The 144,179-nt window shown below is 39.8% G+C and overlaps 2 protein-coding genes across 6 annotated transcripts in view; both read right to left on the bottom strand.

Annotated features, from left to right (window-relative positions):
- The window catches only part of GRIA2 (glutamate ionotropic receptor AMPA type subunit 2), a 141,024-nt gene extending 95,240 nt beyond the window's left edge, over positions 1-45,784 (bottom strand). For 2 of the 4 annotated variants that reach the window (XR_006725076.2, XM_010955488.3), the window contains exons 1-2: positions 45,281-45,780; positions 44,606-44,746 (exon numbers count right to left, since the gene is read on the bottom strand). Coding sequence is in view for 2 of the 4 variants with exons in the window: in XM_010955488.3 (XP_010953790.1) it covers positions 44,606-44,746; positions 45,281-45,368 (229 nt within the window). In the remaining 2 variants the exon portion in view is untranslated. Of the gene's footprint in view, positions 1-44,605; positions 44,747-45,280 lie in introns of all 4 variants that reach the window. The other 2 variants (XR_006725077.2, XM_045517056.2) reach the window with 2 other exon arrangements.
- Positions 45,785-70,386: 24,602 nt separating this feature from the next.
- GLRB (glycine receptor beta) lies at positions 70,387-142,745 on the bottom strand. Of its 2 annotated transcripts, none has more exons than XM_074376599.1 (10): positions 142,621-142,745; positions 140,596-140,746; positions 111,539-111,645; positions 109,706-109,773; positions 93,034-93,263; positions 92,846-92,928; positions 91,105-91,245; positions 86,249-86,401; positions 76,626-76,918; positions 70,387-73,615 (listed from the first exon to the last, which is right to left on the bottom strand). In XM_074376599.1, exons 2-10 carry the CDS (start codon positions 140,715-140,717, stop codon positions 73,319-73,321), a joined length of 1,494 nt encoding a protein of 497 aa, XP_074232700.1. In that variant the 5' UTR covers positions 140,718-140,746; positions 142,621-142,745; the 3' UTR covers positions 70,387-73,318. The 2 variants fall into 2 exon arrangements, with proteins under 2 accessions (XP_074232700.1, XP_010953788.1); XM_010955486.3 differs by lacking the exon at positions 142,621-142,745 and adding an exon at positions 142,301-142,550.
- Positions 142,746-144,179: the final 1,434 nt, after the last annotated feature.

Raw genomic sequence — 144,179 nt, 5'->3', positions numbered from 1 at the left:
GTTTTGTGAAACCGTATGAAGTCATCTTCCAAACATTCAGCATAATCTTGAACGACCCCAAATTATGGCTCCATCTCATTCACGAATCCCTTTTAATCTGCTTGTATTTTTACATTGTCTCACCTCTTGGGTTACTGTTTCATTAATTTAAAACAATGTTAAAAATAATATTTCTTTTGATTTACCCTAAACCTCTTCCTTTGTGCTTCAAGGAGTGTCCCTGAATTATAATACATATTTTGAAATGTGGTGAGTAAGTTCATGTTTATTCTCTTCCAAGTTTTATAAACTTTGATCACCTCTCCTTTCAACACTTTGACTTTCCATACAAAGAGTTCTTTTAAATCCATTAAATAAAAAATTCAAGAGACAGTTTCAATTTCAAAGTCCTAAAGTTTCAAAGGAATCCAGAAACTTGTTAGCCAGCCATGTCAAGAAGGACTTAAAAGAAAGTGTTTCTAAAGTTAAAAAATTCTGATTTGGAGATAGTGTCTACTCTGACAAATGACGTTGCAAAAACTCTCAAGGACAATTGCATTATGTCTATTTCTTAAGCCAAACATTCTTACAAAAGAAAAGAAAAAAGAAAAAAACTGACCACTCATGTATTTTCCAAGTCAGAAGCATCCTCATATCTTAAAATTTTAGCAAATGAGATTTCAAATGTCATTAATGTTTCTTTTTAAATTAGAATTCTCTCTGGATGTATGCCCAGGAGTGGGATTGCTGGGTCATATGGTAAGTCTATTTTTAGTTTTTTGAGGAATCTCCATGCTGTTTTCCACAATGGCTGCACCAAACTGCATTTCCTCCAGCAGTGTAGGAAGAATATGAAAACGAATATATGTATGACTTGGAAATTGTGCTGTACATCAGAAATTAACACATTGTAACTGCACTTCAATTTAAAAAGTCAAAAAAAACACAGGAAAAAGTCACTAATGTTAATTAGAATGATATGAATAACAGTGGCAAATGATAGGTCTTCAACGACAAAATGCTTGTCATAACTCCTGTCAGCATGAGCAATTTTGCTTCTCCCAGACTTCCCACACTTACGATTCAAGGAAGGTTTTAAAATATTTTTCACAGAGAACTGGCAAACTCTCCCCTCCTAGATTTTCAACTTTTGTCTTGATTTCTCAATGGTTCCTTCTCTTGCTCAAGTCTCTCAACTAATTGTTGTTTTTACCCCACTAAGTTTGGGCTGGTTTGCTACACCGCAGTCAATTACAGGAACAAATGTCTATATGTCATTTTATCTGTATTCCAACCTACTTCCCCCACCGCCCCCCGCCCTGCCCCACTCCTCCTCTCTCCCCTCTTACAGCCAAATGTCTGCAAATAAGTTCAGGACCCGCATGCCATCTCCACGTGCTCACTTACCATCCATGACTGCCCGCTCCAAGGGGTCTACAAATCGACGCTACCAAACCACCTGCTGCAGTCTCCAGCGACATTCCTGTCGCCCCGTCTAACAGACCACTGTCTCTCCTCCTCCGTGACTGTCACACGGGGACCCTGTACAAACCATTCAAAATTGCTTTCCCCTGCCCTTCACAACACCGCCTTCTAAGCAAGTTCTCCGACCTCTCTAAATCCTCCTCTCGGTCACCTTTGACCTTTCTCCTCCTCTCTGATCACGACATGCTGATTGGCCTCAGAATTCTGTCCTAAGCACACTCTTCTTCTCAAACCACATCCTCACCTTAGGCACCTCCATCCACAATCACACCTTCAATCATGTCCATGCAGAAATCTGCAAAATCTCCGTCTGCAGCCCAGAGCTTGCTCCTGAATCCCGTACATCCACCTGGCTCCCAGACAGCGTCTCCAGCAGGTTCCAAGGGACGTTAAGTTCAGTGATCGTGTCTAAGGCTGAGCTTCTAATTTCCCCTTCAGCACCTTCTTTTCCTTTGCAAGCTCATCAGTGAACCGCACGCTAAGTTGCTGGAGACAGGAGCATATCCTTCCTTCCTTTTACCTCTTCCTCTACATGGAAGCACTCGCCATGTCTTGTTAATTACATCTTCAGAACATCATTCAGATGTGCCTTCCCTTCAGCTCCAAGTGCCTGGTCCAAGCCACTGTTACTGCCGTCCTGGAGTTTCCCTCCACTCTCCAGGCAGCAGCCACAGTCATCTTACCCATCACTTAATTCTGAATGATGCTTAAATCATCTCGCTTAAAACCATCCAGTCCTCCTATTGCTGTTATTTCAGTTTGAAAATCCCTGGGAAGTCCTTGCGTGATTAGCCACTGTCTCCTCTCCCAACTTGTCTCATAAAGTTCCCCGACTTGAATTCTAGGTTCTGGTCTGTTATGGACTAATCTTGACTTATTGTTTCCTTTCCCCAGAAAGGACTGAAGTACATGCATCCTCCTCTTGAGTACCACCAACATGATACAGCAGAAGTGATGCTGAGTAGGTCCTGGACCTCATCTTTAATAAGATGGCCAGCATCTGCTTTCTCCCCCTTGGACCATTCATCCCTGAGAAGCTCTCTGGAACTCAGCCATTATGCAATTAGAAGTCTAAGTTGCAGGGCAAGCTCCCAGCCAACATCCAGCAGCACCTGCCTGTCTTACCAGGGAGCCACCGTAGATTTTCCAGCTCCGTGAAGCCCCACTGAATGCACCCGGGGCAGAAGAACTGCCCAGCTGATACCAGTACACCTACAAAATTACGAGGGATAACAAAATGACTTGTTTTTACACCTCTACGTTTTGGCCTGGTTTGTTAAAATAACCGTCAATTATGGGAACAAATGTCTATATTTCATCTTATCTATAGTCCAGCTCACAGCGACGGAATCTGTGTTTTGTTTATTTACTACCATACTTCCAATGCTGACCAGAGTGCCTAGGCTGCCAGCAGGTGCCCAATTAATATGTATCGACTGCTTTAACTAAAAAATAAATTAAAAAATCAATTTTTATTTGTATCCTATTTTAATAAGGGCAATGTAGCCTAATGGTTAAAATCTGAGCTGTCAGGCCAGACTTCATGAGTTAAATCCTGCCTCTCCACTTCCTGCTGAGTGATTAAGAAAATGTTACACTGGGGAGGGGAGGGTGTAGCTCAGTGGTAGAGCACATGCTTAGCATGCATGAGGTCCTGGGTTCAATCCCCAATACCTCCATTAAAAATAAATAAACAAACCTAATTACATCCCACCCCCCACCCCCACCCCACCCAAAAAAGAAAACATTACATGAACTCTCTGTGCCTCAATTTGATTCTCTACAGAGTGGGAGTAGTGTTGTGTTGAGGATTAAATAAGACAATACACATGTCAAATGGTGAATGGCACACCAGAGGCTGCCAGGGCAAGTTATTTATCATTTGTTTCTATTTACTGAAATGATAAACTGTGAAACAGACTCCCTTTGCTAGCTGGCTGCAGAGCTGGGGTTAGCAAGCTACTTTCCATCCTCTGGTTTTTTGTTTTTTTTTTTTTCTCCCTTCACATCTTCCTGTTTCTTGTTCTTTTTTTGTCACCATCACCCCTGGTAGGCAGAAAAACAGTCTCCCAAAAATCTCCATATTCTAGATTCCCAGAATCTGAGAAGACGTTAGGCTGCATGGTAAAGGGGAATGAGGACTGGAGAAGGAATTAAGGTTGCTGATCATCTGATTTTGATGCTGGGAGATTATCCCACTATGATCACAAGAGTCTCCCTCTTTTTTTTTTTTTTTTTAAAGCAACATAGGTGGAAACAGAGACCTTCAGATCTGGGTAAAAACAGTAAGTTAAAAGCATGGCTAGAATTTCAGAAAGTCAGATACAACGCAGAAACAAGAGGGTGCCTGAGTGATACAATCTGAGAAATGTGAGGGCAACGTGAGGAAGACCTGGCATTGCTGGACTTGGGGACGGCCAGGCAGGAGCCAAGGAACACAGGGGGTGGTGGGGGGGGGCACATCCAGAAGACGCACAAGGCAAGGAAGTAGATTCTCGCCCCACCCCACCCAGGGCCTCCAAAGAGAATGGCAGCCCTGCTGACACTAGATTTGAGCTCACTGAGAGCAATTTCAGACTTCTGACCTCCAGACTGTAAGGCAATAAATTGTGTTTTTCACCACTAAGTTTGTCGTAATTTATCACAGTAGTGATAGGAAATGAATACATCACCCATCATGTGTTTTGTGTGTGAATTCACAAACTGGCACGCAATTCCAAACATTAAAGCATGCTATGTTTTCTAAATGGTCCTTGGATTTGTGATGTTTCCTTCTGATATTTCCATTTGAGGCCATTAATATTCTTCTATCTCCCTTTATTAATACATTTTATCACTGAAAGTGATGAGAATATTTTGATTTCTCAGAGCTATTAATAAAGTTCAAGAATGGATAAAGTAAAGGCACACTGAAAAAGACTTATCATATGATCCAGAAATCCCACTCCTGAGCATATATCCAGAGGAAACTCTAACTCAAAAAGATACATGCACCCCAATGTTCATTGCAGCACTATTTACAGTAGCCAAGACATGGAAAAAAACAAAATGTCCATCGACATGACTGGATAAAGAAGTTGTCTGCTGGTGGGAATGCAGTTTGGTGCAGCCATTGTGGAAAACAGTATGGAGATATCTCAAAAGACTAGGAATAGACTTACCATATGACCCAGGAATCCCGCTCCTGAGCATATATCCAGAAGGAACCCTGCTCCAAAATGACACCTGCACCCCAATGTTCATAGCAGCACTATTTACAATAGCCAAGACATGGAAACAGCCTAAATGCCCATCAACAGATGACTGGATAAAGAAGACGTGGTATATTTATACAATGGAATACTACTCAGCCATTAAAAAGAATAAAGTAATGCCATTTGCAGCAACATGGATGGACTTGGAGATCGTCATTCTAAATGAAGTAAGTCAGATAGAGGGAAAAAATACGATATGATGTCACTCATATGTGGAATCTAAAACATGACACAAATGAACTTATTTACAAAACAGAAACAGACTTACAGATATAGATAACAACTTATGGCTACCAGGGGAAAAAGGGGATGGGGGAAGGATAAATTAGGAATTTGGGATTTGCAGAAACACACTACTGTATATAAAATAAATAAACAAGGTATTACTGTACAGCACAGAGAACTATATTCAATATCTTATAATGGTCTATAATGAAAAAGAATATGGAAAAGAATATACATATGTGTAACTGAAGCATTGTGCTGTATACCAGAAACTATCACAACAATGTAAGCTGACTATATACTTCAATTACAAAAGAAAAAAAGTACAAAGACGAAAATATTAGAAAAAATTAAGTTAAAATTAGTAATTCAAGGACTTTAGAGTGGCTATCTCCACTGGAAATGTCAGCACCTCTGACCTGACCCTCCCCTGGAGAAGATAATTTCACCTCCTGATTCTCCAATGAGACAACAGAACTACTGAATTTATTGTAATTATAATAAATGCTCCTGAATCTATAATGTGCAGATTTAAAAAAAAAAAAAAAACAGCTCAACCCCTCTGCCAAGAGAGCTAACCCAATACACTGACTATTAAATTGATTCAGAGCAACAAGATGCAGAAGCTGCCACACCTGTAAATGAATCTTTAACCATATGTCGTGGTGTGTTTATATGCTAATGTCTTCAGAAATAGCACATCCTTTGATACCACCTGGTTGGCCATATTCTCTGAATTAGTGCCAATAAAATGGAATAAAATTATAACACATGAAGCCTGCATTCTTCAAACAGCAACAAGGATGCACATGGATTATTTGGTATAACAAACTCTCAAAGCACTTTTAAAATCTTGAGCCACTACAGAGAGAAAACTCTCCAAATGGGGACATCCAAAAAGGAGGAGTCATTTCATGTGCAATCGTCCAAATACTGGTAATTTCTACAGAGCAAATATGAAAGTTATCCTCCCAGTAAAATATTAGTGTCTGCTTATTGCTTTGGGTATTCACCAGGGAATGAGAGAAGCAGAAAAAAATGCCTTGGAAGAAACAAGTGTAGAATATCAAGTACTTTGAATTGAAGAGCTTAATGTGGTATATTTTCTGCTGCTCTACTCAAAGGCAATGTGTAAGATTGTGACTGGGTTTGATCGGTGATAAATCATTTTGGAAGCATCAGTGCAACTGGAAAATAGCAATGGAGAAGTATCCCTCAGGACTGTTTACAGTAGTTTCTGTGTCTTCTTCCTGCACTTTTTTTGAGGGGTTAGTGAGAGAACAATAAAGAAAAAGATTGATAAACAAGAGTATATTATGTCTGTCATAGAGATCAATACGACCAACAGGTTTGTTTAAAGGTGAGGCAAAGGTAACTAATCAAACAGTGGTCAGAATAAAACCTAGTCCTGTGAACTGGGTCAGAATTAGGAGCAAAGGTAAGAGAAAGGCTAGACTATAGCTCAGAAGCCACAGGGGGACCAAGGTTCATTCTCAGCACCCTGTAATCATCACAGATGAGCAGCAGGACAGCTTTGTTGGAAGCTCACCAGCCAGCTTAGCAGGAAATAATTTCCTTCTCCTTGACTTCCCTTTGTTGTGATGGGCACAGACAGTGGTACAGACCCGGAACTGAAGTTAGAGCCCATCCAGGAGCAAAAGTTACTGTTATTCAGTATGGAGATCCCTTACAAAACTGAAAACAGACTTACCATGTGATCCAGCAATCCCACTCCTGGGCATATATCGGGGAAAACTCTTAATTCTAAATGATACATGCACCCCATGTTCACAGCAACACTGTTTGCAATAGCCAAGACATTGGAAGCAACCTAAATGTCCATCAACAGAAGACTGGATAAAGAAATTGTGGTATATTTATACAACGGAATACTACTCTGCCATAAAAAAGAATAAAATAATGCCATTTGCAGTAGCATGGATGGACCTAGAGATTGTCATTCTGAGTGAAGTAAGTCAGGTAGAGAAAGACAAATATCATAAGACATCAGTTATATATGGAATCTAAAAAATGACACAAATGAACTTATTTACAAAACAAAAAGAGACTCACAGACGTAGAAAACAAACGTATGGTTTCCAGAGGGGCAGCTGGAGGCAGGGATACATTGGGAGTTTGAAATTAACAGATACACACTATAATATATAAAATAGATGAACAACAAGGACCCACTGTACAGCACAGGGAACTCTATTCAATACCTTGTAATGACCTATAATGAAAAATACGAAAAGGAATATATGCACATTTATAAATGGATCACTATGTTGTACACCGGAAACTAACACAACACTGTAAATCAACTATACTTCAATTTTAAAAAGTGACTGTTATTTGAGAAGGACCAAAGCTACAGAAAGAGGTCAACAGATGCTAAGTCATAGCTTTACTGCTTAAAGAGCAGAGTTGGTATTTTCTCTAAGCTTCCACATAAAGACTTAGATAATATGCCCATAAGGTCTCATAAATGAGGCCCTCCCATTGGACTCATGCACGTTCACTACTTCTCTTGGTCTCCAAGACTGGACCAAAACGCTGCCTTCTCTGCAGCTAGCGTGGCCGGGGGATGAAGCGTCACCACGTCCGGGCAATGACAAGTGAGAGGGAATGACATGTGCACATCCCAGGATGTGTTTTCAGCGCAGATGGTGCTTCTCTTCCTCTCTCCCCACCTCATGCTGCTAGAAATAAGGACCTGGTCCTGAATCTCAGCTGGTGAGGCCGAAAGAGGCAAAGGCCTTCGGCTGGGGGAGTCTGGACTCCCAGGTGACCACGGGGAGAGACCCATCACAGCAGCCGTCGACCAGCTACATCAGGGTTGTTATATTGGTTAAGTCACCTTGAGGGGGGTCTCTTCTCTGCAAAGCCAAATCTGTATTATTATTAACAGTGTGAATTCAGCACAGGGAATTATATTCAATATCTTACAGTAACTCATGATGAAAAAGAATATGAAAATGAATATATGTATATTCATGTGTGACTGAAGCATTGTGCTGTACACTAGAAATTGATACAATGTTGTCAACTGACCATACTTCAATAAATATATGTATATATATGCACACACACACACAAAAAAAAAAACAGTACGAATTAAAAAACTGGTCAGTAGTCAACAGGACTGAAGGATAGGATGTTCCTGGAATGAAGGGATAAGACCAGAAAGCGAAGCCTGGAGAAGTCAAGACTGAGAAACCTGTATTGTTTTCTCCGCAGAGGAAGCCACAGACCACTTGCTAAAGGAGCAAGACATGATGGAAGCTGTACATTCGAAAAGTACAGTGTGCAGATAGACTATAAGGAAGAAAGACGGGACACAGAAGCAATAAACGCTGTTGTCATAAAAGTGGGATGTAGGCTTATGACCACGACAGGAAAAACGGGATGGAGAGAGACCTTCCAATCTGGGGACAGAGCTGAGGAAACTGTGCAAGCATTTAAATTTAGGAAGAGAGGGATGTTTGTGAGCAAGAAGAAGACAGAAATAATAGTTGTTATCAAAGCCCATCTTAATCCAGTTAAGGCAACAGGAAAGAAAGTACCGTTTTAATGGTGTGGCCCAGCACTGGGTGAGCAGGATTTGTTTTTTCCAGTGTGTTAATTTCTAATCAAATTTAAGTGACAATTGGAGACACAAGTGTGGTGTCACTGAAGGGTGAGAGCCAGGCGTCTGTAACACAACGGCAGGGGAAGACCTGGGAGTAAACAAAATGGACAAGGAAGATCATGCAGAATGAAAATGGAACAGAAGAACAGAACCATTCCATGACCTCCTTCTTTTCAATTACTTTGCTTTGTCCCTCCCCCGGGATACAGGGTGAGCGGAAGGTAAGGTCCACATCACCGGGGACACCAAATGGCCTGAGAATAACCTGTCTCCCGAGTGATGGCGCCACTGGTCTTCTGGACCGATCCAGGTCATCAGAGGAAAGGGGTGAAGTGACAAGCCCAGTGGCGTTTCCCCAACATGGCAGAGAGCTCCCCTGTCCCAGGGTGCTGGCCCCTCCCGTGACGCCCAGTAATTTGTACATCACAGCAAAGATGGTCAAAAGGCTTTTCCCCTTCCCCTTCACTTCTTCTTCTAAAACTTCTTTCTCTTCCTTTCTGCTTCGGAACCACTGGGACCTTGATAGCTTTTCAAGATTCAGCAACACTAAGTTTCCGTCAGCAAAATGCCACAGCGACTGGCTTCCCACACCCTTTATCCAATTGCATTGGATAAAATTATCTGTAGTAGAAAATTTAGTTTGTTCCCACCATTTTTCATTTCATTTAATAAATTCTCTTCACCGTTTTTCAGATGAAAAGGACTGATGCCGAAAGAAAACCGTATTCCGGTCTCTACGGCAATGCTGAGGCACTGGGATGAACGCTCCTTTGGAAGTTCATCCTGACGATTTTCACAAATGCGTTTCCACTACACGTTGTTATTTCCTGCGTTTCAGATGGGGAAGTAATTCAAAACACCGACTGCAAATAATATTTAGGGAGAGTAGGCCAGTGCTCATTGCTCAGAAGCAGCTAGACCTACGTTTTTAAGACACATTCACTCTCTCAGGCTCCAGAGCAGTAAAAATAAAATCTTCTCTCAGTGGTGGGAAAGAGCAAAATAAATTCCATGAACCAGTAACGACCTCAGGGAGCGGTTAAACAGTGGAAGGAGAAAGCAGAGACGTCTGAGCACAGCAGGGCCCAGTAAAAATAAAAACCGCAGACTGTGAGTGGGTCAGGGATGGACCCAACCTCAGATCTTCAAGGATGCAAGACCAGGAAAGTCAACCCCTCTGTTCCTGGATCTCCTCACTCACAGAAGGAAGGTAACAACCGACACCAGGGCTTCCGTAAGGAACAAAGACAGCAGCTGATCGCAAATTTTAAATGAATGGAGTTCTGCCATGCTAGCTTTTAAAGAATAAGTGTCAATACCGTAGCAAAGATCACAAAGGAAGAGTAAAAAATGTGTGTCTTTAAATGCTAGTTCCCTGCCTGGCTGATAGTTCAGCTTTTATTCCTTCATTGATTCGTACAGCAAAATGTTTAAACATTTAGATGATGCGGGACGTTACCTTAAACCCTTTTCCCTAATTCATCAGAAATGACAGAAAAAGCTTCCTAAGTGGATGGGTGAGTTGCTGATAATTTCTCTGTGGTTTCTGGAATCTATTCCAAGCTCTCCAGGGTCTGCCTTTGAACTGAATCCCAACTATTGTCCCAGACCCACCTCAGCGTCCTCCCCTTCAGTCCATACTCCAGGTCACCCCATTTTTCCCTTCCCTGAAGCCACAGCCCCTGCTCGCTTGTAACTATTTATTAATTCACATACCATCTGAACCTATGACCCGCATTTTTCAAATTCATTATCTTATATTAACACACAAAATTTTCATATTTTACCAACATACTATTATTAAAAGAGCATTAATATGTAATACAGTGCCCGGTTCAGCTGGACAATGAACACGCCAGCTCGGCCGTGTATTTTCTTTTTTTAAGCTTTGCACTCTTCATAGAAACTACCCTGATTCCATGCAGGGAACTAAACCACAGTACAGCCTTAGTTTTGGGGTCCTGCTCTAATCACTCATCTTCCCCTGCCAGCTCCCTCTTTTGTCTCCCTCAAGTTCTTTCACAATTTTCTTCCAATAGAGTAAGACTACGTTTCAAGGTAGTATCGGAGCAAACGCTTCTTACCTGCAGCTGCTATATTTGGGGATACGATGTGTTTCACAATATAGCTGATTTCTTTCAACTTGGGTTAGTTTTTCAGGGGCTTTACTAAAACTAGAATGAGAAGTGTTTTTTATTTTTTAAAAACTCGACTACAAAGATAGTGCCTGCACAAAAATATCTCACTCACTACTCACAATGACCTGTAATTTAATTCCAGTTTGCATTAGTATAAAGTATGATGGTTAAGCATCAGAGAAATCAAGCCGCTTATAGAGCATTCAAATTTCGCTCTCTTGATGGTTGAATCATCTTCCTTTCCACACTTCCCAGAGCTCATGCTTCAGACCTTCAAGATAGCAAGCCATGAGAGAAGAAAAGTTGAAACTCACCGGAGTTTCAGTTATAAACTCACCCGTCGTCGTCTTCAGAGAGTTTGGAAGTGTCAGCTAGATTGCATTGGCCAGCTCTTCAATTACAAGAAATTAACCACTTAAAGGGAGAATGGTGCCCACAGAAAGTTAACTCCCTCAGCATCAAAGGGTCCAGTGTGGCCATAATTTAGGAGTTAATTTATATTTCAAATCAATGCTTTAAGGTGCGTCCATCTTGTGAGCTGACCATGTTGTTTTCATCTCACTAGAAATTTTAATTAATATTTAATGGGCCCACTCTAGTCAAGTCTTGTGTTTGGTAAGGATAAGCCTGAAATCTAATTACATTTGCCACTAATGCATGCTCACTGTAATCTCTTTAAAAAAAAAAAGGAAATAAAAGAAAGGATAAATCAAACAGTTAAAGAAAATGAAAATCTCTCGTAACTGCATCACTGATTCAAAGCAGCCCTCACTATACAAAGAGATACTTGGTGTAAACGTTCCAAGGACATGTTATCAATGCACATATACATGTATTTTATATTTTTATAAAAAGAATCAGTATTTTTATACTTAACGTATGACCAGACATTTCTATCTCATTGTATATAAACTACATATCTTTTCCCACCTGTACAGAAGCCTGTCAAGTTGATTGGCCATCATTTATTTAACTCATTATTGGTGACCCCTTAGTTCGTTCCCGAATTTTTCCCACTGAAAACGATGAACATCCTTTACTTATGCCTTTGAGCACGTATGTGAAGATCCCACAAATAAACTCCTGGATGTGGAACTGCCAGTGCGGAGATCACATCTGGACATTCTGAAATCCTTCCGACCGACACGAGAGCCCGTTTCTCACACCCCAAATCTGGGCAGTCCTGATCTTTATGACATTGTCAGTTCGGCAAATTACTCCTGTGTTTGCTGGGTACACGTATCTCCTCTTGTTGCATTTCCTGACCCTTAATGAAGCTTGCCTTTTCCTAGTGATCAGAGCCCTTTACAGACATGACACACTATAGATACTGATCATTTGTTAATTGCATATATTAAAAACATTTTCCCAATAAGTTTTTTTTTTTTTTGGTCATTTTTCAAAGGAGTAACACAAGTTAGAAATTTTGAGTTTTCTGTTGTCAAATCTATGAACCTTTTCCTCTGTGGCTCGTGATCTTTGGATATATGCTAGGATAGACCACTTCCACCCCTGGATGGTCAATGGACTTTTCTATATGTTCTACACATGCAGGACATACAGGAAGTGGGGAACTTATGTGATCTTCCTGAATGATTATCCAATTGTCCCCAAATCATTAATAGACTAATGAAACTTTTCCCTTCAATAACTGAGCAATGTCCTTTATCCCTAGATTATAATCACACATGTATATTTTGAGTTTCTGGACAAAAAAAATAATGCATTATTTTCTCTTATTTTTAGTCTAACCCCATGATTGCCATTGTAAAAAAAAATGTCTGCATGCACTTTTATTTTAAATTATTTCTCAAAAGACCACTCTTTGGATAAATGGATTTATTTTTGCTTGTATTTGACCAATCTTTTACAAGAATGCATAAAAAGAATTTTTATCTACTGTTTATTTTGCTTTTTTTCTGTTATCAACAGAAGAAACTTTGCTTTTTGCTAGAAGCGGGGTTGGGGGAGCAGGATCTGTACTAGAAGCAGGCGTGAAAAAGGCAGGATGATAACAGACTTTGAGCTCAACTCAGCGCTGGGTTAAAATTTTCAATGAAATTCTCTGCCTGTATCAATTTTTTGAGATCTGAAAAGGGAAGCACCACGGAGCCTCACTGAATGTTTAGATCCCTTTAAAGAAGCAATTTTCCCCCAAATACCGTCATTTCAATAAGCTTTTGTGTAAGAGATTGATCAAACAAAATGTTGACATTCCAAATTTGTACATTCTGGTTATCATGACATTTTCAATTCAGGCTTTGAAATCCCACCGGTAGAAAATCTCCAGACATAGCACTTCTCAAACATTTGGGGCTCATCATTCTTTTACACCCTTAAAAATTATCGAGGACCCCAAAGAGACTTGGTTTACGTGAGTTATACTTAGCCCTGCTTACTGTGTTTTAAATTAAAACAAATGTTTGCAGTTGTCACTTATGAATCAATTCAAGACAATAATATGTCCATCACAAACTAATATCAACAACATATGTTGTGAAACATGACGATATTGTGCAAAAAGAAGGAAAAGAATAGCATTGTTTTCCATTTTTGCAAATCTCTTTAAGGTTAACAAAAAAAGAGCTAGATTCTCATATTTGACTTTGGTGGCCATATCTTAAGAAAATCTGTCTTCACATGTATATGCAGTTTTAAAAGTGACAAGTATTTTGAGAGCCTTTTCAGCTTATTGTGGAAACTATTCTTTGAAACCACACTAGACGTTGGCAAGTGGTAGTTCCTTAAAGGTTCACTGTAATGTGGAATCTGAATCCATATAAATGAACGTTTTTAAATTCTCTTCCATTGAAAGCTACTGATGTATCTTGTGCTTTGAGTGTATCTTTTACTCATCCACAATCAGTAATAATGTGCATTGGTCATCTGGAAAACCTCACTAAGTTAAGCAAATGTTGACACAGCTAATTATACAATATCAAAATGTCGCATTCCTCAGTATGTCCTCTTATCTGAGAAGTGTTTAATTATTGAGAAGGAGACAAAGTCACAGAGGCAGATTCAAGTTTTCCAAAAATCTATTTTTAACTTAAAAGCTTAAGTATTGTAATTGGCACCGAAAATTGTCAGCTCTTTTCCTTAAAGTGACAGACTCACTCTGTCCCTCTCCCAAAAATATTGCTGAAATAATCAAATCTAAATAATTATCTAAGTAACTCTCCTTCACATAAAAGGTAGTCAATGTAGTAAGTAAACAAATAGCTAAGTGCTTCAGACATACTTTTCATTTTGTTTCACAGAATAAGGAAGATGTCGACTTAAGGATTCAGATTCAGTCCAATCCACAACGTCTAGTGCTTTGTGACAGACATTCTTGAGCAAAAATCCTTTGTGGATGATTGTGTGACAGCGATGGATACAAGGGCTTCTCCGCAGGGCTTGGGACCGCTGTCTTGGTTCCTGCTAATGGATGCTTTTCCACCATCAGCTCAAAGCCAACCAAGCCGAAGGACAGGGTCTTGATTATTATAAAAAAGAAGTTTGACTTCAAAGACTCTCTGCTACGGTCCCAAGAATCACCAGGATCCTTAGAGGACACTTTGAGACTCATTGGACTGTATATAAGGCAGCTGGCCAAATGGCACTACTGATTACATTAATCTTAAAATGAATGAGTTGAATAAATATCCATTTTCCCCTGAATTTCTGTACCCACAGTTACGTGAAGCAAAACCTAATCTTAGAAAATGCACATTTAATGGTGCCAGTGTCCGCTGCTGGCTGCATTATCGGAGGAGCACTCATCTCTGCCCCTTCTTTATTAGAAAGATAACGCATCTTCATGGCTTCCTAATCCGTTCATAAATTACGTCCACATTAATGGCGGGCATCAGAGGGCTGTCAGTGCCAAGAAAAACTAGAGGCAAAGTCAAAAAGAAAAAAAAGTAACTCAAGGAATAAAGTGACTCCTAAGAGGAAGTTTTTACCTGAACCAAGTCCAATGAAAAAGCTTCATTCTGTTAGTGAACAAAGGAGTTCAATGAATAGACTAAAAGAAATTTTTTTTTAAAGTACTAGCAGGAATTCATATCGGTTTTGTCCTGCTCCTCCCAGGATACAAGTGTGATTTTGCTTCTCTTTTAAGAATCCAACTTCTCAGGAAATATTTTTAAAGGCATCCCCATGGGGTGACCCCCTCCTTTCCACGATTCTCCATGTCCTCTGGGACAATGACACGTGTTCCACCCTCTCTCCTATCTTCTATTGCACACCTTTATTGAAAATGACCTGATTACATATAAAACTTGAAGATAGATAAGGTTTGGGGACAGGTGCCATTAAACCATCAGGTCCAGGGAACTGAGGAAATTAGACTTCTGTTCCTATTTCCAAGTTGGTTCTTTTTTTTTTTTTTCTTTGCCTGTTTTTTTTTTTTAATTGAAGCATAGTCAGTTTATAATGTTATGTCAATTTCTGGTGTACAGCATAATGTTTTAGTCATACATATACAAACGTATGTTCATTTTCATATTTTTTCACTATAGGTTACTACAAGATACTGAATATAGTTCCTTGTGCTGTACAAAAGAAACTTGTTGTTTATCGATTTTCTGTCTAGTAGTGTCTGCAAATAGTCAACTCCTAATTTATCCCTTCCCACCCCCTTCCCCCTGGAGGAAACTCTGATCCAAAAAGATACAGGCACCCCAAGGTTCACAGAAGCACAGTTTATAACAGCCAAGACCTGGAAGCAACCTGCATGTCCTCTGACAGTGAGCAGACAAAGACGACGTGGTGTGCATATGCAATGGATACTATTTCCAAGGTTTTATATCTTCACAGTCCTCACCCCCTACAAGGACGGATGCTCTGTTACTGAGAGATGGGGCAGAAGGATGGAGAAGAAGAGGAGGAAAAGCAAACACGGCAGGATGGTGGGAAGCCCTCTCTCTCTCATCACTTTCTGGTCCCTGGACTGCAGTCCTATGATGTCCCCGGGATCACGAAGTACAGGAGAGGATGTACTTTAACTTCAGGAAAAAGTTAAGGAGATGACGGTTATTGTAAAAGGGTGTGGGGAAGGCCTTTTTATTACATACCAAGGTTATCATATCCTTTTCATCATTCGCTGTATTTGTTGGGGACCAAGATGGCCTTCTTGTTTTGATGGTGAGCTTTAACTTGAGAGTGGAGGTATTCACGTGTTTTTATATTTTATCTCCTTTGCCTTCGGTATAGATCTGTATCCTGCAATCATGACAAGGGACTGGGCAGTGGAAATCTTCAAAGCTGGACCTGGTCCTACTTCAGGATGAATAAGGAGGAAAGGTCTCTAGATGTTTATTTAATGCTCACCATGTCCAGGCTGGAAAGACCCACCATTATAACTAACACTGTTTCTTCAAATATGAACATTGACCCAGCTCCAGCTGTCACCCAGGATGCAATCAGGAACCTCCCATGTCTCAGTGACAGCACAGAGCACACCTGACAGTCTCTTTCCTAAGCCCCTAGTCTCCTAAAATATAGTCATTCACTTTAAATTCAGGTGCATACCAATTCAATAAGATTCTTCAACAAGTAGAACATTAATCACATATGGTTCCATGCTTCTAATTTTGCTTTCCATGGAACAATATCTTTCTTCCAGGAATGTAGTATTGAAGTAGCTAAACTTGTGCCTGGAATGTAAAGCTTGGAGCTTTAAATATCTCAACAAAAATGGAACCATTTCCCTTGAATTTGTGGGCTGCAATAATTCCTAGCAGTCCGTTAATGCATCATCACTAATTCCAGCTTAAGGAGTGGGTGCATCATGGTAACTCTGAAAAATATCTGCAGATCCCAACAGCCAGTTTTTTGCAATATGAACGAACACTCAATAATCATTTTCACTAGAGTAATGGCCCCAGTACATGTCCACTGCTTGACGGCAGGGTTCAGGAACCATAGGTCTTCTTTACAATAAAGACACAGTGAGCACAGACCTTACACTAATGTGGTGATTGTCCTGCCAGACTTTACTTCCTCCACATGGAAGTAAAGAGAAAGAGGCTTGCCCTGACGATTAATCGGTAAATACAGGCTCACTGCCTACAGCTGCCTCAGCTCTGCCCCCGGGAGGCACACAACACAAAGGGAGAGCATCTTCTGTTCTTAAAGAAACTGCAAAGCAGTGAGGAACCAAACTGACACCTGGCGAAGAAGCATCACTCAGTGAGTGTCTTCTGTGTCCCGGGCACTTCGCCAGGCACCCGACGGACTCGAGTCAGGAGCTCTAGCAACAGATCCCGGCTCTTTGTGTAGACAGCTGTGTTACCCCTAACTAAATCACTCCCGTATCTTCTGGGGTTAATTTCTCCTTGTGTTAAAAACTGGTAAAGAAGTGATAGCAAATCTTTCGCAGCTCTGATGAGTCTGTAATTCCACACTACGATGAAAATCGTTTGGAAGTTCTAAAGGTGCTGAGGACAGTGAGGATTAGGGGTCCAAAAAGGGCTTCACAGGAGATGAGGACCTTGTTTCTGTGTTGACAGATGCATCTAAGCTCTTTCAAATATACAGAGATGTATATTCTCTTTGCTACAACGTAAATCTTTATTTATACATCTTTTCTCTTTTCTATTATATATTATTTTCGTATTATTAATATCACTATTTAAATGTATGCTTTAAATATAAATATAATTTAAATTTAAATATATTTACTATTATTATTTAAATATATAAATTTCTATTATATACATAACAGAAAAGAGAAAGCCTTTCCCTAGCTTTATTGAAGTATGATTGACAAATAAATATTTTCTACATTCAGGTTATATGAAGTTCTCAAATAGTCAGAGGATAGTCTGAAGGGACTCCACGGAGGAAATGCAGAGGGATTTTTAAAAAGGCTTTGAATGTTCATAAAGTCCCTCCCGAGATTACAGACCTCTGGAGGGCAGTTTCTTAGTTTATTATTTTTTGTCACTGTAAAATGAAATTTTATTTTTTAAATTGAAGTCTGGTCAGTTTACAATGTTGTGTCAATTTCTGGTGTACAGCATAAAAGCTTCAGTCATACATGTACATACATATATTCATTTTCATATTCTTTTTCATTATAGGTTACTATAACATATATAACATACTGTAACTGTGCTATACAGTAGGTCCTTGTTATTTTATATATAGTAGTATCTGTGGAATCTAAAAAAGGACACAAATAAACTTACTTACAAAACAGAAACAGACTCACAGACATAGAGAACAAACTTATGGTTACCAGGGGGACGTGGGGGGGAAGGGATAAATCAGGAATTCGAGATTTGCAGATACTAACTAGTTTCTTATCCTTCAGCACCATGATTGGTGCATAAGAGGTCCTGAAAATATTTTTAGAAGAAAGGAGGAAAAAGAGGATGTGGACTATAGCAGAGAATTTATTATCCAGAGGTGCTGGGGGAAGGCATTTTAAACCAGGCAAAGTTTATATTTGATAAAAGAGTAAGGAATGAGTTCCCAGTGAGAATGACAAAAGCAGAGACTGGGCATCTCTGTCTTGTACACCAGAGTCAAACCCAGCTTCCTCCAGATCCCAGCGATGCGTCCACCTGCTGTACCAACTCCATCTCCTCGCACGCCCTGCCTGGGTCCCGGTGCTGGCCTAAAACGCGAAGTTCCCTTGAGATCGGAGCTGTACTTGGTCTCCACTGCGGCTGCACAGCTTGGTCTCAGCCTTCTCGGGGCTCACAGACCTCAGGTGGCCCCCTCTCCCCGGGGCCCCCTGCAGCCAGCAGCCGGCGCCCCTGGCGGGCCCCAGTCCTGGACGGATGTGACAGTCCCGCGTGCGACTGCGTGTGCACCCGCAGTCAAATACACACGGCCGTCCCCGGACCTCTCCCCCCTCTTCCACGGACTGAGTCTACACACCTGCTGGGTCCGTTTCGGGGCACCTTGCTAATGTAAGAGTCACACGTTCCGACCCCACATCTACAGAAAACACCAGGCTATGTCCCTTGCACTTGACAGGGGTCTCCAAGTCTCCTAGATCACATGCGGCACGTGTGTAGGGACACAAGATTCCAACTCAAGTCTTCAGTGCGTCCTGTTTGTGACAGGCTGGGAGAAGATGACTCTGGGTTTGTTCCTTCAGAGAACCTGGCCCAAGGTCAGGGGAAATCCACCTGGAAAGTACCGGCTGATGCTGGGAGGCACAGGTGTTCAGACCTGTAACAGACCCCCTCTGACAAGTCCCAAGTGTTACACACTGTCACCTGCATCTGGATGAGGCAAAATCAAAGGGGTTGCCCAGAAAAGTGTTCTTATCTACTAGTGAAAGAAAATGATTTAAATCATAATTAATATAATTGCAAACTGTAACTGTCAAAAATGGTAGCTCTCAATTTTTACCGCTTGTTTTATAACAAGAATGTGGAAAACCAAAGTGAAAACAGAAAATGCAAAATTAAAATGTAAACTTAATAGTCTTTTGTACTAGGGTCTGAGGACACGTTGTCAGGAAGCAGTTTTAAGGAAATGCTGTTTCAAGGAAACAGTGAAGATTAAGAATAATAACCATTCTGTAACAACCAACAATGAAAAAGAAAAATATATATATATACGTACAACTGAATAACTATGCTGTACACCAGAAATTAACACAACATTGTAAATTAACTATACATCAGTAAAAAAATTAATTTAAAAATTAAATTCATTATTTGGGGGGAAAAAAGAGCAATAACCACTCACTCTTTCTAAGAAGAAAAATCAATCCTTAAGCCCAGGAGTGAAAATCTTTACAAAACTACAAAAAGATAGCCTACCGACTGTAGGTAATGTCATCCGAAATTCAGCAATTGATATGACCGAGGACACAGTAGGACATGCAGCTCACATCACAGTAAATTTGTAACAAGCAAACCACACTCCGTGAAGCTGGCTCCCCGTCTGTAGTTTACATGTGTGAAGAGAGTGATTTTACTCCTGAGGTAGAACACACACCATATTTCATAATGAACACCTGCGTTAATCTCATGCATTACATATGAAAACCTAAAATGGGCTCAGGAAGAAATGCTGCATCTGTTGGGCACTTCCTCTGTGCCTGGGACGTTATTTTCACAGAGATGATAATTGCACGATTCAAATTTCACAAGCAAAGTGATTAAGGCCAAGAGAGGTGAACGCTGCTGTCTGATCTCACGGAGCTGACAGATAGCAGGGTTAGATTCCTAACCAAATACAAGAATAATAAAGAAAAAAATTTAAAACAACAACAACAGAAAAATCAGGGAGCACCACACACTGCACAGGGAACGTATGTTGTCCACAGGGTGCGGTTTTTGGAGTTTTTCAAAACTCCATGGAAGACTGGAATGTATTCAATATAAAATGACACCAGTGATCTGGAATACAAGTCTCGACTAGCATCAAAATTAAATTTAAATTACTACTGTTTCACCCAGTAAGCCCCGATTCTTTTTGTTTTAGTAAAACAAAGTTGGAATGAGGTCATAGATAGTGAGAAAAATAAACCGGAGTATAAACTCGTGTGCTCTGAGGAGTCTGAGAGCTGAGTTCCTTACACAGAAAACAAATGAGTGGTTTCTGCTCTGCCTCGAGGTAGAGGGAGTCACGTCACGCTGAGGAAACAGAGACCTCTCCACCTCCTTCTCCGAGGGCTGATTAAAAGAAGGGATGTGTAAACGACAGCAGGACCAAATTCAGTTAGACCACGTCCAGCTTCTTGACAGGAAGAGTTATTTGGTGATTAAACAAGACCATCCAGAGAGGTCTTGAAATCTCCCTCCTTAGAAAGCATCCCCGAAGACGGACACACCACTGCTTTGCTATTTAGCATCACGTCCGTCCTGGTTGCTGAGGTCCTGATAGTTCACGGCTGGATTTCATTTCGCTTAGCACATTTCAAATAATGCAACAAAGCCTCCTAGTCTTTCCACTTTACAAAGTCATTCGGTTTTAACAGTTCCCCCAAGGAGAACCTACTCCTAGCCCATTCAGAAAACATGAAAATCCCAACGAGATACACAGGGTACGAGTCAGAGGCCTTGGCTTCTCAGGTTGGATGCCATTTCTCTGAATGACATGGAACTCTAGGTCTGCTATCACTCAGACAAGACAAGGGGGAAGCAGAGTGGGTTTGTTTTTATTTTTTTCACAAGGAAAGAAGAGTCGTTTCTGGGATACAGATTGCAGCTGGCAGCATGAACAAACCCTGACGAATACGATGCAGCTTTGTCTTTACCTGGAAGTAAAAGCAATAGATGAGTTCAGAGTTACAGTGAGCAGTCACAGCTTCCATAAGGGATCTGTGTGCCCCCTGCACTCCTGCCACCATTCGTGCAGTAAAAGACATCATTTTCTTTCTTTTTTTGTTAGCAAGTATAATGGCATTTTTTATTAACTAATTTCAAAATGGAAAATGGAATACCACTTTGAAACATTATTGACATATAACTTAATGAAGTATTATAGTTTTTTTTATTGGACTATAGGTGATTTACAATGTTGTGTTAATTTCTGGTGTACAGCATAGCGATTCAGTTACATATTTTTTTAAACATACATTCTTTTTCATATTCTTTTTCATTATAGGTTACTAAAAGATGTTGAATATAGTTCCCTGTGCTCTACAATAGGACCTTGCTGTTTATCTGTTTTATACATAGTAGTGTGTATCTGCTAATCCCAAACTCCTAATTTATCCCCCCACCGCTTTTCCCCTCTGGCAATCCTAAGTGTGTTTTCTATGTCTGTAAGTCTGTTTCTGTTTTGTAAATAAGTCCATTTGTGTCTTTTTTCAGATGCCATATATAAGTGATATCAAATGGTATTTTTCTTTCTCTGTCTGATTTACTTCACTTAGAATGACAATCTCCAGGTCCATCTATGTTGCTGCAAATAGCATTATTTTATTACTTTTCATGGCTGAGTAGTAATACATTGTATAAATAAACCACAACTTCTTTATTCAGTCATCTGTCGATGGACATTTAGGTTCTTTCCATATCTTGGTTATTGTTCAGCTGCTATGGACACTGGGGTGCACGTGTCTTTTTGAATCAGAGTTTCCTCCAGATATGTGCTCAGGAGTGGGATTGCTGGATCATATGGTAAGTCTATTTTCAGTTTCTTAAGGAATCTCTGTACTGTTCTCCACAGTGGTTGCACCAAACTGCATTCCCACCAGCAGAGTAGGAGGGTTCCCTTTTCTCCACACCACCTCCAGCATTTATCATTTGTGGACTTTTAATGATGGCCATTCTGACTGGTGTGAGGTGATACCTTATCAGAGAAATGCAAATCAAAATACACCATTTTCTGTGTGGATGCCTGGTTTTGTCCATTTGAGAAATAAATTGGGCATAATATAAACTTTTAGGAAACTGACCATCTTTCTGATGCCATGTGTTTTTGAGTAGCTATTTTTTCCTACCAAAGATCACATTTTGGTCAAGGCAATGAAGACAGATCAAAAATGCAGCAAATTAAATTCCACCTTTCTCTCCACGCTGGCATCCAGAGTAGAGGCAATTCACGCAGCCAGTGACCTGGCTCCAAGGGGAAACTTCATCCTTACAGCCAGCAAGGGACCCTGCCTCAACCTTGGAGCTGAAGACAGACACGGGGATACCCAGCCCAGGCCGACTGCCCCTGACCTCCTGTGTCTCACGATGGAAGCTAAAGACAGCAGGGGCAACATTCAGAAAATAGTCTGCACCGAATAAGGGACAAAGTTTGAAGGTCCTGATTTTGATTTAATGACAGCATCACTGGCCTCATTTACACAAACGAATTCACAACACAATGACCACAAGTCCCTGTCGGGGTAAGAACTGAGCCTAAGACATTTCTTGGGCCATTTCTATTCATACTGAACAGGTGACACCCCCTATCCCCGACCCCCCCCCCAAAAAAAAAAGACAGGAAGCCTTCTATGATCCCAAAACGGTTCTGCGAGTGTGGAAACAGAGCTTGCACCCTCCTAGGGAATAGCTTGTCAGACATTTGCTCTCGTGATGCTAAGAAGGTAGAGGGCTAAGATCTCCTTGCCTTGTTTTGTTTACTTCCGCTCTGAGGTACGTGTGTATCTTAAAGATGCGCAAACGAAAACGCGCTGCTGAGCAGGGCTTCCGAGGACGTGAGCTTTGCCTCCCGCAAGCCCTCATTTGCCAGCTCCCTGCTCACCTTCCAGGCTGCGTCCCGCCTTTCTGCCTGATAGTGACCACAGGTCTGTGCTCCTCAGGCTTCCCTGGGCCCCTTGAAGAAGACCCCCAAGAGGACTTGACCATCGGCTGGGCCTCCGTCCTTGGATGGTACCTTCTGCCCGGAAGCCCTTCAAGGATGCAGCCTTCAGAGAGTGATGCGGGGCTGAGGCCATCTGGACGGTACACGTGGCTGAGCCCCGCAAAGACCTCTTTTTTTCTTTGTCTTTGTTTCTATTTTCTTAGGTTTATCTTTAAGTAGCCATCCAGAAAAAAAAAAAAAATCTCTTTTCTTTGGTTTACATCTATGAGTTCTGACAACTACATAGAGTCCTGTGACCACCGCCTCCAAAGACAGAGCCCAGCCCCGCACCCCGTGGAGTCGGCGCGCGTGCCCATGCCTGCCCCTCCTCTCGCCCTAGCAACCCTACCCTCCTTATAAACTTTTCAGATTCTGCCGCTGCAGGGGCGATGAATGACTGCTTCTTTGCCACTTCAAAGGCGCTTAATGCCCTTCAGTGCTTTAGAGTTTTCTCATTTAGGGGACATTTATTAAAGAAAGAAAAATAAAAGAAGATGCTTTGTCCTTCAGCCGTGCTGCCGTGAAGTTGAATTTACAGGAATAAGCATTTTCCTTTCCTTTCAACTTCTTCAGCAGAGTAAGAGATGTCACTTTCTTACCCTTTCAACTCTAAGGCGCTTTATCAGCTTAGGTAATCAGGGACATTTCAAAGCCAGATGAAACCCTTTCGGTTCCGGCAGAGGGCGAAGGTAGAAAAAGAGCTATTGGAGTCGCCCAAAGCTGCCTCCAATCAAACAAATGCAGTCAGTTCTCAATATCCGCGAATTCTGTGTTTGCAAACTCGCCCACTCGCTGAAATGTATTTGTAAATACTAGCCGATACTCGCAGTGCCTCTGCGACGTCCACGGACGTACAGAGAGGTCGCCAATACACTTGTTACTCAAGGAGGTGACAGCGCCCGCGTGCTCTCCTACTGGAAATAAGCATCCCTTCCCCAGTGCACTTAGTGGCGAGGTGGGTTTTTGTTTGTTTGTGTTTGCATCTTTGTGCTTTCCGTTTGTGATTTTGCTGTTCCAGATGGCTCCCATGCGTGGCGCTGAAGTCTTGTGTTCCCTAGTGTGAGAGCAACACTACACGTTAAAAAGGCGTCTGAACCAAAAACACACGTCAAACAAAGTCATGGGTTGATCAGTTGAGGAAAATGGTGTGCCCGAAGGCTCATACACACCCCAGGAGCAACTGTCAGTGTCGGCTAATTCAGCGATCTCAGCGTCAACTTTAAAGAACACAACTGCGTGACTTGTGACAATCAGCCGTACTTTTGTGGAAGAAAGTAGTAAATTCTCCTGAAGCGTCATGTGAGACCAGGAATCTCACCAGTGCCGCTATCATCAGAAAGCGTTCAAATCGCTCTTCCGGAATTTCATCGGAAAAAATATTCTCTAGTGAACTGCACCTTCTCCCAGCCAGAAATGTACCCTTTCCTCGGATACCTCTTGAGCTGTCCTTTACTTTTTCTAGGCTAGTGATCTCCATTATCAACAAGGAGAGGGACGAGGAAAAGTTAACGGCAAAAAATAAAACCCCTAATCTCCAGGGCTCTCTTTCTTCTATCGAGTACTTAATATTTTTTCTGCTGGGTACCCTCTTTGATCATTTAGTGGTGTAGCTGGTAAAACACGGCTGAAGCCTTAACCTGCCTGCTTTTTAGAGTTAAGATTCTTGACATGAAGATTATCGTGATCGTTATATTCAAAATTCAAAAGCCATTATGTCTAAGATGAACCATCAAAGAGGTAGAAAAATTCCATTATGCTGCCAACAGAAGGACAGACTCTCCCAAAAGAAAGCGATGGCAAAGATGAAAGATGTGAATACAGTCGTCCCCCAGTGTCTGGGGGGAAGTGGTTCTAGGACCTCCTCGGATACCAAAATCCGAGGATGCTCAAGTCCTGTATATAAAATGGTGTAGCATTTACATAAAACCTAAGCACATCCTCCCATACACTTTAAATCATGTCTAGATTACGTATAATACTTAATGCAATGCAAATGCTATGTAAATCATTGCCCACGCAAGGCAAAGTCAGGTGTCGCTCTTTGGAACTTACTGGAATTTTTTTCCCCAAATATTTTCAACCTGTGGTTGGCTGAATCTGTGGATGTAGAACATGCAATACAAGGGTCAGTTGTGGATGGGTTTTACAGAGCTGCTGCAAAGAGGAAAGAAAAGCAACTTATGAATAAATATAAGATGAAGTAAGAACAGTAATGTGGAACACACAGACCAAATGTCTAATATTATTTATGTCATCACTCACGTTTTCCTGCTCAGCTGTTCTCCTCATTTACAAATGTGTTTCTCTTATTCCAGTGATTCTCTATGGCTTTCAAAATTCCACAAAAGCAATGTTTTCCAACAGCCACGCAATGGGTAGGAAGGGAAAGGCAGGTGTTTGGTCAAGCATTATTACTGTCCAAGACGATCTCAGAATGGGTTAGTGTTCTCTTTAGCTAAACAAGTGCTATGTAATTTACTTTAATTGCCTCAGAGTCGTAAAATGATGTTTAAAAGTACAGTTTCATGGAGAAATTTGATGAATGCCCTACTTTCACATGCTTATATTACATTAAATAAATTCTAAATAGGAGCAGGAGTGAACTAAACAGCTGTCTAGAAAGAAATAATAAAGAAAATAGAGAAGGAAAAATCCTCTAAATCATAACAGCTAAGAACCCCCCGGGTCTTAAAGGAGAGTCTGCTTTCAAATTGAATGTTGAGGATGATGGGGAAATAAAAGCCCCTTTAGGCACGTCACTGTGGAAGTTTTAGGAGATTGAAGATAAAGAAATTCCTGAAAGCTTCCAAAGAAGAAAGAATGAACCCAAAGGAACAAGAGTTAGACTTCTTAACAACACGTGGTAATAGGAGATTGGTAGAATTCCTTTGGAGCTCTGAGAAAATGTGATTTTTTTCCTAGAAATCAATACCCAGCAAGGCTTTGTAGGTCTACATGTAAGTATGTATGATCTACATGTATCTATGTATGTGTGTATATAGGTATATGTATGTATAGATAAATGTAAATATAGAGAATGAAGTTATGAAGTTTTATTATTGTAAGAAAATTGTTTTAAAATAATTTACTGTAAATGATAAAGAAAAATGGATTTAGCATATGAAGAAATAAGCTGAGAATTAGAAACGTGTATGGTGGACCACAGAAGACGGTAACATCCCAGGATGTCAGGGGCACAGAGCAGTCAGTCCAGCTTTGCAGGAGGAACACGGGAGGAAGTGTCTGGAAAACTCGAATTCATGAACCAGATTCACGAGAGTAACAGCCTGCAGATACAATAAGGCCACATCGGACAAGAAGAAATTCAGGAATCTCCAGGGAAGAAGAAAAGCCCTGAACTGAAAAACAGTCAAATGAGCTACGGATGATTATGTAAAGAATACTCATGAACATTCACCTTTTAGACTAAACTCATATGCAAAGATTACGTACATGAGACCAATTATAAGCACAGAGTAGAATGTAAATGCTCTCAATCGTGATTTGATGATATCAACCCATAAGGTAGGCACTCGGAAGAGAATATTTATAATTGTTGAAATGAGAAATATGGCTTGGAGTGTATTAATACAAACTATAATGAAAACAGAGAAATGTAAAATGAATCATATGATTACGTTACTGACATAGAGTTAACCACAAGAATGTACAGGAATGGTTAACTGTGGTCAGCTCTAGGAAGAGAGACTGGGAGTCAGTAAGGGCACTGTTTTCCATTTGTTTCTCTGTGTTATCAGAAGATTCAAACTTGTGCAGATATATCGGAGGGGAAAATGCCAAAAACAAACATCTCTGAAACAATACTTTAAAAAATAATCCTCTACAAAATTTAAAGGGACGGTAATAAACTAAGGCAAAAAAATGGGTTTTGATTGGCAAAGGGGCCTTATCTCTTGCAGACATCACTAATCTCCGACACACAGTTCTCCTCCTGTGAACACAGGGAATACTGTCTCCATCCTGGAAGCTGGACATGGCCACGTGAGCAGCACTAACCGACAGGGAACCTCGGGTGGCTGGTCATTGTCCTGGCCAGAGAAAGTAACTGCTGGATGGGCCACTCCCTGGCCCCATCTCCATCTGACACAGTGAAACTGAATAAATAACTCATGTGATTCATCAGGAAAAAAATACCAAGATGGCCATGAAAACTGGGTACAAGACTGTAATACACAATGTGTGAAAAGAGAAACATAACTGTGCAATAAACACGAAAACGGACTTTGTGTAACAAAAGGGATCCTTCAGGGGTGAAATAGACAAGGACGTTTAAAAACAGTAACAACGATGCTGAGGTCTGTGAGGTGACACGTTTCACAGATTGTTGACAGGACTGTCAATTGGTGTGGATTTCCTCAGTGTGTATCCGAAATACTTCACTGAATATCTCATGGCCTTTTATCCAATAATAACACGTCAGTCATCAGAAATAAGGGGAAATCTCTACCCAGAAGATTTTCATTTGCAGCAGTATTTTATAATGGATAAAAGGAGGTTCCAAACAAAATCTGCAAAGATAGGAGATAGTTAATTAAGCTAGGGGACAAATATTATGAAGCCATGAAAATTAAGTTTATGAGTGGCTTTACCGCCATCCAGAAATGTTTCAGTATAACATTATGTACAAAAGAACACTGATAAATCCTAACAAGGGGTTGTTTCTTGGGTAAAATTAGCAATGAACTTTATTTTCTTCTGTGTCGTTTACCTTATTAGGTTACTTTAATAATTAGGAAAATATTCCAATCAGAGCTTCAGAAAGTTTTTATATTGATTTTGGAGGAATATTTAAATAAATGTGTCCAATTGAAAACATAATAAATAAAGTGAGTGAAGGGCTGCAAATGGCAAAATATCCTTCTTTCTTATGGGTGAGCTGTATTCCATTTACACATATCTGCTGCATCTTCTTTATTCATCTCCTAATGTGCACTTAGGATGCTTCCCTATCTTGGCAATTATAAATAACGTTGCTGTTAATAGCAGGGTGTATGTATCTTTCTGAATTAATTCTTATTTTGTGGTTGGCTTTATTCCTTTGATAATTATGTAAGTTTAAAAAGCTAAAGCTCTAAACGTTCTTAGAAACAATGAAAAGTACATATATGTAAATTTAAAAATATGTGCAGTATATTGTGTATATGTATTTACAGGCAATATATTGTACATGTGCAGTCAGATTGTAACAATTCTACCTGATAAAACTGAAAACTGAAAAAAACATAATACATAAATAAACGTGTCATGTATGAGATTCACCTGAGAAACATTATGATGTACAGGTGCCTTGAAAAAACTTAGAAATAAATAAAAATGAACAGAAAAAAGAGAGAAATTCAATTAAAGACTGTTTTTGAATCTGAATTTGCCAAAGAAAATTAAAAGCAGATGGCAAACTAATTCAAACTCTGAGGTCTGAAATCAAAACAAAAAAATGATTATGACCTTTATAATTAGATAGAAGTCAAAGGATGGCAACAGGAAAACAGAAGGCATCCCTTGAGAGAGAGCAAGGTCTGTGCTCCGGGAAGACTCTCTGAAAAATCTGTGTGCGCAGAGCCCAGCCGTCCCGCTCCACCGTGAGGCCAGAGCTGCATCACGTATACCTGTTAGTGGTACCTCAGCTTCTCTGGGGCACGGGCATCAGTGGCTTTTTCTTCCTTTCCTCCGCCTTTAGGAGTGGAGTTAGAAGTGAGACTAAGCCAATATTTGCAAAATATTTAATTCGTTTAAAGTACTGGCATAAAAAATTCATCCTGCAATTCTATGGATATGGATTTTTGATTTTCACCCGGGTAAAATTTTTCTTTTCCCCAAAAGATATTAAAGTGTAAAGAGATGACCAGAGTCTTAAAGAAACTGAATGAAATCCATTTTATAAAACTGTTATCTTGCAAGTGAAAAATCTTTCCATTTTAATGATCGTGGAAAGGCCATGTGTTAGAAACTGCACTTTAAGGTCACATTAAGTTCAGGGTTTCACAAAATGTAGTTATTAAAGATTTATAAATTCCTTGATGTTGGGCCAAAAATACACAGTGCCTGTTATATACCATAAAACAAAGTGGAAGTATTTACTGATGAGAGTAACATTTTGGCATTTTATTTAGTACTCCAGTTTAAATCAGATGTATAACTTAAACAGCTTGATATTTGACTTTTTTTAAACTATTTTTTAAATTGAGGATAAAACTATACGTTAGTTAATCAAACCACAAGCATCTGAATTCTTTACCTTTGTTTAGTGCGTGTGGACTGCAGTCTCTGGCTGTAACATTCCATCTGTGAACATAGGGATTGCTACAGAGTCAAGTTCAAAGTGACGTTCGAAACCAAGTCATAATCATAACCTATGACTTAAACCTTGACATGAGTTATAAATATGTAAAACCAGCAGTCCATTTAAGTGATATGAGGCCGTGACGCAAGCCAAAAACATAACAAAATCTTCATTTATCCCTCTGGGCTCAGTGAACAGTCAGGTCTAACGTCCTCCTTTATTGATCTGAGACCACAGTGGTACAGAAGCAATTTTTTATAGCAACAGCATTTTTGGGAAACAAGTGTCTTGCAGAACTTTGCATTCCTTTGCCTGTATTGCCTGTAATAGAGTTTTAATCTTGTTTATTTCATTTTCTGTGTAAATTCCCTGTTTGTCTTGAAATCCTTAAGGAACTATTTATACAAGAAAAAGATCTTGTGCCATTTCAAATCAAGGAGGAAAAAAAATGTCCATGCTGTGAACTCAGGCTAACCTTGTGAAAGAAAAGAAGAAGAAGAAGCAGCAGCAGCTATATCCTGACTTTAGTGTTTATCCCCCCAAAATCCAGATGAATCAAAGATTCATTTTGAATCATGAAGCCAAAATAGGATGGGTATTAAACCAAAGGATGTTTTCTTTCTTTAAACAACCTGGAACAGGAAGTCTTCCTGAGCAAGGCACAAAAATCTTGAAGAAATAAAATATGCAATTTCTGAAGCTGACTAAAGAAAATTTAAGAATATATGTATTCTTAGTAAGAGAAAGACAAATACATCATGCTGTCACTTATATATGGAATCTAAACAAACAAACAAAAAATTGAACTCATTAAAAACAGACTAGAATGATGCTTGCCAGGGGCTGGAGAGTGGGGGAAATGGAAAAAGGTTCACAAAAGTGTACAAAAGCTTTCAGTTACAAGAGGAATAAGACATGAGATCTAATGTATAACATGATGAATATCGCTAATAATGCTGTATTGTAGAACTGAAATTTAAGAAAATTAATCTTTCCAAAATATATTCTCTCCCCCAAAGAAGTAAATAGGTGAGGCGATAGATGTGTTAAGTAACTCAATTGTAGAAATCCTTTCAGAATGGATACGTAATTCAAATCATTACATTGTATACTTTAAATGTATTACAGTTTTATTTGCCAATTATACCTCAATAAAGCTGGAAGAAAAGACTATATGTATTCTTAAAAAGTATGAACAGAAATCAGGAGTCTAGAAAATCACGAACAGGTTAAAAGAAAAACAAAGTCTGGGTAAAACAGCTACACCACGTGACATGTGTGTTACTTTCACACATGTTGTATCCATGTTACTTTCACGTATGTTGTATCCATGTTACTTTCATGTATGTTGTATCAGTAAGTAATAGACCCACAACCCAAGAGAAAACTGGGCAAGGCCAGGTCCGTGAGCGCGCGCACACACACACACACACACACACACAGAGAAATGCAGATAACGTGGTGAGAAACACTTGACTTCAGTCGATGCTCATCACTGTAAGTTTCAGCAGTGAAACAGCAGTAGCAAAGCCTAAAAAAGGTGAACATCACCCATCGCTAATGCGAGTACGTGAGAACAGGCACACACACACTCTGGGTAGGAATGTAAATCAATAGATCCGTTTTGAATATTTAGCAACATTTTAACTGCAAACATCTTTGACTCGGTTATTCCACTCATAGAAATCGATTCTGCAAACCCACTTGCAGACATGATTAAGACAGTCGGGGAAAGATGGAAACAGTCATCACCAAAGGGCTGAATGACAACAGAACAGCAGGCAGTAAAGACAGAAGCACGGGACACTCTCTGTGCAGATAAAAGAGGTCTCCGAGCCCCTTAAGACACAGAAAGAACACTGAGTACAGGATGCTAGCATTTCCAGGAACCACTGCTGGTGATTATCCGAGAAAAGTGGGATTGGAGGAGGAAAGACATAGATAGTATTTATTACATCCTCTTTTACAGTGTTTAAAAATCACCATATGTGTGAGTTACTTCTGTCATAATGTTTAAACTTCAAAATATAAACTTTAAGAATCTAAATTCTAATTTTTGCATGTTTTAAGTTTTAAATCACTCACAACACCCAAATGCTATTGTGAATATTTCCATTAATTTATATTTTAATATGTGTTAAAACTGAATCAATTTTTTTCAGATAATCAAGATTTTGTCACCTGAAATTTTCAAACTGTTAAAATACTCCAAGTTTAGATTATATAAAATCTGTTTTAACATTACAAGAGAATTAGCAAGGTGTGAATGTCTTCTGGATTATTCAAAATAACTACATGCATCAACATTTTTAGTATTTTATGCAACATATTATTGTAAAACCTGCAACTTGTTTCTTCAGTAACAAGATAAAATAGTATTTATAATAATTAAATTATATAGTTGCATGAAATTAATTTATAAAGACTATCCAGCAATTTCAGTAGTCTATGCTATCTCAAACTGAATTGAAGAGCCTTTGGCAGAGAAACGAAAAAAAAAAAAAGGAAAACTTGCGAAATAAAATATAAATCATCATCTCCAAATCTGATTCAAAAATTAAAATTAAAATTGTTTTTGAAAGATCTATAATTCACATCACTGTTAATATCACTAGTTCCTCATTTAGCTGTCCCATTTTTCAACAATATATTCTACATCAGTATGCAAGACAACAATTTTTCAGCTTTTATATTTTCTTCATAATTTTGGGAACCACCATGTCTGCTCTGAAGACACTTTGATTCAAATCGAGTTCCAAGATACAGGATGATATTTATAAATGCTCTAGAAACAATGACTACACTACACATTCTAAAATAATAAGAAAGCACGTCACTGACCCAGATTAACTGCTACTTTTGACCCCCTAAAAAACTTCTGCACTCATAAATAATTTCCAACACAGAAACTTCTCTTGTTCTTTGTCACCTGAGACATTACCTAAGAGACTGGCTTTAAACAGATGAATCCTAAGAGTCTGAGGAAGGAGGTGAAGAAAGAAGATCTTGTGATAGTTTTTGATGCACACAGACATCGTAGACAGAAGCATTCTGAAGACAAGCATTTGAGTTTTTCCCATGTTTTCTACTTCAGGCCCAAATCCAAAGTCACCAATATAACACTATCTTGTAAATAGATGGATTTGCTTTCAAAGAGTCATTGTGACCCAGTTCTCGCCACACTCCATTAAAGAGCAGCCATGCTGCTGTTCACTGCAATGTGAAGGAGCATAAGACGAACAAAAGTCATCACAGAATGAGGGAGTGAACTGTTCATAAACTAAGAAAAAATTGAGCTTATTCACGATACTTCCTTATTTTTTTTGTGTATATATATATATATATTTTTTTTTTTAATTGAAATATAGTCAGTTTTCAATGTTGTGTCAATCCTACTCCTGGCCATACACCCAGAGGGAACCTAAACAAAGATACATGCACCGCAATGTTCACAGCAACACTGCTTACAATACCCAAGACATGGAGCCAACCTAAATGTCCACTGACAGACGATTAGATAAAATAGATGTGGTATATTTATATAATGGAACACTACTCAGCCATAAAAAAGAATAAAATAATGCCATTTGCAGCAACATGGATGGACATGGAGATTGTCATTCTAAATGAAGTATTTTGACTCATGATCAGTGATCTCATCTCCCCAAAAAGTGTCTCTCCAGGGGGTAGGGTAGAGCTCAGTGGTAGAGCACATGCTTAGCATGCACGAGGTCCTGGGTTCAATCCCCAGTACCTTCATTAAAATAAATAAATAAACCTAATTACCTCCCCCTTAAAAAATAAAAGTGTTTCTCCAGTGTCCAAAGGAAGTAATCTCTGGACAAGTAATTATTTGAACATTTTTCAATCTTGAGACCTAACAGGCAAGGGACGGGCCAAAAGAGCCTCCCTTATTCGTGCTGAGGAAGGAACTGTCAAGGAAGATGACAGAGGGCCTAGGGACCAGCAATAAGATGCAGACAACTGGTCTACAGGGAAGAAGCTGGAGCAGTCACAAGGAACCTGTCCCATGTATAACATCACCCTCTTCACAAGAAACAGCCGCCCTCATAGATCCTGATGGTGGGAGGGGTGACCGAACAGTCCAGATGTTCACACCTCATGCTAACCAGAACCTACATTTTGTTAACTTACACGTGATTTTCAGTTCTTACTGTTTATCTGTTGAATAGAGGGCTTGGGGGATCATTAAAAACTCACCAGTATCCTAAAATGATAACAGAATAAACCCTATTCTCTAGTCTGAGCTCGAATGGTTGTATGAAAGAACCTTATTCATTTGAAAATGACGTAGAGAACTGTCAGCTCCTCTTAGCCACTGTGTCCTCCTCCACGCAGCTAAAAGTGTAGGTAATTAATAGGCACTCAGGGGGATTGGAAACCACTGAAATTAGCAACATTAATCACTATATTATACAAGGCAACAATTCTCATCTAAATCTGACAATTACGTTAGGAGGCGGGTATGAAAATGACCCCCATTTTACAGAGGAGGAAACAGGATTAGCAAGTTTAACTGACACACACAAAGTCACACAATCCGTGCACGTGGCAGCCAGAATTCCAAACCAATGTACTGGCTGCATCATACCCACCTGGATGCTGGCGAAAACCTCTGACCCAGGGGGCAGCAGACTGGTTTTCTAGAAGGTCCTCCACAGGTCTCACAGTAGCTTAGAGCAATTCACCTACATTTCTGTTTTCCCATCTGAGAACGGGTATAATCATCATTCCATTTATCCTATAAGCTTTACAGAGCTACAGGGAAGACCAAAGAGCTAGGACGCGTTCTGAAAAGATAAAAGTTATCCATCAATATAAAGCGGGCAGAGATATAGGCTCTCTGAAGGCAAGAATTTTCATTTTACTCTCCTCCTTTGCTCCGAGCATGCTGTTCAGTCCCTGGTAAAGGGCTGAGTTATAGGGAAAAGGGAATATTTGGATCAATTATGACAAATGAACCAAGGCATTTATTTTCTCATTTAAGCCCCTAATAACAGTATCAGACAGCATGAGGAAACAGCCTCATCCTACAAAGAGGAAGAAACCTGCATTGTATCATACAGTTTTGAATCACATTCAAACCCTTATTTGCCTTTGTGTTCTCTTTGTCTACTTTTCATTTAAATAAATATAATTTAGTTAATCAAGTGAGGTAAACCACGAGGAATCTATAATGTGCACAGTTGGACAATGTGTGGAGAGATCTTAATTATGTTCACAGGGGATGGAAGAGTTCCACGCTGCTGAACATCCTGGTGTAAGTGATATGGGATGAAGGAAGAGATGGAGAAACGCTCCAGTTTCAGCATCCCAGCTTTGAAAGACCAGTCTCATAAGGTAGTGCACTACACGTATCTTTAAGTGGCTTATGTGGTTTACTGGGTTAGTCCCTTCTTGGTCACCAAACAGTCCAGCCCTTGTAGACAAAACAGCAGAAAAAGATTCCAACGAGAAATGAGAAATGCATTCTTCTTTGTCCTCCTGCCTCCTGTGGCAAATGCTTATCCAAATTATCCCAAGATCCCAGCACAGAAGGTGATAAAAGTCCACTCGTCTCCAAGCACCTAGATGTACCTAACACAGTGCACAGAGTTTTATGCCTATGCGTCTCTTCAAAACCATCCTATAAGGTGTGACTCCCTTTTACAAAGGTGGAGCCACGTTAAACAACTTGTCCAGTGTCACACATTAATATTAGGACCAGGATTCCATTCCACGTTCTGACTCATAAGGAATGCTATTCTGTGTCCCAAGACATCGGGGCTGCAAACTGCAAAGACGCAAACATTTTTTAAACACTCCCATGTTTATCACTAAAATGAAAATTCCCTGGGATTTCAAAATTTGTAGATACTGACAGGCATATGCAGAATAGATAAATAAGATTATACTGTATAGCACAGGGAAATGTATACAAGATCTTGTGGTGGCTCACAGTGGAAAAAAATGTGACAATGAATATATGTATGTTCATGTACAACTAAAAAAATTGTGCTCTACACTGGAATTTGACACAACATTGTAAAATGACTGTAACTCAATAAAAAATGTTTAAAAATAAAATAAAATGAAAATTCTTGACTTGTCTGTCTTCCAAGAGAAAAAGATCAGGATTTTCAGTGCTTCCCATCAAAATACCAAAACTCTCTAGCTCCTTGACATCCTCTCTGAGGGGAGGGTGTGTCTCTGTGGTACAGCACACGCTTAACGTGCATGAGTTCCTATGTTCAATCCCCAGTACCTCCTCTAAAAATAAATAAATAAGCCTAATTCCCCAAACCCCCCCAAAAAAGCAAAAACAATTTAAGAAATGTTTTTAAATGTCCTTGATATCTTCTCTTAATCATTGCCTCTGTTCCTAAAATGTCCTCTCCAGATGTAAATTAGTAACAACACTGTAAACTAGTGAGAACTAAGAAACGGGTAAAACAGATCAAGCTGTACACTGGGAAAGCGCTTGGGAATGTTGCATCTCAGTAGCTCCATTTCATGCATAAACTAAAAACAAGACTGAAGTCTTTCCATTCCTCCCTGACACAAGAGAAGGCATGAGTAGAGAAAAAAATCATTCCCTAAACTGAAATCTGTCTTCCAAGAAAAACTAGCGCGCACACGTTGCCAACCACCCCTAGAGATCGTCGCTTCCAGAACTTTCTTTGCCAAGTGCTTGTGAGGAGGAGAGAGTTTTTTTTTTTTTTTTTTTTTTTAGAGGAAGCCTCCTTCTGCTGTGGAATTGCAGGAGCTACTTCTGTGATAGCGGGATTGTTGAAAACAGACGGTCCCTTTAAAATCTGCAATTCACAATAAATAGCTCACGTGAATGCCTTCAGGAATACATTCAAAATGTCCCAAATCAGTACCACTAAAACGTCTGTGACAGTGTTCTCCAACAAATTAAGTAAACGGACCCCCCTCTACCTTTTAATCTTCAGACGAGCTACTCATTTCAGTCCCAAATTGCCCTGTAATAATTGTTTGCATAATTAACTTTAATGACAAATAAACTTATATATGGTTCGAGAAGCATCATTAATTCTGTGAAATACTCCTGTAAGACATACTAACGTATTTTAAAATATGTCTCAGATTGTTAAAACCATTATCTAAATGTGAAAGAGGTAAACTGTGTCCCCACCAGATAACATAAACTAAAAGACAAATTTTTCTGCGTTCTCCTGATAAGTCGGGGAAGCTGTTATCAGCAGTTCTGGAGTTGCTACATCTCAGGAACTCCGAGCAGGAGATAAAGCTTATTGTGACTCTCATAAACTCGAATTCTAGTAGTGGGTTCCATATGACATGTTTTTATCTACAATGTGTCCCAAGACTTTTCAGTCAATATGTTAAGCTCATAATTATACCATGAAGGTCTTTTTTTTTACCAACCCAAAACAACAAAGGGCCTGAAATTGGTATATCTGCCTATGAGGAATCCAGAATGTCTCTTTTCCTTCTGGTTTCCCCCAGAAGTAGTTAATAGAAATATGTGTCTGAAGTAGTATTATGATAAGAATTCACTGTTTGACAGGAGCTCAGTGCTAGTGGAGAAGCCTGACCGTGCCTGTGCGAACTAACCAAACACCAAGTCAATCGGAAGCTTACACAGAAAGAAAAGAAAAAAGACAAGAAATTCCCAGTTCCAAATTCCTCCTCCTCCCCTGCCCAGGACACCAAGTTACGCTGCCTCTTGGAGTTTTTCCTACTTGTCCAAGGTCCCCTTTCCACACTTTAAGAAATCTTGTAAATTTCAAGCTGCTACAAAGAAATTTTCTTTTTTTCCTTTTGGCCTGAAAAATAATTATTTCAAAATGCTCACACTAGCCATTTATTCTTGCAAAAGTAACAAGAAATACATAATCACATTGCTGACTGACCACAGTAGACCAAATACTAATGCTAGAGAAATTGTAGAATGAGTACTAAATCTGAAAGAGAATAGTATTTGGGTGCAAAGCCAAGAGGTTTATGGGTTGAGGAAACCTTTTTTTATATGAAATTACGTAACATGAGTTTCACTTAATTTTATGCTGAAGTTAGAAATCACTGACTAAGGCCATAGTCTGTTACAGAGATGAGGAATTAGCACGGAGTATGCTCAGTTTCTATAAACATATTTCTATCACTTCCATCAATATCATTGGGTTTTTATAAAGATTAAACTAAAAATATTTGCATTCAATGGGTATCTTCCAAGGTTCACTGAAATTCGATCACAGTGGAAGTATCAGACCAGCATAAAATAAGTGAATTCTGTAGTATTTATAGTTTGAAATTAATTTTACACGAAGGGTAAATAGCTCCATAGAAATGTGATGCCCTATTCAAAGTATGAAAGACAAATTAGAATTCAGGCATTTCTCAACTCCATCCAGTTTGCGCTCATATTTTAAATACTAAACTAATCAGGAAAACATGTAGATCTTAACATAACATATCCATAAATAAACTATATAAAACTATAAAGTAAAATTCTGAGTAACAATCTAAATAGTAAAATCATGAGGGGTCTATGTCATTTGAGAAACTGTAAAAGAAATGAAAAATAAACCACCTAAGAAACTACCTTCCCATAATTCCCTTCCTGTAATGAGCTCCCTCCCCCCAATCTATCTGTTCTATTCAGTTAAAGATTCTTATAAATGTCAAAGCACAAAATATTTTTACTTCTTTTTTTAATTTAAGTATAGTCAGTTTATAGTGTTGTGTCCATTTCTGGTGTACAGCACAATGCTTCAATCATATATGAATGTACATATATTTGTTTTCATATTCTTTCCCACTGTAAGCTACTACAAGATATCAAATATAGTTACCTGTGCTATACAGTATAAACTTAAGACTCTAAATTTTAAAATCGTCTTTAACCTTAAACTATATATTAGTCATTCACCTCTGTCAGAGCCCTGAGGACCAGGTCCTGTATTCCAACCACCTGCAACATGCCTTCTGCACCGTCTAACATATGTATGTTAGCAGATCATTTTAACATACAGCAAAGTCGGGTTAAAGGTAATAGCTTTGAACACATCTGTCTCATGGATGAAAGTGAAACATGTATCACACCTCTGTCGAAATAGGAGCTGAGGCAGATACCAAGTAAACTGTTTCATCTGAAATCTAACTGTAGAGTGAGCGCAACATTCTGACTTTAAAAAGCTTAATTCTGTAACAGGAAATGCTGCTATAATATTAAATCTGCTGATTAGGTAAATAACCCTGAAGGATACAAAGCCAACAGAGGCATGATTCTACCTTTAAGAAAGGCACGTTTTCATTTTCCATGTGAATTTTTAAACGTTTTCATTCTATAAATTAAAAGTATAAAAAAATGACAAATTACTTTGAATAGTACCAAAAAAAACCAGGCATTCAACTACCAACAGACACCACTGTAAGAACACCATCCTTTTTTTTCCCCCAAATTAGTGAAATCTGCTTTGAAAAACATTTTAGTGTTTGAAAATTTTGAAATTGGGGGGGATTTTCAGATTTTTAACTTAGAATTCAACAACTAATTTTCCTATTGTATTGAAGAGGCAAGTAATTTAAGACATTTGGCCATTAGTCATTCAGATCATTAGAGACAACCTCAGAAATTCTGAATGAAAATTGTCATAAGAAAAAGACTAATATTTTAATTGTGTCTGGAGAACTTACAAGGTTTTTGCTCTGTGTAATATAGCCTCTGCTCACTTTAAAAAAAAAAAGTCTATTTCAATTTAGGTTTATTTCCTGTAATAGCATTTGCTCTGCAGATTAAGCACTTCTATTGACTTTTTTCCCCCCAAGGGAAAAGAGGAAGAGGAGGAAAAAAAAACCCACACTCCTTGAAAAGTCAATCATAACAGGAAACAACTGGTCTTCTATAGCCTTCCTGAAACTTGTCAGGGCTCAAGGAAGTTTGAACGTGTGTTAAGTGTTACTGGAGGAGATTCTGAGAGGACCTGGGCTCTGGCATGGATCTGCATTCTGCGATCAGGATGTCCCCGCACAGTGACCCTACCAATTTTAAAGCTTGACATGAATGCGAAATGCTCCCCACCACCTGATCAGCTGACTGAAACCAGCAAGACCTCAAAAAGGAATAGTATAGGAATAAAATCCTATTAATTCTAAGCTTCCACAGTTTCACACAGTAATTTTTATGTAAATGCTTAGTTTCTCATATCCTAAACAGAATATTTCAACCAACCCCATTCTTTGATTTCCATTTAGTGTTGTGTATTAGTTTTCTTGAATTCTCTTGTGACACATGAAGTCTGAAAGCTTAACTCTAAAAAGGCCAATGACAAATTAATTATTCTGCCGTATAAAGAGCTGTTTCACTCTTTGTAACCTCCAGTTGATGATAACTGAGGATTCGTACCCCACATTGTAAGAGATTGTGTCCTGGTACATGTGTTCTTGGGTTTCTTCACAGCATGAATTCTCATGATCGCTTAACAGCATCCAGGTTGATTCCGGTTTTACGAAACTTTTGCATATATTAAAGTAGGTAACTCCAAGCTTTTGTAAATGCCTCAACAAAACGACAAAACACGATAGCCCAGCCAATCTACAACTACTCACAATTTAAAACCACACACACGCAGTCGAATTCATGCAAAGTGTAATAAAAAAGGTTTAGTAAGTATCAATTAATTTGATGAACACAGATATACAATTTCAATAATTCATGACTAAAATTCAGGGATAAGAATATACCTTAAAAGATAATCTGAAGAATCAAGGTTAAAAAGCCGAAAAAAAAATATATTTTTAGAATTCTCTCTTCCAAGAACGTTTATAATCAATGCTGTTCCTGAATTTCTTTATGAAGCAAATTCACAAGGACATTTAAGATAAACTATTTTAAAAATAAAAGCAAAGGTACTCTTCTTAAAAGCCACTGGGAATTATTTTTGAAAGACAGCATTTTAAGTGAATCTTTGCAAAATAGATGCCATTTATATTTTTTTCAATTTCTCTAAATAAACATGTTTACACTGTTTCAAAAGCTATTCATATGCGCAACAGTTTTATGAAAGAACAGTATTTTCTCCAACATCTCCATCTGCTGGCTTCGAGAAAAAGTAGATTTTTATCTACTGTTCCTTTAAATTTAATATTTTTGTAAATTTATTTTTTATGAAATTAAATATAAAATTATTTCTAAAGAGACTAACAGCTCTTTGTCAAAGTCATGCACAAAAAGGAACAGGAAAAATTTTGAAGAGGACGTTTAATATTTAATACGTTTAATTCCCAAACCTACGTGATCAAATACCCAGGTCCACAGCCCTTTCAGACAGCTTTATTTTAACGAGCTTAAATAATGAGCATAGCACGAAAGTTTAAAACTTTTTAGAATGTAAAAGTGTTTAGAATTTTCCTAAAACCTGCTGTTGATTTTGTTGAACTATATATATATATGTGTTGTACACACATAGGTCAATATCAAATTGATTAATTTCACAAACATTCTGTTACTGTCATAAACTGCTTTTGTAGAAAAACCACTGGAGTATCTTCGCATCCTCGGACTGAAGTTCTTAGACAAGACATAGTGGCCAGGGCACAGAGAAGGCCATCAACGCAACAAGGATTTGGAAACGATTTGAAAGAGCGTGGAGGGAAAAGATCAGAAAAAAGGAATTACTATGGGAAAAGCATTCATGTATTCTGTGACAACCACACAACTGGAGGCAAATACTGAAGAGGGCTGGGGAGGAAGGGAGGAAGGAATTTGCAAGCCCATCACTGGCTTTAGCTGTTGAAGCACATCAGATGCTAGTCTTAGGTATGTATTTCTCTTGTTCTATGGATTTTGTCATATTAAAGTCAGGTCTGAACAGCCTTGTGGAGGAGGGGGAAGAGGAAGAAAGAAAGAAATGGGAAATCTGTCTATTTCCTCAGGTACCCATGGAAACAGATGGGAACAAGGAGGTCCTGCCATTATCTCAGCTCCATGCCTATAGTCATTTTACCCAGTTCAGAATATAATGGCTGCATTCCCTTTGCATAACCTTAACCCTTGCCGCTGGGTCTTTCCAGCAAGTTGTTTCCAAATAACTCCCCCATCTCAGGAATACAGTTAAATTTGAAAACTAGTATCTCTTCTAGTTTGAAATCATAGAATTAAGGTTTATAGCTCTACTTTCTTAATATCTAAATTTAACCCTATACGATTTTTATGGTTCAACTGGGAGGAAGCGGGAGGTACTTTATGATGCCGATGGATGATCACCTTTTAATACCGGAGCTAAGGAGTAGAATTCCTTAGATTTCTGGAGGTAACCAACGTCGTTTTGGTTTCTGCTCTCAACATATTGGATGCTGCTGCTTCTACTTCATAAAGGAAAAAACCATGGATTCCCCCCAACCCCTGACCGAAAAGGCAAGAAAACAGGGGCTGAGCATTGCAGAAAAATCTTGAGCAGGACTGAAGTGACCAAAACTCATCGTCACAAATGTGACAGTCAAAACTGCCATTCATCTGTGACTGCTGACTTTGTGATGGCAGTTTATATAAGCATCTCTCTCTCTCTGAAAAGAGTTAAACTAATTTTACATTTTCTATTGCTCTTGGTAGAAAAAAAAAAAGAAATGGTTTACGAACTCTCCATTTCATTTTACAAACTCTAGATTGTGAAATTCCTAAAGGAAGGAAGAAACTGAGCCAGACACACACACACACACACACACACACACACGAAGTGATGTGTCCAGTCAATGAATTAAAATGTCAACTCCAGAATATTCTCTAGGATGAGTCTCAGGGCCTCACCAGTTCCCTTCAGCGATCAGTAAGATGACTTACAACACGGGAGTTGCAGAGGCCATAGTTCAGAACTCCCATGTCAGAAACTTGAAAATGCATTCGATTCCTCACCACAATTTGCTTTAGTGCCATATAGAATACTACAAGGAGGAGTAATTTGGGGATCTGTAGACATGCAACTTCTTATTTCAGCTCCATTTTCTGAGAAAAATATGTGCAAAATGAAGACTTGATTTTCCCGTTTTCCCAGAATTGTGGTCAAGCAAATTAAATTGTGTGTGCGTGTGTTTTTTTTTTTTAATGAAATCCATGCCTTATTAGATGGATGTATTCATTCTGTAGAAATGCATGGATTTATACGTGTTTGAAAGAGGTACATTTCCTGTCTGCATATCTTATTTCAATAAAGATTTATATTAAAAGTAAATTATTCAAAAATATTGGGACTGAGGACCTAAACTAGTCTCCTAACCTAAACTGGCCATAATCTTTAGTCTTTACAAAGCCCCAGCACAGCCATTCAGCATTTGGAGTGAAAGGATACTCATTTCAGCCAGTAGCTGTGTCTGAGCTGCTCCCTGCCAGGCCCCTGTGGTACTTTAACCAGTGAGGGGATTTCTCCATCACTGGCCATTCTCAAAAAATACATCTGTCAATTACTCTCACCTTGTTTTTAAAATCTACATCCTTCCAATAATCATCGTTTTAGGTTCGTGCATCCCTTTCCAAAGCATTTTCACACTAGTATACAATTACATACAGTCAGATACTTAGCACAAATGTATGTCATACTCCTAATTCAGGTGAAAAAACAAACTGGAAACCTGATATGGAATCAAGTGAATAATCTAAATCCAGTAGGTAAATAGGTCAAGTATAAAGGCCTTCAAATATGAAGCTACTTGTTTCCTTACATATATGTATATATATTAAAATTTTCCAAGACATTCTTATATTCTTTCATGGAGATTTTTTTAAAGCTGCAAATCCACTTAAGTCTGTCTCTCTCTCTCTGTCTCTCCACCCCATCATCCCCAGTTTCTTTTCCCACTTGGTATCAACATGTGAAGAAAACATACAGCACTGAAATCTTCTTAAATAGGTTCTTTTTCAACCATCGAATTCTGAGCATCTCATATGACCATAATAACAACCTCTGTTCTACCAGGCGAAGAAAATTGTTTGATTCTTTCATTCATCCGGTTGACAGCAGTTACAAAAGGACTGATGTCCCTGAGACCACAATCAAGCTAATCCATGGACTACATGATTAAGGGTAATATATGACCCGGGGAAGTGCGATGACAACCACCAGTATTTGTCTAACTTGGGGACGCTGCGGTCGGGCTTTTTCGGTGGTAATTTTCCGCTGACTCCTTCACGTTCCAACCACAGCGGGAGGGGAGCCATCTGCAAACCGCCCCCCACCTCGAAATTGCCAACTATGAAATTAACACTGAGAACCTCAAATCAGGAAAGAGTCACCCCAACTCGGTCGGCAGGAAATGATGGCAGCTGCCGGCAAGAGGGCTGGAGGGTCCGGCGGCTGCGGCCGCACTGCCCACGCCGGCGCGGGGGTGGCAGCGCCTGGACCGGGGCCCGCCGGCCTCTCCATTGAACCATTTGGAGACTTAATTGGTTGGATCCTATTACTCTGAAGCCTAGATGGAGTTTCGCGGCGTGCCCTAGGCAGTGCTAGGACTAACACGCAGAGCTGCCAAGACTAAAATGGCTGATGGGCGACTTCTCCCGATTCCAAACTCGGCGCATCCCTCTGCTTTCGGGTCCTCCTCCTCCCGCCGCCTCCGCCGGAGCCCCGCGACAGGGTAACAAAGCGCCCCAGCCGGGGAGCCAGCCGCCCGCGGCGCCCAGGGCAGAATCGTCCTGCAACTTGGCCCGAAGCTCCAGAGCAGCGAGGAAGGACCGCGCTCCCTGCACCCCCGACCCCTGCCCGCCCCGGCCTGCGTAACCGCGCCGCGCCCCTCAGTGGGCCTTATGTAACGGCCGAGAGCCCAACTCCAGACCCACGGCTACAACTTGGCGGGTCTTGGCGGAGATCCAGGGCTCGCGCAGGTCCGCAGAGTGACCCGGAGAGGGGCCTGCAGATTTAAATTCCCGGCCGCAGGCGGCTGGGATCAGCAATTCCCGGTGGGATCTACCCAGAGCCCGACGGCGCGCCCCAGGGACCCCGTGTTCTCCGTGGGCAGGGTGCCATCCGGCACGCAGGGGCGGGGGGCTTCTCTGGAAGACTCGAGCTAATCTAGAACCCACGGAACCTAAGGAAGCGCAACCCCCCGCTCCAGCATCCCCACCCCCGCCCCCAGTGCGCACACTCTTCAATGCCTTTCGCTTCCTCTCCCCACCCCCAGCCAGCGGGGGTCTCCGAGGTTGCAGCCACTTTCTCCCTCTGCCGTCACACGCACGCGCGTGTGCAGTCACTACACCCACACGCTGACACGCAGAAACACACATACACACACACACACCGGCCCGCACTCACACTCGCCGGCTTTCAGCGGACGGCCCGAAAGGGCATGCATATTCATTACTTACAAGCATTGGTGACTGCGAAGCTGTTTGCTACCTCCAAATTGTCGATGTGGGGTGTCAGCCTGAACTCCGAAGTGGAAAACTGAACCATCCCTACCCGAAATGCACTGTATTCCTGATCGGCGCCCCTGGGAAACAGCCCCCCTGCAAAGAACAAACACCAAGCAGAACGGTGTCAGTGCCGGAAGGGGAAGGAGGGAGCCTGCTGGAGCCCGACTGCCGGGGAGTCCCTGATTCACGCTAATAGGCCGAATAAACACATCAGCCGACCCGGGCAGCGGGGGGGCGAACATCCAAACAGTAGACCAGGGGTCAGGACACGGAGAAGTCTCAGGGCACGGTGGGTGGCCAGAAACGCTATCCTTTCCTAGTAATCACAAGCTTTGCATTCAGACTCCTAGAGAATCTGAACAAACGGGGAAAAGCCGTTAAGGTAGAATGGAAAAAATTGGGGGAGGGGGGTCAGAAATGAGAAGACCTTTTCCTCTGTTATGTCAAAGGCATAGTCTTTTGCCTTGCTTCATCCTAAGAAAAACATGTATATTCTAGGCAGTTTAAATCTGGAATGCAGTCAAGGTATGACATAAGTCTACATGACATGAATTAATTTGTCCACAGTGAACAAAGATTACCACCAAATTATGCACAATTCAAAAGCAGAGCACAAAGGGTACCTACCTATCTGTATGCTGTTAGAAGAGACACCAAAAATCAGTCCCCATAAAACAGGAGAAAGGAGGACAGATATATGCATAATCTTTTGCATTTCCAAGAAAAGTAGAGCATCCACAAAATACCCTTTTTTTCTGTTTCCTTTTCCTCCTCTTCCTTCTTTGGCCGTTTTCCTCGGCAAATTAGATCCTCTGCATTTTGAGACAGCAATTGAGCACCAAACTGCTAAAACCCTGAAGTGGAGGCAGAAGAATGCCTATCTCCCAGGTCCTGCGGGTGGGTGCCGCTGCCCTACGCCGGGTCCCTGCTCCGAAGTCCGGAGGACTGGCTGGACGCAGTTTTCAGCAGGGCTGCCGCTGTGGTCCCCGCGCCTCGGATGTTCAGCTCCCCTCCCATGCGCTCACACACTCACCCTCGCGCGCGCTCTTCCCTCTCCCCTCTCCACACGCGCGCGCGCGCACACATACACACACACACACACACACACACACACACACACACACACACACACACACTCACACACACAGCCCCGAGCCCCAGAGAGGGGCAGGCGGTCCCCGGCGCGCGTGCGCGGCTCGCGGCGGGCGGCCGGCGCGCGCCCCCATCCCCGCCCCCGCCCCGCACCGCGAGCCCCGCACCGCCCAGGAGGCGTCGCGCGCGCGGGGCTCCGAGCCTGGCGGCCACGGTCCCAGGGCTAGACCTCGGGTCTCGCGAGCCGTCGCGCCCACCGGGGATCTGCCTTTCAGCACCGCGGACAGCGCCCGCGCCGGCCTGCGCTACCTTGGCGCCGCGGCGGACGCGATGCTCCAGCGCGTTCCAGAGGCAGCGAAGCCGACTTCCGGCGGCCTTGCAGGAGCCGGATTGCTAATTGTCGTCGGCGGGGAGGCGTCCTCTCACCAGGCCCTGATGTTTCACGTTAAAAGCAGTGTTGATTTTAATCTTCTGTAGCCTGTAAAACCCACCGAACAATATAGCAACGCTGCCACCCACCTCCCCTGATCCAGCCCGAAAAGCGAAGGAGCAAATAAAACATCCATGATCAAGGGTTCCAAAAATTGTGAACTTGAGCAAAATGTGATGTAACTAAGATCCAGGGAAAGCCCGAAATTCGATCTTTAAATGCCCGAGCCACATAGGAGAAGACCACGCTTCAATCTTCGAAATACTTTGCATGGAGACCCATCTTGAGAGGATGCTCTGTTGGGCTGCGGTGCCAGCTTGCCCAGCCCGCTGCGTGCGGGTCCGTCTCGCAGCCTTCACCGCAGACTTTCGCCGGTAGTAGAGACAAGTAGACTTGGCTCCTTAGAAGCTCGACTTTAGACAGATTGAAAGCAGGTGACTCCGTTTCAAGGAAAGTCTTGTAGAAGAAAGAAATCAGAAGATGAAGCAAGTCTTGAGAGGCCGCTGAGCTGCAGTCTTTCCCAGAGACTTAGAAACCGGATACTCCATAGCGTTTTGCCCGTGAGTTTGGAAAATATCACCGTCCAAAGAAAGTAAACTAAGTGCTCCCCGCTTTGAACTCACGAGCTAGAGACCCCTGGAGAAGAAACATGAGGTTGAGGACTAAAAGCTTGTGGAAAGGGAGTTGGTGGGGGAGGGAGGATCCCTTGGGAAGTTTTGCAATTAGCACTGCTTGCCAAGGCTATGCCTGGGAATGTGCTGTGGCAATTCTCTGATGCTTCAGAAATTCCTCACTAAGTTTATGGTTTTTGTGGTTTTAACAGAGAAATAAAGGATGATTGAGCACAAGGGAATGTTTCCGGGAGGCAGGAGACTGGAGCCCACTGTATGGAAGGAGTAGCCTCCTAATATTTCGCCAAGCTGTAGTGTGCCGTGCTGCTTTCCTGTGCAGTTGTCACGTTAATACCAACGTTTACAGCCTCTTTGTTGGCTGTTATCTCATACTTGCCCCTTAGTCATTCTGGGCCTCAATTTTTATAATGAGAAAGATAAGTAAAGTGGCCTCAGTGGCTCTCTAATCCTGCAATTCTGTGATATCAAGCCACGGTCTTTCCCTGGTTTTGATTTTCCATATGTATTTCCAAGCCAGGAATTAAAAATATTCATAATCTATTACTAAGTTTTTAAACTACAGGTAAAAACATCTCCCAACTTTATCACCAAGAATTGATTTTAGTCTGTAATAAACACTTCACTGCATATAAAACAGGTCCTGTGAATCAAAATGCATTTAGCCTTTCAAAAATTAAAAAAAGAATAAAAATAGTAAGACATGAATAAATGTATATCCACATTTACAATACAGAGAACAATTAAATAAATCTTATCTATTCAATCACTAGTTGTGATATAAGGCACAAAAAAGGGATTTGAATTATTCTCTTTGATTTTTTTCAATATATAAAATAATGAAAAATAGCTCAAGGCAAAACAAAAATACTTTTTCAGCCATCTTCTTTTTTTCTTTATTCATTTTTTTTCCACAAGAAAAACTTCAACTTCATACCAAGTAACTTGGAAGAAAAGAATGGGGGCGATGGGGTGACAAGGAGCTTAAATGTGGAGAATTGGTAACGTTTGAAGTATGGGTCAATGTCAATTAAATTTTTTAAGAGAATGTGTTTCAAAAATTGTTTTTATCTTAATCTATTTCAAAGTCAGAGACAAAGATGGACTCAAAATTGACTGAATTACATCCTAAAAATTAATACAAAATAAAAATCTGCTGAATCATAGAAGTGTTTTCCTTAGTAAATAATATGTAAGGACTCAAGTCAAATATTACAGTCTAGTAACCAATTATAATTCATTTATAAAATGGAAATGATTTTAGCAGGCATTTCTTGTAATTCAACTATTATTGTATTAACATGCCTTTCACAAGGCAGTTATGTTTGTACCTTTCACAACAAATCTGGATACATTTCTTGCAGTATTAGCATCATCGTACTTATATTATCATTCATAGAACTTTTTCAAATTTACTATGACATTTATTATATAATATATTTTTCAAGCATAGAATACTGTCAGTATAAATGTAAGAAATTTAAATTGGCTAAAATGGTTATGCGAATAAATGAAAAATACTGGAACTTATTTTTAATACTTCCAAATTTCTTGTTTCAAGAATATATCTCAAATTAATCAGTAATAAAATCGAATTTGAAATTTTCAAAACTACCAAGACTACAATTGAACAGAATAATGTGCTTGAAGAAAGAGTTTGCTATTTTGTGCCCTCTGCTGTTCAGTTTTGGTAGTTATTTAAAACGTAAGCATTGTTTTTGAAGACAGGATAAATTACAGTTAAAATAAAAGAAATAAACATAATATTCATGCAATCATTTGTTTGTTTGGTTAGTTGGTTTTAATGTTGTTGGTCTGTGTCTGTGTGTGTTTAAATATAATTTCTAGCATTAAGGCTAGAAATAAATATTATATGTAAATTTCAATGTGTGTTTTACTTAATGTTTGTTTCAACATGGGAAACAATAATATTCCCTTTAAATCTGCTTTGAAATGGTTAGGATTTTATATATGCTTCCATATTCTTTACAGTTTTAATTTGTGTTTCGTAACGAACAAGCAGTAAGGAAAGTTACTGTGTGTGTGTGCGCCCGGGAGGTGCGGTGATAATTTTGAAACGATTAGCAGAGCAGATTTTAGGTGACTTCGTTGTCAACATTGGGTCATAAATGTCAGGGTCATAGTTCCGAGTGATGGAGTCTCAATACAGTGGAGATCATCACCTGCCTCCCTGTTGATCCTCTGGAAGTCTGAACGCATAGGCTCTCTGAAAGGCTTGGATGCAGCTCAGCCTTAGAGAGGATGGAGGCTTCATGCTACTTTCAGCAAAAGATAGCAAAGGTAGCAGTTCCTGCAGAAGGAGCTCAGCTTCCAGACATGAGACGTTATTGGCTGAGACAGGGAAAATCCAAAAATAGAAGAGAAGACATGAGGATTTTAGTCTCAGGACTAGACATAGACAGGGATAGTCATTCTGGAGAACTTCAGTTCTTTAAATTAAGATAAAGAATAATACCACTATAAGCAGTTATTCAGATTGAGACAATATTATTTTCTTTTGTGACACAATTTTAAATCGCTGATTGAATAAGATCAATTACATGTCCCCAAACAAGTCTACAGTTAAGCTTTTGTATGATTTTTTTAAATGCACTTCGAATGAAGTCCAAAGGTGAAAAGAATAAGTGAAGTTTTTATTTTAGTTTCTTTAAGGGCTCTGATTACATGGACTTTAATTAATTTTATCCCAACTGATAGTGCCTGGAGCAGAAATATTTACTGGAAAAGTGTTCCAATTCATTAGTCAATTCAACTGTATGGGACAATGATATTCTGAATAATGAGCTTGATACAGTGGATAAAAGATGAACACAGCAGAAACCTTCCTTGAGAAAATTCCAGACTTCATTCAAGTACTCACATGGTTAGCACCAAGGCAATAAGAAAGGAAATAAACAGGCATATGATTAAGATCATATAATGAGGCAAAATCAAAATTTATGCTGCACGTTATATCTTGTAATTCGCAGAAGGGGAGAGTCACCAAAGGCTGATGTCTAAATTGAGTCAAGTAGCAGTTAACTAGGTGAAGGTTGGGATGGATGTGAAGAAAACACTTCTTTTTTAAATTTTTTTAGCTGTATTAAAGTTTAACTGACAAATAAAATAGAAAAATACTTAAGGTGTACAGTGTAATCATTTGATAGGTGTATGCATTGTGAAAAGGTGACCCTTTCAACTAACACATTCATCACCTCACATATTTACCCTTTTCTGTTTGTTTGTTTATAGGAATATTTAAGTCCTACTGTCTACGCAAATGTCGGTGATACAAAACTGCAGTCATCATTGTAATACATTAGATCCACAGACCTTATTCACCTTATAAGTGAAAGTTTGAACCCTTTTACCAACTTCTCTCTCTCTCCCCCTCTCCTCAGTCAATCACTTCTCTCTTCTCTATTTCTGTATGACTTTTTTTTTTTTTTTTTTTTTTTAGATTTCACATATAAGTCACATCATGCAGTGTTTGTCTTTCTCTGCCTGGCTTATTTCACTTAGCTTAATGCCTTCTAGTCTATCCATACTGAGACTGAATAATATTCCACTATATATATATATAGGTTAGGGCTAGGAGTTAGGTTAGGGTATTTATTTATTTATTTATTTATTTATTTATTTATTTATACACACACACACACACACACACATACACACATATACATATACCACATTTTCATTACCAATTCATGCACTGACAGACACTTAGGTGTTTCCATATCTTGGCAATTACGAATAATGCTGCAATGAACATAGGAGTACAGATATCTCTTTGAGATGATGGTTTCATTTCCATTGGGCATATACCCAGAGGTGGACTGCTGGAACATGTAGTGGTTCTATTTTTAATTTCTCGAGGAACCTCCATAATAATTTCCATAGTGGTTGCATCAGTTTACATCCCCACAAACAGTATACAATAGTTCCCGTTCCTCCACATCCTTACCAGTATTTGTTATCTCTTATCTTTTTAATAATAGCCATCCTAAAAGATGAGAAGTAATATCTCATTGTGATTTTAATTTGCCTTTTTTTTTTTATGATTAAGGATACTGAGCACCTTTTCATGTACCAGTTGACCATTTGTATGTCTCTTTGGGAAAACGTCCATTCAGGTCCTTTTTCCATTTTTTATTCAAGTTATTTATTTTTATGCTACTGTGATAAATAAGTTTTTTTATATATTTTGGATATTAGCCCTTGTTAATCTGCACATATTTAAGTGCCCAGGAGAAGGCTGTGTCTCTTAGGATGAGCTGGAGAGAATCCCGGAAAGCAGATACGCAAGTGAAATGGTGCGTTCTCTCTTGGACGTGTTGGGTTCGCAAGGGCTGTGAAACACATCCTCTCAAGCTGCTGTGTTACCACTTGACACTGGTTCTGATACTTAGGGAAGAGGCCTCACCTAGAGGTTAATTTTGAGAATTATCAGCCTTCAGTGTTTCATCTGATACTTACTATTTCTTTTAAAAGGCAGTTAAAGCAAAAAAAATTCTGAAAAAGAGAAGACACGAATACCTTAAAAACCCTGCTTTCACTTAATGCTGATAAGTGCAGAACCATTTCCATTTGTTTGATGTGGGACCAGGCCATTACCTGGAGCAGAGCTCTATTGAATAGTTTCCCATTTCAGTCTCTTTAAACTGGAGCAGGAATTTAAGAATATTTGTGAAGAAATCTTACCATGAAGTCCTTTTCCATTTTTACGATTTCTCTAGTGTTTTACGACAGTCTTACTCCTAACCAGAATAAAATGTGCCTGCTTGCATGACTGATCCTTTCTAGAAAATTCCACATCACTTTCGACATCATTCTCTTTTCACATGTTATCCATTTACAAAGTATTTTAACCAAATCACATAATCACAATATCAAATTCAACTGTCATAAAATGTTTTCTTTTTTAAAAATACATTGGACTGTCACTCAGGGGGTGGCAGCAGAAATTAAGGGCAAGCTCAGAGCCAAAAGTATCCAGCAGGCCTCCACTGGTGTTCCTCATATAATGGAAGAGGGGACAAAAAGGAGAAGAAAAGAAAAAATAAACACCCCAACACACAGCTACAACCGTTTCCAAATCTGCATATGGTTACAAGATGTAAATACCTAACCACAGACACTCTCTTCAGACACTCCTATGTCCACATGACTTTCTTCAGCACTGTAGCTGGGCAGAGTTCCTTCCTTGGCGGGTATGACCCAAACCTCCATTCCTGCAGGATCTGAGTCCTTCCTAGTCTTCTCTTTTTTGGGTTTCTATAGTTTTCTTGGGAATGCTTACTGGACAAGAGAATATTAAGAGGCATTGGAGTGGATAGTGAAGCTTTCCTCCTCTCCTCTGCCATCACTTGTCACATTTCCCCTCCCCTGGTTCAGTATACATCACTCCTGTGTTATAGCAGGATGCTGACATGTATGTACAGTCTCACGGCTCAGCGGGTCAGATGATGCCATTTCTTTAGGATGCTAATATTATGCTGCAGAGGCACATGGTATCCTCTGGCAGAAGCCATTTCTTCAGGATGTAGATATTACGTTGTAGAGGCATGTGGTGTCCTCTAGACAGAAGCTGCATGACCACCAGTGCCCAGTGGCAAGTCAGAAGCTACTTTTGAAGTGGAAACAAGCTGCCAGCAGCAGAGAGCCAGGTCTAGCTTCAACCTTGGGCATCAAACACTTCAAATATTATTGGTTCTCCTTGGTCTCAAGACTAGTGTCAACCTCCACCGCAGCCTGAACCTGCTGCTTGGTTTATCTCTTTGGGTCCGACAGATTAATACTAATAGATGTGGCCAAGCCGCCTGTCCCAATGTGGTACCCATCACCTGGAGAATCCAACCGGGTCTACCGGGCATTGCTTCTTTCTGTGTCATCAGTGCTGAAAGGTACAACCAGCCTCAGTTCAATGATGCTTAACAAACTACCCATGAGGCAGACACCCTAACTTCTGAGGGGTTTACCAGCCACACTGTCACACACACTTTTGCAAGGCATCGAAGTGGCTTACTACTTCCAGCTCATCAGGTCCAAATTGTATGGTGTCATCAATATAATGTACCCAGGTTAGTGTTCTGCTGTAGAGGTCATCACATCTAGAGTAGTTTCTGTACCTCTTTTGAGGATCTGGTGGGATTTAACTCTTGTTATTGGCCTAAAGACAATGAGATGTTGGTGTGAGGAAGAATTGCCTTCATCTTAGGAAGCAACTGTTCCGTGTGTGGACATTAAAATATGTCTTTGTACATAGGGGATGGATTCCCTGCAGAGTTGAAAGGGTTGCTTCTGCTTGCACAGGAATTCTGGGAGATTTGGAATTCCTAGGCTTCCAGCCCCATCCAAGTCTATACCAATGTCTTTGCTGGACGCATCAGAGTTCCCCACCTGGTCTAACCAGGACCATCGTATTAGGGTCCGTGGGACAGCATTTCATCGGCAAAGCAATCTGCTCACTTAGGTTCCCGCAAGTCATAAATTCCCCACTGCTACATGAGAGGAGGGACTCAATCAAAACGTACAAGCAGGCTTTCTGGTTCTCCACGCATATTCTTAATTTTATGCTCCCAGGTTTTAATTTCTCGTATCCCCTGTGTTTGTCCCCTGGGGACACAAAGAGAAGCAGGAGAGCACCAATGTTTCAAACCACTGCTGTTGTCACAACCAGAAAATGCCACAGCTACCTGCTTTCCCAACAGTGCCCCCTCATCCTCTGCTCCCATGAGTGACAGCGCTGGTCAGCATGACATCACCATCTGCCATAAGTTACCCAACTCCCAACCCAACTTTGCAAAAAGCAGCATCTCACTTGCTCCTCCCGTGTCTGAGGAGCCTAATCCTTGAATTCCATTGTGAGATTCTGTGTCCTAGGGACACTTACAGCACCAGTTGCTGGATACCTGGGTCCCAGCGTAAAACAGATGACATATGCAAGCAGAACGTTCCAAGGGCATTTACTCACAAGGGTGTGTGAGTGAAGGAAACCACAAAACCTAGTATAACAATCCAGGGTAGTAGCAGAGAGCTAAGGACCTCTTTAGGCAGAGGGGCATGAGGGAGGAATCAGGACCCGGAGCCCAAAAGGAGAGAGGCATGAGGCGCAAGGCTGTCTTGAAACATGCAGTGCTCCTCGGTTGAAAGGATACAAATCACCTGGGGTGACCTACAGGAAGAACTATGTTCACCTGATGAGGCTCCCTGTTGGTGCAAGTCAGCAGAAAGTCAGGGTGGAGAAAGCCATTCCTGCAGCTCACGGAGGTCAGCTGCCTGGGGTGGAAACCAAGACAGAGAAGGAAAGACAGTGCATTGGAGCAGGAAATGGAAATATGCCCAAGGCACACCAGCCATTATTCCTTAAACCTAATCAAGATCCAGGTAAATGACTGAATATGAGATAAACCGCTAGGCAGAAATGCCAAGAGTCCAATTTCATAACAGCTATCCATGGGGAAGGCGTTTTCCATTATCAACGTTGGTGAGTAGGTGGCTTGGTTGATTGATCTGGGGAGTCCCTAGAGGGAAGGCTGGGAAGGGAAGGACGGCGTGACATCTGTCCCACTTGGGTTCAGACACACTTACTCCACCTTCAGAGAAAGAAGAAGGTAACAAGGGCGATGATTTTGCAGGGTCTCGGGAGCCAGTGCGACACAATCAGTGCTTTTTGGATGAGCCCTCCCCCAAACTGCTTAGATAGTGACACAGATCCGCTAGGATGAAGATCTGAGGAATTTTATGCAGCTTTGCCAGCTTGAGGTTCTGTCACTATGGGAACATCTCACAAAGTACACAGATGTCTCACTTACAGCACTAGCCAGAGCGGAGGACAGCACGTCATACAACGGCTTGGTGCCCATGAGGGATAAATTGGGAATTCGAGATTAGCAGATACACACTACCACATATAAAATAATAAACAAAAAGGTCCTACTGTACAGCACAGGGAACTATATTCAATACCTTGTAATAACATATAATGAAAAAGAATATGAAAAGAAATATATATATATGTATAACTGAATCACTATGCTGTACACCAGAAATCAACACAACGATGAAAACTGACTATACTTCAATTAAAAATAAAAATAAATTTTTAAGCAAAATAAAATGGCTTCATGCCCATGAGGGACTGAGGAGGGGTCAGAGTTGGAGGCCCTGGGAGGACTTCGGGACCACACATGACCCCCACAAGTGGGCGGAGGAGGGACTTCTTGGAGCGAAGACACTGTATTTTGCAAGAGACCAAGAGCTAATGAAATTTTGAATTATTGTTAAGAATTACCCATTTTGAATTCACAGCCTAAGGAGACCAGGGGAAACACAGTTTACACCACCAAGCTCAGTTTTTAGAGGATGACCTCTCCTATATGACCAAACTAGCAATTATTCAGATCTACTGCAATTATTTTCTTTGATGTAACTTCATTAATAGGAGTACAGTCCTAGCTTAGTACCTAGAAAGACACAAATTTGTCATTGATTTCAGCATAGACAATAAGAAGTGTAAAAATAATTGCCCTCTGGTAGCTCTGATAGTTTTTTCCTGGACTATAGCAAAAAAACAAAGAAACAAACAGAACTATGCAAAGCTTTTTAATGAGGGCAATTATCCTAAGAAGTTCTAATTCAAATAATACTAAAGAATGAATGGTCTAAATTTAGAAAGAAATATCACTTGAAGAATAACAAGTGAATATAATACTTAGATGGCATCAAGCAAATGCCTTTGACCAATTATCAGGTTGACTTAATTCCTTATATACTTGATTTTAAAATTTTTTTTATTGCTCAGGTACATTTTTATCCATTCAACAAATATCTATTGGTCATGTGTACACTGAGTACTAGAGAAATCAAGGTTAGTATCAAGGGTTTTGCCTTCAGAGAGTACACATTCTAGTAAGAGAGACAGACTACCTCATTGAAGGGATAGTGTTAAGAAAGTTACTTCTCCTGGAAAAAGAGACATGATTCTAAAAGCAGGGAAGATTGTTTTTCACACAGAGACCTGTGGAAACGCACAATAAGAAAGGCTTCAATCTCAAAGCCTCTGTCCATTTTGAACTGCGGAAAGGTGGGTCTGAGCTCGGTTCGTGTTTTATTTAATCGAGCGTTTAACAAGCCCTGGGATGTGCAAAAAGTGGATCTACAGCTAAGAAGAGGCAGAGGAAGCTAGATTACACTTATTTTTAAAAAGGAGGAGATTTGAATTTCCAGGAGACACCCAATAAGAATGGTCCAGAAAAAATAAGAAGCAAAGAAACACAGCAAAGTAGGAGCCAGGATCTCATGGAGAAGATGGTCAGAAATTCCTGGGAAAGAGGATGTAAGGTACTTATGTAAAAAATGGAGGTCTAATATTCCAATTTAGCTTGTATTGCTAGGATGTAAACTTCTCCTTCGCTCTACCTGCGGTGAAACTGTGACAGAAAAGAACACATCTGACTCCACATTAGATCTGCTCCTTTGGCTCTAACCCTGGGCTCTGTTTCCTGGGCTCAGTCAAGCTGGCTCTGCACCTTTTGTAAAAGGATGTTGCCTAGAGCCTGAAATAGACAGGACAGCCCATTCTCAGGGCTCTGACCTGTAAGGGTGCAACACTTTTCCATTCATAAAGATTGAAAGTTGCAGAACAGAGAATAACATGTTTTCTATTGGAGGTTTACAGGGACACCACGACCTGACCCATGTGGACAGCTGCAAGAACAAAGGATTCTGATACCAAAAAGTTTGCAACAACCAACCACACCCCCTCTCCTCTTTAGTATAAAAGGAGCCTGAACTCTGACTTGGGGAAGATGGTTCTCCAGGACATTAGTCTGCTGGTTATCCCAATAAAGTCCTTATTCCTTGCTCCAACACCTCATCTCTGGATTTATCGGCCCATCGTGGGGCGAGCAGACTGAGTTTGGACATGGTAACAGAATCTTTCTGTGGGGGTTAAATTCCACTTCTGCATGAGCAGAGAACAGAGAGGTTACTGCAAGGATTTTGTGTATTTGAAGAAATATCTACAGCTCGGTCACACATTTTAGAAAAGCTGTTTTTTGAAGGGGAAAAATAAAGTTACATAACTATCAGAGACCAAAGGCGCCAGAAAAATTTAATCTAATTTAATATAGCAGTGCTTAAGTTCTCATTATATCTGAATGAGGCAGGAGGAAATAAAAGTTTCCTTGTCAAAAAATTATTAATTTGGTCGCTAAGTTCATGAAGTTTTATGCAAATAGCAACAACAAAAATTCAGCTCCAACTGCCTTAAAAATAAGATAAATATATTGGTTCACAGAATTATAAATCCAGAGTTCTAGTAGGACTGGGTTGACCCAATCACTCCGATTTTCTTTCCCTCAGCTTTAAGTTTAAGATGAATTCATACGATAGTAGAAACTGGTGCTTCCTGCAGCTGGGAAGAAAGCAGTTTTGTTGCATCATTCCAAGACGTCCTGAGGTTTATCCTCATTGGCTCCTGTAGGTCACATGGTCAGTTTTCATCCAATGCCTGAGTCCAGGAAAGAAGAAATACAGTGGTTGGTTTGGGACTCACCACTAAAGCCGGAGAGTTAGTGGATGTGTGGGTACCATAACCTGTCGGCGTTGGGGGGAGTGCAAAGCAGAGACATCGGCATGTCCACCAGAGTGGATAAATATGGGGGGGGGGGGCAAAAGGCAACTCTAAGAAAGGAGAAATTCTATGACTTTATACAGAAAATTGCTTTCTCTCACCGTAGAAACACTTACATTGATTTGATCACTTCGATATAATTTGCTATGACTCTGGCCTCCTGTTCGTGTCAAAGGCTGTTCCTTGAACTTTGTATAAATTCCACCGTAAACGCAGTTGGAACAGCATCACTTCCTCCTACGTGCACAGCTCAAGAGAAGTTCAAGGCCACTAAAGTGTTTTGAGGCCCAAATAAACCCTCAGAGGCCCTGAATACCCGCTCTGTTCTCAGCCGTTTTATAACATCATAAATAGTTCTGTGTTTGATACCGCCAATGAGTTCCATAAAAGAATTTTTAGCCCACAAACATTCTTGTTCAGCATTCTCCTTTCGGCAGCCCTAATTAGGTTTCTTTTATAGGACTATGCTAAAATACATTGTGGTTGGATTGCTATTTTTAAAACTTAAACAAAATGTTATGTCGTAACGGAACAACAAGATTTTTGTTTTTGCTGTCGGTTGTTTTTCGTTTGTTTTGCGTGCGACCCCTCACCCAGCACTAAAACGGCCGTGTCTGGACGGTATAGTTTTAATGACAGATTTTTGTTGCTCTGTGCCATGTATGGATGAGTGAATGCGTTAAAGTCGCAGCCAAAAAATGTTTTTCAGGTGGTGACATTAAAGCAAAAATTCCAGTTAGAGTTCATCGTATTTCACCTATGGATCAAAGTTACTTACAGAAATAAGGACCCCAATCTGCTGAAGTCTTAAAAGTTAACTTGAAGTTTGCACGATCTGTAGAATTCATTATTAATTTTAGAAAAATGCTTCTGTCAGATCATACACAAAAGCCTCATTCAGATGTGCTATTAACATTCCTTTCCACTGGAATGCATCACAGAGCCGATGTTAACGGCAAGAAGTCCTGGTACCATTAGCAGCGAGATAATTTATAGAGATAAAAACGTATGTTTTGTTCTCTCTCCTATAGAAGATTCCTAAAGTATGAGAGCTAATTTCTTTCTCTTGCGCTCAAACCACCTTTGAAATGTTTTGCTGGGCTTCGAGTCCTGGAGGCAGAAAGAGGCCCTCACCCTGGGGTCAGATATAATGGGTTTTGGATTAAACTGTCATAAATTGAAGGGTGTGGCTCTGAAGTTAGTGGCAAATTAAGGCTGAAAAGGTCTAAACTGCTAGACGATTTCTCTGAGGTGAAGGATAGAGATGGGTGTTCTGTTTATTGGATTTGATTATTTTTCACGAGAGTAGCGAGGAGAGGGGTTCTTCACAAGGCTGGGAAAGGTACAGAAGGACACGAGAGCGGACAGAAGCCAGAACAGGGTGGCGTGGGGTCTCGGCGGGATGGACCACCCTAAGCACACGACCCTGGGGTCTGCGCAAAGATGTGCTCGGGCTCGCGTGGACGAATGCAGCTTCTCACATCTGGAAGGCCGCCTGACTCAGAAGCGGACTCGTGCCCGGGACACGGGAGTTCTTTCGCCCGTTTTCCCAACATTGCTAAGATCTCCAGTCCATGGAGTGAAAGGGGAGGGGCCCTCAAGATATGACAGAATTGAATTTCTCACCCCCTGGGCAAAGCGAGGGCGTAGATTCAACTTAATTTTGCAAAATAAGGTACAGTGGACTCTCATGCCTTCCTTACAACTGTTGAGTGGAAATCACACTCTCCATTTGTTACCATACCTTGGTCAGTGCCACAGTCCAGCTGACACCAATATCAAATTTCTCTTTCAGTTGCCGTATTTCCAAATATTAAAATAGTTCCCCTCTTCAAATTCTAAACAGGGAACAGAAAAAGAAAGAATTACATAGCTAAAATGTGTCTGCAAACATTAAAGCCCGCTTTAAAGCAGAAACACAATGAAATGGAAACAGCATTTACTGCATTAGGATGGCAACAATCCCAGGTAAGGGCCACCTTTTGAACACTTGATTTCCAAGCAGCTTCTACAGTTAACGAGAAATATCGGACCTTCTCAAATAGCCTTCTTTGCAAATGTACACAGTAACCAAACTCCTTGCTTTCCAGTTACGATAATGGCAAGGTACTGGGAGAAGGCCAAGTTTAGCTAGAGTAAAATTTACACAGCTCAGGTTTCTCTATAGATTAGCAAGGGGTTTCGGGTCTAAGGGAAACACACATCCACGGCATTCTTTAAATGGTGTTTTTGTGTTTACTCTCCACGACGTTGGGTGTATAAATCTCAAAGCAGCTTTCAAAATCCAGCCATGTTTCGAAATTATTTTATGAGTTGCCAAAAAAATATGAACAATAAACTTTGATCATTAATCCTGAAATCGTCTAGTGGAACGATGGGCCGAATGATCTCTAGTCTTTTTTTTTTCTTAATTGAAGTAAAGTTGATTTACAGAGTTGTGTTAATTTCTGGTGTCCAGCACAGTGATTCAGTTACACACATATATATTCTTTTTCAGATCATTTTCCATTATAGGTTATTAGAAGCTATTGAATGTATTTCCCTGTGCTATAAAGTCGGAGCTTGTTGTTTATCTGTTTTACATATAGTCATGTGTATCTGCTAATCCCAAACTCCTGATTTATCCCTCCCGCCCCTTCCCCTCTGGTAACCGTAAGTTTGTTTTCTGTGTCTGTGAGTCTTTTTCTGTTTCATAAATGAGTTCATTTGTGGGATGAACTCCAGGTTTATGTCTCTTTTTAGAACCAAGGGTTTAATATTCAGATAAGCAATTTTGTGCTCACACTAGTATAGATAATTATGTTACATACAGGAGTAATATGACTTTATTCCTTTTATCCTCATGGTGTATGAAAGGGAAAAATATTGTATGTGGAAAGTTCTGGAACAGCTATGTCTATTGAGTACTTACTGTGTGCCAGATACTGGAAGTTAAACATTTTACCTCACGCTATCTTTGCTGTAACCCTATTCCACGTGATTTTATTTTAAAGAGGAATAAACTGGGCCCTGAAATTTAAGTAACCCTGAACTAGAAAGGGACAGCCCAGGGATAAAAACACAGATTGTCTCTCACTCCTAAAGCCAACCATGCCATGGATGTGTGTGTTTCCTTTAGACCCCAAATCTCTTGCTAATCTACAGAGTAACATAAGGGCAAAATGAAATTGCAGTGGTGAGCAATCAGACGGGATTCTCAGTTCCTGAACTGCGTGTGTGTTCCGGCACACAGACCAGCCCTCACAAATCCCTCTTCATACAGTTTCGACCAGCGTTCACTTGTTCACCACGTGTTTGTTGAGTTCCTCCTCTGAGCCAAGCAATGGACTGTTGAAAGTACAATGACAAACAAGCCAGGTGTGCTCCCTGTTCTTACGACATTTTTATAGAATATTTTCTTTGAGATGGAGTCCAACAGTAACAAGAAAATCTGCAAGCCTATGTAAGTCACAAGAAGAATGAAACAGGCGCTGTGGTCAAGAGAGGAGGACCGCCCTTTAAGGAGTGGTTATCAGAGAAGCCAATTTGATGCTGTCACCTGAAGGAGCAGAAGGAAGACCCACATCTTCCAATACACTTAATTCCGAACTCGATTTAACTGTTGCAATTCAAGCGAGAGCAAGGGTCACATGCCAGTAAACTGGTGGTTGCTCCAAGATACCCCAGTGATCATGCGAGAAAACAACGTGTCCTCTCTCTGACCACGTCGCTGCAGAGTCCTTTCATGAAAACAGAGAAGACAGCGTCAGTGTGCGCTCACTTACAGGTGGACCGTGCGGCGGAGAGCGTGGCACGGATTTAATCTTATTGACACTGAAAATTCTCTAGGCGGTGAGGCAGGGGAGACTAAGCAGTTAAAAGGACAGGCTTGCTATTATTTATCACTGTTGTTTTATATTGAGGTCACACAGTTAAAACAATCAAGGATTTTCTGTGGTTTTCTGAAGCGTGTTGTGGCGAATTCCGAGGCTGCACCCGAGGTCAGCAGGGGCAGGGGATGCTGTGATGTGCGCAGTGGCTGTCAGACGAAAGTCCGAGGTCTAAACCCAGCCCGTCTGCCTCTCTGTCCCTCCGCTAAGACATGAACCTTGCCCAGAAGGACGGATGGCAGGAACTGGATATTGGTCAGGTGCCTCCAGGCCTCCAAATTCCACAGTCACAGATCCAACTGCAAGTGATGTGGGGAGAACCCTCATGAGGAACCAGAGGAGGTGAGGGAAGGAGCCCAGGAGGGTGCAACTTCTGGGGAGTCCCGGAGTCAACCTGGTCCTTCTGAGAGCTCAGGAACAGAGGTCCCACCTCCGAGCCAAGGATCTGGTCTTCCGAGACCCCCACAGTCAGTGCCTGGCCTCAGGCTGCCCTGACAGGACGGGACGTGAAGTGGGGGCCCTCCCAGGACCACGTCGGTGTCCAGATCCCTCCTCCGAAGAGACTCAGGTGTGATCGCGCCACATAAAATCACATCAGAGTTGAAGGATGGGCCCACAGAACTATATATAAGTTGATTATATATAGATTATCCACATATATAAAATGTATACAGAGAGAAATATTCATAAAGCCTCAAAATACACAGAGCCAAATTTAATAGAACTATGAGGAGACAATAACAAATTTTAAGCACTTTTTTTCACAGATTATGTTCACCAATCACATACAGTAAAATAAGAAATCGATAATGTGACTGAAACATTATGCCGTACACCAGAAATTCATACAACGTTGCAAACTGACTATACTTCAACAAAAAATGGAGAAAGTTTAGGAACTTAAAAAATGGTTGGCTACACACATACACATACGAGCACATGCATATTTATATATTTAAGTTTTAACTAGGTAATTCAAAGAAAACTAAGATACACATTCTCATTTGTGAACAGTTCTGAGTGGTTTGCATCTTAAAAAAAAAAAGAAAGTAATTAAAAAAAAAAAAACCATGTCCCTAATACAATGACAGCCAAACACCCCATGAATTTGGATTCCAGAAGTCACATTCCTAAATAGTTTTAGGTTATGGAATAAATTAAAAATAAACTTAAGAGCATTTATAGCTGAACTTCAACAAAAATCTATATAAAATGTGTGGCCTGCTCCAGTACTTAGGGAGGAATTTACAGCTTTGGATGCATTTGGAAAATATGAATGGTTGGAAACACATGGAATAAACATTTAGATCAAGAAGTTTTGGAAAGAACAACAAAATAAATCCAAGGAAAATAGAAGGAAGGAAATTACTGGAGAGAAAAGAAGAAATGGATGAAGTACAACCTCACACATCAAATCAATAAAAATAAATGGATTCTTTGAAAGGCTAACAAAATTAAAAACCTCTGTTAAGTGTGATTAAAAAGAGAGAACACATGAGAAAATATCCCTAAGATTAAAAGTGATGTGGATAATCATAGAGATTTTAGATGTCCCAAGACATTATTTCACACATAGCTGTCATTAATTTAAAAATCAAATACAATGGATAATTTCCCAAAGAAAAATGTTATCAAACTTCATCTGAGACGGAAAAAAGATCTGAATAGACAAATACGTCCTTTTTTTAAAAATATGCTCAGAGTCGTAAAAATTGTAAGTGTCCCTAAACCTACCGTCAGTAACACAAGGCTGGATCTGTTTCATGGGAGTTTTAGAAAAGTCAAAGAACCCTTAACTCCAGCCTTGTTTAATTTCTTCCAGAGTCTAGAAAGAAATATAAAGACACTCAATGCATTTTATGAGAATAGTGTAATCTTGGCATGAACAGAATATGGATGACATAAGAAAATGATATTATTGGTCAGTCTCATTTATAAATACAGATATAACAATTCACATAACTCTTGAAAATAATGCATCACAGACAAAAACAGCTTATCTCAGAAAATCTTTTAACATAGTAATTATGTAATAGTTCATCAGATAAAAACAATATAATCGTGTCAATAGTTGCAAACTGGGACAATGAGTTTATTCAGCATTTTAGCCTGGCAAAATCTCTAAATGTTAAATTCCAGCTACACCATTAGTTTAGCGGAGGATGGGAAATAAATTCTTTCTTACAATATTGGCAGGAGTATAAATTGATATAGTCACTCTGTACAAAAATTGTATTAGCAATTAATTTTTTAACTGCATGAAGGGTGCTCTCTGCAGTATTGACTACACAGAGTCATTCTCCCACAAATACGAGAACATATAAACAAGAATGTTTATTTCAGCATTGTTTGAAATGATGAACATTTTGAAACAATACAAATATTTTTCATTAAATAAAATGTAATACATGCATACGATGAAATAATCTGGGTATCTAAGTGAATAGCTCTCAAAAAACCTAATGCGGTGAGTGATGTATATAGTTAGACAGCATTTGTGTAAATTTAAAGACATTAATATTTGTACGTTTTTTCTTTAAAATATTATTAAATTTTTTTGGAAAAATGCAACCAAACTGACAGTCGCAATTGCCTCTAGGTATAACTGCGGAGGAACAAGATGAAGGCTTAGACGTGATGACGCTCTCAAGTTTACCTTTAAGGTTGTAACTTTTTTTCAAAGACAAAGTATTCATATATTATTTATTGATAAAGAGAATTAAGTAAACAAAACTGAAAGCAAATATGCTGGAAGGTTAAAATGATTTAATTCTCAGTGTTGGGATATAAGTAATTATCATATTTCCTTTACCATTTTTCTGGCTTTCTGCCTTGGACCCATCTCTCTCTCTCTCAGCCCATCTCTCTCATAGACACACATGCACACACACATGCACACATGCACTTAAAAGCATACTATATAGGGAGACAGTTCAAGCTTCCAATGAAAAGGGTTTTATATAGTGCAATGTTGTTGTTGTCTGTTCCCCCCAAAATTCACGTGTTGAGATGTTGACATTGTAATCCTCACATGAAAGTATTTGGAGACGGAGGTTTTGGGGAGGTGATAGGTCAGGAGGATGGGGCCCTCACAAATGGGATTAGTGGTTTTACACCAGAAGGGGGAGACCCAGCCATCTGTCCTGTTGCCACATGCAGACACGCAGGAAGAGCCCACTGTGAACCAGGAGGAGGGCATCACCCAGATCCTGGCATGCTGGCACAGTGACCTCAGACCACCAGTCTCCAGAACCATGGGCAGCGTGTTGTGTAAACCTCCCCGTCTATGGTCATCTGCTGAAAGGCCAGAGCTGACCAAGGCACATGCTAGAGACATCATCTGGGCGCATCATCAGAGCCAGAAAAATGCTGCTTCCAGTCCCTTGTCCCTGGATGGCGAGCGAAAATTAACAGGGACCACTTGACATGCACACAGTGGGAGCTGTTTCCTGGTTTGATCTCTAACTTGAGTGGTTCTCTGGAGAGTTCTGATTAAGTCCAGGGGAGGCAGGGGAGGGAACAAAACAGGAGGCTTCAGGATGCTAAGGTTTGCAGCACACAGGTGTGGATGTCCCAGAGGGTGCGCAGGAAACAGGCGGGCAGGAAGGACAGGAGCTGCTCACGGGGAGGGGAGCGACCACACCGAGGACTTGGGGTCAGGCTGCGGTGTGGGTGGCAGCGGCTTGTGGATGCAGGGCTGGGTATCCTCACATCCCAGGAGGCTCTGCACATGCCAAGACCCTGGACGGGGAGGGACTTGGCCTGTGCAGACGGAGTTCCATTCAGCCTGAATTACATGTGAATCCAAAGGCACGAGACTGAGTGAAGAGTGAGGTGAAGGGGTGTGTTTCCTTCCCAAACCACTGGCAGGGAGGAAAGAGGAGTTGTTCCTGATGATAGAATGATGGGGCAGGGCAGGGACAGTCCATTTATAAGATGGGGCGAGCAAACCCAAGGTATACACAAGGAGGGGGGTTTTCAATGACTTGCATGTAAATAAATAAATGGAACAATCTGTTGAGAATAGGTTTTTCCCCCTACGGGCCATCTGGTTCCTGTCAATTAGCACACCCTTATTTTATTTGAGCTTTAAATAGGCATTCCCTCCAAGACCTCAAATGTAACCTTCATGTGAAACTATTCCAGAAAGACATAAAGTAGGTGCCTTGTAGGACTTCCCAGAGGGCAAAAATGTAGTGTGTCTTAGTTGCAAATAAAACACCAATTAATGGTAAGCACTATATGTATGTATATACACGCATATAGACGCATATATACCTATATTGACCTAAACCTATACACACACATACATACACATTCATATATTTTTTTTTTGCATTTAGATTATTATTTATTTTTCTTTCTTTTTTATTGAAGTATGATCAGTGTACAGCACTGGTGTACAGCATCATGGTTTGGTCATACATGAACACACATATATTCCTTTGCATGTTTTTTATTGTAGGTTACTTCAAGATCTGAATATAGTTCCTTGTGCTGTACAGTAGGTGCTTGTACAGTATTTTATATACAGTAGTGTGTATCTGCTGATCCCAAACTCTCAGTTTATCCCTTCCCACCTCTTTTCCCCCCTGGTAACCATAAATTTATTTTCTGTCTGTAAGTCTGTTTCTGTCTAATAAATAAGATCATTTGTGTCTTTTTTTTTAGATCACACATACACATATATAATGATATTTTAAAAATCTAATGTCTTCCCAGCATTATATTTATGTTGTGTGTTTAACAAATGTGTCTTCAGTAAATGGACAAATATTGTGGCTATAATATAAGATATATTGCCTTAAGGAACATTAAAGATGGCTTTATTACTTAGAGGTTGGCCTCATACATTTTTAATATGAATTCAGAATGTAACACATTATCATTTATACAGAATTGACTTAATCAGATATTTTGATTAATTGAGAATAACCATTATGTTCAGTAGTTGGATTATCAGCCTTCAAAGAATTAGAACACAATGAAATACGTCAACATGACAATTCTATTGAATGTAATTTAGTGTTCTTTCTACATTTCAGAAAGAATTGCTGAATCATGCACTTTTCCAGGATGATAATTTTGGGCATTAATCATCTATTAGTACTCTACACGCAGGAGCTGTAAGAGGTTGTACAGTACGTGAATTATTGCCACACACACGTGAGCGGATGAGGCTTGATTTATACAGCATGTTTAATCTAGCCAAGAAGTTCTTTTACCCATTCTTTCTTTTTAAATTCTGAAATCTCATTTTTTAAGTTCTCTTTTTATATGGATAAATGTAAAAGCAGACCTTTCACTATGTGGATTCTGCATTAGGGGCCTTGCATCACCCACAACCTAATTCTTAAATCACGGATCCTCCAAGTAAATATTCTAAGGGTACCTTGATACATTCCAAGTATACTTTAATACGCATTTTGTGGTTCCTGCTACTGCTCCTCTTCTTAAATTGTGTTATATTCAAGACTGATCTCCAACGATTATGGATGTCAGTGTATTTTTTTAGCCAAACACCCATTATGCTAATAAAAATTATTTGAAAAACCGAAACTGCTTTGGAAGTAGTTTTCTCGCGAGAGCTGACGCAGACATAGTAGCAGCCGTAGGAGGCAGAGATAATGATTGTGATTTATTGCGCACTTACTGTGTGCTGGGTACCTGCTGAGAGCCTTACAGTAAATGACACATTAAATCCTCATCATCATAATAGGAGGTTGTCATCATCACTCGTGTTTTCTGAATGGGGAAACTGAGGCTCAGGATGTTTTAAAAAACAATTGCCAAGATTTACACTCGTAAATAGAACGCTGGCTAGACAGCTCCTTCCAAGTCCTGGCCTGTAACCACTCTAAAAGACAGACTTAACATATTGCAGTCGATAATTCTTTTATAGTATTTTTACTCCCTCTTTAAAAATTGGGTAATTGAGAAAAAGACTCTTTGACAAGTTTTGCGGGGTTGTGTACGCACGGTAACCCACACGTGCTCCTTCCAGCCCAGAAGTCCTTCTCCCCTCGCCTGCCTCCCTCTGGATTCTCATACAGGACTGGCTCTTGACGTAGTGGAGACCCTTGGATCATTTCTGTGTGATGCATGTCCTATCTACCCCTTTAGGAAATTCCTCATTTTCATTTGGACACTTAAGTTACTTCGCTGGAAATTCGAACGCTCCCAAGATGCCAGTGGACTGATTGGAGACTCAAGCGATTTTTGCATGAAAGGGCTTTTGAGTACAACACAAATGAATAAAGCAGAGAAGAGCAGATGTGTTCAGAAAGAGGCTTTTTAATAGTCCGCGGTGAAATTTATCAGGCATTCCCTCTTAATGAGTTCTATGTCATATTCTCCCCATTAATACGTTAAAGATCATCTTTGCAGCTGACCAACCTGCAGATCGTTAGATTTATTTTTAAAATGTGTAAGTTTGTTAGTAAGGAGGGAGATCTGATGTTTCGGTGGTTTCTCAAATCTCCGTGGCATGAGGTCCTGGTCCTGGAAGAGAAGGACCAGAGTGTGTACTATTGTTAAGTGTCCTGTTCCTCCTGCTACATTTCCAGCTCCAATAAATGCTTAAAAGAACATCCCTTGAGAACATACAATAAACGTAGCTGAGCTTTCCAAAAGCTAAAATCATTTACCTCTTCCTCTTGTTTACCATTTTGCAAAATGAGGTTTCTGTTCCGTGTCAGCCGGGACAGAGGGTGAGGCAATGTTAATTGACTAATAAAACCTCTGTTTGATGAGGTAATTGGGGAAGGACCTGCCATTTGACTGCATTCTTGCTAAATCTTAGAGAGGTCTGACTCCTTCTGGTCACCTCCCTGTGATCATCTTAATGGAACAGCCACTGCCTCGGGCTGCAAATTGGGATTTACTGAAAATTGTTTCAAGGTATAGGATTAAGATCAGATGGGAGTTTCAGTTAAGAAACAAACACTAGGTGAAGTGTGTTACCTCATCAGCAAAGGAACATTTTTGCTTTGCTGTTCATTATCCTCTCAGCAATGTGAACTAGGAAATAAAATTCCAATAGCACCTTAATATTTTTTATTGCTCTGTTTCTGCACTTTACAATTCCTGATTTCTGTAACAGTTCATGTCTAGCTTCAAAATTCTAGGACCTCTAGAAAATTGGCCTTTTGTTTCTCTACATTTAAGTATTTCTTACTTATTTTTCTGTCTTTTCCTTTCAGACAAATGATTGATTTTTGTCCCTTCTCTTATGCTTTTTAATGATATGCAGTATGTATTCTGATTTGCACCAAGGTGGTTTGTCTAATCAGCATACTTTCTGTTCTTACACTCTTGACTTACCATTTAAGAGTCTATCCTTTCTTATGCATTTTATTCATCCTAACAATTTTTGGCTAACACAATACCTTTAACATATTAAGTACTCAGTAAGCATTTACTGTTTTACAATTTTTTTTTTTGTTCAGTATTTTATACTGAGAAGATTTTGAAAGAACTGTTTTGGGTGTGATCCTTGAGTGCGAGAAATTCAAAAATATTTACAGGAGTGAAAATGCAATTATTGTCTGGAATACAGAAATTCCAGCTGGAACAGAATTTATTAATTTTCTCCTTGCTTTTGCTGGTTAAGGACAAAATTAAATAATGCATATGTATATATATGTATGTATGTGTATATATATATGTAGAGAAAATATAAAATGTATTAAATGCAAAATATCAAGTTTATACGTATATATGTAGATATTGAAATTATAACCAACCCTGAGTATGGTATCCACATTATCCACTAATTTTAATCACAAGAAAATCTGTAAAGTATATTTGCCCAATTGACATGTCTAATGCTTTGAAGAACTCAACCTTAACCTCTTAAAAGTTTAAGACTAGCTTCATAAAAAAGGGTGGAGGGGTAGTTAGGGAATGCCAAATTAATGATATACTGTGTAAACATATGCATTTAATTAGAAAATATAGTTGGAATAAATCTGCTTTTCTAAAGCAAGGTAATAATATTCTAACAAGAAATCTTGATTAAAGGTTATAAAAAAGATTTCAAACTACTTGTCATCTTAGTCTTGGTACTTTAAAATTTTATGTCCAACTATTTGTGCAGACTGAAATTTCCCTTACTACAGATAATTGAGTTGTTTTTAGAGCAGCCGAGCTTGAACACTGCATATGTTTTTTGGGCTATATTAATTTCATTAGTCAATAGAGATGAAAACATAAGCCTGAAAAACACTTAATATTGAGTCAAAACGTATTAGTTAAAATAAATATTTAAAGACACAGCATCCAAGACCAGCCCACTTCAAAGAAATAATGAGACTTAAAATTAACCACTTACCCAAAAGGAAAGGTACCTGACCGAACTTAGAACTGCCATCACTGCTAAGTGTGATATACAAAGGTCAGCTTCAGTCTGATTGGAGTTTAAGATGCAGGCAGTGTGAGAAATGACTACAAAATAAGCTAAACATCTAACGAGGAGAATTTTATGTGTCAGAGAGAGGTGTTTTTTATAGTTCATTGGCAACACAAAGGTCTAAAAACGTTTGAGCAAAATACTGTGACCACAGCTTTATTTTAAAGAAATTAATGCCATGACAGGTAAATTAAAAATGTAATACTAGGGATTGGATCATGAACCAAAGGAAAAAAAAAAAGAAACAGTGAGACAATTGGCAAATTTGAATCAAGTCTCTAGATTATAGTATTTTGTCAATGTCAGTTTCCCCATCTGGGTACCTGGTACCAGGGTGGCTCTGAAAGGAGGTCTTGGTTTAGGAAACATACAGTGAAGTGTGTAAATATAAGGGAACATCATCGTATCTGCAACTTTAGTGTCTCATGCATGCACACACACACACGGTAGGAGGGAAAATAAAACACGTGTGATAAAATACTAATGTTTGGAGAAACTGGATGAATGGTGCACAAAAATTCTTTGTAATATTTTTGCACGTTTTTTAAGTCTGACACAATGTCAAAAAAGGTTTTAAAAAAGCAAAGTAATATGTCAACATACAACAGGTTATAGGAAGACCAGGCTGTGGGAGGATCATAAAAAGCTACCTTCGAGGCGTTTGGAAGGACATTTGGGAGAAACCACTGGAATTGAAAACATATACATATTTCAACTCAGCACCTCAAATTGTGGCATCTGCCTGACAGAAATAGCCACGTACGTGCACAAAAATATTTATTGCAATTAACTTATTTTGTAGTAGAAAGGAAAAACAATCAAAATTTCTGTTTAAAAAGAAGCGAAGCTCAGCCACCTTCTATATGCTATATAGAAGGATAGCCAAAGATAGGCTTATAAACATCCAGGATGTGCCCACATAGGAAGATCTCTGAAACATATTAAATGAAAAATAAACAAATTGTAAAACTATACATCCAGTAGATTCCCATTTACATTAAACCCCATTATGTTCAATTATGTTTCATATTTAAAAAGTAGACAGAGGCTGTAAATGTCCCGAGTGAGTCTGAATGTTCACAAGACCCTGGCGACCTCTGGGGACTGGGCGAGAGTTTGAAGAGAAGAGACTGTGATGGCAACGTGAAGTGCTTCCTCACTTTTAACACATTTGTTCGTTCTTTAATCCATCCAGGTATTCACGTATTACTTAGCAATTAAAAAAGGAACATCACAAAGCAAGTTGAAAAATAAGAGTTATAAAGGAGTGGGGTTGGGGACCACTGTCACAGTTGATGACTGGGAAAGGGACACGGATTTCGGGTGGCGTCCCCAGAAGGAGAGGAGGTGGCAGGTGTGAGAGAGAATCTCTATGACTGACCGTGTGGGAAAGGAAGGCAGATTTAACACAGGCGACGGGAACAGTGATGACTCTATCAGAAACGGAAAATGAAAGAAACAACCAAATTGTAAGGAGATCTTTCTTTTTTTTTTTAATTTTGGAAACAATGAATTTGAGATGCTGATATCCAGGTAAATATACTGCACGTTTCCTAGAAAGACATACTATTTGAAGTACACAGATCAGGACTACCCTGGGGTTAAGTAACTAGACTCTCGAGGTAACAATATGAAGCAACTGTTAGCAGACACCAACTGGACTTCATCATGGTCACCATGGAATGTTCCATTTGCAGCTATATATGCGCACTTAATCCTGGGACAGCCATTTGTATGTATTTGGGTATTAAAATTGATCTTAAGAGGCTACAATATCGTATTACAGAAAGTAATTAATTCACATTATTTTCAAGAAATAAATCCTCTATAATGAGACCTGCCTTCCATCTGGTACCTTTCCCGCTTCAACTCTGGTTCTAAAACAAACTCCCTGATATGAGTGAAATTTGAAAGAATAAAGAAAAGAGATTATGAGCAAATATAATGATTATAATACAAATTTTAAACGGTCGAAGTCTTATCCAAGACATTTCCTTTTTTCCTAACACAGTTCCATTAACATGTTTTGCCCTGGATCCTAGCAGGATTTTGAAACCCATCAAATATAGATTTGGGGGGAAATTTTAAAACTACTCAGATGGCTGAGATTTTGCAACTAGAGGGTGCTGAAGGACTGTGGAGATTAGATATGTTTCATTTTTTAAAGATTTAGCAATCAGTGATTTTGTAAAAAATTAGTCTTCAACAAAATAGCACTGAATTATACACAGCAATTGGCACAAACAATATTCAAACACATTTTATTATTGAATTGACCACACAAACTCTCAGCTGCAACAAAACTCTCCAAAGGATGTAAATATTCTCACTTGGCGTCATGTTTGTGTTAGGTGGATTACAGAGTCTTGCTATCAGCTATGGCGACCCGGGAGTGTCAGAGACCAGAAAGTATCTATTTTAAAGTTGGAACAAGATCAAAGCAAGGAAATCTAAGCAATCTAGACCTTTAGCAAGAAAGAAAATACAAGAAGAAGAGAGGCTTAACATAAAGTAATTACTTACTTAATCCTTGAATGTTCTGTAGCAAAATCAAAAGCTATTCAAATAAGAAAAAAAGAAATTCAGAAAAAAATTTAATTTTACTTTGAAATACGTAAGCATTTTAATAACATAAAGAAGTTAAAATCCTTTAATTACTATGAATTTTCCTTCCCAAACCCAAGTTACTTCTAGTAATGATTTTCCTCTTGGTTTCTTAACAGTGGTGTGAAATCACATACCCACTACTATATTCCGATTTAAAATATTTATGACTCTTTTTAAGGCACAATGATTTTGTATACTCTGTATCAACAAAATAAAATCCATGAAAATATATTTAGGTTTTAAAGTAGAATTTCTTTTATCAGAAATATTTAATCAATATATCTATCCTTTAGTTTTATTTTATCAGAGACCAGAATTCAGCATGAATTTAGGTGCATCTAGATTTCCTTTTGTTTCAAAAATGCTTACTGTGTTTTATTCCCTGGCATTTTGACAATACAGGCAGACTTTAAAATAAGCTGATTTTTTACAAATTAGTACATCTTTGATCTTTATTTCTCCACAGAGCTTGCATAATTATAGCTGATATATTTCTACTTATAAATTTAAATGATATGTAATATAATTCTGCTTTATCTGTGATAATACCATCTGAAATTATACAAGAATAAGATGGCTTTCTCTGCAAGTCACAAGGAGGGGAGTTTGCAACACGGACATTAGAATGGCGATCAGATCATGATAGGGTTCAGCGAGCACAGAATTACTATCAGAATTATTGGAAGTATCTGCAATTCACACTAACTGGAGAGAAACGTTTGGATTTTGGTTTATGTGGTACGCTTGTCCTTCATTGGTTCCTAAAGCGACACGTTTGCTTTACATAAATACATCATGATTAGAGCACAGACGTAATGAGATCATGCTGCCATTCCAAATAAAGGAGCCACGTTTCTATGACAACCGATGGCGTCCAAGATGCAGTGTATTGCTGTGAAGATGCAAACAATCGTCCGCAGGCTGGCCTTGATGGACGAGGCTGGTCACAATGCGATGGGCTCTTACTTTACATGAATGGAAAAGGTTTATCATAAATATATCGACCAGTAGATCACGTTGAAGAACAGGAAGCAGAAAGGAAACAGCGCTCTGGCATAAAGATCGATGCGCTTGGCGGCTGTCGGGATGACGGGTTTGGCGGGAGGCGGCTTCTTGGTGTTCTTGTCCTGAGATCGCCCGAGGCCGTTGTTGACTTCAATGGGCTTCCCGTAGCAGTCGTAATTGGACAGCTCGAAATCCCTCGGTAAGCTGCCCACGATGCTGAAGTCATTAGATCTCAGGTCAGACTTGGAGGTACACACCTTCTTGCATCTGGTCTCTCCAACCTGAGGATAAAAGTGAAAGACGGGGGTATTCAGAATTTTTCTATGTAGAAGACGTCTTCAAAAAGATACTTAAAAAAATCGGATGGCTTAATCAGTTGACTATGATCTCTTTTGGTTAAACAGAAATCATAGTCAACTGATTAAACCAGGAGGTGACCTGAACACGGAGGGCTCTAACGTGTTGTGTGCGTAACAAGGTTTATGTCGTGGAATAAACTTTCAGTAGGTTATTTTATGATAAGAGATCAAAGCACAAATCGCCAGTTATCTTAGGTACTCCCAGGCTCGTGAGAGTTCTCAGTTGAAAGAGTGAGCGATAAATAAAAACCCATCTTCAACCACAAACAGCACAGCTCATCTCAGTACAATATACGAATTACAGAAATCTTCTGGTACTTCTAATCTTTGACCTCCCCATGGATCCTACTTCCAAACCAGATGGTTTATAGAAGACTGAGGCATTTGTCACATCAGTGAGACAGTGTGTCCCTAAATCACACTCACAAATAAGAACTGAACATGGTCACCATTACCATGAACCAAAGATTCACTAGTGAAAGGCATTTCTCCCTTGTTGACTAAAGACGAATTACACAGAGACTCCAAACGCAGAGAATCCAAAGGAACTGTGTATATTTCAGCCGGATCATATGCTACAGATTATTTGGCTGAGAAACTCGGAATTATTAAATCTGACTCCATTCCCTATAATATACCAAATAATTATTTCACAATGAACTCTCCCTGGCAATCTGAAGAGATCTTGGAAAAGATGGAGGTATAGGCTGACCTATGGTTTAAGGGGCACCGACGTCAGGAAAGGCCACAGAAGGGTGAAACTGTGACCCAACTGCATAATATTCCACTGATCTCTCTCCTGACCTCTGGTGTTCACCTTGGGAATCTTCACTATTAATATCTCCTGTTTTTACCAAAAAAGGGAAACACATCATTGTACACGATTAGCACACAGTGGTTACTCCGGCCTTTGCCTTATTAGTAAGACGCATTGACTAGTTACACGAATTCTATTGTCATTGACTAGATGAGGGCTGGGTAAAGATTACGCTTAAGGTAAAAAGTAAAACTGATTCTTCCCCAGCAGTACGTCAGGTACCAGCAGGCTGTCCTTGACCTGAACAAACACTGAGGTATATTTTCTAGCCAAGAGCTGGACGGCAGCCTTCAGAAGTGGGGAGCAGAGAAACCAAGAGACACGGGGTGAAAAAACAAGTTAAAATGCATTTACACGTTCTCCCAGGGTTTTGATTTTATTAAAACCTCTTCTGTAAAGGTATTTGAAGACTGTTATCTTTGAAATGAGTTGTGTGTGTGTCCTGGTGGCGAGCGCCTATTACAGGAGTCACTTTTAATGATGGGACAGCTCTGAATGAGGGATAAAACTGGGTTCCCTACGGAGAAGCCCTCAGGCTCTTTAAACAGCTCCTCATTCCTTCCCTGGTTCGCTGCTCCCACCTTCTCCCGCTCAGCAGAGACTTCACACAAACACAACTTCCCTCTTCAGTTAATGCCCTCTGCACATAATTATCAAATCAAGTATGTACACAAGCGGAGAAAAGCGTTTACAGTATAAATACTGTTTTAAACAATTATACCATCACATCAAGAGGGATCAAATGAACTAGTTATCAACAAGACAGCACCCCCGCATAATACAGTCTTACAGCATTCTTGCTTCTATTAGTCTCCAATCTATAATTTCCCCATTTTTCCTCACATGAATATGTGTCTCTCATTTACTTTCATCATGTAAACGTGTCACTTCCGAAAATGACTGGTAGCAAAAACCGGGTAGTATGATAATGAAACCGTCAGGAATAAAAATTAATGATGCGGACAGAACTTCCCAAGGCTCCAGACCATAGCCGCTGAGATTAGCTTTGTGGTCCTTTTCGGTCTGAATCTGCACACGTTTAAAAGCCAATCACCGCACACAGTATTTCTTAACCGGAAGACGCAGGCATGGTTTCATACAGATAATCGCATCTTCCACAGATGATACAGATGTGTTCACAGGGAAATCTCCTTTATGTATTTTACCAAATTTAAATCAATCCTTATTTTAAAAATATATATCATTACTGTAAAGAAACAATTCTCTCATTCATGCTGCATGTACAGCAGCTTTGATGTTTTCTGTTTTGTTTTTTGTTTTTCTTTGGGGGGGGCGGAATTAGGTTTACGTACATATATATACAAATTAAATGGAGATACTGAGGACTGAACCCAGGACCTCGTGCATGCTAAGCTCATGCTTTACCACTGAGCTCTACCCTCCCCCCAGCTTTGATGTCTTAATTGATTCACATCCATAGACATAGTCTACCTTTTATTCGCAGCAACACCTTTGCTGTGAACACACCTGGCACATGCTTGGAGTTGGGAACACGATGTTATTAGCAACAGTAGGTCCTCAACTCTTTTTATTGAATAAAAAAAGAAATATATGAGTGAACAAGCAAACTACTGCCCAGTTCTTCAACTATTCACCCTGGGCTGGACAAATCCCAAACGTGGGCATAGCTCCCTATGGGCCAGGCATCCAATAAATCAGGAGCCTGCCTGCCCTGTGCTGTGTGAAGCCCTCCCTCTTGAGGGGAACAGGTGGGAGACTGAACCAAAAACATGGGCTCAGCCTTCCGGGCCCCCCAGCAGCGCCCTGGCCCCTTACTGGGCTTGTCAGATGCGAGACAGGAGCAAAGTCTTCCGGCAAGACCTCCACACTCTGTGGTGACCATCAGAGCAGAGGTGCGGCCTTAAACTCCATGCCGCGTCCTCCAGAAATTAGATCAGGTGTTGATTTCCTTTTTGTTAATTACTATGGGACCTAAGCTTTCTGCTCTCTTCCAGGAAGTCTGTTGCGCTCATTCCCTTTCCATCCGCGAGAGATAAACGAGTACCAATCCCACGACACCGGCACCCCGACACGATGCAGGCGGGGGGGGGGGGGGGGCGCGGAAATCGCTCCGCCGGCCGAGGTCGCGCTCACCTGCAGGGTGCTGATGTGAACGGGGGTGCCCGTACCGTTCACCGTGTTCTTCTTCGCCGCGGTGCCCCCCTTCCCATTCGCCTGCTCGGCCTTGGCAATTCTGGCCTTTTCTGCTTCAACGCGTTTAGGGTTGTTCAGCATCACCTGCACCACCGCGTACTCCACCAGGGACGCAAAGCCGAAGAGCAGGCAGGCGATGAGCCATACGTCCAGCGCCTTCACGTAGGACACCTTGGGGAGCTCGGCCGCCAGCGTGGTGCACTCGGAGGCCAAGCTGAGGACCGAGAAGATTCCTGCGGGGACACAAGCAGGAATTCAAGCTGCTTTTTTCACCCTCGTGAAATGCTGTGTCATCATTCGCTCTCGGATGAACGCCCTCTCCAGGAGCTCCCAATGTCCCTCGGGCCCCTTTAAAGCTCAAAGAGTAGAAGAAACCCCACGCACACACTTTCTATGTAAGGGTTACTGAATGTGGGTGGGGATGTTTGTAAACAGTGAACGTTTAAAAAATAAATAGAAATTTAAGCGAACCTGTAAACACACAATTTGGATCTTGTTTAAATACTACAGATGTCTAAAACCATTCCATTGTACCTCTGAGGAAGCCACAATGCTCTCTGATTGAACAGGTTATTTCACTTTTCAGCTTTATTACATACAGTTATAGAGCTCAATTTTACCCCCAAAACAACTAAATCAGAATAAGAATAGAACATATCTAGCAATTTTTTGGTAAGATTCAAAATTAAAAAAAAAAAAACAAAAAACAAAAAAACTAATAGAAAAGGCAAAGTTAAGAACATCTCTGATTATTTCAGGAAAACAAATGATTCCAGCTTTTCAAGGAAAGAATGCAATTCTGCTCTATGTAATATTAACCATATATGAGAGGCTAATAGTTATATATCAATTTAAGTCAAATAATTGTAAAATCTCGAAAGAGAGTTGCAATAACTCCTGTCCCTCTTTCTCTTCCTTCCCGCATGTGTTCAGAAGATGGGGTGTGGGCACAGGACCCATGGGCACAGAGAACCACGACACGCTGGGCCAGGACTCATGCCGGGTCCGGGGAGCCTCCCTCTCAGTCAAGTGGGAGCAGGTCTGCCTTGACTCTGGAGTCCATTTCACCAATGGGGCCACGTGCACGTTTTTACTCTTAGATGCGACCACTTCTGAGAATGAAAACGTTATCCTGGTAATGAAACATGGGCCTGGCATAATATAGAAGCACTATATTAGTATCAATTATCAGTGAGGATGTTGAAGAAATACACATTCCATCAGCTGCACCATTTCAGAGGCTGCTAAAAGGTGTGGAGTTTTTTTCTTAATTTTTAAATTTTTTTTATGGAAATGTAGTTGATTCATAGTGGTAGTTTCAGGTGTACAGCAAAGTGATTTGGTTACACACATACGTACATATATATTTTTTTCTTTTTAGGGAACTGTATCAATACCTTGTAATGACATATAATAGAAAAGAATCTGAGCAAATAGTATTTCTTTGCACAAATATTTTAGCATTATCTTCAGACAGCCTTCAAATAGGATTACTTTACTGTTAAATAACTTCACTGTGAAATTCTGCCTGAATTTTACTAAATTATAAACCAATAAAGAAATGCGAAACCCATCATTCATAAAAATGTGGATTTTTGTAATTTTAATATTGTGTTCTTACTAAATTATCCCCATTTAATGGAGCTCCCTCTCTAATAAATTCCAGGACTTCTTGGTATAATATTTTAAAAACATGTTTAAAATGTCTAGTCCTTATTTGTCAGAAATTTCCCTCCCTAGTGCAGAAATAAATCAAGTCTAGATTTCAAATCAGGGAATATGTAATAAAAGTGATACCAACTCTGATAAATAGATGTGGGGTCTACATCTTTTGAAAGTCAAAACTAACAAATAATATAGAGTATTAATAAATTAGTTACATAAAGAAGTTAACCTGAACGAAAACCTCTATAAACAAGTCAGGGTGAAAGATAAAGTCATTTAGCTCATCAATATGCAGCAAGAAGGTAACTGTATTCAATATCTTGTAGTACCAATAATGGAAAAAATATGAAATAGAATATATATATTTATATATATACATATAAAACAGAATCACTTTGCTGTACACTGGAAACTAACACAACCTTGTAAATCAATTATAATTCAATTAAAAAAAAGAATGCAGAAAGAATTTTATAGTGATGAAATGCTTACTTAAGGGAGCATTATTTACAGCAAACTCAAAGACTGACTACGGGATATCCAGAGATTTCTTGCCCAGCCGATCTTAGAGTAAACATCAGAAAAATAATTCCTTACTAGCATACACACTCACAATGTATTGACTGAAAGAGGAATACCAAAAACTAGAAAAAGGAAAGGAAGAAAAAGAGGGTGAAAAATGGAAAGAAAAAGAGAGGAAAGGTAGAGATAGTATTTGTAATCAACAAAATAGAACCAACAGAGTAAGTCAAGGAGAAACTGTGGATATAACAACTACTACCTAAACCCCAAATCACTTTTACCCCCTTGGGAGATGAACTACAGTATTCACCAAATTGGTACATATGGAGTTGTGATTAATAACATGAAAAGTCATTTAGAAATGCTGCTAAATTATATCAGCATGTTATCATTCTTCAACATTTTAATCAAATGATACTAAAAGGAAAACTACTATTACTATCAGACAGGAATCCAAAAATACTTTCATTTTTGAAAAAGATCCTTATGATCAAAAAGATCTTGAACCTACATGCACCCTAGTGTTCACAGCAGCACTATTTACAATAGCGAAGACATGGAAGCAACCTAAATGTCCATCAAGAGATGACTGGATAAAGAAGTTGTAGCGTATTTATATAATGGAATACTACTCAGCTATAAAAAAGAATAAAATAATGCCATTTGCAGCAACATGGATGGACCTGGAGATTGTCATACTAAGTGAAGTTAATCCAGAAGAGAAAGAAAAATACCATATGAGATCACTTATATGTGGAATCTAAAAAAAAAGGCACAAATGAACTTATTTACAAAATAGAAACAAGACTCACAGACATAGAAAACAAACTTATGGTTACCAGAGGGAACAGTAGGGGGAGGGATAAATTAGAAGTTTGGGATTAGCAGATACTAACTACTGTATATAAAATAGGTAAACAACAAGGACCTACTGTATAGCACAGGGAACTATATTCAATACCTTGTAATGGCCTATAATGGAAAAGAATATGAAAATGAATATATATATGTATAACTGAATCACTGTGCTGTACACCAGAAATAACACATTGTAAATCGACAATACTTCAATTAAAAAAATTTAAATGAAAAAAAATCCCATTTCTTTAAAAAAAAAAAATCTTGAACCACTGCTCCAGATGGTAAGAAAAGATCAGAGTAAGAAAGGTATTATGTGTGGCCTCTAGAGGTCTGGACAGTGACCTGAATTATTCATCTTATTTTCATTTATAATTTAAAAGTGTTTGTTTTAAAAAAAAATCCCTTTTAGCAGCACTTAAAGTATTTTATGTAACAGGAAAAGGGTGGTTAGAGTGAAGTTTACTTAGGGTAAAAAGTATCAAAAGTTACTTCCATACATAAAGAAATAGCTGAAGTCAGAGTCTATGGAAAATTCATAGATGAAGCTCTGATGTTTGTTAACAATGGAAAAAAATCAATCAAAAAAAAAGATGGGAAGGAAAACAAAACTAGAACACAAAACTAATATTTTAGAAAGCAAAATGAGTCCAGGGTAAATGATACAGGTTTTTCTCCTAAGTTTTAGAAAATAAAAATTATGGGCATAATCCGAAGAGACTGGCAAATTGATTTGCATAATCTTCTGGAACAATGTAGGGGGAAAAAAGTAGAAAAAAGGAAAGATATTTTGGGTCAAAAGAGTTGTATCCACTGAATATCCTGAAATTTAATCTAAGTCAGTAATATGATTTTTTTAGGTAAAATTATAAATATGTATGTGTCTAGTAACAGAGCTTCAAAATACCTAAAGCATAATTCCATAATCCAAGTTGGACATTTTAACACTCTCTGATCAATAACTATAAACCAGACAAAAGACTTAAAAGATTTCAACAGGACTGTCAATCAACTTGACTCCACTAATATTTAAACATTACACCCCACAAAGCCTGATACACATTTCAAGGGGACACGGTATGGTTGCCAGGAGGCATGTGCTGGGCTGGGCCATTCAAAATGTCTCAGTAAATATAAAGGGACTGAAATCATAGAGTATGTTCCCTGACAAAATTTTAAAAAAACATATTCAAGTACTTAAGAAAACCCTAAATATTTGGAAACCTAACTACACATATCTAAAGAATGCATGGACCAAAGAAGAAATCACAAGGGAAATGAGAAAATATTTCTTAATGGAAAAAGATGAAAATACACTATATCAAAATGTGTGCACTGCAGCTAAAGCAGGACTTACAAGGGAAATTTGTAATTTAAATGCTCACAGTAGAAAAGAAGAAAGACCTAAAATTAACTACATAAGTTTCACTTTAAATACCAAAAAGATATCAAATAATACCCAAACTAAGAAAAAAAAAAAAAAAAGAATAAAGAGCTAAAAGTCAGTGAAAAAAATAGAGAAAACGAATGAAATCAAGCTGATGTTTTGAAAATACAGAGAAAATGGGTAAGTCTTTAGCTAGAGTGTTCAGAAAAATTCACAATTTAACAATATCACAAATATGTAGGAATGATCACTACAGTGAGACATTAAAAGGAAGAGCAAATATTATGAGCAATTTTGTGCTAATAATTTTCCCAACTTATCTAACATCTAGAAATCAATCAACCCTCCTCAGTCTTACTAAGAGATCTACAAAAATCTAGAGCTGCTATTATACCCATCAGTGAATGTTTCAATTAGAATCAGGAATAAGCATCTCTTACAATTCTACTCAACACTGAACTTGAGGTCCCAGCCACTACATTAAGTCAAAAAACTTAGGTGTTGGGGAGCACGTGAAACAAGTGGTAGGAATGCAAAATGGCACCATTATTCTGATAGAACCATGGTAGCATTTTATAGAAGTAAAATACATTTTGCCATAAAATCCAGAAATCTCATTCCTAGGTATTTACCCAAGAGTAATGAAAACGTATGTCCACACGGAGACTTGTACAATTATTCACAGCAACGTTTATAATACAGCCAAACTGAAAACAACCCAAATCTCCAACAATTGTTTAAAGCGAAAACAAGCTGGTGTATCCATACTAGGACACAGTACTCAGTAATGAGACAGCACCAAATATTAACACAAGCAACGACATGGATAAGTCTCCAAAGCGTAAATACGTCCCTATCCTCTAGTTTTCTCTTTATGAGCGTGGCGAGACGTAAACATGCCAACGTGTTGACCGATCTCATTCTACATTTATGATCACTGACCTAAAGAAGTCCATGACCCTACAGGGCAGTCAGAGTGTATTTCCTGGTCCATGCACCACTTTTCCTCTCTCTCCAAACCACAACACTCTACCCTATCACACCTGCAACTCATGACCTTGCTTCCTGTTTCATTAAGAAAGCAAAATCAATTACAAGCCCCCACCCCGACATCTATCCACTGCTCTCTGTATGTGCCCGCATGCTCTGACTTCTGTCCTGATGCTACAGACCAGGGGTCAGTCAACTCGATGCACAGGGCAAGTCAGACCTAGCACTGATTTTTATAAATAAAGTTTTGCTGGGTCACGGCCACATCTATTCAGTATGTCTTGTCCAAGGCTGCTTTAGTGCTACAAAAGCAGATTTAGGGATTTCAACATAAACCTAAATATTGATTACCCTGTGTGTGACAGAAAGCATTTGCTGACCACTGGAACAAATCACACTGTTCTAAATAGAGAACCAAAAATAAACATGTCATGATTGTGTCCGCCTTACAAAACAAAAGGAAGATGCGAATGCAATAATCGTGGGAGAACTTAACACCCCACTGACATCACTGGACAGGTCTTCCAGACAGAAAAATCAATAAGGCAACCGAGACCCTAAGTGACACAATGGAACAGTCAGACTCAGCTCCCATTCCCACCCAGCTATTTCTCCATCCTCCTTTCCTCTTCACAGTTAATGATCTCCAAGGAGTTGCATTCTGACTCTAGCTCTTCCTCACCTGTTCTTTCTGGAAGTCACTCCCACCAGGCTTTCCTCTGCTCCTTACTCCGGGGACCTGTCCTTGTCCTGGACACCAGTGCCTCTCCAGGCTGTTGGGTCCAATGGGAATTTTCAGCCTACAGGTAGTTGGCTGATCACTCTCCTCACCTGGAAACACTTCCTCCACTTGGTAGAATCCCAGGAGACCACAGCACCCTGGTCGTTCTGTTCCTCAGTTCCCCAACTTCAGCCCTGAGACTCCTCTGTCTCCACTCCAGGATTACTGCATTAAATACCATCTATTCCTGACAAAGCTGAGTTCTGACCTCCAATCCGACTTCTCCGGGACACCCCAGACTTGAACATCCAACTGCCATCCGACATCCTCAGACACTGCAAAGTCAGTGTGTCCGGAACCGAGCTCCTGGCCTTCCACCTCCTCAAAGCTACCTGACCCGCAGCTCTTCTCGCCTCAGGCACTGGGAATTCCATCTTGCCAGTCTCTCTCAGCCCGAAACACCTTGAAGTCATCTTGGATTCTACTTCTTAAATCCCACACACAACACATCTTCACCTCTCTTCATCTCTACTGTATCCACCATCTAAGATTGATGAGCACATCCACCACCACCCCCGGCCCGGACCACATTGATGTCGGGTCTCTTCACCGTTTCCCCAGCTTCCACCTGTGCCCCTTTCAGTCTGTTCTAAACAAAGCAGTAAAGATAACCAGTTAAAATTTAAACCAGCTATTCAATATCTTGTAGTCACCTATAATGAAAAAGAACATGAAAAGGAATGTATGTATGTCTATGTAGGACTGAGACATGATGCTGTGCACCAGAAATTGACACAACATTGCAAATCGACAATACTTCAATTTAAAAAATACGATGCAAAGGCAAAAAACATTAAAGTCAGTTAATGCTCAGAAGCCCTCGGGGGCTTCACGTGTCACTCGGAATAAAAGCCAAAGCCACCAGAGTTCCTCGGGGAATGCCGCTCGGCCCACCCCTCACCTTGTTGTTTTTCTGTCCTTGTCTCTGAATCTCCCTTTCTCTTACTCTGTTCCAGCCACACTGCACTGCCTGGTGCTCCCCAAAGTCCCCAGGCAGCTTCTGCCTCGAGAATGCTGCCCTGATGGTCGTGGCCCAGGACCCCCCTTTCCCCGAGACCCACAGTGATGCATTTCTTCACCTCCTCCACGTCTCCATCCAGGATCACTTCCTCCTGGCGACTCCTGGCCAGCAGGCTGCTGCCCTCAACTTTCATCCCTGTATCACCATCTTATATATTACATGTTGCACTTCTTTGGTGTCTGTTTCTTCCCAAGAAAGGATAAACTTGTTGAGGCTGAGTTTTTGTCTTTTTTAAATCTATTTTGTTAGCTATTCATGAGCTATTTACTCTTTAAGGTAGCCCCATCTTTTCACATGGTACTAGCGCGCAGTCAGCGCACAATAAATATTTCTTGAATGGATCAAAATGGGTAGAGATGTTGTGCACACTGTAAAGTCATCTGTAAGTGAGGCAGAGTATTAGCTCCTGAGTGTGCCACGTGGGCTGTGCACCCATTTTTTCAGTCCTCCAGAAAGCCCCCAGGGACTTTCCCACCCCTGTCGGCATGTCCTCATAGTATGTTCACAGGGACGGGATCTGTCGCCCAGGTGGGCACAGCCAGCAGGCACAGAGCTGGAATTCAAACCCGGGTTGACTCTAGAGACTGACTTTTGACCACCAAGCACCTCTCCATTGGCAAGTCTGCGTGGTGCTGAGTGGCAGCTCAGGGACTTCACATCCCAAGTCCTGCAACAGAAGAGGATTTACAGACACTGTCCTTCAAGAAGATGCCAGGGGCTGGGATGTCTCCAAAGCACCCTTAGAGGCCTCTAACTTTAATTTATGTCACTACCAGGGAGTAAGATATTCCTAATAAACACAATTTAACAATTTGAGGGAAATGCATGATATTTTTGACAAGCGTAAGTGAGAACTTAAATCTACTTTTGAGAGTGTTTCATTCTCAGTATAATTACTACATAGTTAATTCTCATTCCCTGAGGGATTAATTTATCAACTGTAATTATCTTCATCACAGATACCTAACCCTTAGGATGAAATTACCCCCATTTTTTGCTTATTAAGATATAGATTCGATCTTTGTGGGTTTTTATTAATAAACCGCCAACATTCTTATTCAGATAAAACTGTCACTGTCACTGGATTTTTCCTTGCTTTCTGCTCTTTAAAATCTGTATTTCATTTAATTCCTCCAGTAAGTCAGGAGGGAGATTTGCACAAGGCCTTTATGATAATAGAAAAATAAATAAAAAATAAAATTCTGCAACTAACCAGACACCGAGAGGTCAGACATTTCACAGTCTGACCCATGTAAGTTCCAGGTGATATTCACAGAACAGACACACACACACACAAATGAATGACAAGTTTTCAGACACTCCAAGCAATCAAAGTTTGTTGTTACAATGTCCTTATTTTGAAGTTTACTCACTTTACCCATAAGAAAGGCTCCTGATTCTTTCCCTAACCAAAGACTATTTAACCTCTATCCGCACACAATTGTTAAGTCTGGCTAATGGTGTTTTTATGTCACAGAATCTTAAAAATAACAAACTGGAGAGCACAGATAACCAGCCCCTACTCCCTCCAGCCTCTCCTCACGGTAGAGCACACAATAACTGATGTTTAGGAAAATGGTGCTAAGTCATTTTTCAAAAGATAAATTGTGCTACATATTCCCTGGTGACGAGTATGAGAGCGTATATAATACTACTGAGAAAGATTTCTATCCGAACAGCCATTTGTCCTTAAGCATGGCACTGATGGGGATTTCAGACTTCAGTTATCTGCAAAAATCACTTATTACTAATTATTTCCTGAGAATCAAAGTAGGATGCAAGAGCTGCTCAAAATCCCCCAAGGACAAAGAAAGAAAAAAACTTAAGTTTCATTACAGAATACACAAATATGGAGAGGGTCTAGTTCAATGGCAAGTGCTGAAGGAAGTCTGCGAAAGAAAAAAAGAGAGAGGGAGGAAGGAAGGGAGGGAGGAAGGAAGGGAGGGAGGAAGAAAGGAAGGAAGGAAGAAAGGAAGAAGGAAGGAAGGAAGGAAGGAAGAAAGAAAGAAGAAAGAGAGAGAGAGAGGGAGGGAGGGAGGGAGGGAGGGAGGAAGGAAGGAAGGAAGGAAGGAAGGAAGGAAGGAAGGAAGGAAGAAAGAAAGAAAGAAAGAAAGAAAGAAAGAAAGAAAGAAAGAAAGAAAAAGAAAGAAAGAAAGAAAGAAAGAAAGAAAGAAAGAAAGAAAGAAAGAAAGAAAGAAAGAAAGAAAGAAAGAAAGAAAGAAAGAAAGAAAGAAAGAAAGAAAAGGGTTGCCATCAATTCCAAACTCACTGTCTGGAAATGACTGAGTCTGTGTCAAAGCTGCGCGGTCACTTCAGAGAGAGCGGCTGGACCACCTTACCCAGGGGCACCCTGGCGGCGCTGGCATCGGGGTTGATCCAGAAGGACAGCCAGGACAGGACCACGATCAGCAGGGTCGGGGCATAGACGCCCATCATGTAGAAGCCCACCTGCCTCCGCAGGGTGAAGATGACCTCCACGCACGTGTAGTACCCTGCCGGACAGACAGACGCGGGACAGAGTGAGGCTCTCACCACCTGCCAGGAACTGACAAGCCCTTCTGCTCCGGACACCTTCACAGAGTCAACGCCTCCAGAAGCAGGTTTTCTGTAAGTGTGTATAACCATCGGGTCTAAATGGATGGCATGAGGGCCATCACCTGACCTTTGGCAACTTCATCACGACACTGAGAAACGGCCATCACCTGCTGCTCTGAGATGTCCTGTCATGGGTCTTAGGTCTTAGTGCAGAGAATCTGCAGTGGACTTAAACTTCATACCCACAGCGACTCTCAGAGCAAATGACCTACAGGAGCAGTGTCCCAGGTCCCAATGGCCTGGGAGCAGTAAAGTCAAGCAGAGCATGTCTTAAAGGAAACACGCCTGGACTAGTGGTTGTCAGTACAATTTCCAGCCACGTGGACCACTTCTTATCTGGAATGGCTGGCCACCTACAGTAACTCATCTGCATCTTTACGCCTGAAAAATTAACAGTATTGGAGGTAAACACGAACAAAAATAAGAAGTGAGTGTTCCCTGTCTCTTCAGATAAAAGTTTACCAAGGGCAAATCATCTGACAAGCCCCCACTCCAGGACCCCGAATGTCCTCTCATTCAGGGAAAGGGCTTCACCTCCAAAAACAGAGACTTACGGCAGACCCTGGTTTACAGCATAATTCTAGAGCTGCCTGACATCAGCTAGTCCCCCAGATTAATCATAAATTACACGCAGCCTCATCAGAGCCTTTGTTGGCTGCAGAAAGAAAATAAAGGACACAAATGTTCTCCCAACCCTGGAATAGAAGAGATGTTTCGAGGTGTTTGAGCCGATTTTTTAAATGTTTGATTTTGATAAGAATGCCATTTACCATTCAACAAGAGGAAAGTTATGCATGCATACCAGAAAGTTAAAATATCTCCAGTTGTGTTCAGCGTAAACCATACATAACTATTTTAAAATACTGAAACAAATAAATGAAGGAACAGTGGGTAAACAAAATAATCATGGGGGGAAAGGACAATATTACTTTTTACTATACTTTAGTTTAAAAAGTAGTATTTATCTATTTTTCCTAATTGGGAAGAATTCTTTACTTCTGTTTACTTCTGATGCTAGAATAATCTTCATTATTTATGCATTAATAATATCTAAAGCAGTACTTGCACACAATGAGGTCTTAATAAATGTTGAAAAAGCAGCTATTTCTGTCTCTTTATCAGATCACTTAGATATCTATCCTTTTTCCAACGAATTATAATCATCAATACCTCTCAGAGATTAGAAAGATATTACGCCTAAAATGTAACAAAAATAGAGTTCAATTGAACTGAAGTAAATTCTAATTATGTCAAATGTTTCCATTTTGTATCAAAACACAAGCAAGGCAGAGCATTTGTCTTTTTTAAATTTTGATTTCATTACTAGGCAGTTCCCTCCAATCATGCTCAGCTTTTAAAAAGCTATAAAAGGCAAAATGATGAAACGCTCCCGGTCCCTTTTCAGCGCCCCTCCTCTCAGCTTAACTTCCTGTCTGGAAAAACAAGAACATATGCTTCTAACTAACAACCATGGGCAAAATGTCCAAAATCGAATCTTTCATAAGCCCATTACTGCCATGAAGGAGGCTGAAGGTGTTCCTACGAGCGGTGAGGTACCTGGCTATGTAAGAGCATCACTTGCGCAGGTAAATTTTACGTTCACTCAGCGCATGCCGAACAGGGAAGGGCTCACAGGACTTACTGTGCATTTGGGGGCCTAAGTCGTCATAAATATGACAACAGTTTGCTATGAAGCTGCTCACTTTAATGCAGATTTTGACACCCCATCCCCCCAGGCTTAAATGACAGCTTGGGTACCAAGAGTCCTTCATCCAAACCACATTTCTAAGTCCCTTCCCCAAGGCATCTGCAGGGGAACTTGCAAGACTTGGATGCATTTGGCAGTAAAAATACATGCTTGGATATCACCGCGATCTGCTCCGTAAACTTTTATGAGAAACATTTCTTGATCCTTTTTGATCCCTTCCTGGTACTGTTACATTTATGAGAGGCAGGTGGGCCGCTAATTGATACGAATGTTCATCGGCAAATTCAATTTACTTTCTATTTCCTGCGGGGGTGGATTTGATCGCTATTCACTCAGGCTTCCAATTTAAGTATTTCTCCCATACTTGTTTACCCATATAGTTCTCCACCTGTGTAGTTATTGTAATTACAAAAAACATAATTCTTAATAAACTTCAAGCCAAAGCATTATTTCTGATAATTTTGTCCAAATTAAAGAAAATATGGGCCATCATTTTATATGTCACTCTCTGTATCTTTTCCACTAGTCTACATTGTGGAGCAGTCCATATATTTTGAATGTTTTATTCTCCTAAATACATTTCTAAGTACTATCCAAACATTAAAATGTTTTGCTGGTATCTCTTTCATGATTCATATAAATGCGGATAAAGTGTGTTTACTGAAACACAGTGTCAATTACTATTACGTTAGCCGTGAGTTTTTTGTTGCTGTTATTTTCTGTAGCTAATGAGGTATCAGTGACTTATTTATGATAACTCAAAAAATACCATAAAAAATCTATGAAAGATTTACTTATCATAAATCTTGGGCAATTTCCCAAATATTCTCTACCACAGCACACCTTTTTTTCTTCTTTCTTTTTTTTTCACAGCACACTTTCTTAATTCCTTCTTTGAACTAAATTACATTAATATTTATATTATATATATTATGTTTACTTTATTTGCTTACTATGTTTGGATCTATAAAAGAGCAGAGATTTGTCCTTTATTCACTACTGAGTCTCCTGATGGAGACTTTTAAGCACAAGGCTTAAAGGTGAAGAAATTAACACCTACGCCCCCTATGCCCCAGATTTCCAATGCTATTATGTAATTTTAAGTTATATAAAGTGAGAAATAAAATGACTAGTTTTATTGTCATCTCTAGATGAAGTCTAAAACTTCAGTAAAGGCTATTTCAAATTTCTCAAAACAATTTAGAGACTCTTCGTTTTGAAATGGTAAGTGTATAGACTGATGTGGGAACTGACGTTTCCAAGCGTGACAGGCCTGGACACAGGCAGGGAGGACACGTCAGACTCACGGTCCCAGCACAGCGCTTATGTAACAGCACGCCGTGGGCAAGTGTCCGCCTGATGGGTGATCCAGAGAGAGCAAACGTACTGATTCCAGAGGACACTTGTGAGGATTAAACCGTAGGGTTCCTGCAAAGCACTTAAAACAAGGCCTGAGAGAGAGCAGGAACTCAAACAGCCCTCTATTAAATAGATTTCTATATCGCAACCCCCGCAAAAAACTCTTGGCTTTCAAGTTTGTTTTTTTCATTACTAGGTGAGTTGCAAGAATTATCAAGAAGACCACTTCCATATCTAACGGTCAAGGTGGCGGTGACTTCTTCACTGAGCACTTTGATGGTCGAAGGCTTAAGAGCTCTCAGTCTGTCCTTTTAAAACCGTGGTGGTTCTTTCAGCACTTATACTTGATAATTTCTCTCTTGCCCTAAAATAGTTCAAGTCCTATAAGAGAAGGGACGACTTATACATAAATGTTAAATAATCTGTTCATTTATTTGAAAGTTAGTGACAGCAGACGCCAAGACTAACTTCATCGCCAAGTTGGCCTGTGCCACGTTCATTACAAGGCAAATGTGCAACTGTTCACTCTACCTTTGGTTCTAATGTTAACAGGAATGTTTTAAATCACATTTTGTCCTCAGTGATGTCAAGATGGCAGCGTCTTAGTTCAAACACCTGACCTCTAAATTTTCCAGTTATCCCAGACATTTTTATCTTTGCAAAGTCATCATAAATGTTGCAATAAATTTCACCTTTAACTGTTATATCTATTCCTGAATATCTTGGTCATGATTTACTTCCAGATACAGAATTAAAACTGAGTGGTGATTTACAAGTTAGGCTGATTATTAGTGTGAATGCAATGATCAAAATTCAGTCCATCACCTCTTGATTTATATTGCTAAGGGAGACAGCACTATACGTGATTATCTAAGGCCCTCAAGAACCTATGGCTACCAGGGGAGACTCACTAATCATATAATGAAAGTACTGATTAGTGAGTATTGTATTTTCATTTCTGCAAAGCTTGATGTAATTTAATGAAGGAGGTTACTCTGTGGAACTTCCCTAACCCAGGCCAAGATTATCATACAGGAAATATTTACTGATGTCCAATTATTTCACAGGCTTATTGCTTCCTGCACAACATAAAGATGAATGCATTAAAAAATTAAAAATATGTGTCAATAAATATCAAAAAAACTGCCCAAAAAACAGCAGGCAAATATATGGCTTACATCGTTTATATCCATAATGTTTGGCCTTAATGTGAATCTTGCCAGAGTAGAATTTCTTGACAATATCTAAGAAGACCACTGCTGGAAAGTTCATGTTACAAAAAAAAACAAAACAAACAAACAAAAAAACCTGAAAACCTCTTGTTATCCAGAATTGCATAAGAAAAGCAAAACTATCTAGGAATAAAAAAATTAACTTTAGTGAATGTAGTTTTATAAAAACTTTAAATATATGAAAGTAAAGATAGCGCATTTATAAAAACTGAACTTATTTTTTAACTAGTGTTGTCTCTTTTGTCCTTAGCAAATGTTAACTTTGAAACAGACTTGGTCTTGTTCAAAGACTCTTACTTACCAGTGCCTTTATAGTATTTTGTACAGTTACCATATTCAATATCCTCCTTTTTAATATCAAATTGAGGCAAGGCGATTTTCTCCAACTGAACAGGGTCCCCTGACTGCCAGATAAATCGTAAATCATCAGTTGTGTAACCAACTAGAAACAGAAATGCATAAATAAAATATTAGTTTGACATACAATTATTAACACTTCTTTAATATTTCAATAATCCAAATGTTAAACCTTGAAATGGCAAAATAATCGGCCCTTTTATATGAAACTTTTCTTAAAAAGTCAAGAGGTAAAAAAATCTATGGTCACGAATGAAACTATTAGCACAAAAGTTACACATAATCGGCTTAAAGAAAGGACAAGCTAAAATAATTGGGTTAGTGCACACGGTTAAAATCTGAGCGTGTCATAAACGGTAGCACATTTTTCAATGTCAGATTTCTGAATCGTCATCAATAAACAAGTAACAAATAAATGATCCTAGCTTTCTGAATGGATACATTTACAATCATGCAACATGCTACGCAGAGATTTTTAAAGAAACTTAAGCACCAGAACACTTGGTGTTTTGAAGGATTAACTACCAACTTCCCTAAAGGAGTTGCACTGCCGGAGGAAAGCCATAAAACAAACCCCTCCGAGGGACAGGATTCCATCCCGGCAGCCTCCCGGGGCCACACCGGGGGCGGAGGGACCCGGCTACTCCTCAAGGATCCCATGGGATTCACGGCACATTGCAACCTACCCTTCAACCCTAACATGCCTGCATTTTTTGAAGCAATACTTCAGTGTATCTAGTAATAGAACTGAATGTAGATACACATTTGGAATTATTTATACAAACACAGATTGACACACAGGCGTGTGTCTATAACACGTGTACAAACATGTACACACATAACACTTAAGTCTTCAAAATCTCATATGTTCCAGTTAGAAAGCAATAAATATTGTTCAAATTCAGGATCCAACTTCAGTAAATTAAAAAACAACAACAAATAACCACTAAGTTACTTGAAAGCATCATTTAGCAGGCACATGCAGGACATTTACAGGGCCATTCTTTGTAGAAAAAGGTCATGGTATGCAGGTATTCAGGCTTAAGATTCTTTGCATTAATTAATTGTTAATTAACTGTTGTTAATTTTTCAAGCTTTATTGCCTCCTTTTAATGTGATAAGCTTCATAGAAAATTAACTAATATATTTTAGAGATAATCATTTCAATAAATACCTCTAGTACATCTTTTAGAAATTGAAAAATACATGATCATAGAAATACAGAAAATCCAAAATCCAATTCTGTAAAACATAATTTTTTTAACAGATCCATAGACAATGAATGCTTGGTGGGATTTAGATAATATTTTGCAATGTTTTCCAAATTTTCCGCTGCTCTGAAAAATGTGGTTTTAACATTAGTAAAGTTATTAGGACATCATTGCCCCCTTTGCCTTGCCTATATGACTAACTCAGATGAAGATGGCTACTGAAGTCAGTCAGACATGCGCACCCACAGCCGCAACAACTCAGCGGAAATAAAAACCTAGTACCAGAAGGACATGTCTATCTCGGCACAAATAACAGAGCTAAAGAATAACCGTAATTCCCTGAAATAAATCAGTGCCTATTTGTAATCAGAAGCATTCATTTTACCATTGTTATCTAAGATATGAGTAGCATGTATGGCCTAGAAACTTTAAGCACTTTTATTCCTACAGTCATTTACGGTCAGTTGGACATACAGCTCTCAAGTTGCATCTTGCAACGCTGAGTATCCATGGGAAACAAGGTCAGGTCCAAAGGGCACGAAAGGGTGATGGATAACCTGAAAGTAGAAGCAGAGGTCTCAGGACTCGTCTAAGGCATTCCTCTGTGACATGCTAATTTTCAAAGGCAAAGATAAATCTACACGTATTAAAGATAAAAGTACCTCATGCTGACAAGGACATCTCCATCCCGAAAAATAAAGAGGAGGATGTTTTCCTGGGTTACATCATGAAAATTGGCACTTTTTTCATTTGCAAAAAATAAATCGGGTTTCCACAGACACTTGTACATTGTGGGATCCACTGTCAGTGCGTCTGAGCCCCGAAAATCACTAGGGAGCTTCAGCCTGGGGTCATTCCATTTCTGTCTCAGGAAGATGTTAACTCTGTAATCCTGGGGGGAAAGAAATTAGGTGCGCATGCGTGTGTTGATTGCTACTTTTAAGACTGTGCTCAGCACCCATGAAAACGGCTCACTGATCAGCAGCACAAATAGGGCTGCTCTTCCAACATCAACCAGGATTACAACAGCGCGGTCACTAACGCTAAAAAGACCCCTGTGTCTGTCTAATTACCCTCTCAGACATTCCCCGAGCACTTGCCAGTTCAAACGTCAGAATATAATTTTACTGATAATTGCTCTTCTGTAATACAAATACCAGTTATACCAGCTGCCCTAAAAAGCACACAAACTACTAAATATTACCATTATTCTCCAAAATGTGGAATGAATTTTAGTTAAAAATAGTTAAGAAGCTGAAAGAAAATATTTCACTTGTCTTTTACTAAGTAGCAGAATACAAAATAATTTATATGTATATAAAACTATATATATATAACACATATATTATACATACACTTAAGAAAGAAAAAATAAAACTACCCTTGACCACTCAGATATGTCAGTGATCATAGAGAGGTTGTCAAACAAGATTGAGATTACGCAAATCAGATGAGACTACATGCAAAATTTGTACCTGTTACGTTAGATTCAACATAGTAGGAAGACGTTTTGAAATCCACTAAGTCGCTGATTTTTTTTTTTTGGCCTATCTCCAAAGTCCTAATTTTAAAACTTTGTAAAAGTTGAGTTCTATGAAGACATATAGATTTTAAGAATATGTGAGCCTAGGAACATGTTTAACCTCACTACAGCTTGGCTTTCCCACTGAAATGGGGTTCCGGGGCACACTGGGTCATTGGCATGTGTAGTCCAACTCCGCATTGTGGTCTTACGTTCGGGTGTTTTGATTTTAATTTTATATACTGAACTCAGAATATGCACCAGAGTGTTCAAGGCATAAATTACCTTGGGTTTCAGCAACCTTATTTTCAACCATTCCAAATTCACAAAATACTATTTATCCATAGCCTGTTGACATGATCAAAATGAATCAGACCATAGATATCAAATCAAAATCCAAACAATTAAATATGAAGAGGTGATAGACTATCTTTTATTAAATAATAAGACCTAATCTATTTATAGGAAACAAACGCATACTCTTTATATAGGCATCAAATATAAAATGAAGCATTAGCAATAGGCAGTGACCCTCAAAAAAATCTGAGAAATTTACTCTTTCAGATTCTATCCAGTAACCAGAGAAGGGTGAAGCACAGAATCATTAACAAACATTTACTGAACTACAGACAGGGAAAAAAGACTTAATCCACCCACATCTTACAGCTAAACTTGATGTTTATAAAAACATCGCCACCTAATATAAAGTGATTATTAAAACTCACATGCAGGTGGTTTTGAAGTGCCAAAGTCAAACCAATTAAGGATGCTCTAAGCTGGCACTGAACACATCTGTACCACCGGCAGAGGAGAATGAAGGTAACATTTTCCAGGGTTCATAGCTCAGGAGTAGAGCACACACTTAGCATGCACAAGGTCCTGACTTCAATCCCCAGTACCTCCATTAAAAAAATAAATAAATAAACCTAATTACCTACCCCTCCCCCAATAATTATTTTAAAAATTTTATAATGGGACTTAAGTGGTCACGTCACCTCTGACTGTGACTGCGGCAACTACAGAAATCAGCTCAAAATGTGTCCCGGCAAAGGCCTGTCTACCTCACAGGGTCAGCCTTCCAGCAGCCACAACGCTGCTTCCCGACCAAAGTGTTTTTCATTCCACAAAAACATGCATTGCCTTCCACTTAAGAAGAAATACGCAGTAGGACCATTTTCTAATAAAATTCCAATTATGCTAGCTTAGCTAAAGCACGCAGTTGATGTCCACTTGGCATTGCATTCAACCGTTTTCAGTTTCAAATTATTATTTGCTAAAAAGCCTCCTTGTACGCAAAATGACTGGTATTCTAAAACGATATACATTAAAGGCAATTTTATTACCTCCTATAACTACTGTATCTTATCAAGGTAAGTCATCAAAGACTAAAACTTAAAATCACAGTGTTTACCATATGCATTCACAGTTATTATGACAAAATCCTACGTCCTTAACTTGTAATTAAAGTCAGTATAAAAAACAACCATGAGGTGGCCAAGGTATCTTTTATAAGCTTGTTATTAAAGCCATGGTCTCTTAACTTTGGTCAGGGACCACTGCAGGCAGATACTAAAGAGGATTTTTTTCCCTCTTTATGCCATTTTATTTGTTTATCTATATATTACTGATGACAGTGCTCTCCTGACGCCCGTCTGTGCTTCCTGTTGCTGGGGAGGACCCCTTCATGTCTGTCATCATGCTTCTTCTGTCTGGCAGCCCGAGAGCTGAAAGCTACGTCCTGCAGCCAGTGGGCTCAGTGCACCTCTCACCTCCTGGTATGACTCTCAAGGCTACAGCTCAGGTATGCCTGCTAGTTAATTACTACACTGTAATTTGTCATTATCGTCTACCACAAATCCCCTCCAGACACAGGGATGGGTCACAAAGAAACAAAATAACAGAGGAGACATTGCCGTATACTTGACAAGAGTCTTTCAGTGGTATCTAGGTGTGCACAGAAGCAACTCTGCCAGCGTGGCTTCTAAAAGCAGGATGCTCTGTTTTAGCTTAATATTAGGTTTTCTTCCCTTAATAGAATGCTAGATTTATGTATAGAAATATAATATTAAAGTCTCATTGGTATTCTTTATCTAGACCCCAAATGACTACATTTTGCTTCTTAGCAATCAACTTCTAAAGACATTATACCAATATTTTATAATACTAGTCAAGATAGCTAACAGGAATTAAAGCAATGTTAATCTTTAACTGCAGCATATTTTGCATAATTAAAAAAAGAAGCCATCTTGTAATGCTTGGGGTGGAACTTTAGAAATTAAGCCAGCGTTATATTGAATTCCCTTAAAATCCCCACACATACTGAATTCCCCTTAAAATCTCCACAGATGCCTACATTCTTTTGGGAGCACGATTCTATGCCCCACCTATTTCCAAAATGGTATGGTTAATGCATCTTAAATTATACAGCAACATTACTTTTCTTTTAAAATTTTTAAAGCAATTTTAATAATGTTTTATCAGATGAAGTTCATTTTTCTAAATCCTTCTTGACTTGGAAATCCTATTTTTCAAAATCCTTTCTGATTTCTAAAGGCTTCTAATCAATGTTTCCACACAATCCAAGAATACATTTATGTCATTTATCAGTTATTAAGTTCAAAGTTCATTTTAATCAGCTGAAAGCTGATTAAAGCCCTACACAGCATCAGAGACTTTGACAAAATAAAACCCGTCTGGGGGGAAAAAAACTACAAAATTACAAATGATATAAGAACATTTTAATTTATAGTCAAACCCCTTTTTATTCTATGTATCTGAAACAGGCTGGCACCTGGGACCCTTTGCTACAGACAAACATATGCTTGAGCAACAGAAAACAAAGAAACTCTAAGGGGCTAAAAATAACTGCACACATGCACAGTTGCAGCAAATTATGAATAAGATACAAAAAGGCCACAAACCAATGACCACTTCTGAGGTTCAGGGAGCAATGGAAGGGTAATGGGCATGATCCCTGCACACAGACCACAACGGGGGTGGGCAGGCTACCCAAGCCACCCCTCCAGCTCCATCCCTGGACCCACCCGCACCCTCACCGCATTTAAAGGACCAGCTTGCACTCCCCACAGGGGTCCCAGTAAAGCCTGGCCTGAATTCCTTGTCTGGCCTCTTACCTATTTCTATTGATTAAAGAGCCCAAGGACCTGAGTCAGTAACACACCACCATATACAACTTTTAAAAATTTATGTTAATTAAAGTATAAAGCCTAGTATAATGGAGTCAGCACGCACTTGGGCATAGAAAGGTTCTGGTTCAAACCTCAGCTCTGCATCTTAGAAGACCCTGAGCAAGTTTCTTAACTTCCCTAAACTCAGTTTCTAAATTAAAAAAAAAAAAAGGAATACTAATATCTTAATGTGATAAATAAGTTACTCAGTGTAAACGATTAATATAGTACTTGGTATATAAAAAAGTTAGTTTCCTTTCTCTTTTACACACTTGAGAATCCAACCACAGAGTACACTGGGCACTTCCGGAAAACACTTATCTAAGTTCTTCCTAAGTCCCTCGGTGATCAGTTGGTGGTCACTCAGCTCTAAAATTGAACGTTAACCACATGTCCCTTTACACGCTCTGGGTACGAAGCGTGCAGCTGTGATTACTTCACAGAAATACCTATAAGGGATGTTGACAAATCAATCATGTATAAAAACAATCTGAAGAAGACTATGTAAAAAGAAACAGTTTGCAACGGGACCTCTAATCTAGACTCTGAGGAACAGTTAAAAGTAACTTAGTGAACTGACATCTACACTGAGACATAAAGGATCGTGGAAGTTAGACAAGTTTGGTCTGAATTATGTCCTGCTGTGTGGTCTAAGGCGAGTTATTTAACCTAAGTCTCATATCCCCTGTCAATAAAAATAGCCCCCAGTTATTTACAAGAATTCAATGAGGTGCTGTACCTAAAGAAAGCATGAAATCTGGTACAAAGAGAATACTCAAAAGAGATAACTGATTTTATTATATGTATTATTAGTATTATTATCAATATATCTATTATCACCAGTTGGCAGTTTTTGTGCACTAGGCGTCAAGCACTATGCTCGCTGCTAGCCATACAGAGAGCAGTGCAGCACAGAACTAGAAAACAAAGCTGAGATTTCTGGACTATTATTCAGATTTCAATGACTTAAGACACACTGACTACAAATGGTAAACTTGTTTTACAGACCAACAGAACGTCCACCTGCAATTACGTTCCAGGCTAAACTGAACGATGACAAATGCGGCTCAGTTAACAGTCAGTTGTGTTGTACTATGTGAAGCGATCCTTCCGCCCTCCCTCCATCCGTTCATTCATTCAGTAGTTACGCCTCATGGGCTTCCTGTGTTCACAGGTCTGCACCACCAGTCTGAGTGGGATAAAAGCTTGAGGCCCAGACCCACGAGGAGTGATGATTAACTGAGAAATAACTGGTGAGGACTTCAAGGGTGATGATACTTGTTGAGAGAATAAATGATCATTTCAGACACTGGATGATATTTGTTGATAGAACAGTCACTTTAGACACCAGAAATTAGGAAAGGCTATAGAATGTGAATCTGAGGAAGTTCTTGAAGAGTGGGCAGCCTTTAAACAGGTGGTGATGGCAGGATAGATGGAAGCAAAAAGTCACTGTGTCTTAAGCATTTCATCAACAATACAAAGGAATCACTAATTATCAAGCTACAGAAAACAGCTAAAATAATCAAGACCACCACTGAAGAAGCCAGAGCAAGAGACAGGTTTTGGAATGATCAGTGGAAAGGCAGGAGTTAAAATCAAGACAAGAAAATATACAGAGGACTTAAAAAAAGGAACAATAAGAAAACAAACCACCCAATTTAAAAAACTGAGTGTAAGATCTTAACTGATACCTCACCAGAGAAGACATACAGATGGAAAATAATAATTTAAAAAGATGCTCCACGTCATTTGATGTCAAGAAATTGCAAATTAATTAAAACAATGAGACATCACTACACGCCTATTACAATGGCCACAATCCAGAAACTGACAACATCAAAAGGATGTGAGAATGTGGAGCAACCGGAACTCTGACTCATGGCTGCTGGGAATCAAAATGCTACAGCTACTTTGGGAGGCAGTTTGGCAGCTTCTTACAAAACTAAACATACTCTTTACCATACTGCACTCCTTGATATTTACCCAGAAAGCTGAAAACCATGTCCACGCATAAACCTGCACATGGGGATTTACTGCATGTAGCTTTAGTCATAATTGCCAGAACCTGGAAGCAGCCAAGATATTCTTCAGTGGGTGACTGGGGAAATCAACTGTGGTCCATCAGACGCTGGAATATTATTCAGGGCTAAAAATAAATGAGCTATCAAGCCATGAAAAGACATGAAGGAACCTTAATGCATATTATTAAGTGAGAGAAGCCCATCTGGAAAGGCTACACACTGTATGATTCCAAGTATATGACATTCTGGAAAAGACGGAACTATGGAGACAGTAAAAGCTCAGTGGCTGCCAGGGGATGAGGGGAGAGAATAGAGCACATCGGGCCTTTAGAGCAGTGAAATTCTTCTGTTTGATACTATAATGGTGAATACATGTCATCATATATTTGTTGAAACCCACCAAATATCTAACACCAAGAGCAAACAATAAGGTAAACTTTGGACTTTAGGTGGTGACGTGTCAGTGGGGAGTCCTGTATTGATGGTGGGGGAGGCTCTGCAGGTTTGGGGGTAAAGGGCTTATGGGAAATCTCCGTACTTTCACTTACTTTTGCTGTGAGCCCAAAACTACTCTAAAAAATAAAGTCTACTTAAAACGGGGAATGCAAAAAATACTGTAGACAAAATGAAAGGGAATAAATAAAAAGTTAAGAAAAATGCACTCAAAATTTGGAGACAGGCAAAAAGATGGCTCGTTCAACACCACACTAAGCACTGCCTAACGGGCCCACCTAAGGGCTGTGTGGTTCTCTAGGAAAATGTAACTTTGTGTGACTTGACATTTTCTGGGGATTAGGGCCCAGACTCTGTATAATTATGTAACTTCAAGAAGATTGATAAATTACAAATGATTTTTGTCTGGGAGAGATGCAAATGATTTCTGCCAGGCAGGAAAGATATTCCCAAAGATAAGCCTGTGTTGCCCTGTGGAACATTAACAACTGCATCTAATTTAGCAACTTAATTTCAGTGTTCTTTCACTCCAGCCTCCTGAATTCTCCACTGAATCAGTCCAACTATCTTGCCCGTTCCCTCATTAATGAGTTAAATAAATCACTGGCATGTCCTCACAATATGTATGTTTTTAACTTTTTAAAAAATTATGCTTTGTTCTCCAAAACTTAAATATAGAATTACCATATGACCCAGCAATTCCACTCCTAGAACTGCCCAAAAGAACTGAAAGGAAAAAGTACAATGCATATTTGCACACCCATTTTTCACAGCAGCCCTATTCACAGTAGTCAAAAGGTGGAAAGAACCCAAGTGTCCATCAACAGAGGAACAGATAAACAAAGTGTGGTATAGACATATACCCTGTGGAATATTAGTCAGCCATAAAAAGGAATGACATTCTGATACATGTTACAACATGAATGAACCTTGAAAACATTATCCCCAGAAATCAAGACGAAGAAGAGTCTGTCCAGTATTACAACTTGTAGAAGGAACACAGGGAAAATATAACAACCCAGGGAAGGACAAGCATTTAAAGGGCTGGCTAGAAGTCTGAGGAAAAAACAAAAAAAAAAAACACACGCAACCCTGAGAATGTGATTTCACCAGAGTCCAAAGCTTTAGGATGGCCACCAGCACCAAGTGCCATTGAAGGTCAAGTCCAATCAAACTAGCACTTTCAGCAAATGAGGAAGCCACTGAGGATTTCAGCAAAAACACTTCTGGTAGAGTGGCACATCAGAAGTAAGATGGCAGAGGATTAAGATGTGAACAGAGGACAGTGTTTCCTACCTACAAGATGGAGAGAATAGTAATACAGCCACAAGACGGGGTTTTTATAAGGAGTAAATGAGGATATGTTAACAAGGTACATGAACTTCTTCTGGGCTTATTAAGCGCTGAACAAGTATTTTGTCTTATTAGAAGAATATACTTTATCCAGTTACTCTTTTATAATGTTGGTAATTATGATGAATAGGATTTTGCTTCCAAAAAAAAGAAATCCTGCCCATAGTGTAATTCATTGGGTTTGGTCTCTTCTGTGCAGATCGACCTATAATGATCCTCAACAGTAATCCAGTTCTAGGTCACAAATCTTGATGCTAAAGTAGGTTTTCTGAGCACCTCCTGAACATGCCTTGTTTTCAGCGGCACTGGTGTAAGCTCAATATACCATAAGCTTTGAGTCTCCACCGGAATCTTTTTCTAAATTTTATTTTTCAGTAGAACTCCAGAGTTGTATTCCATGAATATCGCCGAAAAACTGGGAATGGCTTACTGCACTGTATCATTCTTGGTCATTATGTATTATCTTGTTACGGAAGTGCTTCCAAGATGCTTTTCTATTAGCTATGTAGCTGTATACTGTTATGTTCAATACAAGTTACAGCCCGCTTGTACATCTTTAAGACTGTTTAAAAATTTTTACAATTTAAATTAATCGCTTTGGCTCAACATTCATTAAAAGATAAAAGCTTATTAGTGAGCATGCTTTGGTTAATATTTTATGATCATTTCTAAATAATTGCCAGTTATTGGCATTTCAAATGCTTTATATTAAGATAACCAACTTTGAAATCTATTTGTTTTCACTTTAAATGATTCAATCACTATAATTACAGCTCTAGCATTTATTTCACAAAGAACAAATTCCCATCAGAACAGACTTCTTTTATCAGTGGGAAATTTCAATTGTTTTTAAAGAACTTGGTGACAAATACTACCATTGTCCATTCCAAACAGCCCACTAATAGTCACATCTGGAAAATGGACGTCCTCCAACATTTTCAGCACCAATTAACACTCAAATTAAACTACTCCTTCAAGGCAATAAAACATTTCACAAGAAGATATTAGAACTTGTTAGTCTCATTAATGATGTTTTAATATTAAGAACTGTTTATTTATATTTTGTGCCTTCTAACTACTTGTAATTTTTACCTAACTCTCACATATGCAATCTTTACTCATTTGTTTCCTTTACATTATGACTTTTTAAATGGCATTCAAGGAAATAAAGAAGATCAGTTCTCATAGCATCTGTCAGGATTATAATTAAAGTTCTGTCAATAGAGCTGTTATATGCCTGATTTGAAAGGATATAAATTTAGTCCTTAGTGAGGTTAGAAGTGTCATGTAAGAACTGCAAGTTAACAAAATGTCAGTGAAAATCCTTAGGTTATATTTTTTCTACTTTTCTCAATATGCCATATTTAAATGGTTTCAGTTAAATATTAATAACATGTTATGAATATTCAAATTTTCCTAGACCTATGCCTGTATTCCATTTTGATTAGGGGTGCCTGCGAGGGGGATGCAATGATGCCACACCAAACAATAAACTCCACAAGAGCAGCAGTCCACTGGACTGGATAGAAACAAAGTGCCTGACATGCTTCTGTTAAACATAGCAGTGAAGAAATCATTTCTATGACATTTTGACAGGTTAGGCTGTTTGTCTAGCATTATTTACACCATTAATTCAATTTTCTCTAGCAATCGATAATGACAAATTACTGGAAGGTGGAAATAAAACTGGGACAGTTCTCATCCTCATCCCACTGTCTAACACAGTTGACCCTTGAGCAATGCAGGGGGTTAGCAGTGCCGACCTACGGTGCCATCAGAAGTCAGCGTGTAACTTTCTTGTCGGCCCCTCCATCCATGGAGTCAGCCAACCAACTACCGATCATGTAGTATGCAGAGCATATACGGTATCAGAGTGAAAAAGTCCGCACAAAAGTGGACCTGTGTGCTTCAAACTCGTGTTGTTCAGGGGTCAGCTGTACAAGACTCGTTACAATGTCTAACCACCAATGTTTCCGAATAGTCTAGCTAGGAGATATAGGGCAAAGAGGAAAGAATCCATGATGAACTATATTATTCTTCATTTTATTTTTATGGATTATATTATTCTTCATTCATATATTATTCTTCTAGATCCATTAAAAAGGAACTCTGACAGAGAGACAGAAATATAGCATACTTTAACTACTAAAAAACATAGCTTCTCTTTCAAACAACGTCCTTATGACTGACTTTCATGAGTGAGAATTTTTAGTAATGATTGAACAAAAAACTACTGGTTATTTTTGGCATCTCCATCTATGGAAAAAGCAATATATATAATCAGGTAACCTGCCAGCAGCATTTGGGAGAAAGTCATATGTAATCAGATCATCCTCCAACAGAATTTAGGAGAAAAAAAATTGTTAACTACTGTTCATCAGTGTGTGTATCAGTTCCCTCATGCTGCTTTAACAAAATTAGCAAAAACTTAGGGAATTCAAGAACATGGCAAATTATCACCTTATGGGTCTGGAGCTCAGAACATCAAAATCAGACTTCCTGGGCTGAAGCCAAGGTGTCCCCAGGGCAGGTTGCCTCTGGAGGCTCTGAGGAGAGTCCCAGTTCCTTGCTTTTCCCAGCATCTCGAGGCCACCTGCATTCCTGGACCAGGTGTCAATCCCACTTCACGTTGTTTTCATCACACCCACTGCTACTGACACAGTCCTCCCCCTCCCTCTCCAAGGAGCCTTGTGATTACACTGGGACCCCTCGGATAGCCAGGACACTCCCCTCCTCCAAGAGCCCTAATCACATATGCAGGGTGTTTCACTGTGTAAAGTAACACTCACAGGTTCCAGGGATTAGGCCACAGTCATATCTGCGCGACAACTATTTAGCCTACCCCAGGGTGCAACCCCTGACAATGAGTGATATGAGAAAAAATAAACATAATGCCATTTTAAGGTTTGTGTCTATGAGTTGAAAAATAGAAAAAAAAAAACTGGGACAAGCATGTCTGATATTATTCTATAATAAATGAAACAATTCTGGAATGTTAATAACAAAAGCAACAAAAATAAAGAATAGTAAACTATGACAAGCTGTTAGGAAAGAAATTGAAATTAATACATAGAAGGAAATATATAGAATAAGATTGTTTTAAAACAACAAAGATGAGTAATTGCTACAAACTAGAATTAAACGTTTTGGCTAATCCCAAATACGATCTTTTTTTTTTTTTTCTTGACAGACTGCACTGCTCAAAAAGATTTGAAGTCTATTATGAAAACAAACAAAAAGTCACACACCAGGAAGTCGCAAAAAGTTTGGCAGGATCATGAATTGTAGTGTATTAATAATTCAATGTAATTACAAAGCATGCCTACACCAAAGAAAGACAATGGCTTGTATAAGCAGGCTTCTATTTCCATGGAAGAGCTCCTATGTATTTCTGATGCAGTAAAATGCCTGCATATAGATTATTACAATAGACTGCAACACCCAATTTTCCCCCACGAGTGCAACAGTTCGTATTTTCTATTATATAAATCCCACTGATTTAAGCCAAAGTTAAGAATTAAATGGAAAAAAAAACAAAAAATACTTTAAGCATAAATGTAGAGCAGATGCCACCCAGCAACTAACAAATTATTTTTCTCACTGTTCAGATTACTCTTATCACCAGTGTCACAAACAGGAGCACGTTAACTGGCACGATGAGAAGTGACTGTTGTAGCGACTTCAAATTAGGACGCTTACGTTTAGTTGACAATTTGGGTGATGCGGCCATTAATGCCAGTAAATATCACTTACAGTATTAATAGTGATAACGTATGGAAACGTAAGGCAGCAGAATGCAAATGAACACACAGGTATAGAAACAGCAACCACAAAGCTAGAAACTGAGATCATCACACAAGCGCAGGACCATGGACGTGCAGGAGAGCTTGCGGAGTTATTAAGACAGCTGTGGTTTTCCTTCCACTACACAATTATGGCTTGTGAATAAATGTAAGATTCCTTTGAATTTAGTCATCAATAGCACCAGAATTAAGAAACAAAGAAGCCGGAAGGAAGGAATGTTTTCCAAACAGAGCTGGCTAAAATTTCCCTACAGCAATGTTAATGACTATCACCTTGATTGCTTCTTGTTTGATAATCAACTTTATATCCTGGAGGAAAGGGCTGCCCTCCTCCTTCTGAAGCTGTCCACATCTGTCTACCATCTGGCTTGCAGCGACTCACATCCATCCACCCCCAAGCTCGGTCTCCTAACATCATGCCTTCTGGGACAAGCAACTGCCCCTTGAGAAAGTAGAAAGATCTGAGCTGGACAGGAAAGCACTGGGAATACTGAAACTTCCAAGTTTTAGGGCTTTCTTCATGTTAGCAGGTCTTTGTCGGGGAGATTTCTAAGGGGCTATTAATAAACAAAACCACAACCGTATAGTGGGGCTACGAATAAACATTAATGGTTCATTTTCTTTAGCATTTTCTTCAGGATGAGATTGTACTGTGAAATATTACATTAATTTGCAATTGCATGTCAACCAAATAGTCACCATCTCTGAGAGTTACTGTGCCAGGCAAAATACTGTTGCTTTAATTCTGTCATTTTTTTCACTCTTTTTAAGGGTATAACAAACACATCAAGTAAGCTTGTCTGATATCACAACTCACACGCTGTCCACATCATACTGTTTAAATGAACATATGTCCTACATTTAGACAAATCTAATGCTCTCTGCTTTTCCAGCCTCTTGTTTTGGGAGGCCTTCTTGTTTTCTTTTGCTTTTGAGAAATATGCTCTCTGGCTATTATCAAAAAGACACAAGGTAACAAATTCTGGGAAAACTGTGGAGAAAAGGGAATCACTGTACACTGTTAGTGGAAACGCAAACTGACACAGCTACGGTGAAAAACAGCACAGAGATTCCTCAAGAAATTTAAAACAGAACTCCATTTCATCCAGCAACCCAGCCTCTGGGAATATATCCAAAGGAAACAAGATCTAGAGGAGATGTCTGAACTTCCATGTTCACTGCAGCATTATTCACAATAGCCACAACAGGAACCAATTTAAGTGCCCATCAGTGGATGAATGGATGAAGAAAATGTGGTGTATATATATATATATATATATATATATATATATATATATATATGTACAGTGGAATATTATTCAGCCTTAAAAAAGACAAAAATACTATCATTTGCAACAATATGGATGAACCAGGAGAGCATTATGCTACATAAAATAAACCAGACAGAGAAAGACCAATATTCAGAGTATCACTTATATGTTGAATCTTAAAAAATAAAAAGTCTAATCCACAGAAACAGAGAGTAGGAAAGTGATTGCCAGGGACTTGGTGGGGGGCGGAGAATGGGGAGAGTTTGATAACAGGTACAAACTTCCAGTTGCAAGATGAAGGTCTCAGGTTCTCATGTATTACACGGTGACTCTAGCTGATAATATATTGTTTAACTGAAATTTGCTAAGAGAGTAGAACTTAAATGTTCTCATCACAAAAAAAAAAAAAAGATAAACATGAGGTGATGGACATGTTAATTAACTTCATGGGAGAAATCCTATCAAATCATCACATACACTTTAAATAGCTTACAATTTCCTTTGTCAATTACACCTCAATAAAGCTAAAATAAAAATAATCAAGTGGGTGAATGGAAGAACAAAGAAGGAAATACCGTCTCATAATAAAACTCCTATCCACACACGTATACCTGTTTAGTTACCTTCCTGAGTCATCACTAACATTCCTGACCCGTGTTTCACAGGTAACGGGGAAAAAGTTCTGTCTTAGATACATTCTTTTTTCCCTTAGAAGACATCTTAATGTTATCTCTACACCTACGATAGCTTGTACCGTTCCCAACTATTAAGCACCAAGTTATTAGGGCATTTGTGTTTGGAAAGACAGAGCAAATCTATAAAATATGACAGCCTCAAAAGACACACCTATAAACTCTGTCTCATAGGGATGTATGAAATTAGCATTGCCAAAAGCAAAATATAGTAATTATGATAAAGTAGATTATTTCATCTATTTGATGAATATGGCTCCGATTCTGAAACTTCAGGCTGTATCTGCACAACACAGACTGAAAGGCAGGTTATTCATCAAAAGAAATCACAAGTATCAATAATTTGGCTCCTCTGCATAAAGGTCTCTAAAACTGACAAAATAAACATTCTACAATAATAACATTATTTACTCTGTTATTTAACCAAATAAACGGTCCACATGAGTCTGTTGTCTAAATTTCCTCTGCCAATTTTCTTACAGCTAGCTTGACTCACTTTTCGCTGGGAAAACAGCAGAATTTATTTGTTCATTTGTTTAATCAGTATCAGTTAATAGTGTTCACTAATTGAGGACCTACTGTCTTCTGTACTTTATGGAAAATGAAGAAGAAGGATACATTATTCCTGACTTTGAGAGGTTTACAGTCCATCAGAGAATAAAAGGAAGACACACAAAGTTAGTTTAGTTACAGTAAAGAAGCCATCAGATTTAACCAACAAATGACAGAGACGAAAGGCCTGGACTGGAAAGAGGGTACAGAGGGGAGGGTATAGCTCAAATGGCAAAGCATGTGCTTAGCATGCACGAGGTCCCGCGTTCAATCCCCAGTACCTCCTCTAAAAAATATAAATAAATAAGTAAATTTGATTAACCCCCTCCCAAAAAATAAAAATAAAATGAAAGAGGGCACAGAGTGAGTCAGAGGAGCACAAAGAAGTGAAAGACTGATTCGAGGATAAGAGATGCAGATAGGAAGTTAAGTAGCGGAGGCAGAAACTCTGCTGAAAACTGGTCGAATCCAGTCCCAGCACTGGGTGCTTTGGGCGCCCTACCGTGAAGAGTGCACAGAACAGGAGAAGATTATGAGGAAAGTTATGGAATATTTCATTAGAATCCTCAAATAAACTGTAAGGAAATTCTTACTCTGTTCCTAACATTCCATCAAGTAACTACTGATGGGAGAGAAGTGTAGTGTCTGATATTTGGAAGCTATTCAGTATTTATTAGAGAACAGACACATTAATGATACTTACAGAGTGAGACACATGTGTAGCCTTTATGAAAGTGAGAAAACAAATCCTTGCATTCGTTGTCCTAAAATGCAAGATAGAGTCGAGGATGTTTCCGACCGGCTGTAACAGCTTGATTGTGGTGCTTTAGGGTTAGTGGGGTGGCGTCATGGAGGATAAAACAGGGTGCAGAGAAGAGTATGGAGACGAAGCAGATCCCCTTAAAGTCTCACCTTCAGAAACTGACATCCCTCACTCCTGTTCAGTGAAGTACTTAGACAGACAAATCAGATTCTCAATTAGTGAGTGCCACCCTTGTCTCCTGAGTGCCACGTGGTCATCTATATTTTATTTCAGACCTGCCTTTTAGTGATGTATACTATACTAGACATACAGTCATTCAGGTGAACTAAAACGTCACTGCAAGTGAATTTTGGACTTGATTTCAAATTTAAAAAACAGTATTCTCTTAAAAAATCAATTATTCAGGTGCTAAATAAATGCTTCTATAAAAAACAAACAACAATCCCATCACAATTAGATATAAAAATAGGAGTCATAATCTAAATGCAAGATATGATTGCTTTTATTACACACTATGCTGCTACTAGGAATAAAGGAATAAATATTTAAAACCATTCTTTCTCTAGTCTGAGATAGTCCCCAATAAACTATACTGTGCTCAAACCATTACTATTAGACTTTCAATCCAAACTGTATATTATTGCTTAAGAAAAATATAAAAAAAAAAAAAACTTTAAAAATATCAAAAAAAAAAAAAAAAAGAAAGAAAACCCTTAAGCCTTCTTTCAGCCACCTGAAGTATCATTCCAGCACGTGGCTTTTCAAAAAGGGTACAAATCTAATATTCTAAACACTATTATGCCAAGCAGACTTTACTGAATGTCTTTTGACAAGTGGAGGGGTAATCACATCACACATCGCTCAGGAAATCTACTCATCATGTTTCCCAGACGGGACTCTTCTTTGTCCCTAAAGCCCAACTCATCATGGACAGCCCCTCCGCAAGCCTCTCTTTTCTGTTCCTTTCAAGGCAAGAGCCTGACAGTCCCTCCCTCCGGCTCCTCTTGGCCTTTCCTGGCCCTTTCTCCCTGTTACATAATCTTTTCAGGATGCTCCGCAGCCCTAATTTAGGAAAATCAAACTTGATTTTTCACAATTCTCTACTCTACACATCACAAAATTATCACAACAGAGGAAGCAAAGATTCTTCTGAGGAAACTGGAAGGAAAAGAACTATGAACACTCAAATATTTTTAAATGCTCATACACATACGCATATTAGGAAAAAATATTGCTCCGAATATTCATTGCCTAAATCCTTGTCTGGGTAGAGGGTGTAGCTCAAGAGGTAGAGCGCATGCTTAGCATGCACACGCAAGGTCCTGGGTTCAATCCCCAGTGCTGCTTTCAAAAATAAAATCTAATTACCTCCCCCTCCAATAAAACCTAAAAATATATAAAGTCACCTTGAAATGTAAAGAAAAAGATACTTCACTAAGTCCTTTTCCCAGGTGGTATCCAATCAGCTGTACAGAGTGAGTATGTTAATTCTCCCAAGTCTGGAAGTTTTAATGAAGTATTAAGACTAAATTTGAATTGCAAAATCGCAAAGGCATTGAAAACACTGATTTAACAAAAGCCTGAAATTTGGTTACTAGGAGAAAATATGCATTTTTCCTTAGAGTTACTACTTATTTTTCAGTTTTAGTTTCTTCCACTATCCTATAGTTAAAATTCTGACACTTAAAAATGTTAAATTAATTGCAGTCTTACCATTGTTGTTTCTTGAATAGATCCAAAACTGTTGATAAAAATGTTGACTACAACATCAACAGGGATGCCTAGCGATAAAAAAAAATTAAGGATGTATTTAGTAGCTGTAAAAAATCTGCTCAGAATCTTTAGATTTTTATATTTTTTTCCAATCCACATGGGTGTAAAATTATAAACTTATGGATTCAGTGTACCATGTTCATAAATTGCTATTAACTTATTTTTCTAAATAGGGATCAATATACAAATGAAAAATGAGTTATGTTGTATGTTACAGTGTTATTTTTTCAGCAATACTTCTCTCTTAAATTGTAGACTCTGGAAAAATATATGTACGTTTAAAGGTTTTTATTTTAATTGGGCTGATGAATTTACTTTCAGAAATTGTTAAAAAATCCTTTTTTAGAATAGATAAACAAGATTATCCTGTATAGCACAGGGAAATATATACAAGATCTTATGGTAGCTCACAGAGAAAGGAATGTGACAATGAATATATATGTATATATTGTATAATTGAAAAATTGTGCTCTACACTGGAATTTGACACAACATTGTAAAATGATTATAAATCAATAAAAAATGTTAAAAAAATCCTTTTCTGCATGTTTATAATCATTTTAAATTTTTATTTTCAAAAGTAAAGCAGTATTTAATAAACTTACTTACAATTACTGTTTTGATTCTTAATTCACGAAAATGCAAAGCTAATCAGAGAGATAGCAGAATCATTATAAAGATTTTTGCCTGACCTGTTGGAAAATAATTTTAAAGGAACTAAGGTATAATGTTGCAAATTTCTCTCCTGATTTTTTTTTTCTTACTCATTGTGGGCTGCTGGTTGTCTAACAAAGGGAAAACATGAATTTAGCCTTTTAGCCACATAACCTCTGACTGATGGAAAACAGGTGTTGGATCAATACATGGGAGACACGTGACAACCCCACCACGACACTACTGAAAGTAACTGGGTAGGTTTCGGAAGAAACAAAAACTCTGCTTTTACAACACAGTTGTAAACCTCAGTTGACTAGAAGCAGCTGCAGTCATTTCTTTTTCTTTTTTATTCTATAAAGTAAAACATGTTATTCTGATCTATATCAATACCTGTCCTTTAATGTCTATTAATACCAGCAGCAAAGCTTACAGTTTTCCAGAGATATTCTCATATAGTTTTTCCTAACTCATCAAGAGAAAGAAAGGAAGAAAGAAAGAAATGCAGGGAGGAAGGAAGGATGGAAGGAAGGAACTATACAGTCCTCCTATGACTTACTGTAAGTACAGTTTTGGTTCTTCTAAGGTGTGATAGTGGTAACAGCTTGTTGAAAATATAGTCACTTTTATTCACAAAGTGTTTTAAAAACCATGTGGCCATCTTTTTTCAGCTAGAGAGTAGAAGGAATTTTTTAATCAATGTGCAAAGCTAACAGAAAGTTAAAAAAGAATCTAAATGCATATTTCTCTATCCTCAAATGAGTATCTGGCCATTCTCCTACAGAGTACAACTTTGCTGTCCGTGAATGAAAGCCAGAGCCTAAATTTTAAATTATTAAGGTTAAGAATACAAAGTACTTAGAAAACTCATCACATAGGTTAGCCTATTAATTCAAAATACACCTTTTGTTTAAACTGAGAACTGCATAAAACTATTAGATAATATTTTGCTTATCTTTCAACATTTTTGGCATTAAGTTGCTAAGTACATTACAGGACAGTTATATGTCAATTTAAAATATTACTATTTTGAATATTACAAATAAATGATTTTATATAGATAAAATCAGTTTTCAAACTGCAAAGAATGAAGATATCCAGGGGGTGGAGAAAACAAACCTTTGAAATTTGGTCTTATTCGGGGATCATAACTGACCAATAGCCTATTCAAGATATTGCTGGTGGAGTTGGCAGGCACTCGGGCTAGGTCCTCTGCTGACTGCTGCCTGTAAGAGAAAAAACAAAATAAAACAAAACCCTGGTAAGAATCCAGAAATAGAGAGGAACAGGAATGGGGAATTTTCACTGGAGAAAAGACCTCACTTTTTGAGACAAATCCACAATTACAGCATGGTTTTCCCAATCAGAAGTAGTAAACATTGTCAGAAGCACAAAGATACTTATCAAAAAAATAAATAAATAAAAACAAACCAAAAAAGGATTTGGGGACTTAATTTTACCAAATGCATAAAACACTGCTCTAAACAGTCCATGCTACTTTCTTGTAAATCCAATTAAGCAGACATCTTACTTGTCCTGAAGCAACAAGCAATCAAAACCTACATAAACACAAAGGCAGGGCAGACAATAAAAGAAAAAAAAGAGCAAAAAGTAATTTTTGAACAATATATAATATTAACTTGCCTAAGCAAAGGAGTGTGTAAATACTGCAGGATGGTATGACCACAGAGACAGCCCAAGAATTCATAAAACAGTCATGCTGACACTTACAAAATGATATTGAGCAAGAAACGCACCATGAATGGTCTCCTCATAGAGTCAAATATGTTGGTGGCAGGAGCAGGTTTTGGTAAAAGAAGTTTCTCAGTTAACAGGCCAATTACACGGGGAAAACACAGAGCTGTAAGATACAACTACCTTTCCTTTGAATAAACATATTCGCTGTCAACTGTCAAAAAGAGAAAGACTGCCAAATTTTTTCTATTTTAATTAACTTAGAACAGTGAATCTTGACCAAATTGGTAGTTGCTTGAAAGCACTTTAAAAAAACAAAAAACAAAACAAACAACAATGACAAAAAAAAAAAAAAAACCACTTCCTTGGAAGCCAGTGGAAACTGTTCTGTTGTTCACCATTTGTCTGGGTTGGTTTTTCCACCATAAAGTCTTACCATACGATCATTCTCCCTATACAAAAATAGATCCATGACAATCACAAGGAAGGTTAAAGCTATACTTGGAGCATCAAGCACTGTCTATTCTCTACTGATAAGGTAAATGCCTCAATTTCATAAGTGACATTAACTTACATGAAGCAAACAATGTAATGTGATCAGCTTTGCTCTGAAATCCCAGCTCTGACCCCTCAGGCAATTCTGTTCTGTGTTAATTACCATACAATGTGCTGATAAGCTAAAACCTCTACAGGTGAAACATGACAGATAGTAAGTGTATGAAAAAAATCTAAAAATACTATGAATTAATACATACAACCTTTTCAAGTAGCTATCAGACAGAATCCAAAACACTGGAGGGAAAAAATGAAAACCAATTAGTTAAACCTCCCAAAGGTGCAGGAGAGTCAGTAGATTTAAGTAATTTCCACCGCCTTATCAGCTCCCACATCTCAGCTTCAGGGCTTGGGGACAGGTAATGAGATTTTCCCATTTCACTGCAGGGGAACTTGTAACCTCCTTAGAGCTGACTGTCATCTCAATCGAAAGATAGAAAACTCCAAAGAGAAAGCGGCTATGTGAGAAAATTGGATGTGGAAATTAGGGTCCAAACCCATCGACAAGTTTTCTCTTTCAAGGGAGGAAAACAGAACTGACTGATTGCAAAATACACTTGTATTGGATCGATTAAGAGGTGCTATTATTTTGTCTCCATCTAAAGTCCTTCAGAAGTACATTTCTTCTAAGCGAAGTGGCCAGGCAACATAAAGAACATTAATACTTTCTGTAATAGGGAACTTTCCTGCTTGATTTTTTCCCTTCTGGCTGTGAAGGGAGACAAAAAAATGCCACCCCACAATATATGCCTTTTGGGCATGAGGGTTGTTTTGAGCTCAAGGTACTTGAAAAACAGCAAATTCAGAAGAGGCTTTTTCTAAACTCATTTTCTCTGCCTAAAGACAGGTCCTCCGAAAGGATTTCTAGTGTCTCAAATCCCCTCCCGGGAAGTTCCATCAGCTACGGAAGATCATCACTGTCACCACAGGAGAGGACAACATTGACACCACACCCAGACACACCGATCACAGACTGTCACCCCTCCTCCACCTAGTCTTCCCAGGGCCATTCATCTTTCCTACAAGCCATCCACTCTGCCTTAGGAGACCCATCTCCCTCCTAGTAGGATGGTGTACAAACTCTCAAGTCTCACCACTCTTTCTGGTACTCCCTTTTTTTTTTTTGCTATGATGCCTGCCCACGTGTACATAAACATTAAAAATTAATAACTGTGTGCACCTTGTATCCTGTCAGTATGACTGTTGTCAGAATATTCCATAGACCCAGGTACCAAGGACAGGGGGGAAAACCCTCCCCTCCCCTACTGTGTAAGCTGTGCCAATCACTCATTTTCTAGCCCTTTTAACTCACTTCCAAATTTTCTCTTCCTCCAGAATCAGTCCCTCTTCCTGGAAGACTGCAGCTCCTACTCTCCATCATCCTGAGCTCAACCCAAGGTCTCTTTGAAGACTGCCCTTCTAAAATCTTGCCTCAATCATCCTGGCTTACTCTGATAAACACAGACTCTTACATATACTGTTTGGCAATTATTTTGTAGCTTCTTTTCATATCTGCATGTGTATTACCACACAGACTAGACCAAATGTACAGTTGTGAGTCCTGGGGAAATCATGGCTTCTGAATTTCTTGTCTAGCGTTAAATACTCATGTGTATTACCAACTAGACCAAATACACAGTGACTGTTGATGGAATCATGGCTTCCACAGTTCTGTAATTCTCTACACTTGTAAAGTATTGAATCCACATTGCCCCTGCCCTTTCCACGTGCAGCCCTCTGAGCTGGACACAGCCTCAGGTGTGATAGTGGTGGCAGCTCCACTCAACACTTCCAAGGAAGAGGAGCATTTCTTCCTGAGATGTGCTTTTAGGAGAAAAAATGTTTTTCCCCTCAAAAGCTTTCCAGCATTGGCCATTGCCAAACCAATCCCTAGCAAGGAGGGAGAACCAATGGTGACTGGCTCAGATAAGTCTTCTGGTAGGAGAAAAAATGTTTTTCCCCTCAGAAGCTTTCCAGCATTGGCCATTATTGCCAAACCAATCCCTAGCAAGGAGGGAGAACCAATGGTGACTGGCTCAGATAAGTCTTCTGGTAGAGAACAGATACTGGACATCAATCACTTTGTCCATTACGTAATTTCACTCGTCATCACAAACACTCACTTGGCTAAACAGGAGAGAGGTTAATCACGTGGAGAGCCGTTTTTCAGTGGAGAGAGAGAAAAACCAGGCTGGGAGAAAAGTGAGCAGGAGGTGAGTAAGTGGAGAAACCCAGGACGTGGTAGATCGAAACTGAGACACAGCAAGGTTAACAGATTATTCTAAGGTGGTAGAATCAGGAATGAAACCTGGGAATCCCAGTTCCTCGTTATCATTTCATAACAAGCCTGCCATGCTGGAGGTGAAAAATTATCTATCTCCTTATTACCACCAACTGTACATTGTATTAGGTGATGGATGGACAGACAGACAAGACATTACATTAGTCTTATAAATTTTTAAAATCATTAGTCCTGGAAAATCTTGGATTGCTCATTCTGTAACTTATCAGCATCACTCTTCCCTCTAGCCATCTCCAAATGCTTGGATTTCTCTCCACAGTCAAGTTTGATTTTTTATTTTTTTTTTATTTTGGGTGCGGGGAGGTCATTAGGTTTGTTTGTTTGTTTGTTTAATGCAGGCACTGGGGATTGAACGCAGGACCTCAAGCATGCTAACCATGTGTTCCACCACTGAGCTCTACCCTCCCTCCGAATTTTAAAAATCTATTTGTTACTAACAGCAAAACCTCAGTGTTGGCTGACAAAAATCTCTTGAAATTAAAAAAAAAGGAACATGTCAAACACGCAATAGCCCTTTTTCTTTGTGTAAATACACACTTTCATGCCTCTGCTGCAGGCAACCCAATGAGAACATTTAATCACACTTCACCTTTCTTTCTATTACAAATTTAAAGATATTTTGAAATTTAAGTGAAAGCTCATGTAGTTTACATTCATATGCATGAATTCAGGGATTTTTTTTTTCCTACCTAAAAAAGATACATAAGTCATTTTTTTAGATTGATCAATCCTAAACTAACAAGACAGTCATCTCTACACATTAAAGTATATTTTAAAAGCCTAGTAGTTGAGTCACTTGTTTCAAAAGAGCTGAAACAATTTGCATTTGGCATATTATCCTGTGTCTGCACTCTACTATATATAACCTTACAATTTGGAAAGTGGCTAGTATTACTTATACAAAATAAGCAGGAATAAGAAGAGTTAAATGATTTTAATTAGGTCACATGCTTAATGCTCATCTCATTATTAGAGATTTCATATTCTGAATCTCAGTCCAGTGTTTCATCCATCTGACTGGGCCATTCTGTTACATTTCAAGAAATCTATCAACAATTCCGGTATTACTACAAAACAGGATTTATTTCATGGAAATATGATATTAATTTAAGAAAATAACTTACTCTACTCAGGCAAAGTGATCAAATGACTAGGGAAAATAATGTTTCATATCAAAAGACTTTTTACAACCAGTCCTCTGTTGTTCACTAGCCTGAACTTGGACTGATGTCATTACTAATATGCAAAGTTATGCACGGAATGGACCGGGCTGTACAACTGTGTGATGTAATGTTTTCCAGCACTAAAGGAAAAATCCAGAAATTTCTTTCCAAAGAAGGAAGCTCAGTTTTCCATTAACTGCAGAACGTTCTTACTTTCACATGACCCTCTGGTGACCACACAGCACAGTTCCATTTCAAAGCTGCTGTGCATAAAATGTGCAGGTTGTATTATCTCTCCTCTTTACTCTAGGGCAGTGATTCTTCACCTCTGTTTTAGCACTACAGACACCACTGAGAATATGATGAAAGCTGTGTCCTTCCCTTAAAAAATGCACACAAAGTTTGCAATGCTGACGGTTCCTGAACTGTGGTTCCCTCTTTCATGGAAATAAATGCTGTCATCCTCATCTAAAGTGAGATAAGAGAAGATTTTTTTTCTTTAAAGCTGATGGAACTATGTCAAAGGGACGCAGGAGCCAACTGAAAGAGGTCCCTGTGGCCAAATCTAGAATGATTTGAGCAATAAAATAAAGTCGTACTGGGTTATAATCTAAAGTATAAAATAAAAATCCATGAGTCAATAAAGATGTAAATAAAACGAACGGACTGAATAAATAAATGCTAGAGGACAGACAAACCTCCCAAGCAGAAGTCCAAAAATCAGCACAGACCCTCGGGTCTCACTCCCCCTCCTTCGTATGAGCCGTGGGAGGTGACTTCCTTCCAAAGAGCACCATTTGGAAAGGGGAAAGCAGTGGCCTTGCCACTGGAGAAACCTGACAACCACCACCTGAGCCAGGTGGGTGAGGTTAAACTCTTAACCTTGGCCTCTTAACCAGGTGATGCCATGTGGAGTCTGTGTACTTCTAATACACTGTGATGAGAATGTCGGCTTTAAGCCTGTGTTTTTCCTCCCCTAAACTCAAAACTGCAATCTTATCATGACTAAACATCAGACAAATCGCAATGGAGATTAACATATACACACTACTACACACAAAATAAATAAAAACAAGGACCTACTTATAGCACAGGGAACTATACTCAGTATCTTGTAATAACCTATAATAGGAAATAATCTGAAAAAAAAAAATGTATGTAGATGTATGACTGAATCGCTTTGCTGTACACCTGAAACTAACATTGTAAATCAACTATGCTTCAATAAAAATAAAATGAAAAAATAAAATAAAATCAAAGACATAAAACAATCCCAGTGGAGTGACATTCTTCAAAATACCTGACCAGAACTCCTTAAAACTGGCAGTCATGAAAAGCAAAGGAAGTCTGAGAAGCTGTCACAGCCAAGAGGAGCCTAAGGAAACGTGAGGACTAGATGGAGAGTGCGTCCTGAACGGGGCTCTGGAACAGAAAAGGACATTAGGTAAAAACTAAGGAAGCTAAATAAAGTACAGATTCTAGTTAATAACAATCTATCAATACTGGTTCTCTAGTAGAAATGCACCACACTAGTGAAAGATGTTAATAACAGGGGAAACCAGATGCAGCATACTGACAGCTCTATATCAATTTTGACAGTTCTTCTGTAAATCTAAACCTGTTCTAAAATTTTTTAAAAGTTTATTTGAGGGAAATAAAAAGAGGAGAGAGCCAAAAACTATAACAGACACCTCACCAAAGAAGATATATGGTTGGCAAATAAACATATGAAAAGATGTTCCATATCATATGTCACCAAGGGAATGCAACTTTAAAAAAAAAAATTGGACACCACTGCACACCTATTAGAATGACCGAACTCCAGAAGACTGACATCCCAAATGCTGGGGAGGTTGTGAAGAAAGAGGAACCCGTATTCACTGCTGGTGAGAAAGGAAAATGGTACAGCCACTTTAGAAGACAGTTTGGTGGCTTCTTATGAAATGAAACGTACTCGCACTACATGCTCCAGCAATCACACTCCTTGGTAGCTCCCCAAAGCGGCTGAAGACGTATGTCCACACAAAAACCTGTTCATGAATGTTTACGGCAGCTTTACGCATAATTGCCAAAACTTGGAAGTAACCAAGATGTCCTTCAGTGAGCGAATGGGTCAGTAAAGCATGGTCCATGCAGACAATGGAACATTATGCAGCACTAAAACAAAATGAGCTATCAAGGCAGGAGAAGACATGGAGGAAACAGAAATGCGTATTTCTAAGTGAAAGAAGCCAATCTGTTCTAAGAGAAGTAAGCCAGAAGGAGAAAGAAAAATACTATATGAGATCGCTCATATGTGGAATCTTAAAAAAAAAAACAAAAACAAAATATAAATACAAAACAGAAACAGACTCATAGACATAGAACACAAACTTGTGGTTGCCAAGGGGGCGGGGGGTGGGAAGGGACAGACTGGGATTTCAAAATGTAGAATAGATCAACAAGATTATACTGTATAGCACAGGGAAATATATACAAGATCTTGTGGTGGCTCACGGCAAAAGAGAATGTGACAATGAATTTATGTGTGTTCATGTGTAACTGAAAAATTGTGCTCTACACTGGAATTTGACACAACATTGTAAAATGACTATAACTCAATAAGATAAAGTTTAAAAAGAAAGAAAGAAGCCAATCTGAAAAGGGTGCACAGTATAGTACAGTGACATTCTGGAAAAGGTGAAAACACAGAGACCATAAAAAAGACCAGCAGCTGCCGGGTTGGAAGTTGTATAGTCAGAGCACAGAGGACTTTTAGGGCAGTGAAAATACTCTCTATGACATCATAATGATGGATTCATGTCTTTACACAATTGTCCAAACCCACAGAACATCCAACACCAAGAGTGAACCCTCATACAAGCTATGGACTTTGAGTGATTACAACGTGGGTTCACTGACTGTAACAAATGTACCATTTGGTGGGGGAGCTGATGATGAGGAGGTAAGCTGTTAAAGGGGCAAAGGGAATGGGGAATCTCTGTACCTTCCTCTCAATTCTGCTGTGAATCTAAAAGTGCTCTAATAAACAAACAAACAAACATACAAACAAATAAATAAATAGAATAGGCAAGAAGCTAAAAGATTCAGGAGAGGCAATCACACTTTCTTGTTCCAAAATCCACAGCCTTAACCAGAGGCGAAGTCTGTACACAATCACGTGGAACTGCCATTCTGAACACACGCGAAGGCTGGAGCTTGTGACAATCCGCTGCTCCAAGTCTGCACACACCCACGTCCTCACAGGTGAGTCTTCCACTTGCACCCACGTGGAGGAGGATTTTAACGGTTAGACAAATCACTTGTCAGAAAGGAAAGCTTCCGGTGACAAAAGGATGTGGCACAGAAACGTGAGGAACCCCAACATTTAACGAGCAGCTGGAGGAAGATCAGCCAATAGTTAAGACAAAGAATAAACTGCCCGGGAAGGAGGAGGGAACCCGGAAGTGTGTGACGTCAACAAGAACTCCGGGGAAACGAACACTTGATGGAAGGGCTGTTCACAGGACCAAATGCTGCTGAGGGGCGGGTAAGATGAGGACTGAAAACCCCCCGCAGGGCGCCGCCAAGGGAGAGCTGTTTTTCAGCTGAGACGGGGCAGAAGCCAGGTTGGAGTGGACTGGATGGTGAGCAGTAGGGAGGGAGATGGAAGGAAACGCGTGATCGGGAGTGACATCTGCCGGATGGAACAGGGAATTCCAGACCCTCCCTCCTCCCTGGACACACCGACCCAGTAGCAAGGCACGGATCCACCCTTTTTGTGAGACATCCAGAAACTCGCTGAGAGGCGTCCACACTGAACCAGTGGCAATGAAACCAGTGGGAGAAGCAGAGACACCATCTGGCCACAAACCTCATCCCCCAGCACAATATGTACGAGAGAGAGAGCAGGGAAAGAGTCCTACCAACCTCCCAGCTCCTCCAGGGGCCACGCCAGGGACCAGCTTCTAGCTCACCTGTCCTAGGACAGTGACGGGGCTGCAGATGCCCATGCCCTGGGGACGCCCGAGAACAAATCTATGGCCAGACCAAGGGGCACTGGCCAAGGCTACTCCCGCCCCCTTAGTGCACAGCTTTGAGCTGTCAGCCCCAGCCCCTTCCTGTCCCTGCACTCCCAGGGTCACTGCAGCCTTCTTCACAGTCACCGCCATGTACAAACAACCCAATGTCCACTGACAGATGGATGGATTCCAAAAGAGGCGGTCTATACCTACACTGGAATACTACTCAGCCCTGCAAAAGGAAATCCTGCAACACACGGCCACGTGGATAGACCTGAAGGGCATTACAACACTGAGTGATACAATCCAGGGACAGAAGCACCGATACTGCATGATTCCACGTGTATGAGGAATCTGAAATAGCCACACCTGGAGAAGCAAAGGGAACAATGGTGGTTGGCTGGAGTGAGGGGGATATCAGAGTTGTACATCAAAAGATATAAAGTGTCAGTTATGCAAGATGAGTAAATTCTAGAGATCTGCTATGCAACATGGTCCCTGGAGTCAACAACACTGGGTTGTGAACAAAAATCTGTGAAAGGGAGTAGATCTCTTGTTCACTGTTCTTGCCACAATGAAAATCTTTCTCATTAAAAGAAACCACACAATTTCCAGCGACAACCCTCCAAAAAGGAAAATCTGAACTGTATGTACACATACAACATGTTTTAACTGAGTTATTGCTCAATTTAGTGTAAAGGAAAAAACCAGCCAAAATTATTAGTTTTTTTTTTTAACCAAAGCAGCTGATTATTTGAGCTATTTACATAGCTAATATTTGAAGACAAAATTTAATTTCCTGGCTTTCTTCTAATGAAAATCTAGCAAATGAAGAGATAAAAAGTAAACACGAGCTGGACAAAACGTCATTGGATCGTGTTCCTAAATACTTCTACTTCGAAAATTAATAAAATAAATCTACTTTTGTTACCACCTGCCCCCCAAGAGAAGAGTTTGATTATATCAACGCCAGAAAAGCAGAAGTGATTAGAAACAGGTGTGGGTCGCAGCGACACGTTGCCATTTTCCTTTACATTTGTCTGTGATGTAAAACCTAAGGAGGTGAAAGATTCAGTTGAGTGGAAAAATGTGAAATAATCGCAATTTCAGATTCCCCCCCCAAAACAGGAATCGATGGAATCTAAATCAAGGGTGAAAGAAAACTGAATCAGACAGATTTCAGGTCTTCCTTAAAAGATCCAAGCCAACAACCCAGGACAACTTTCTTGTTTACCTGCCAAGAATTAAGTTATCACATGAGCAGCTTAAAGATTAAAAAATGAAATATACTGAATTGTATTTTCAAACAATTCAGAACCTTAAAGGTAACCAAAAATACATCAATATCACTGATCTTGAAATCGATGTTTTAAAGGTATTATGATACAGTACCCAGCACTGTTGCCAAATGATTCATTAATCATGATTAATATCAATCATGATATTATTTAATATTTGTTAACACTTTTTTGGGAGGGCAATGTTCTTTGAATGTAAATTTTTGAGAGCTGAAACTATTTCTCCCTGGCATGGGTTCCATATTTAAATAGAATTGCAATTCTGAATATACTGCACAGAGAGTATTCAACAAGTGTTTAGTGAGAAGCAGGGCCAGGCATTTCCCGAAAACTTGGAAAAGTACACGCAAAACAACGTGCAAAAAAACACTGCCCTTGGGGAGCTCAACCCCTACTCATGGCCTGGTCACCACCAGACAGGCGTCCCAAAGCCTCCAGGTCCCATTCCTCAAAGAGCACTGCTCAGGGTTGACGTCTGCATTTGACGCAGTTTCAAATACCCATGAACCCAGGTCCAGCCACATTTACACCAAGATGCTTATTCCAACGCTATGATAAATTTCTTCATTCCCCATTTATTGGCTTTGCCAATTTTCCCATATATGGTTTGTTGCTTACTTTTTTATTTAATGTTTGACTGAGAATCGGAAACATGCCTGAGTCCGTATCGTGTCAGTGAACAGCCCCGCATTTCGTGTGTATCTGTGTGAAGATGGAAGTGCTGATTCTAATCTTTGTACGGAAATGAAAAGAACCCAGAGTGGCCAAGGCGATGAGGAAGGAGAACAAAGCAGAGGCTGTGCAGGCGTCCCGCTACCGGGATGCACAAGGCTAGGAGCACCAGACCAGCAGGACAGGAAAGAGCAGCAGTAACTGAGGCACAGAAACATCCCAGTGCAGTTTAGCAGAGCAGGGTCAGCCTTTTCCATAAACGTGCTGCTCTCATTGGATGTGCCTATTTTAAAAACGCATCTTGACCCCACCCACTGCCATACACAAAATTAAATCGAAGTGGATTATAGAACTAAATGTGAAACATAAAAGCTTCAAGAAAAATCACCAAAATAGACTACTTCAAGACCTTGCAGCAGAGAAAGATTTCTTAAATCAAACACAAAAGCACTAATAAAACTGAATGAGCCAGACGTCATTAGAAATAAGCACTTTAGTTCATCAAAAGACACTGTTAAGAAAGTGAAAATGTGTAACAAAGATTGAAGAGATTTGTAGCACAGGCCATGGTCATATTTGTATCCATGAGTCAACCAACCTCCAGCGGAAAATACTTGAAGAGAAAAAATTCCAGAAAGTTCCAAAAGGCAAAACTTGAATTTGCAGTGGGCTGGCAACTATTTACATGCTATTTAAATTGTATTAGTTATTATTAGTAATTTAGAGATGGTTCTTTTTTAGTATTATTACATTTTTTTAATTAAAGTATAGTTGATTTACAATGTTGTTAGTTTCCGGAGCACAGCAAAGTGATTCAGTTGTACATACATATATATATAAAAATCTATTCTTTTTCATATTCTTTTCCATTATAACTTATTATAAGATATTGAATATAGTTCCCTGTGCTGTACAGTAGGCCTTGTATTTTTATATACACTTTTTCTATATGGTTTATAATTTTGAAATGATCACCATAGCATTTGAGCCTTCCTAAACCACATATTAAAGGCAAGATCTCCTTCTCATCTAATAGAATGAGGCACATAGCCCTCGACACGAGAGGCCCCAGGAGTGAGCAGGCATACTGAATCCGGGGCCAGGCCACCTGGGGCTGAATCCTGGTTGGGCACTGATCAGCAGTGCGGCCTGGACACCTCTCCCCTGTGCCTCTTTTTGTCAAAAGGTAGCTCTTTTGTCAACAGGGCTAATAATCCTGGGAAACCACACTTTCATCAAGCCCTGCTTTCAGAATTAAATTAGGTAATTTACGCAGAGAGCTCGGAACAGCACCTCCTACTTCTTATCACACACAGATCAACGCACAGTAACCCAGCTTATGTCAAGGGCGGAGGAAGAGAAGTCATCTCCAAACGTAGTAAGACAGCTCCTCATAAAAAAAAAGTGATTCCAAGCCACGTGAGAGTTACCAATATGCAGTTTGAGACACAAATATATAGAATATCCTGGTTTCTTACATGTAGACCTACCGGAAATTCATGCACCTTCTTTTCCAAATCCACCCTCTCATCCTACCGCTCCCTTGAAATTGATAGTCCTGAGCTGGGAAAAGGGTCTGTTTTCCTCGCTACTACAAACCCAAACTCAAAAACAAGATCTTAAGTAAAGAGAAGCCAGAGCAGAATTTGGAAACTGAAACAAGTAATTTAAACTTCAAAGCCCTTTAGGGTAAATCACTCCAAAGAACCATACAGTCTGTGGATAAAGAGGCTTTGGGAACTGTCGGGAACCCTAATGAACTGAGCGACACTCTGCAAGCGCACTGCCACCAAAGAGCCTGCTTCTGCTCCAAGCACTCAGCGGATTCTGCCTGCAGCGTGCCTTAGGTGTACAGTTATCTGTAATGAGACACAAGAAGGTCATTTCTTTCGGACCGCATCTTCATTCAAGCATCCGTCGCCGTATGTCTGAAGAACGATGCGTCTCCTAGATGCGAATGCAGCACGAGGTCAGAGGAAACGAACAGGAGTATGGTTCTCGGGGTGACCCGCCTCCCTGCTCCGGGACGCGTGGCCTCTGGACCGGGAAAGATCCGCCTCTTTTTGTCCCAATCAATCATTAGCTGGAAACCAGCGTAAATTCTGATTGGCCGAGCTGGAACCCAGGGACACAGGAACCCTGCTCCCCACACCGATTCCCCCCCCCCCCCGCCAACCCCGTGCCCATCCACCTGCTCCAAGAACCGGCGAGGGCTTCACTGCCCGGGGTTGGTTCCAGCAGATCCCACCACTTGTGCAGCCCCTCGGGAGGAACAAGGCCCCCTGCACTTTCGACCCCACTGAAGTAGGCACTCCCTTCCTGAAGATGCCGGAGACTCAGAAATAATCAAAGCTGAGCCCCCTGCCCCTCCCCCAGCCGGGCCTTCCTCGGGCAGGGCTGCGCAGGGGGGCGGGGCACAGCGACGCTCACAGCATCTTCGTGGGTTTCTCCAAATCCCCTGCTCCGGAAGCTCTCATTTCAGTCACCATCACCTTGGAACGGCCGTGGCTTCCCCCAGCTGACAACTCCCATGCCAACCCCCAGCCCCAGGCATCATCCTTCCGCTCAGGCTGTGGGGTCCTGCCCCTCCCAGGCCTTTGGGGAAACTTCACGCAGCACCTCCTCTGTCTCCCGTGACCCACATCTGCGTCTCAGGCAAGACTCAAGTTCTCTTTCCGGGACCTAGGTCCCAGCGACCATGAGCCCCTGGGACAGGGGACACATGTTACACTGCCCCTCCCCACCTGGGGGGGAGTATGAATAAACTCCCTCACCTCCTGTCTCACCACCTTCGCCCTAGGAGGCCACCGGGCCGTGGGGCCCTGGGGGTGACAAGGCCGTGACCCGCTTCAGAGGTCCGGACCCAGCTCTGGTCCATGTGGATGTGTGTTCCTGGCCTTCGGGACCTCTGCCAAAACAGGCAGAAAGAATCCTACCTCAAATTCCTGATAGACTAAGCTAACTTTTAACTGCCCTCAGTGGTCATTTCTAACAGAAAACGTATGTAAATTATAGAATTACTTACATAGTAATTATGTAAGTCAACATTAATATTTACTCAAAGTTAAATATAAAGAATAAAAATAGTCCTTAATACCAAATAATCAATTATCATTTCTATATTTTGGATTCTGGCAGGATATAATTTGAGGATAAAAGGCTTTCAAATACACAAGGTTGACCTTGAACTCGTATAAGCAGATATTATTAATATATGAATAAGCTAGGCAGATTTTTTCAAGCAGAAATTGAAGAATTTTCACATGAGCTAAGATTCAATCCTTATGAACATTATCAGAATATTAATAACTTGGATTTTTAATTAAATACAAATTCTTTGTCATAATTAACAACTGAAGCAGCAATTGATCGTTTCTACATAAAGAACTAAAAAAAAAAATTATTCCCAAAACTGTTTGAAAAACTATTCCCCAAACTGTTCTTATTTCTGATACGAAGCGTTTAGAATAACATGTGAAAGACAGTAGCGGTTCATGCCTTACAAATTCTATTCCTTCCCCTGCAAGGTGGCTGCAAACATTTTATCTGCTATCCACAGGGAAGTCTGAATCTTAATATTCCTGTCCAAGTAGGTTTTCCTGTAAAATGTCACACACTTTTGAAAGGTAATTTGTGCAATACTGCTTAGAAATAGGCCCCCCAAAGCAGACAAGGATCTGGAAAGACAACCTCTGAAGGTCTGTGAATGAATCCTCTGGAACCCAGGGAGACAGAATGATGAACCAGACCCAGTTACCTCCTGTGCGGTGCAGGGGCACCGGTCCTTTACAAGCTACACACGTTTACAGGTCCTGTGCCTGATACGGTGGACCGTGAGAGAAATGCAGCTGACGGTGCGTTACCAGAAGATGTTGATTCTCACGCCTTTGGAAGATATTTTGCTTTGAATCTGTGTCCCAGGACAGAATAAACGGCAAGGTTAGTGATGCACATCTTAGATGCTCAATAAACAGTGACTGAATGAAGTAAATGATTCATTTAAAAAAAAATTAAGTAAGAAACAGTAAGTCAGTTAAGAATCATAAAGAGATCATTTTCTATTTGCTCCAAGTTGGAAACCTCCCTAAGGCTAGTGAAATCCGGCACATTTATAATCTATTATAATATTATACTTATAATGTTATAAATGCACTGAAAATATGAACTGTACCTTCTATTTAGATCTAACTATAGGACTACTCCCATTCCATTGACACTTCAGAGCTGACCTTATCTACCTAATTTTGATGCAGTCATTCTGGGAATAACTAACAAGAGTTTGCCTTTATCATGAATATTTTAATTGCAGCTTCAAGTGTCAACGTTGCCTTTTTCACATGACTCGCACTCCAGCCAACTGTGTCTGCCTCAGTCCTACCAAAGCTCTAGTTCCCCCACCTAAGTGACACAGTATTATTTTAGTCTCAAAACTTTTGAATCCTCTGAATCAGAAAAGCACATCCAAACTTACAAAGATGAATGTCATTTTTGGTAACTACAAATAGTGAGTATGTCTGTACGTGTACTGTGGGGAACAGGTGTCCACGCACCTGCTGAGCACACACCTAGTACCGGAGCGCGGGGTCACGGAGTATATGAATTTTCAGTTTCAGTAGATACTACCAACTGGTTTACCAAATGTTGATGCCAATTTGACCTTTCCCCGGCAGTGTAGGAGAACTGTGCTCACGTTCCCATTCACACTTGGTATTTCCCTTCTTTGTTTATTTTAGCCATTCTGGTGGCTGTGTGATAATTTTAATCTGTATTTCCTGGATGAGTAGTGAAGTTGATCATCTCACATATGCCTGTTGGCCTTCTGGCCACCATCATTTGCTCATATTCGACTAGGCTGTCTGCCTTCTTCTTAATGATTTCTATAGTTCTTCATATGTTCTCCAAAAAAGTCTTTGTTAGAGTGTGTGTCTCTGTGTGTGTGTGTGTGTGTGTGTGTGTGTGTGTGTGTGTGAGTGTGTGTGTGTGTGTGTATCTTTGGAAACATGACAAATGTCTACAAACAGTAGAATAGAAAAATAAAGCACAGTGATTTCTCTGATGGAATCTTGTGTAACAGTGACAGTGACTGAACTACTGCTGCTTTTAGCACCAGGGGTGAATCTTATAATGAGCAAAAGAGGCCAGTCATCACGGATATTTAGTGGATTATTCCATTTATATATGATGCAGAAACAGGCAAACAATATACGGTATGGTAGTCTTTGAGAAGGCAGCGAGCAATTGGAAGATGACATTAAGTGGCTTCTCAGGTTTCAGTAATATTCTGTTTCCAGATCTGGGTGCTCGTCACACGGTACTAATGAACACTTAAGTTGTAGACTTAACATTAGTGCCCTTTTCTGTGTGCAAAGTGTACTTCAAAAATGTTTAAAAACAATACACACACAAAAAACTTTGTGTTTAATTATGTGTGAACACACTTACATAGACAGACACAAATGTTTGCACACATACATAGGTGAAGAGAGATTGCACAAAGCAACCAAAAGACACTAGAATTATCAATTCGTTAAATCTAAGTCTATTTCATACTTTATAAGAAAGAATAAATGCAGGTACCCAAATTTGTTACTGTCTTTAAAAGATAATTCACTTCTCTATCTCTGAACAACTGGTCTATTGCTTTTTATCTCTTAAAAGCAGAGCCAGAAAACCATGTGTTTTTATACTTCATTTCCTTTGCAGAGAGGCCTTCGTAGATCTCACTGTCTGAGTACGTGCAGCAGGAAGAAGTAATAAATCACACACTGCCTCCTGACAACTCCTTCAGAATGAGTTCTTATTTATAAAACTCCATTGGTAACTAACATCCAAATCGAATACCATTAATCAAAGTAATGGCTAGTTTTTATGGGGTGGGACCCACACCTAGGAACAAGAAGATTCTTTGTCTGTGTGCTCAGAAAGTCATATTCTGTTATTTAGAAAGAACTTTGATGAGTTTTAAGTCTCTGTAAAACCCTACAAGTAAACCTGAAGGGTTGCTTCAAACTGATAAAGATATGCCAAGATAAAGAAGGATGTGTTCTTACTGGTGAGGAATTTAAAATATAAACGTGGTGGCAGGAAAGTTCATGAAAAGACTTGGACCTGGAATCAGACAGCCCGAGTTGCCCTCCAGCTCCCAGCCAGCAGTGCGCCCTTGGACAAGCTGAAGCAACGGGGCCAGGACGGAGGTCAGGGGTCTGGGGGAGTCACAGCCATGACCGACTCAAGGTGCAGTGGCTAGACTCTAACGGGCACCTCAACAGTTGAGATGGGGAGAAGCGGCCACATGCAAGAGTCAATTCTGAGCAGCCGAATGAGTGGCTGAGGAGACGGTCCAGGTGAGCGTACCCGAGAGAAGGAAGATGCGTCAGCATTTCCTCACGGAAGGCGGGTGCGGAGCTGGAAGGCAGATCTGGTGTGATGTATTAGCTCTGAGGTCCAGCAGGAAGTGGAAAATAACCACCTAGAGCTCACAAGTGTAGTTACCCTTAGAGATAAAGATGTGTGCGTAACCCCAGATACAAGGAGAAATCACTCGGGGGAATTGGTAAGTAAGAAGCTAGAAGGACCAAGCAGGAACATCCGGCGACACCTAGGATATGAATATCTGAGAAAGGCCACAATTTCAGGACAGACAAAAAGGGAACAGCCAGGCAGGGGGCTCGTCTGGAGTAGGCAGAGACGCAGACACAAAGCTGGAGGCGAAAGGGGGCCGGTGGGGCCCAACATCGTCTCAGGACGCAGAAGATCATGACCAGTCCTTGTCAAGTAACATCAGGACTCAAAAGAAATCTAGTGGATTTGCTTAAAAGGACTAAAATAAGTATCTTTAACCAAAAGCAGAATGGTGGCAGGAGTCAGTATTATAGGAGAATGATTAAGCGGTAAGTATTGTGTCACTTGTCACTACAGTGACATATGACTTTGGTAACTCAAATTCAAGTAAAGAAAAGGAAAAAATAATGAAAGAGCCATCGTAGGCTGTTGGTTTAAGTAGGACACTGAACACATGGGAAAGAAAGTTGACGCACTAGGAACATAAAAACGATGGGGTTTTTTTGTTTGTTGTTTGTTTTTCTCAGGTAGGCAACCCTACAGCGTATTTTTAAGCCCTTAGGAAAAAGAGCCAAAGAAGAGAAGATGCTTGAATGCTGGGAGAGCAGAGTGTGGTGATGGAGGAGGGCTCAGAGTGGGTGGGGGACGGGATACAGGACTGAGCAAAGGATGTCCCTCTTTCTCAGAGCCTGATGATGCTGGCAGCTTGGGGAAAGGGGGGGTTCCTGCCCGGTGACTCCTGTTATTTTTTTCTTTTAAGTAAGAGTTCATTATCGATGCTGAGACTGGAAGGACCACGAGCTTCATCAGGGAAGAAGAAAAATGGAGCCACTGAGGACCAAGTAGAGGACTGAGGAACCCCAGCGAAGACCCAGCCAAGACTAGATCAGCACACAAAATAAACCAGTAAAGATTCCGAAAAACATTTGTAGAATTAAACCAAAAAATGTTATAGATGTTCCGGTCCAATAAATATAGACCTTCCAGATGATATGAAAGAGGGCTGCAGTACGACCTCCAGATCATCCTGTCAGCCTGGTCCACGGTGTAACTGACAGCTCAACATTGATCGAAGAATGACGCACGTCCGCTCGGTAAAGGTCGGTAAAGGTGAGCCTCTCCTGCCAGGTTGTTCTCAGGAGCGGGGTCGTAAGCTCCTCTGAATAATCATGAATTCCTACCACTGTTTTGTTACATGAGGACGAATCAAGGTCAGACGTTTCAAGTTCTCCAACGTAGTTTATTAGTGATTTAATCAGTGTTTTGCTGTTATTCCAATCAGAGCTCTCAGAAGTACAATTTCATACTTACATCATTTCTCAGAGGAGCTATTTGTATGCACATACGTCTGAATAATGTGCTGCGTGAATTCAAAGTGCAAATTTCCATTAAATGTCTAGGACCTCATTTATGAAGAGTTCTCTGCTCTCAGGAGCCCAGCAGTGATGTGCCTTTTTTAGGCAGAACCACAAGGCGAGTAGGGGACACTTCTGCAACCATACTCTATTCCTGACTATACTACAGAAATTGTTCACCTCTGAAAGAAAAAAAAGATAGGAAACAGGAATCTGTAAGCCAAATTCCCCAATTTGTGAAAAATCATGCAGCTAAGAACGCGGACGATCATCATTCCACACATCATTCTTTTATTTGGGAGCACAATTACACACTCACATCTTGATAAGTCAAATCTGAAATCAGATTCCTTAGCAATTAAGTTGCTTAAGAAATAGAATTTTGTGCCTTCTTTTTCCATTGGCCTGAATATAAAGGTACCAAAATGATCATAAATAAAATGTGACTGCATCATAATATATACAGCTGGAAGGAAGGAAGGAATGAAATTAGGAGACTACTGAGATTAAACTTTTCCCCATACAAATGAGAAAAATGAGATCCAGATAAATTAAATAACTTTTTGAAAGTTGCAAAGCCCAACAGCCACAGTTCTGAGATACAGCAGTGCTCCTGTATTAGAATAAATACTCCTAACATAAATAAATTCTCCTGTATTACAATGCCTTGTCCATCACGATTAAGCAGACAGACCAAGGGAATTTTAAACAATACCTGTTTAGAGGTGACCTTGTTTAGAAGAGGTTGGAAGTGACCTCTAAACATGGTCCCACAGAGCCACTGACTCATCAAAAGATTAATTCATGATTTTTTTATATAACCAGTCACCTGTTTCATTCCATTTGATTTAGCAACCATAAACAGAGCTCAAATGCAAAGAAGTCTGAAATAGGCAGAATATGAAACTACACATATATGAAAATGTATATATGTGTATCTGAAAGTTTGTGTGTATATATATCATCTGCCTACTTCAAAATCCTTTGCAGGAGAGCTTCATTTATTCTTACTGAATGAAAGTGTAAATACTATGAAGAAAGCAGAGAGACAGCAAGAGAGATCATCTCATCTCAAGCATTTATAATTTGAGAGTTAACCCAATATATATGTTTCAACTAGAAAATAAAAGACATCATAGAAAGAGTAGTAATAGTAAGTCTAATCAATTGTCAAAATATCCACTATGGACAAAAAGGATCATAAAGGACCAAGAAAAGGGACTATAATTTTAGCTCTAGTCATAGGTTCATGAAATCTCGGGGATGAAAAGAACTTATAAATTCTGCAAGTTCCCAGTGATGCTCGATTTGGGTGATGTCCCTACCCAAGCTGTGCTCATCACTCTGCTGATAAAGAACCTCCCACGGAATTCCATTTTTTTTTCCTTTGGGTGCTGATATCCTAGCCTTCAAAGCTGAAATAGCTTCCTCTATGTTTCTCTCTTGGGTCTTGACTCTGTAACTTGAGGTCTTACAAAAGAAGTCTAGTTCATCTTACAGAAAAACTCAAGAGGTGACTACTCATCTATTCTTTAAAAAAAAAAAAAAAACCCACCGTACAATCCATTAAGCAACAGACTTTCATGTTCCTGCCAACCCCAATCATGATTCTCTGAACAAACTCCCACGTAATTCCAACTCTCGTAAACAACGGCAACCAGAACTCAACGCGGTGTTCGGGGTATGAGATACCCACTGTGAAATGAACACTGTTTCCTCTTTAAACACTGCGTTTCCATCAGCGTCCAAGACCTTGATGTATTAAACAGCCACAGCATGCTATTCATTTGAATTAATCTCATTCTCAATGGAAACTTCTAATCATTTAAGAAGTTCCTCATAAGGCAAGATGAGATGAGCCCTGAGGGACCAGTAAGACCTGCAGAGGTTAGGCAGGAAGCTGTCATTCTAAACATAAACAGGCTTAAATCATAAACAAGGAGAGCTCAGCCTTTCTAAACTAAGACAGCAGTCTTCCGTAAACCTCCGCGGGTACATTAAAGAGCCCCCTGAAAATGAGAGTGAAGAGTCTGCACCAGATCCACTAGGCAATAAAAGGACCTTCCTGGTCTGGAACCTAATTTTAAGAAGATGAAAATGGAAACAATATGGAAGATGAGTAATAATGAGCAGAGAAAAAATAGGGCAAATAATTAGGAAACGATTGTAACAGGTATGTTGAAAATGATGGCAAGTGGCAGAGCAATGAACACGACGGACATAGGAGATCATTTTAAGAGAAAACAGGTTCCATTTACGTTCCACACCCGAGCGTCCAAAATAATGAGGATGCCGATTTCAAAACCTGGGAAATTATTCGGGAAAAGATCATTAATTCAACTGATTGCAAAATAACAGCACGCCAGTTAATTAGAATTGTTCAATAGGTAGCAAGAAATACATAACCTAAACAATGAAAAATCTGACCTGGACCTGTTACGGTAATAATAATACAGGCGATTTTCCGTTGTATGTGTTGTATAGAGTATACATGTCCTTTTCCAGTCAGCCTTTCATCTCTCGGCCAAGGTCTCTGTCTTGAACATTTTCACTAGGAAGTAAAAAACTGGGACTAAACTAAAATCAATCCACTCTACTAATGAACAGTAGGTAAGAAAACCAGAATAGGAAGAAGATGGCTAACGTTACACTTAGACAACACACGATGGCTTTGATCACTGATAGCAACCCTACCATTCTTACTACAAAGAACTGATGTGCACGAGGGCCACCATTAAATGGTACAATCTCTCTCCGAGGGAGTCAAAAAAATTTCTCATACAGACATCAAACACATTTATACACACACAACTTTTTCAGGTTGTGAATAAACTAATATAAAGAAGTCATAGTGTTTCCCAGTATGCACACAGAACCCGAGTCAAAAGTTCTTATATCCTGATTTTAAAGCTAGAATATTAACAATTTGGAGGAAAGATAATTAAGATGATAAAATAAATACACGCAAACCTGACCCCACACTAATATAACTAAGAGCAGCCCTCATAAAACATCTTGATAAATGCTGGAGGCTGTGGAGCCCCCCTGCACTGCTGGTGGGAATGCAGGTTGGTGCAGCCACTGTGGGAAACAGTAGGGAGATTCCTCAAAAGACTGGGAATAGACTTACCATGTGACCCAGGAATCCCACTCCTGGGCTTGTATCCAGAAGGAACCCTACTTCAAAAAGCCACCTGCACCCCAATGTTCACAGCAGCACTATTTACAATAGCCAAGACATGGAGACAGCCTAAATGCTCAATGACAGACGACTGGATAAAGAAGTTGTGGTATATTTATACAATGGAATACTATTCAGCCATAAAAAGGACACCATAATGCAATTTGCAGCAACATGGATGTTCCTGGAGAATGTCATTCTAAGTGAAGTAAGCCAGAAAGAGAAAGGAAAATACCATATGATATCACTCATAAGTGGAATCTAAGGAGCAGGAGGAGAAGAAGACAAGTGAACTTAAATATAAAACAGAAACAGACTCAGACATAGAATACAAACTTGTGGTTCCCAGGAGGAGAGGAGTGGGAAGGGACATACTGGGAGTCTAAAATCTGTAGATACTGACAGGTATATATAGAATAGATAAACAGGTTTATACTGTATAGCACAGGGAAATACATACAAGATCTTGTGGTAGCTCATGGTGAAAAAGAATATGACAATGAATATATGTATGTTCATGTATGACTGAAAACTTGTGCTCTACACTGGAAGTTGATACAACATTGTAAACTGACTATAACTCAATAAAATAAAATTTTTTAAAAAAGAATCAATTAAGGGCTTGTGATTAAGCTTCTTTATACCTAGGATACAAGTCTGGGCAAAAATGGGAGAATGTAACTTGTAAGCATATTAGTTATACATATTGTAAGCTATCAGATGCTTGACATTCAAACAGCCCTCAACAAATAGTAGAAGATTCCCTAATCCAGTGATGGTAAAAATGGCAGCATTGCCAACAGAGGTTAGAGACTGGCCAAATTTGATATTAAAAAGTGTTATTATGTCTGCTGTGAGCACAGAGAGAAATGACAAATAATGTTTTGGGTTTTGTTGAGATAGTTCCGTTTGGTTTTGGATTTTTTAATTCAATCAATAAATTTGGGTGTTTGAGATTTGCAAATGTTAACCACTATATACAAAAACAGATAAAAACCAAATTTCTTCTGTATAGCACAGGGAATAATATTCAATATCTTCTAATAATCTTTAATGAAAAAGAATATGAAAACAAATATATGTATGTGTATGCATGACTGCGACATTGTGCTGCACACCAGAAACTGACACATTGTAACTGACTGCACTTCAATTATAAACAAAAAGAATTCTGAAAGTGTGTTTTAGTATGTTCTGGATTCATATATAATAGACCTTAAAATATAAATCCATAAACCTATGTGCTCTCCTTATAAATCATGCAAAGCATTGACTGGATAATTTATATCTGTCATCTCTCAGTCATTATTTCTTGAGACTAACAGTACCTTGACATATTTCTTCTGTTGGTTTAGGTCAGAAAAGATTTTCTAGCATTGAAAGAGATATTCAAAAAATCTGATACTTGTGATATTCCAAGAAGTTCTACCACTGCATAATTTTAAATCCTTATTATTGGACCAAGATATATTTATCTTACATGGGAGAGCGTTCCAAGGCAATGCACCAGAAATAAAGGCTGATCTATTTAAATCTGGATGGAGAGAAAAATTTTAAAAGATGGTTTTTCCATATCATTCTGTTATTGGCTAATCATGAGGCTGTCGTCAAATACAATATATTAGAATCAGAGAATCTTAAAAAAAAACTCACAAATTGAAATGGCCATAAATACCGCTATCTGGCCCAAACACCTATTCTATGCTCAAACTTTCTGTGAAACATGCCTGCCAAGTAACCCCCCATGTCGAGTGCTTGTAACCACTGTGAGCTGTGGCCTCAGTGCACAACCTCCCTTCCCCGGCAGAACTCTACTAGAATGTTCTTCCTGATCTGAAGCCAAAAATAGCCCTCTACCTGGTTTCTACTCAACAGTCCTGCTTTGAACTGGTGGTACCAAGTCTGCTTCCTCATCTATGTCACAGTTTTTCAAAAATATTGAAGATAATTTTCATACATCTCAGATCCTTCAGCTCTTCCTAATATGGCATTATTTTAAGGACTTCAACTATTCTCTTGTTTTTAAACACCTTTGTTGTGGTATGGTTCCTGTACAGTAAACTACGCATATTTCAAATGAACAATTTGATTAATTTGGATAGATGTCTACACCCACGAAACCACGACCACAAGCAAGACAGCTAACACTTCCATCTCTCCCCAAGAGGTGCAACTTTCGAATTCCCAGTTTATCCCTTCCCACCACCCCCAAAAAAGGACACAAGTGACCTTACCTACAAAACAGAAGCAGACTCACAGACATAGAAAACAGACTTCCGGTGGTCTCAATTATTCTTACTTCCCACCCCTAAAAGTACTGACCAGCACGGTACAGAAATCTCTGCAAATCTTGCTTTAAGCAATAGAGTCCTTTGAGCAAAGTCCTATGCTTAACACAGAATTAGTAACATGAAAACACCACTTTCTTTCTTAAGTAACTATATATAGAGAGTTACATACAACTCGGATGAAAACGTATAGTATATCACTACTCATCTGTATCACACATGTATATTATACATTGTATTATTCATTACATCATGACTGCTATGCTAATATTTTTTTTCCAAATGTGCTCTGCCAAACTGTCTTCCCCACACTACATGTGCAGAAGCGATTTCTGAACCAAAGTGCAATTTATACTACAATTTTGTTAGATTCAGCCCATCACTTTGGCCCTTCAAGATCCCATTAGACCCTAATTCTGTCTCACATAGCTGCTGTATGTTCCAGCATCTCATTCTTTGCAATTTGGATGGTTTGTCTGTAGAGTCTTACTTTGGTCATTGATAAGATGTTGAACAGGCACACGATAAGGCTGAAATTTCACCAGGAAACATCACCCAGGTTGAGGATGCTCGACTAATTACCCAGCTGTTAAATACCAAGTGTTCTCTATATTGAGACTATGTCTAAATCCTGTTCATAGAGATCAGGTAAGCTATTTCCAAGCACCATAACAAAATACTGACATAACGACTTACAAGAGTCACAGATCTTGCGGTTTGTATTCACTCTTTAAACAAATTTTTATTGCATGTGTATTTTGTACCAGGCACTGTGTTGACCTCTGGTGACTAAGTCAATGAGACACTGCCCTCAAGAAGCTTACAATCTAGTGGGGAAAGCAGACAATCACAGTTGATGTGACCATATAGCTTTGCAAACAGGATAGGCAATTAGAAGACCAGGGAGGCACAGAGCGTGATTATCTAAATCAGACAGTCAGGATTAGGAAAGGCTTCCCAAAGGAGACAGCAAGGTTGGAGTTTAAGTTGAGTCTGCGGTCACGAAGGAACAGTCAGATTAAAATGTGGGACGCATGAGCGTGGCGTTCTTCAGAGAGATCCGGGCAAGACGTACAGATGCAGGAGTCGACAGTAAGTGGCATGTACAGCTCTGGATCTGAGCAAGGCCACTGAGGCAGGAGTTAACCAACCAAAGAAGGAAACGTCTGGCATCTTGGTGAAGGGAAGGACACCGCAGAGCTGTGAGAGAGCAAGTGTGGATGAGACTTGAGTGAGGGCGTGGGCTGGGATGGAAAGATACCGCTGGAGGAGTCAGAGGCCAGTTCAGCAAGAGTTTTGTGTGCGGATGCCAAGAAATCAGAATCTTATCCAGAAGGCTATGGAGTCCCCCAGAGGGCTCTAAGCATTGGTACAACTTTAGCAGACTGAAGAAAGCACACTGCGGGGTGGGTGTGGCGTACGAACTGGTGGAGGAAGACAAGGAGCTCAGAGACTCATAAGGAGCTCACCAGAAAGGTGGGGGGAGCATAGCAGTGGGGGGACAAAGCAGTGTCCACGTGGGAGGGAAGTGAGGGCCACACTCCAAAGATGGCGAAGGCTGAATGAAGACATCTCGGGGACAACTGGATTTGAGAAGCTAAGGTTGGAAGGGAAGGTCCAAGGGAATCCCTAAGATCTGAGTTTGGATGGCCAAGCAGGTGATGGAATCACGTTTGCTGCAAACGGAAACACTGTATTTGGAGAGGCGGGGAGGACTTCGGAACTCAGGTTTTATCATTTTAAATTAAGATCAAGACGGGATAACCAGCTAGAAACGTGGGGTGCATGGGTAAGGAGTTCTTCAGCGAGGACCGGGCTGGATGGAGAAACTCAGGCATTAACGCTGAAGAGACGGAGTTACAGCCAGAGATGTGGGCAAAACCACTGAGGCAGAGTATATAGAAAATCAGAGGAGAGACCAATAGACTAAGGCCAATGTCAAATTCAAGCTGTGAAATACAAAGTTAAAAAGTTAAAAACACTTTCTGATCTAAAGTTTATCTTGCATTTAGCCATATATACTAAATTTCTAAAATTTTAGAGATCCAATTTATCAGGTGGTCTGTCAGCCTGGTACTTCAGCTACATACCAAAAAACACTGCCTGATAGCATCCATTTACGATTTTCCAGCTTCTCAAAACAATGTAGGTCAAAAAAAAAAAAGTAAAGAGCCAGGAAAATTTGATAATTTGATTCAAGCTCAACATCAACCTAGAACATGAGGGTCCTAAGTCTTTTCTTGTTTTCTCCATTTAAAAACACTTTTCCTCTTACTTACAGTCTTTGGGGGGAAATGTTAGAAAATGGAAAATTTTGGCTCATGTTTGCTACACTTACACAGCACTTAACTGCATGTATCCATCCAACCCTGTTGCTTCGTCAACTCCACTAAAAAAAAAAAAAAAAAAAAAAAAAAAAAGTCCAAATAAATCAAAATACCACTGGGCAAGAATTTCACCATGTTGAGGAGTGCAAGCTAGTCTGTACCTAACTTCCGGGTTTTGTAACCCCACATATTCCTCTTAAGATATTTTATAATCAGCTTATGCAAGATGGGCAAACTGCATCATCCTCTAAGACAGAAATAATTTGTATATTCTTTCACAGCACATTATTATAACTGAGAGTCCAATCTCAATGTTCAAAAAATTTAATATAATGGATCCAACAATAGCCAGGGAAAACCCTAGTCTTCAGAAGTTCCATGATAACAAAATCAAAATTCTTAATAAATGCTCAAAAAATATATAGACAAATCTGACTCTCCAAAGTTCATCTACTTTTTAATAAGTGGATTTTTGGCAGCATCACCATGACAACTGTTAATAAAGCTTTATGTAGTCTCATAGTTACAAACAGTATTATAATAAAGATTTTAAAACTGCAGTAGAAAATTTCAGAGACAAAACTTCAACCAATTACTCAACATATCTAAAACACTGTGATGTGGGCTCACAGATACGGGCCACGCCTCCCACTTGAAGGTTTCCACACACGCCAAGAGAACCTTTTTTGTTTCCCTCTTTATCTACCAGATTTAACTTTAAAAATCTGCCTTCACTATAGACACTGTTAGTATATACAGTTTATACATCAGGCAATTTAGTAGGGTTGTTCTGGGAAGGGACAGGACGTGTTCCAGAAGATTCCTGTAAGACATGTGGTCCTTATAAGATCAACTGTTGACAAATTCTAGACTCGGATTCATGCCGTCTGATGGGGACCGAGGGAAGGAGACAGGTGTCCTGTCAGTTTCCGTATCTAGAGAAGCCTGACTGATCAGAGATGATCTGACGCCAGACGTAGAACCACCATGACACCAAGACAAATACAACAGTAGTTGGTGCCACTATGCCAACATTTACCAAACAAAAGGTTAATATAAGGGGGGAGGAGTGTAGCTCAGTGGTAGAGTGCGTGCTTGGCATGCAAGAGGTCCTGGGTTCAATCCCCAGTGCCTCCATTAAAAAAATTTAATTTAATTTAATTTAAATAATAAAATAAAATAAAATATTGGGGAGTGAGGTTATAGCTCAGTGTTAGAATGCATGCTTAGGATGCACGAGGTCCTGGGTTCAATCCCCAGGACCTACATTAAAACATAAATATATAAATAAACAAACAAACCAACAAAGAAACCTAACTATCTCTCCCCCACAAAAAAATTTAAAAAATAAAGTGACACCAACATAAAACTAAAAAGGTTACTGTAAAGAATATCCAAAACATGAAAGTGTGTCCTCACACTTGGGAAGAGTAAGGCCTGACAATGACAGGCTCCCTAAAATGCTAATCTCCTGGTTGTGGCACCAACACTTTATCAGCAGAGTCGTGAGAGCTGCAGGTGTGGTTATTCCTGAACCTTCTCCATCACACTGCACCGGGCAAGACGCACCGTCCTCTCCACCCCTAGAAGACTGGCCCTGACCCCGGCTTGTGCAGCACTAGAATAAGCAGGGTGATTAAAGCTGAAAATTAGGAGGTATTTCTTAATAGTGAGCTTGATTTAACACTGGACTTTATATGGGACACGATACCGTCCCCAGACCTGCGGTCTCATATATTCATACCAATATCGACTTGGACACACCACCTCTGATGCCCTTCCTTTACAAAATACACTTCACAGAATGTGCCTCCGTAATTCCTACAGAACATCTCTGCAACTCTTATCGTCTACACGTAGACAGTGATGATGCTGGAATAACATTCCCCGAGATCAATGTGGTACTTAAGAAACCTTAATGTAAACATAACTGTAACAACAAATTAATTTTTATTCCAGATCACTGCATATGTTGTAACATTATTACCTAAAATCACATATTTTGTGAAGGTTATATATTTATACACTGTTCAGTTGTTCCCACTATTGGATATTCTCTACTGTTATTCACCAGTAATATTAAACTTTAATTTAAAAAAAAAAAAAAAACAGAGTCCAAAGTATAAAACTTTGGTGTTGCTTTTCTGGGTTGGGAAGGAAGGGGAAATTGGGTGATCTGGATTTAGATTTTAATTTTACAAGTAACCTCAAATTTAATGACATATTTTTTGAGAAATATCCTAATTTTCTAATATAAATCTTTTATCAAGAAAAAAATACTGAAATAGAAAATTGATCTACCATGTGAATTTTCATCTGCCATTCACTAATATGAATTAAACAGACCTTAAAATTATAGTTTAGCTATTTTTAAATAAATTTTTAATGAATTTAATGATTTAATGATTTTTTTAACGAATATGCATTTTTAGGAGTATTTTTTTAGTCAACTTTTTGAACTGCTATTTGCTCAAAATACAGAATCTCAGTATCCAACTAAAGCTGCACATTCAGGGCAAGAAAGAGTAACTTTTTTCCACATTTATAAAAGATGTATACAAATTACCTAAGCCCAAGGCATGAACAAAGCTTGATAAAACTGGGAATTAGCTTTCTCCTTCCCAAACTCTTCACTCTGTCACGTTCTACCTATGAAACAAACGGGTACATGGTCTGATGGGAAGCATTCTGCTGATACGTGTCTCAATAAACCACCTTATTTTGAGCAAAATGCAGTAACGTTTCCCCAGATAAGAAGGTAAGACAGGAAGAACCTACGATGGGCAGAGGTACTGCTTCTTTTTCCCCTTCCCTTTCTTTGAGGACTTCTCCTTAGAACAGGCTTCTTCAATCCACGAGGAAATCAAAAGGAAAAAGACAACCGCCAGTAAAAACTTCATCTTGAAAAGTTAACTTTCGGGAGCGCAATCTACAAGAAAGAACAAGAAAACGTTTACCTTTCAGAAGCAAATGATTAACTCTATGACTCCTTAAGGAGTTTGACCATTACCACCCGGCAGACAAGTGCGTCTGTACATCAAATTCTCTTTGCTCACAGTAAACACATGCCTCCCAAACCCACATAACCATGAGGGCTTTGTAATATTTTAAGCTTATTAAATATGTTATACTGAGTATGATTTTTCTATTCTTCCTCCTCCTCTGGAGGAAAAAAAACAAACTGTAAGTCCTACCTCTGAAGTCCATTTTTAGACTTTTAAATATCATATGTACATTCATGTATAATCATATATAGTGTTTGTGAATTTTTTTACTTGCATAAATCCTATTTGGCCTTTAAAAAAATTCTCACTGCTCAAACCTGTGTGGTATACTTCACTATATAATATGTGATACTTTCGTAGTAAAAGTTAGTTTAAATAGTGGTTTATAGAAAGTAAGACCCCAAAGAGGAATAAAAGGTAAGTATGCAAAATTTCTATCATAGAGTTTATATATATATATATCATATAAAATTTTATATACCATATATTATTATTACAATATAGTATTATATATTATATACTATACAAAATTGTAAATTGATACTGAATTGCACAATATATCAGTATATGCTCAGAAAGATACCAGGAAGGGTGTTTAACACGGTATTGAAACAGTTACCTTGTGCTAGTACACTTCAATTTTTTTGTTTTCTTTTTTAAAGCTCTCTGTTCTTTGAATCTGCATGTATGTTTTCCCCAAAGCAATAAAACTATTCTAAAGGGAAGGACAATTCTAAGTATTAAAGGATTGACAGAGATAGAAGGCGAATGTAGTATCAGAGGGTTTCACTCCCTAAATTGTTTCTATTTATACACACTAAATTTGCAAGTTACCTTTTACCCCTAAAACGTGCATATTGACTGAAGTTAGCTTTCCTCCTCACATGATACTAACATTTATCATCAAAAAGACAATTTCTGACTCCAGAAATTCTAGGCAACACTATATGAAATAGACTCCTCCAGATAATCCCCTTGGCCATATTTTAATAGCATTTTCCTAGCTCAAATGAGAACTATATTCTTGTCCGTCTGGTGCACACACACACAAAAAAAAAAGAAAGAAAGAAAGAAAGAAAAAAGCGGTTTAAGCATCTCCTATACACTGGAATATTTAAACCTCTTCCGCATCCTTCACTTCCAAACCATAAATTCTTACTCCTTCATTGTTTTCTGCAGGGTAAGAGCCCCGTCTACCCCTCGACATTAACTTCATTCCCAGCTCTCCCTTATAATTTTGCTTCTCCGATGTCACGATTTTCACCTCCCTCCTCTCAGGAATTCTTATTATCTCACATTTATCCTTTACAGCCCCTAGCAAACCACGACTTCCTCCCTGGTCCTGTCTCCTGAAGACGACAGAGGGGACTCCAGGCCCACAGCATCCCTCGGTCAACTCAGCACCGGGCTCCCTGCCCCCTCCCACGGCGGCATCTGGTCCAGACACCTTGGCCCGCGGCCGCAGGTACCATGCCCACCTTCACACTCGGCCCCAGGACACCACTGGAGGCCGTCCTGGCGGTCTGCAGGGTGGAGAGAGAAATTCCGTGTCACCTCCCACCTTCCGGAGGGGGCAGCTGCAGTGGCTGAGGGCTCCCCGCAGGCAAAACGACGCCAGCTACGTCCGCGAGCCTCTCCGCACGCCTCCAGCCGAGCGGACCCGCACCTCCTCCAGGGATGCGCGGACATCCCCCGGCATCCTCCTCCCCCTCCGCCTCCCCGCGCCCCGCCGCCGCAGTGCCCCCGCGCCCCGGCCCCGGCCCCGCGCGCCGCGCGCCCCTCTCCAGAGCCGACTTGCCTGAGGAGCCCGCCCGCAGCCCCGTGAGGACTGGCGCTCCGGCCCCGACGCGCCGCTGCGGGGGGAGCGGCTGCGCCCGGATCCCCGTCCGCGTCCCCGTCCGCGTGCCCGTCCCCGCGATGGGCTGACGCGCCTGCTCGCGCCGCCGAGCCTGCGCCGTACGGTCCGCTCCGCGGCGGGGTGGGCGCGCTGCAGGGCGCGGGCCGGGATGCTGACGGCGCGGGGGCCCCGGCCGCGCGGGAGGACGTCCCACCGTCCGCCGTCTCGGGCCCCCGCCCCGGAGGGGATTCTGAGCGTAAGGATGCGGTCCCCACCGGAGGCTCGCTCTAGACGGTGGGGCGGGGGTGGAGGGTGGGGGTGGGCAGGGCTGGCCCAGAAGAAAAAAAAAACATTCAAAGAGCTGCAGTCCTTTATTGTCCGTTTTTGACCACTAGCAACAAAAAGTGATGGAACAACAAATGCCCCTGTTGGACCAAAGCAGACGACAGCCAGTTTCTGGGATTTCATCGTTGGCCTGGTCCGCTGGCATCTGACTTCATCTTGGAGTCTTATTTCCAATTTCTCAAAGCCTGACCTTTCTAAGTGCCCTTAAGTTGATCAAAGTCACGAAAGCCATGTAATCATGGAGGTAATGCTGTTTGAATATTTTTGCATAATTAACACGTGTACAGAACTTTAGTTTCAGAGCGCGGTCGCTGCATTACCGCACTTGGCCCTCGCTCCGTTCATTCCTGGGCAAGTTTCTTGGCTTCGTCCCCATTTTAAAGACGAAGAAGGCGAAGCTCCGGTATATTAAAGGATTAATTTAGGGTTACTTAAGTACCTTGAATAGAATTTACCTGAGACTCAGAGTCTTATTTTAACAGTTATGAGTCAGGTACAATCTCTGCCTTCTGTTTACCAAGGACCCCTTCCCTTGGCTCCTGGGTAACATACAAAGCTTTCCTGTTACCTCTGGACTGAGCGCCTACTTGACTTCTTTTTATTAAGAAAGCAGTCTCAGACGAGCAGTATTACTTAGCAAAGTTTTGCGGACCTATACACGTATTTCTTCACTAGTAAACTGTCAACTCACATCATGCGGGGGAGTGAGCTTTTCCTGTAAGTAACCATGTTCTGTAGGTTTCACAAGATACTCTGCTCTGAAAACCAAGTAGAAGTTAGTCTTTCATAAAATACATTTACATTTATAAGGGAAAAAAATCTCCATTTGTTTGGCTGTCTCCCTCTCTGCGCCAGGAAGAGGAGGCTGACTAAATCTCCAAAAACTCTTACCCCAGGGGGAGGCACAGGATTCAGTCTGCATGACAATCACGCCCTTCTTGACCGTTTTTTCCTGGTAGTCTCCCTGGACCAACTGGAGTTCCTCCGCCACCAACATCTTCTTTTGTCTTTAGTTGGAGATGGTCTTTGAGGCGGTGTCTTGGGCCATTTTGGGGAGTTACTCAGGTTTCTTGGGTGTCTCCCATGCACACAGGTGGTACACATGTTATTAAACTTCTGGGTGTTTTTCCTCCTGTTAATCTGTCTTTTTTTTTTTTTTTTAACTAGGAATCTCA

This window comes from Camelus bactrianus, chromosome 2, assembly GCF_048773025.1.
Source record: "Camelus bactrianus isolate YW-2024 breed Bactrian camel chromosome 2, ASM4877302v1, whole genome shotgun sequence".
NCBI lineage: Eukaryota > Metazoa > Chordata > Mammalia > Artiodactyla > Camelidae > Camelus > Camelus bactrianus.
The sequence above is the reverse complement of the archived record's forward strand: the minus strand, read 5'-3'. Positions and strand labels throughout refer to the sequence as shown.

Coding starts and splice junctions, on each gene's coding strand:
- GLRB (XM_074376599.1), bottom strand. CDS start 140,717: ATGAAGTTTTTACTGGCGGTTGTCTTTTTCCTTTTGATTTCCTCGTGG. Junction 92,929..93,033: donor GATGTCCTTGTCAGCATGAG/GTACTTTTATCT, acceptor TTCTACTTTCAG/GTTATCCATCACCCTTTCGT. Junction 73,616..76,625: donor TTCACATCAGCACCCTGCAG/GTGAGCGCGACC, acceptor TTTTATCCTCAG/GTTGGAGAGACCAGATGCAA.